The following is a 144179-nucleotide window of genomic DNA, read 5'->3' as shown; positions in this document are numbered from 1 at the left end:
TTTTTTATTTTAAGTAACAATTTATTTGATGTGATCGTTAGGGGTAAATTGAAGGCTAAATTATAGGTCACGTGAATCCGTAGACTCGCCATAAAATTAGATATTTAGTGTAGATATTTAGTAAAACTGATATAATATTATTTGATGACACCTGTGTTAAAACAATTTTTTGTTCAATTGAGCCAAGAAAGTCTCTAAATTAAATGATATAATTGTTAGATTGGCACCAAAACAGTAATCAATAAAAGGAGTTCTTAGCTCACCGAAAAGAAAAATTATATCACTGATAAAAATGATTAAATTTTTTTAAGTAAAAATGAATCTTCAAATTCTCATTAATAAAGTGTAAAATTAAAATGATAATTAAAGTAACTATTTCAAAAAGAAAAGAAGCAAAAAAAAAAAAACTTTCAAGAATTCAATAAATCATCAGAAAGCCATATAGACTTTCATAAATCAATTAACAAAATTCTAAATTTTGCATAAATTCATGACAAACTCCAACCCCAATATATAAAATTTTATTTTTACCAAGATCGAAAGACCATTGAAAATTCATTGCCAAGTTATATATATATAGCCACACAAATAAAAATGTTCAAATCAGAGAGAAAAATAAAATAAAAAGTACCTTAAAATTATGGTGAATAAATTATAAGCATCACTGCCACAAAAATAGAAAAAAACTTGAAATTGTTGGTTAGACAATTCTTCTCAAACTTTCTTCACTATAAATAGGTAATTAATAATAGCATTTAGTAGATGAATATCTTGTGTATTGAATTGGTTACTGAATTTAATACTCCATTAACTTTATTTGAGTTGTTTACTTTTTTACGCCTCTTAAAAAATTAATAAATCATAAATAAGAGTAGTTTTACTAAATTCTAATAACTTTATATTAGAATTTTACAAATTTGTTTAGCTTTTAAAAAAGAATTAATTGTAAGAATAATCTGAAAGAATATTTAATTAATTTTATTTTAATTTTTTAAATTGACAAATAATTTGAGATAAATATTTTTAATAAGGTGGACGATTAATATAAAACGAAGGGAGTATTGCATTAAGTATTTGATTGATACACAAAACTTTTGTATATCAATCAAATACTTAATGCTAGGGGTGTTCATGGTTCGGTTTGGGTCGGTTATTGATTAAAATCATAACCAAATCAATTTAATCAGTTATTAAATGTCTAAAACCATAACCAAACCAAGTAAAATAATAACCACGGATTTGATTCGATTTGGTTTGGTTATTCGGTTTATGACTAGCCGAGACAATTCAAATATTCTCTCTCTACATTCTTCAAATTCTTACGAAGCTCTTTTTTTCTCACGGCCTACAGAGGTTCGAAACAGAAAAGGAAACAACTTAAACATTCGAAACAAAAAAGAAAATAACTTAAAATCAATTTAAAATTTGAAAAAAAAATTACAAACCTTCTCAAAATTTGACAATCTTATACTTGGGGTTGAGGAGTTGAGGTTGCTCTTGAGCCTTCACTGTTAATCTATGACTGTGAGTCTGTGACTTTGTGATAAACCAACGTGAGAGGAACAGAAATATAAAAGGAAAGCAGTTACTAGAGTTTTAAAGTTTTAACTTTTACCTTATGTTGCTGCCTGCTGCTTAAGTGCTTAGTGCTTATTAGAAATTTAGGGTTTAGAATTGATAATTTAGAATTGGGCTTGAGAGTTGGGCTAATGGACTTGGATTGTTGGACTTGGACTGTTGTTTAGTGTTTATTAGAATTTATAATTGGGCTTGAGAGTTGGACTTGGATTGTTGGGCCTTAAAAATAAGTAGATTAATATTAAATTAATAATTAAAAGGTATAAAATATCTTTAATTATTTATGAAAAACTAATATTATACATATAAATAATTATAAATTTTATGTATACAATTATCGATTTGGTTCGGTTATTTTTTTCTATAACCATAATCAAACCAAATATTATCGGTTATTCAAATTTAAAACCAAACCAAACCAAATATCGATTTTTTTATTCGATTTGGTTAAATTTTCGATTTAATTTTGATTTTAACCAAAACTGTGAACAGCCCTACACAAAACTCCTCACCCATGTCTTTTCATTTACGTCATTTATAATATTATCATTTATTGGAGGGTATGATTAAATTTTTGTTACAAAATTCTCTTAGAGTGGGAAGTTGAAACAGGCACCTCACCCTTGACGTATCTGCTTTAGCAAGGGTATTTTTTAAAAAAAAATCTAAAAAAATATGTTCTGGATTTTATTTTAATTTAATTAGTATATTATTTTTTTGAAATTATGTAACTTTATTGTTTTGAACATCGCTAAAATTTGTGTAAATTTTATAACTTTTTTGGGTAAAAATATAACTATCGGTGAAGAAAAATACTTTAATTATGGACATTCTAATAAACCTCTTCACATTAGATTTGCGAGAAAAATAAAATGAAATGATTTACTATCATATTTATTTTACACTTAATAGAATGATTTAAAATCATTTAATTAATATCATTTTTTTTAAAAGTTATGAATAAATATTGAATCCCTGCCCAACACGGGTTTTTCATAACTAGTATTAGAAATAGGAGTTAAGTGAAGGGTAACATGATCGTTTAATTTTTAATGGGCATTTTTATAATTTAACTTGCACCTAGAGTAAGTATAATGATGATAATCTTATTTTTATCTTTTGCCCAACTCTTTTTATAAATAACTTCATCTCATCCTTTTAGTTTTCTACTCTGCTTGTGCATGGTTAGACTTTTTCTTCTATTTTGATAGGAATTTAAGAAAGTAGGAAAAGACTTGCAAATCTTGAAATTTTAACTTAAATATATATAACAAAAACTTTTTAATTTTGTGATCAATTGTTAAACATGCCAAATCTGGTTCATAATGTTTGATTAGCTTAAGAAATCTGTTAATCCTTAAATATGGAGTGTTGTAGCATTCATAATACATGTTTAATTAGCTTATAAGAGAGTTCATATTTTATCTTAATATCGTTTATGTGTATTTGTGTATCTATTTTTTTAATCAAGTATTTCTTCTCTTATTTGTAGTTTCATTTTTTTTCAATACAATAACATATTGAGTGAAATATTTTATAAATAGAGTTACAGAAAAGATAATGTGTGTACAATATTATCCCTACTTTATAAGGGAATAGATATTATTTCTGATAGACTTTCAACAAATAATACGATTAGTAAACAATTGTTTTTCGACATTACAAAAGAGAAATATACATATAGCACCAAATAATCTTATTATTTCAATTTGATGTTTTTAGTTACTTAAGCTGGATGAGTCCTAGTGGAGAAATCAGTCCTAAAATACGTGTGCTAAATAGTGAGGCAACCTTTGAAATAAGATAACTATCATATCACCACATTTGAATCTAATTAGCAAAATGAACTAATTAATTTCCAACGTGTGATTTCAAACTCTAAACTACTTAAGTCTAATTAATGTTTAGGGGTCGTTTGGTAGAGTGTGTTAGCAAAAATAATGCATGTATTAATTAGGTATATTAGTAGTTTTTGTTTGGTACACTTTTTCATGGCATGTATAATAATGCTTGCATTAGTTACACACTCTATTGTGTATTAAGGTTTATATTACTAATACCATAAATTTTTAGGTATTAGTCATGCAAGGGGATTTAATGCTTGCATTATTATGATTAAAGACTCAATTACCCCTCAAAACTCCTTTTGCATTTTTTCCATCATAAATGTGGAGGATATTTTTATAAATAAATATTTCTATGCAATGCATGTTATTTTTTACTACACTAAACCAAACAATGCATAAGAAATATTCTATTTAGCATTATTTTAATACACTCTACCAAACCACCCCTTACTAAATAAATTATTAATAACTTGTAACGACCCATTAGATCGTTTTGAGTACTATAACTTTTTATTCATAAAAGACTGATTCCGTAAATTTTTAAGGGGTATTTTGGACTATTCGATAATTACGATTATTCAGTTGAGGGGTAACTTTGGATATTTAATTTAATTAATGGGCTAAAGTGATAATTTATTTAATATCTTATACCACTTATCCCATATTTATTAAAATAAAGTAGATTAGGGTTTGATATTTCTTTTGTCAACTGCTGCGCACAAAAAGAGAAGAGAACGTTTTGTTCAAATATAATCCCTCGCCTAAATCTTTTCTTTACAAAGATAGGTGGTCGCCTTACTGTAATTACTATGTTGGATAAATGGAAATTGCCTAGTCATATGTGTTACAAAATATTACAGTGGTGATGGATAGAAACTGCTAAGGAAATAGTTGTCATTGGTGGAATTAGAATTTGACTTAGATAATATATTGATTTAATAGGTTTGATTGAAAAGTTAGGTAGGCAGTGATGTAGTATTAACTAATCAGTTATATTAATCCCAGTTATTACTCTTGTTAGAATTATATGTAGAATGGGTTAGAGGTCAATCATTGGCACCATGATTCAATAACTACTGCTTCACATTAGTTTATTGGAATGTAGAGCATACGAGTTGAGTTCTGCAAATTGTGATCTTCCGTGAACCAACACATTATTTCCATAATTTGGTGTTAATATTTTACCAATTTTTTTTTATTATAATTCATATTTTGATATATTGAGATAGGTAATTAAATATTAGGTGTATTATATTATATGAATACTATCAAATTTATGATATTGAAAGAAATTGAGGCTTAACCCTTACTTAATAGTGATTGATAGTCATGGAGTAATGTTGTGAAGTTTGCTATGCATTTAATTGTTGTGGTTTGGATGATTGATATATTGTTGTAATTGGTCTGCAATTTCAAGACCGTAAATTTCATAATCTTGAACTTGTCCTATCAAAAATGATGTCTTGAATAAATAAGGTTTGATGAAATATTGTAAATGAATTGGAAGGTGATAATAAAGAATGATAAATTAAATATTATTGGATCAGATCTCACATTCCGACACGGTATATTTGGATCGGGTGTCACGAGCCGATACGGTATATTTGAATGGTGTGTCATGTTAACGACACGGTATATTTGGATAGGGTGTCACGTTCCTGCGCGATAATATTAAAGAAAAATAAATTAAATATCCTAATACTACCCAATCTCAAATAACCCGTTTTCCAAAAGAGCGTGGTGTGCAGGCATGAGTCCTCATGTATGTTCTTGATATTGTTGACTGATTACGTAACTATCTCATTGTGTTGTCACTTGATCTTAATCTTGTTGTTTGCCACTTGTTAAGTGTTATAGTTGACTTCCTGTTATTACTTTATACATATTGCTTTCTATTTTGAGTCGGTCGATGATACCTAATCAGTACATGTTGCCTTGTACTGAGCCCTACTAGTATTTTTCTTTATTTTCCTTTTGTGGAGTGCAGCGAGTGTACCAACGACTTTGACCCGACCTTAGTTATAGCCAGTGTCCAGTATATCAGATTGCAGGGTGAGCTATCTTCCTAGGTCGTGTTGGATTCTCTTAGTCATGACATGATGTCCTTAGTTTTCGGACACAAACTAGTTTATTTATCTATTCTGGTGTTTGATACTCTTAAATTAGATATTCTGAGATTAGATGTCCTTAATGTAATGACTTTCAGATTTTGGAGAATGTTATGTAGTAGACTCTAGTGGATTGTTATTTCTTACTTTAATAATGTTTAAGCTTCCACAATATTATCTTGTTTTCTAAGTTGAATCATTAATGTAAGTTGGGGTTTATATTGTTGATTCTTCCACCAAGGAGGTTAAGTGTGTGTACCACCCTAAATATTTTTTTGGCGAAGACTCGAACCATTCTTCATATGTGTATAGACTCGAACTGAATGACTTCTAATTATGTATATGAGTTACGATCAATTCCTAAGTATTTGAAGAGTATTAGATGTGATTTAGGTTAATGAGGGATCTCTAACACCAAGGCAAGTCCAAAGAATTTCTATCGGCTAAGTCTTCGGATAAGTACATATAAGGGTCAACTTCAAATGACCATAACTTTCAGAATATTAAGAGTTAGGTGACCCGTGACCTATCAAATTAAAGGTCTTTGAATCTTCTTTTCAATGCCACCGATTTGACTTATTCCGAGTTTGGAGTCAAAAGTTATGATCGTTTTACCAAATACTATTATTGCAGCAGTTTATGGGCTTGGCGCGGTGCGCCAGCAGAGCGCCCGAAACTAGCTGCTGTAGTTTGGGTGATGGCGCGGCGCGCCACTATCACGCCTGTAGGGTTTTGAACCTGTTTTTCAAATTTTTTTCTTTGAGAAAGGGCATTTTGGATTTTTTTCTCACCTATTCCAAGTATAACCCTAGCCGTTTTGGTACAGAAAATTAGTTCCCTCATAATATCCAAGGAGGTTTTCCTCTCCTTCACCTTAGGAGATTTGAGAGAAGAGACTATAAAGGAGAAGAAGAGTTAGGATTCAAGATCTTCAAGCCATGTCCTTGGTTTTTGGTGAGATAATCTTCATTACAAGTATGTAAGGCTAACCTAAAATATGAATTGAATTCTTCCATATGTCTCATAAATGTGTTGGATGAAAATTGTGAAAGACTTGAACCTTCTATGAATGTTTTCTTGAATTTTTTCTAAACTCTAGAATATTTTTACATACTATTAATTGATTGATGACTTTCATGACTTGAATTCTTGAATAATTACTTTTCATATTTCATTTCATAAACTGTAGCTACATATTGACTGCAAATGATTATGTTTATGTATTGATTGGAATGAAAAGAATGAATTGGATAACTATGAATGTGAATGGCATAAATAGAAACGAAACTTTGGTGGAGTTAGAATTTCCTTTGTGTCTCTATAAATTGAACATAAAATTAAATAAGGATTTTGTAGCAAGATGATTGATGATTATGAAAATGATGTTCATCTTTAGAAAGTGAAATGGTTGATGAAGATGTAATGGTGATGATGATGTTTTGAGATGTAATGGATTGGAGTCTAATGTGACTACATGATATGATTTGTATGATTTGATTTGATTGGAGTCATATGAGGATCTTGAGTATAAATGATTGTTTGAGAAGGAGTTTTAAAAATAATTTGTGAACATTTTTGAATAAATTATTTATGCACTATTTTGAGTTTAAAGAATGATTATTTTCATCTTTGATTTAGAAAGAGTTTAAGCATGATTTGAGTTTGAGAAGTCTCTTAATTATCATTTTGAGCATGAGTATTTTGAGTATAAACGAGTTGAGCATTTTTACATTAAAACATTTATTTTGAGATTGAGTTGAGGGTTAAAATTATGTTTTAAATGCATCTAATATTTACTGCATTCATTAAGTTGAGATTGTATCAAATTTAAAAAGAAGAGTTTGATGATTGAGATGAGTTGATTTTGAAAGAATGTCCAATAAGACCAGATTGATTGAGTTTTGAAAAGAGTCCAATGAGACTAAATGAGTTAATTTGAAACTAAGTCCAAAGAGACTAAATGGGTATTTTGAGTATTTTACTCACTTGATAGATATGAGCATATTAAGTCTTAGAAAGAGTATTGAGCACCGAATTGGATAAGAGTATAGTCCATACTCGAATCTCATGAACTATGTAGCCAACGTATGAAGGAATTGGACCGTTAAAATCGGATGTTTCCCTATTTCATTGTCCTGAAATGATACGACCTGATTGATTGATAGATCCATGATTGGTTGATTCGTTCATACCCTACAAAGTATTAAACGGACGTGGCAACAACATCGGCTTGTTGTACATCACTGACTCATAAGTGATGTTTTTCGGTTAGAGAAACTCCCAAATTGAGTGGATTGTGCATGATATGATTGGTTTGATTGAGATTGTAGATGATTGAGTCGAATTGTAAAACATTGCTAAATACATTTTCCCAAAATCTGAAAGTCATCACATGAAGGACATCTAAATTCTAAAACTAAGTCTGGAAATATCAAACATCAGAATAAACAAATAACAAAATGTGCCCAAAAACTAAGACACCATGCCATAACCGAGAGAATCCATCACGAGCTAGAATGATAGCTCACCCTGAAATCCGATGATCTTGAGACTGACTAGAGCTGAGGTCGACTCGAAGTCTGTAGAACACTCGCTGCACTCCACAAAATAAAATAAGAAAAGATACAAGTAGGGGTCAGTACAGGACATGTACTGAGTAGATATCATCGGCCGACTCAAAATAGAAATCAATATGCACAAAGTAGTAGCGAGAAATCAACCATAGCACTTAATAGGTGGCAACCAATAAACAATTACATCACCAATCAACAACATCAAGATCACACATGAGGACTCAAGCCTCCACATCACACTCTTTTGAAAAATAATTTTTGGAGATTGGGTAGTATTAAGTCATTTAAATTTGTTTTTCTTTAATATTACTGTGCCGGAACGTGACACCTGATCCAAATATATCGTGTCGGAATGTGACACCCGATCCAAATATAATTAATTTATCATTCTTCATGATTACATTCCACTTCATTAACAATATTTCATCAAGCCTCCTTTATTCAAGGCACCATTTTTGATAGGGCAAGTTCATGATTATGGATTTCACGGTCTCGAGATTTCAGACCAATCACAACAACATATCAACCATCCAAATCACAACAATTAAATGCATAGTAAACTTCACGCATTACTCAATGACTATCAATCGCTATTAAGAGTTTATCTATGATATAGAATAAAAAAAACATAACCTACCTCAATCGAAAAATCGAAGCCAAGCAAGCTAATCCGCCAAGGTCTTTCCTTTCTTCGATGCCTCAAAACGTTTCCAATCTATCAATTATAATATTAATAAATATATGAGTCTGTAGACACCCATATTATATATATATATATATATATATATATATATATATATATGTTTAACCTAGACCCAACAACTCGCCCAACTCTATAATCAATTCCCTAAAACTAAAGCTTAGGGTTAAGCATCAATTATTCTAATATCATAACTGTAATGGTACCCACATAATACAATACACCTATTATTTAATCACCTATTTCATTATGCCAAAATATTGAAATATAACGTGATAGCCCGCAAGAATTTTTCTTAACCGAATTAACAAGCCCAATACAATAACTATGAAAATAACCTGTAAACCTATTCTTTATATAATAACATATAATTTCTAATGATTAATACCTTAAGTGTCATTGTCTAGTACTTGTAGAGACGTTGGAAGATGGACTACTCAGACATGCATTGGTACACCAAAAGTCAATGAAAGAACTAAGAAGACACTTTATTTGAAAATATATTCTACACAGTTCAATTATTATATTTAATTTAAACCTCACATTACCAAATTATTTCTCTTTTAATTGGTTATCATTACTGCATGAATTGACCCATCAATAAGTAAAGAAATAGTTACACAAACATGAATTTGTAACCTTACCTGAATGCGGCGTGCTCTCGACGGCGCAGGTAAATTTTCTTTTCTTTTCTTTTTTCTTTTCTTTTCTAAAACCCTTATGTATTGAAGTGATAAATACATCTAACTTATTTTAATAATATGAGATAAGTTGTATAGGGTATTAAATATATAATCACTTTAGCCCATTAACTAAATAGGTTATCTAAATTCATCTCTCAATTAAATAATCATAGTTATGAAAAAGTCTAAAATACCCAATTAAAAATTTACGGAATGAGTTTTTTATGAACTAAAAATTCCTAATACTCAAAATGATTTAATGGGTCATTACAACAGATACCAATTCTAGGGTACCCTCTCCGGGCGTGACAGTGTGGGTGTCATTCATGGCTCATTTTGGGTCATGACATAACTTGAGCAAGAATTTTTTGGAAACAGTCATTCTGTCTTCACTAATAATTAAATATTACTCCCTCCATCCCAATTTATGCAGCACTCTTCGGATTTCGAGATTCAAACAACTATATATTTGATCGTAAATTTTTTATATATCTTTTAATATTTTGCATTATCAATTATTGTGATTTATAGTACTTTTTACATAGTTTACAAATATATAAATTTTATTTCAAAAAATTTAAAGATTTCATGAGAAAATTTCGGTCAAAAAAAATGGTACAGATGGAGTACTTAGCTTTTAAAATGATGACTATTTACTCGGGGTGGCAAAATCCAACCTAACCTACCCAATCCGTTTAAGTTTGGATGAGTTATTGACCCACCTATTTATTAGGTTAATTCATTTCAACTCATTAAAAATTGGGTTGATATATAACCCAAATTGACTCAAGAGAAATTTTATCAAAGTATTTTTAATTTATTTTTTTAATTTGATATATTATACATAGTCATAATAAAGAAAAGAATAATTTTATTAGGTACTAAAATATTGTAAGAAGAACAAATAAAATAAGTAAAACTTAATAAAAATTGAATTGGGTTGGGTCTTGATCCGTTTTATAACCCATTACTCAACCCATTTTGATCCAAGCAAATTTGAGTTGGATTGGGTCTTAATCCGTTTGTTGTCTTGACCATTATGACTCGCCTAAATTTGACCAACCTGCCCAATTATCATCCCAGGTTCGGATGATATTTTGGGCTGAATTGAGGTCCATGTAACTCATTAATAGGTAGAGTGGGCCTTAATCAAATGGGCTAATTATGATGAAAATTTGGACCTAATTTTATATTTTAAATCTCCTTTCTCATTTATATTTCTGTGTGCTTCTAAATTGGATCAAATACATTATATTTTTGAACATACTATATAATAATATTAAGTAGGTAATAATAATATCGTAATGGAAGTGATGATAGCAGTATCAGTAATAACAACAACAACAACAACATACCCGGTTTCTGGATGAATGCATGTGGTATGATTCGTAGTTTCGTTCTTACTTTTGTCTCTCTCAATTTCTTCAATGCCTATTATTTGAGAGATAAGAGGACGGTTTCTCAAATTTGAAGATGTGACACAAATAATAACTTTTTTTATCGATATGTCAACAGATTAGACAGCTCTAAAGTTTTTTTATATTGGTGGAAGGCAGATCATATCATCATTTAATTTCCTTGATATTTTGATATCACTGTCTACTATTTCTAACTATTTGTAGTTTTTGACTGATGTTGCACCAAATTTCAGTTGTTGCAGACATGTAGGTTCAATTTTAATTTGTGCCTTTTATGTACAATTTCTCTGGTTGTAGGAAAAAGATTCAATTCACTCACTGATTGGCTCTTATTACTCTACACAAACTGATCATGTTACTGGCAGTTATGTCTTCAACGCGTATCTTCACGTAAGGACTTGATTTATTCTCATGTCAATACGTGTTTTTTTATTGTTTGGGCAGTGATGGGACTCGAATTGGTTGTTGTGATATCATGCTGAAGTTTACGATCATCTCATTCAAAAATATATTTGATTTACTTAATTATGTCTTCAGTAACACGTGCATTGAAGATTTATGCACGTCGTATCGTTTTTTCAATTGTCCGTTGATAAAATCTGGTCTAGCTCTATTATGTGTGGCCGTGCCATGGATTTTGAAGCCTGGACACGAGGTTTGAATTTAAGTATGAATCATAGTTCAAATATATCTTAATATATTTCATATTTCAAATATGTCTTTTTGATGCTCCCAATCGCGTCTCATGACAATTGGCCAATTTGATGCCTTAACCATTACAATAAAAATAACTTTTAGTGGTAATAAATATGTACATTAACAAAGAGTGTTAAAATCTTTATCGACATTAGAATTCAATGTCGCTATATGCTTTAGGGATATTTACAAAGATTGTTAGTTCTCTCTAAAAATACATATATAACGACAATTAAGCTATTATCGTTAATTAATTATTGCTCTAAGATTTTTTTGGTATAGTGAACTTTGAAAAGATCGTTCTTATTCTTCTACTAAAAGTAGAAAAATAAAAGAAGAGTGAACGAAGAACAACTGTTCTTTTTAATTTATTCCCACCAAGCTGTGTCTAAAAGCTAACATCCTCCAAGTATCCATTTTCTTTCCCATTTCATGTTTGATATCCGCGTACAAATTCTATTAAGTTAAATTTGCACATTGAAGGAACTATTTTTTGAGGCGATGATTTCAATAGAATTTTTTATTATTATTTTTAAAAGCTCAAATTCAAAACTCTTAATATATTAAAGGCAGAAGAATCTCAACTATTCACCGTAATATGTTGTACTATCCTCCAAGTGTCATCGTAGCATGTGTTTGAATTCATATTCTTTAATTTAATCTTTTTCTTACCAACTACTCCCTTTTTAATGTTGTTAATTCCATACTTTGGCCTTTTCATTCTTTTAGACACACATTTCGACATAATTCTAGGCCTGGAGATTTGCAATTTGCTTAGAAAGACGGCAATGTCAAAGAAGTTTATACACTTAACTTTTTTAAACAATATTATAAAATATTGTCATTCGGATTTATCAGACACATCTCATGATGGACGTGTCTGTTTGAGGTGTGTGCTTTCAAAGTAGTCCACTCTAAAAAAAAAATATTTTTTTTTATTTTAATTTATTTATTTATTTATTTATTTTAATTCGCTATATATTTATTAATTATGTTAATAATACTATAAATCACAATAATTATTAATTAATATTGTTGTTATATATTTGAAAATTACTTAAAAAATACTATAAACCACAATAATTAAAAATATAAAATATTTCACTATCTAATAAGACACTACAGGTAGACAACTCTTCAAACTTCAAAATACATTATATATTTGAAGATTACACTAAAAATTTTATTATCACAATAATTAAAAACTTAAAAAATTTTAAAAACATATAAAAACTATGGTTGACTCTTTATCAATGTCGCATAAATTAGAACATATGAAAGAATATATATTATTTGAAAATTATGTAAAATATATTCTAAATCATAATAATTAACAACTAAAAATATTTTAAAATCATAAAAGAAATTGATACATTAAAATATTTGAAGAAAATAATTAAAAAAATTTGTTGACTTTCCAAATTTCATCTGTTTCACATAAATTGAGACATAAAAAGTAGGGATAATTACACCACATGGCCATGCGGCAAAAATAATTATCAAAAAAATGGTCATTCGTTGTATAGACATGTATAGTCAGTGTATATTTCATATATAGTCAAGCTATATTCAGTTTTTGAGTGTATCATAATGTATATTCAGTGTATAGCTCATGTATAAGTAATGTAAATAAAACATGGTTATATCTGTTGTAAACTAATTAATTTATTGTATATATTTGAAATTGTCCCTAAAAAGTAACATATATTGGGCTCGTGCCTCAGACTGAATGGATAAGAGTTGGCTCCTTTGGTCAGACTATCCCATGCTTTGTCTGGAGGGGCGTGACTCTAGGTTCTTTCTCCGAATACAGAAGAAATGAGTTATTGTCTCTCGGCTCGGGTATTCCGTAAGTTCACTTTTTCAAAAAGGCATAATTCTTTCTCAGAAGACTGAAAAGCGGATGCCAAATTACTGGTCTTAGTCTTCAACTTTTAGCTTAAAAAAAGCAATATAAATGATAAAAAATCATATAGTCAATTTTAATTTATTGGGATATATTGAGATGATGTTGTTGTTTGAAGGAGAGTCAGTATAATGGGGTAAACCAACATAGTTTTGGTGGGATGATACTTTTTCGAGAAAATCATTCTCCATTTTAAATCAAAAATTTCGAATTTAAATTTTTAAAATTAAAATAAATCTTATTGAAAGCTAGCGGGACTCTAGAAATGAGCCTTGCATATATTCGCAAATCAAAATTTAATTAACTTTCGATATGAATACAAAACATGGAAGAAAAAAATAAAGGAGGAGGAGTACAATGGGGTATGTGAGATTTTTGACATATCGATTATTAATATGCTTGACCTACTCACAGGCTGTATTTTAATTTGAGGCTTTAAATAAATGACCACTAATTATTTACAAGATTTAAATATGTATAAACACACTTAGTCAACCAACTAATTAAGTAATCTGCAACCATACAAATCCAAACACCAAGAAAGAGTAGATATGATGTGAGAATTCCCTAGCAAAACCATGTGATGTGAGTATAATGTTGATTTGGACCCCATTTTTCATAATTAAATCACAAGGTCATGGTGAGATGAATAGAAATTATGATCCCTTCATCCCTAAAAGTTTTAGATTTGAGTATTTAAATTAATTGGTGCTTCAATACGAATATTAGATATTGGGTGAAAAATAAAATAAAAAATTAAATCACTTCCATTTATTGTGTTGTAATATGCTTGCCAATCTTATGATTGAATTGGAGTTTAGAAAATGATATCAATAACAACATTTTTATGTAAAATTTTGCAGGATATATAATTAATGGTCTTCTCTGTTTATTGTTCATGCAATTTATGAAGATTTTAGACAAGGTTTAAAGATTCATTTTGAGTAGACTAAAATATTGTATATAATACGATCTAAAATTCTGTAAATTATTGCAAAGGCCAAAGGTTAGACGACAGTTTGATGTATTATCTGTAAAATTAAGCAATATATAAGATAACATTATACCTGAATATAAAAATAAATTTTCAAGAGCAATATTTACACAACTTTTAAAAATTAGAAAATTAAAATGACAAACATTTGAGTATATCTGTCATTTGTGTTGTCCCTTCACTATTTAAATTTTCCAAAAAAAAAATTCCTAGTCACTTGCTAGGAATTGGAATTGAACTAAAAGCACTTGTGTATAATAGATAAAAATCCATTACAAAAGGAATTAAAATTAACTACGAATTTTGTCGCTAATTGATTCGTAACTAATCGAATTTAACCAAATTTTAGAATAATTAGTCGCTAATATAGTTAGGGATAATTTTTGCTATTTAGTTATAAAATTTGTCAATAGCGGATTCATGTCTTTTTACAGTGATCCCTATCAAAAATTTAAAGCAACTTGATAAAAGTTTCACTCTTAAATGTAATAGTATATGCTCTTTTTTGTGCTTTGAAAAGGACTCAAATGTCATCCAACTATTAGAGAATTGAACACATTTTTTTTTTAATTTCCTTGGTGTTGATAGAATATTTAAACAAAGGGAAAAAGAATCTCGTGATATTGACAAAAATAAATAAAGACAACAAAGCATAGGTATTCACAACCCAAAACAATAAGTTTTAATGAAGTTCTATGTGGTGAATGGTGATGGTAGAATATATCCTTTACACAATCAAATTGTAAAATAATAATAAATAAATCTCTAAAATAAATATCACAATAATAATATGATAATAAATTCATTATCACAAATTATACTATATTGATACTAAAATATTATTAGTGTATTGGTAACTTGATAAAAATGTTAGCTAATGAGTTAGGTTCATAGTTCGAATCGAAAAGTGTGTATCGTGGTTGGATGGTTGAGATTTCTCTATCTTTAATTAAAAATCTCAGGTTTGAGTAGTTAAATGCTAAATAATCGATTCTAATTCCTTTAAAAATGAAATTTTATTGGAGCGATATTTCTAAAAATGAGCTCTTAAATGCATGAATCCAAATTTAATCAAATCTTAATATAAATACCAGGAAACGAGAAAAAAAATAATGAGAAACAGTTGGTGTAATGTAATTTCATTCATAGCATATATTTTGGCTCAAATTTGAGTAACAATAATTTACAAGTGACCCAAAAAAGAGGGTAATTGTCTGGAGGTGGATTCACGTGTGCTGTAAGATAAAATAAATAAATGAAAAAACATAATTTGGTAGGGTCTTTATTATTAAAAATAGAGTCAAGAAAAAACCAAGTTATATGTGAATAATATAGCTACAAGAAAGGGGTAGAATTCATAAAAAATTCTTTTTACTTTTATAATTGACAAATATTTATTGCCTTGAGTTTCAAAATTTACAAGTGAAATTCAAAAATTTGAAATTTCACTTACAAAAGAATCATTGGTAACATTTTAGAAAAAAAATAATATATATATATATATATATAACCTTTGACAATATTTCTATGAACAAATCTCTGGTGGTAATGTTATGAAATCTCTTAATATATTTTTTTCTGGAGTATAAATAAATTAATGATAAAGACATCCAATTTAGGACAGAATTCAACTACTTTCTTTCAATCAAAGGGAGACTTGATTTCTTTTCTAATGTAATCCCCTTCCTTGTGGCCTGTGGCGGAGCCAGAATTTCGAAGGAGAGTCAGAATATAAAAAAGTTAAATAGCGTAAAAGTCAAGGAATATCAATATGTGTTATATAAATATAAATATATATATAATAATTTAATGTAGCTACACAGTGTAATTATTTTTGATAAAAGGATGTCCGTCAACAACCTTAAGTGTATATGGCTCCGCGGCCCTTCCCCTACCCCGTAATTAAAAGAAAAGACTTGATTTGGTCTTTTTTCCAAGTGCACCCAAAATGTACATAGACCAATATTAAAGTTAGTATTGTAAGAATGAATCTAAATTTAAAACAAAATGGAGTGCTAAGTACCAAGAGTCAAAGTAAAACGAAACGAATGGAATAACTTGATTATATATAAAAATGTTAGAATATAATCACCAAAATAGAATAAATAGTCAAGAAATGAATCAATGAAGAGCATTTCAACTGGTTTGATGTGATTTTAATATCTAAAACATCGATTTACAAGGTTAATGAATAGAAATTATATCTTTTGTATCCAAATCGAATCATGAATCACCTTGTCCAGACAAGAGAAATTACTTTTAATGTTATGGATTCTACGTACCAAGAGAGCAAAAAAGGTGAAATGTATTTTTCTTCCCCCTCAAAATGAATTCCAAATCGATGGCACCAATGGTGTTCTTGCTTCTGTGTCAAAAGGTTGGAACGGTTGAAATCTCTTCATCTTTAACAAACGATCCCGATAAAATTGAGGACTCAAACTCGAGTTAATCGAATTAGTTAATTTCAAATTCATCAAGAAGATACTGAGAACAAATTGAGAATAAACATGCCATTAGAAATAGAACAAAATCATCTGAATTCTGAGAATCAATACAAGTTTAAATGGGAAAGAAAAAAAAAGCTCAATTATACTATAGTATGGAAGAACCAAAAAAAAAAAATTACAAGGAAACCAAAGTATGATCATTAAATAAAACCAATTGCAGCAAGCACTGTAAAGTGGCTTCTAATTCCAGATTATGATTTCTATACATACATTTTCATGCAAAGTTTCAATCTTTTCTTTGCCAATTTATTCTCTCCACAACTTCAATCTATTCATAACAATTCTAAAATAAAATCTTGGGAGATTCAATCTTTCTCCTCTTTTATCTCCTCTTTCTTTCGCTCTTTCTGTCGCACCATTTTTACTTCGTGATCACATATTAGCTCGATTTAGTCAAATGGCTTATAGAGTGAGGAAATAGTATGTGCTCTGAGGATGAGTCAGTGGAAATTTTTGAAAGAATTAATAAAAGGGTGGTGGGGGTGGTGAAGCATAGGAAACTCCTATTACTGGTGGCAATGGACCTTCATATACCGGAGCAGGCGGTGGTGATGGCGATGGTGGGGGTGGAGAATTGTAATAGTAAACCGGTGGTGATGGAGATGGAGATGGTGGGGGTGGAGAACTGTAATAATAAACGGGTGGTGGAGGAGATGGTGAAGGGGGTGGTTCAATGCAAGGAGGAGGTGGGGGTGGAGGTTCTATACAAGGCAATGGGGATGGAGGTGGAGGTGGAGGCGAATGAGGTGGCGGAGGTGATGAGTATATGTATGCTGGTGGTGGAGGTGGAGGTGAATGAGGTGGCGGAGGTGATGAGTATATGTATACCGGTGGTGGAGGAGGCGGTGAATTTGGTGGAGGCGGCGAATTTGGTGGCGGAGGTGGTGGTGAATTATAATAGTAAGGTGAAGGGGGTGGAGGCGAGTGAGCAAGCGGCGGAGGTGGAGAATTTGGTGGTGGAGGAGGTGGAGAATTCGGTGGTGGAGGTGGAGGTGAGCGTACACAATAAGGCAACGGTGATGGAGGAGGTGGAGATGGTGGCGGCGGTGAGTAAACTGGTGGTGGTGGTGAATAAACTGGCGGTGGTGGTGGTGGTGAATAAACTGGTGGTGGCGGCGGTGGAGGTGATGGTGGAGGAGGAGATGGAGGTGGTGGTGGTGGTGAATAAACTGGTGGTGGAGGCGGAGGTGACGGGGGAGGTGGAGAGGGTGGTGGTGGTGGAGGCGGTGAATAAACTGGCGGTGGAGGAGGTGGTGGTGAAGGAGGAGTATAAAGTGGTGGTGGCGGTGGCGGTGAATAAACAGGTGGTGGAGGTGGCGGTGAATAAACAGGTGGAGGAGGTGGTGGTGAAGGAGGAGTATAAACTGGTGGTGGCGGTGAATAAACAGGTGGTGGAGGTGCAGGTGGAGAAATAGGCACCACAACAGGCGGCGGAGGGGCAGGCAACGGCGGCGAAAGTGGCGGAGGAGGTGGCAGAACAGGAACAAATTTACGACAAATGAAAGCACTACAATGAATTCTTTTAGACAAAAACGCCTTACACTGACCCGGAGACCGTTGAACCGGTCTCTTCGGCAAGCAATTCCGTTCATCATGAAACTCCGGCAACCCCAAACACACCGACGGTTCACCGGTGAAGAAATTATAAGAATACGTAAAATTCTCAAGCTTAGGAAGCTGACAAATACTTTTAGGAATCGTCCCAGAAAGCATATTATGAGCCACATTCAACTGCTCCAAATTCACCAAATCACCAAAATTCTCCGGCAACGGACCCATCAACTGATTAAAGCTAACATCAAACACAGTCAAATTTTTCAACAATCCAATCTCCGCCGGCAAGCAAGAACGCAACCCATTGTTCATTAAAATAGCTTCATTCAAATTACTCATATTCCCAATACTCGCCGGAAGACACCCATGAAAACTGTTACTCGCCAGAACTATCACAGAAACCGGCGAATTCCCAAAATTATCCGGCAACTCAAACGCAAATCGATTATGATTGATAAAAATAGCGTCTAATGGTTTATCAAAGAGCTGTGAAGGTACACTACCTTCAAATTCATTGAACCTAATGTCCAAGAATATCAACTTGGGTAAACTCAAAACAACATAAGGAAACTTCCCAGCAAACCTGTTATTACTCAGATCCAGCTCGAACAGTATCTTCAACTTGTTGAATTTTCTTGGTATTGTACCACAGAAACGGTTTGAATTGATATGGAAAATCCCAAGATCTGTAAGAAGCCCAAGCTCCTCCGGGAGGTACCCTGCAATGTCACCATGGTTAAGGTCAATGCCGGCAACGGTACGAATTTTGGGGTTATCCAACGCCGGAGCACAGAAGATTCCGGTGTAGCTGCATACATTAGGACCAACCCAATTCAGAGTAATATTAAAGGGATCTGAAATGATAGCTTGTTTCCATGCTTGTAAAGCAATATAAGCATTCTTGATTCTATCATTCTCAAACACCATAGATGGATCAATTTTCACATTTTCACCTCTATCATCAAACTCATCTCTGTAGTACAAAAGCTGCCTGTGTTTGATGAACTGAGCTTCAGAATCAGTTAAACGGCCATTTTCAGATACAGTAAACTCAGCATTTGTGTGCTCAGTAAAGACTGAAAACAACAAACAGAGCAACACAAGAAAATACAGAGAACAAATGGGTGTTTGTGTTTTCTCCTTCATCTCACATGAGTCATCTGAAAATCAAGAATGCTTGTTTTTTTTTTTTGTTCAAAGATTGAATCTTTAAGCAAATGTGAGATGAAAAAAGTGGAGATCTATGAAGAAAATGGTTTTAGGAAATTGGGTTTTTGGACTTTTTATTTTTTTGGTTTAAAAATGGAGTCTTTAAGCAAATGTGAGCTGAGAGAGTTGGAGATCTGTGGAGAAGAAAGAGATAATGGAAATGGGGTTTCGAGATTTGAAGAGAGAGAGAGAGAGAGGGGCTGAATTTATTTTTAAATTAGGAATTTTGGGGTGTGAATAAAGAATAAAGAAATTATTTTTTAAAGGAAAAATTAGAAATAAGAATTATAATTTTTTTGGTAAGAAACAAGAAATTTCCAAAATAAAGGACAGCTAAATCACAGCTCAAAACCCACTAGATCCTCTTAACTTTCTCTATTTGTTGTTGTATGTATGTAGTAGCTATTAGTAGCTCGCTATATACTTTCTCTTATTTTATTTTTTTATTTAATGTTTTTGTCACTTTAATAATGTGTAATTTTGTAATATCGATATTTATTCTACTAATATAAGCATTAGAGTTTTAGAATAATTTATCATCATATAATTAAGTCAATAATTAAAAGCTAAATTTTTTATTTAAAGAAAAAAAACAATTTAAGAGATAAAATTAAAGTTATTAACATAGTTATTACTTTTAGCAACATTTGTAGACATTTTCCTCTTGTTAGCTTCTCCTATGACAAAAATAGGGGTCTAATTTCACCCTCGAAAGTAGAAAAAAAAAAAACCTATCAGTGATAGTAGTAGTAGTAAATTGGTATTCATCTATTTTATTTTATATATTTTATTTATTATATAATGTACTTTTGAAACTTAATTAGTTTTAGCATAGCAGGTTTTAGAGGTAGATCAAAAAAAAATTGAGAGAAAGAGATTAAACAGAATGTGAGATACTTTAAATTTATCAAAATTATGATCATCAAGAAAAAAAAAGATCTTGAATAGAATAAGAGATAATAAATGATTATTTATTATTATATTTTAATATGAAATAATCAAGAAATAACCTTCTAACTCCGTTCCTACGTAATGTGTTAGTTTAAAAGCTAAATGAGACCGGCAATTGGTTTCTCTTTTATTATATTTATTCACTTTTTGGCTTTTTGGTGAGGTGAAGACAGGGTTCTTGTTTTAATTTTAAAGTTAATAAGTGGGTTTGTTGGTTTTTGTTTGTTTGTGTAGTTGAAGTATGTTTTGGGTGAGAAAAAAAATTAAAACTTTTTGTGAGTTACAAAATATCAAAAAATTATGATGGGATGAATAAATTTTTTTCTCTTTTAATTAGAGATTTTAAATTTAAATTTAAAAAATATATTGCTAAGGAGTATTTTATGCTTAAATGAGCCTTTTTTGTTTAGAATCTATAATCGCTAGTTTTTTATGTGTGCTAGATAAATTCACTCATATACAATAACTCAAAAACTATACAAGAAATGTAAACTATATTAGACAAATTTAATACGACAAACTCGTTAAAAATACCATTGACATGAAGAAATTCATCTCTAATATTCCTTTATATGGTACCATATGTTGCAACAAATTTAAATTTAATTAATTTTTTCAAATAAATATCGAACATCAACCAAAAATTGAAAAACAAATAGTGACAAAATGTCAAATAAGTGGAGGGGTGAATGGATTCTCTGTTAGGCCAATTAATGAACTGTTTTTGGCAATAACGTAACGCGTAACAACAACATAATATTGACTTGTCAATTTCTTTAGTAGTTTTATAATACTTTCTTCGTTTTAAAATATTTAAAAAATATATTTTTCTTTATAAATTTAATGTAGATTAATTTAAATATTTAAAAATTATATTATAAATATTATTAGTAGATCTTTTTTAATGTTAATATATAATAAAAAATATATTATGAAATATTTATAAAACTCATGTAATCTGAATTTCGAAAGACAAAAAATGACAGATAATTTAAAACGGAAAAAATATGATTTTCAATTTCTCATTACAAACACCATTTTGGACGCGGTAAACATTTTGAGTAACATAAGGAAATAAGGAGAAAAAGAAAAAAACAAGTTATACAATTATAATTAATATCGTTAGGATATAGACATTTAGTGATGTGCTAAATTTTTATTTTTTTTATGGTAGTTGAATTATGTTAGTTTAAATTTACCTTAATTATTTTATGAATCAATGATATTTTTCTTCAGCACAGATAATTTTATTTATGAAGATTTAAAAAATCAAAAAACAACTACTTAATATATTTTAGAATGTTCAATTTTATTATTCTCCTCCTACTTTCTTTATGTACATGAACAACTACAAACATAATTTGTCATCGATACTCCTTTTCTAAATTAAGAAATTCGAGAATTTATAAACTAAAATAATGTTAATTCGAACCGTTGCTTCTCCTTAATGTAGTTACCAAGTCACCCCCATTATGACAATTTCAAACTAAACTTTTACCCACTGATAATAAGAAAATGAAATTCAAACAAAGTAATCATCACATCATCATGGTGAAAAGGAGCAGAAATGGATAATGGAAAGTTGGAAACTTATGAATTGTCCACAAATTAGCTTGAAATTAAAGCTTCATCAAACACCAATTAGTAAATAATAAATTGTCACTTACTAGGCTTGTCAATTTATGTTGTAGGTGCACATGATCCTCATCATTTTTATTTGTGCTCGGTTGAGATTAGATGGAACGTAAATTTTAAAATTTATGAATTCGGAATTTTATAATTTATACATTATGGCAATTAGTTTCTATTAATGATGGCAATTAATTTTTATTAATGATGGTAATTAGTTTTTATTAATGAATTACTCTCTCTATTTCATATTAGTTGAATTTCTAAGATAATGCACATATATTAAGAAAAATATTTAAGGATAAAATTTCAACTCTATTATTACCCTTTTGTCTAATCATACTCATAAAGATGATAAAATGTTAAATTATAAATACAAATAGTCTTTTATTAGAGTATAATTTTGTAAGTAGTATAGTTTAACTCTTAGAAAATTACAAAACTTCATTAATGAAAAGGGTAAACATGGAAAAAAAATCAAATATTTCTCTTAAACTTTGAACAATTCAACTATTTTGAACAATGAAAAAAGTTCTAAAAATTCAAATACTATGGAATAGAGAGAGTATTAAATTTATATTTAAATACCATTGATTGATGTGTTATGTATTAAATGATAGGCAAGGAATAACAAAAGTTTAACAAAAGGTAGTCTTGTAATTTTAAAATAGCATTTTTGAAAACTGTAGTAGTATTAATAACTTTTTCACATTTCAAAGTGATTTAATTACTAAGGGTATTATTGGAAAAAAATGACCAATTGTTTCTTGATTGTTTAAATTGACAACTAATTTGGACAACTATTTTTAGTATACCTGATAACGAAAATGGGCTGGAAGGAGTGTAATTGAGCAAGGATCTACCCGAAATAGCTTTCAAATTCCACAAAGGTAAGTAAGCGTTTGACCTCAAATAGTTTTGGGGAAAAACTTCAAAAATTCTAGGGAACTAGCGTTTGTCCATATAATTTGTCATTACTTAACAAATATATTTGACAAAAATACCAAGTTCCCAAGTTCTAGAAAAAACTAGAACTTGGAAAGTTTTAAAAATTTTAAAATTGTCCAAACTTTTATATTTTATAAAAATACTCATCATTTATTAATTCTAACTAAATATTTATCTACCAACTTACTTCATTACTTCGTCTTCTCAGTCATCTGATCTAAATATGAAAGCTTGTCGAGAAGAGATTGTTTGTACAATATGAAAAGATTTTATAAAAGAATGATTTGAGTGACAAGATTGGGAAAAAAATAATTTATTTTTAATTCAATTAATGTATTATTTTTGCCCGTATTGTTATTTTTTTTGTTGTTGTAAGGTTTTTTTAACGGAACATGTTTATTATAAAATGATAACATAAACTTATGGGTAGTTAAAATAATTTTTAGAACTTACAAGTACAAATTAATATTTTTGAAACTTCAATCAAAAATAACTTGTTAAGAATATTATAGAACTTGGGGCCAAACGACATCTAAGAATTAAGTCTGCATACATTAACATGTGAATTTAGATTTTGATGTATATGAGCTAGTTTCTACTATAACCTCAAGTTCATATACAACAATAACTTAATTTACAGACAAATATTTATATGCGCCATTGAATTTTTGCGAACCCGCGTGTCATATATATATTAGATTGACTTCAACATACATTTGATTCTTCTCAAATTTCAGCTTTGCTCAACAGATTTCTGTCGACTGTTAATCTGTTCAGCTGACTTTTTTCTTTCTAACAAGCCTTTTTTTTTATTTGAAAGACGGACATTTCACTCGTAAAATATATCAAATGTATTTTTAAACACAAATTGAACTAAAACAATAGTAAAAATAGATTAGGTATATGCAAGTTGCAAATTCATGGATAAGTATGTGTATGAAGGGGATTTTTTGTTCATAATAATACTAACAAAAACTATACGAAATAAAGGTTTTGTTGGACCCACACGTGACGCGTCTTGTACAGCTGGATCGCCGTTCTATTAGGGGGGAAAATGGGTCCCACATGTGAGCAATTTTTTTGCTTTTTTTCTCGTATAATAACATTATCTTTCAAAATTTTGATGCAACCTGCGATACCTCATAAGGAAGATCAGAAATTAATGATTTCTATTAATGTCTTCTCAATCGAACTAATCTAGTATGATGTATATCTCAAGTTTGACTCACAAGCTACATCACATAAGTGAATTTACTCAATAAACACCCCAAAAATAGTCGATGCAAATTTTTTTGAAAATTTTAAGAGAAAAAGATGAACTTAAAGTATCCAAGACTATAACTATTATTGAACCTTTTGAATAGCAACTACAAATATCTTATGAAAAATTGAATATTTTTATATTGATAAAGCAAATACAAAATAATTTGCTAACGATAAAAATATAAATCGACATGAGCGTGTATCGAGTCACATTATCAAGGGAAGTCCAAGTCAATAACCAATATGCCACGTTGTCACTCAAGATAAAAATTGCCAGCTGGCACTTCCAGCTGTGTATAAGTAACTCATGCAGCATGGAGTTTCTTATTTTTCATATTTATTTTATTTTATTTTATTTTTATTTATTAAAAAAACTCTTCGTAGGGTCAATGTATCATAAAGAATCCTCTGTATCAAAAAATTACATTATATATATAAAATTAAAATATTTTTTTAATGTATATAATAAAAATGTTGAATATTTTTTATTTTTTTATATATCTATTTCGTTATATCGATGTGGATCTAGATGACAGGTAGAGGGAGATCGGACCTTGATAATCTCAAAACATAGATGAATATATATTTGATTGGAAATCATAATAATATACAAAGGCTTATATTGGGGCAATTGAATCAAGTCTATTGTGCTCGAGTTTGTTCGTGTTAGATCACTCGAGGATAGGAGTATTGTAAATTATTTTGATCGTACCTCAAACGTCTTAAAATTTTAAATTTACCTCTGATGATAACATAATGAAATTGTTTTTACCTTTCATTAAAATTTTAGATTCGATCTCTAAGGACGTAAAATGAATTTGAATCGATCTATTAAGGGAGGGGGGGGGGGGGGGGACCTAGCATTATATTGGTCAAAATTCAAAATAAGTATAATGCCAGAACAAAAGCAGAAATGTTTGGTTGATGTAAAGTTGGGGACAATTAATTTAAACAGTTTGGTGGGAAATAAATAATGAACCAGCCACAAAAAGAAATATCTATAAAGGATAAAGAAAAAAAGGGGGGAAAAGTAAACAAAGAACATTGATGAAAAAAGAAGGGAGCTTCATAGAGAAGAAAGAGCTATTTTAGGGGGAAATATTAACCAATAAGGATGTACTAATATATATATACGAACTCGATATTTATATCAAATAAAAATATTTAATCTTAGTTAAAAATTAAAAAGAATGTACACACTCATGATTGATACTATATGAACCCCTTTTATCAAAAAATTACTATGAGGTTAACTCTTTTTTTTTATGTATTAAATTTCTTGATTTCTTTGTATATTCATTTTTTTTCATATTTTGAAAATAAATTTTATTATAAGAATGCTCTAGCGACTATAGAAATTCAAAAAATGAAAGAATTGTACAATGTCAAAAACTAATTAATAGATGACATGAGTCTCTTATGTACGTTTTTATTTAATCATAGTCGATTTACATATATTCTCCTATCAATTAATTGCTTAATTATAACAAATTTAATACTATTAGCATAAACATTGAAGGCGAATAAAAAAACAACATAGAGGAATCCAAGAGTAAGACTTAAAAGAATCACGAAACTTCAGGTTCAAATTTTAGTAAAATTATCTGATATATTTTTAAGTAGAAAGTGACAAATATCTCATAAAATTAATTGAGATATTAATATTTATTGTTAGTAAAAAATAATGAAAGATCAATAATAAATATCTTATAAAATTATTTGCGATACGTAAACTGACTCGGACATTAAATACAAATATCAAAACATAGAGGAGCCTTATTTGTTTGCGGTGTTAACTACTAATTCCACGATTTTCTTGGTTATGTTTTCGTCGGCAGAGGATGCAAATAGGCAGACAGCCTTTCAATTCCAAAAGTTTTATTTTTTGCCACAAAATTTTGGGACCCATATATCTTTCACACACCAATTTTCATATGATTCTTTGGCTCCCACTTTGTCTTTCCCTTCTTGTGACATATTATGTCATCGAATACCTGTTATCTTTAAATATAAACGTATTGTCATTATCAAATAACGTTAATTTTTTTATGAAATTTATTAAAATTTGATTTTTTGACAATATTTTTGATATTTTTTTGTGAAAAAAAATAGCATTTTTTTAATTGTGGGAGATGATGTTGGTGTCACGACCCAAAATGGGCCGTGAGTGGCACCCACACTTAACCTCCTAGGTGGGAGAACCAACGATATAAACCCCAACTAATAACAATGCGGAAGCTCAAACTTATAAAGTAAGAATTAACAATCCACAAGAGTTTACTACATAACGTTTCCCAAAATCTGAAAGTCATCACATCAAGGACATATAATTCTAAAATACTACGTCTAAAATGTCAAACACTAAAATAAAATAAGTGACATAGTTCATGTCCGAACACTAAGGACATCATGTCATGACTAAGAGAATCCACCGTCAGCTAGAAGGATAGCTCACCCTGAAATTTTATGAACTGGAGACTGACTAGAGCTGAGGTCGAGTCAAAGTCGGTGGAACACTCGCTGCACCCCACAAAATAAAACAAGAAAAGATACAAGTAGGGGTCAGTACAGGACAACATGTACTGAGTAGGTATCATCGGCCGACTCAAAATAGAAATCAATATGCAATAAGTAATAGCGGGAAATCAACCGTAGCACTTAACAGGTGGCAACCAACAAGATCAAGATCAAGTGACAACACAATGAACAATTTCATAACCAATCAACAATATTAAGATCACACATGAGGACTCAAGCCTCCATATCACACTCTTTTGGAAAATGAGTTATTGGAGATTGGGTAATATTAAGTCATTTTAATTTATTTTCCTTTAATATTACCGTGCCGGAACGTGACACCCGATCCAAATATACCGTGTCGGAACGTGACACCCGATCCAAATATATCGTGTCGGAACATGACAATATAATTAATTTATCATTCTTCATGATTACATTCCACTTCATTAACCATATTTTCTCAAGCCTTCTTTATTCAAGGCACCATTTTTTATAGGGAAAGTTCAAGATTATGGATTTCACGGTCTTGGGATTTCAGACCAATCACAACAACATATCAACCATCAATACCACAACAATTAAATGCATAGTAAACTCCACACGTTACTCAATGAATATCAATCACTATTAAAAGTTTATCTATGATATAGAATAAAACCATAACCTACCTCAACCGAAGAAACCAAGTTAATCCACCAATGTCCTTCCTTTCTTCAATGCCTCAGGCCGTTTCCAATCTATCAAATATATAATATTTATAAGTAAATTATTCCATAGACACCAATATTATTTATATGTTTTACCTAGACCCAGCAACTCACCCATCTCTATAATCGATTCCCTAAAACTCAAGCCTAGGATTAAGTCTTAATTCCTCCAAATTACATAACTCTAATAATATTCATATAGTACAATACCTCCAATATTTATTTACCTACCTAAAATATATCAACTTGAATTGTGATAAGTATAAAAATATATTCCAAATTGTAACTAGTAGTCAAAACATGAAACTAATTACATTCACCCATGAAGTACCTATGGGTAAAATACAATATGTAATCTAATCTATAATATAATAAGAGAATAACATTCCTCCAGTGATTGGATAATAATCACGGCTACAACCATCCTATTTCTATCCACTAATTGTTGTTGACAACAACTAATAGAACACTGACAAATTTATAACCATTGAGAACCAATTATTTACCCACCCACTTCTAGATATATACACCAGATGGTCCAAATTTAGCCTATTAAATTTTTTTTTAGTAAAATTGATAGTTTTTGCCAATGTAAGTTGCAAGCCTATTCACTTCTACTCACAATTATAATATTAATATTAGCACTACTACCTCCTTCAACCATCACAATTTCATATAAATGAATACACTTCAATTTTGTTTTTTTTATTTGTTTACGTGAGAGGCTACCATTTCCCTGTATGCGTGCTGCTTTCTCAGGAGATGAAGGCTGCGTGTTTGTTTTTTTTCCTTCTAAAACCCTTATGTGTTGAAGTGATAAATATCATTAACTTATCTTAATAAATAAAGTGGTATATGATATTAAATGAATTAACACTTTAACCCACAAATTAAATAAGTTATCTAAGTTTACCCCTCAATTAAATAACCGCAGTTATCGAATAGTCCAAAATACCCAATTAAAAATTTACGGGATGAGTCTTTTAGGAAATAAAAAGTCCTAATACTCAAAACGACCTAACGGGTCGTTACAGTTGGTTAGGTATAATCAAATGGCGAATTTGTCTAACATAAATGAATTATTGATGTGGTTAGGTCTTAAAGGTTTATACTATCATTGACCACTAGAGATCACACTTTTAAAAAAAGTTTAAGTTGTATATGTATTGTATTTTTTAAATTATCAGATCACCTAGCTAAAAGATATTTAATTTATAAGTAAATCTTCTTGTAATATTAGATCTATACTCCTGAAAATATGAAAAATTACATACTAGTATAAAAAGAAATACTATGCACTAATGGTGTTTAGAACTTAAAAATCTTTTCCTCTCCCTATTATGCATGCATTTCTGAAGAAGATAATAGTAAAGTAGTAAACTTATTTCTTTTCACCCTATTTAATAATTATCTCTTAGAAAATTTTGAGTTTCTTTTTTGCACGATGTTCAATATTTAATATTGAGGCCTAATTAAATTTAAATTTATTTCGAATAAAATATCTTTTAATAAAAATGTCTTTGAATCTATTATGACTCAAACTCGAGATTTCGAATTCGAATGAAGGCAAAAAACTGATTTTGCCCATACGAGATGATTGTCTGTCGACCTTCACTGTATATATATTTATTTTTCAATCACTAAAGTAATGAAAAGACTCTCCTTGCATATGATAGATCGGTTAATACTACGAAAACAAAACATATTAATGGATTTTTTTTAATTAAGAGGAGTTAATTAATTTTAATACTCCTTCCGTACCATATCATATATGAATCTTACTAAAAATAGTTTTCAAATATTGATTTAGACTTATTAAATCAAGATAGAATTAAATAGTACTCCCTCTATTTCATATTAACTGAATTTTTAGAGTTTTTTTCATTGTTCAAAATAGTTGAATTATTCAAAGTTCAAAAGAAATGTTTGAAACTTTTTTCATGTTTATCCTTTCTATTAATGGAGTTTTGTAATTTCCTAGGAGTAAACTACATTACTTACAAAGTTATACTCCAATAAAAGACTACTTGTATTTATGATTTCACATTTAATCATCTTTATGATGTTGATTAAAGAAAAGGGTAATAGAGAAAAATAAGGTTCAAATTTTGTCCTTAAATACTTTTCTTAATATGTGTGCATTACCTTAGAAATTCAACTAATATGGAATAGAGGGAGTAATTTTTTTTCTCATTTTACGCCTAAAATTAACATGACCTTTTGAATGTGAATAGTTTTCGATACTAGCTACTCCATCTGTTCCTTTTTACTTGTCAAAAATTTCCTAATTTGATTTTTTTTTTTACTTGTCAAATTTGACAAATCAAGAAAGTACAATTTTTTTTTACCTATTATACCCTTAATTTATTGAGAGAATTAATATCTTTGGTATCAAAGTATTTTGGAATTTGGATTATGACTTTAATGATTAATAAGGGTAAAATGGTAAACTCATCATATCAATAATTGATTTCTTAATAGGTGTGCTAAGTCAAAAATTAACAAGTAAAAAAGAACGAAAAAAATATTTATATACTTTATGTATATTTTTTCTAACTTATTTTTATATGCATTGATATATAAACAAAGAGCAAAATAATAAAATTAATTAATTTATTAATAATTTCTTAATCAACACGTAAAATAGAAAGTGTCCTTATACGGAAAAGGAAGTAATAGAAGTTGAAGAATTTACTTTACTTCATTAATTATATTTGACAACAAATTAAGGAATAACCCAAAAGACAATGTTTTTGGTGTCTCCAAGTTGTTCTATGCTGGCAAGTTGACATTTTTTTTCTTTTATAATAATAATTTGAGAATGGAAAACGTATTGCACTTGGAAAATTTAAAATAAAATAGGCAAATAACATGCTATATTTAGTTAAAATATGGAAAATTTAAAATAAAATAGGCAAATAACATGCTATATTTAGTTAAAATATACACATTTTTTCCTCACAATATTTTGTCATACTATCTTTTGAATTTTTTGTCGTGACTTCTTTATTTCTATTATTATTATTTTTTCTAAATTACTTTATTATATTTTTTTCTAAGCCAAGAGTTTATCGAATTTTTTTTTCCACCTCCTAAGATATGCATACAAATATTCAGGATGATGTCTGCATACATACTATCCTCTCCAGACTCAATTTATGAGATTATACTGAATATATTATTATTTTTTTTTGTAATTATACCTTATGATTGATATACTACTTTACTCTACATTAAACAGCTATATCTTCCTTTCAGGTAGATAAAATATGTTCTTCAAAAGAAACACGTATTCCTTCTATAATTTTTTAATAACCGCCCCCCCCCCCCCCCCCCTTACACCAAAAAAAAATTAAAAAATTAGGGGAGTTGTTTTACTTGTTCTAGATATGTTCAAAGTTCAATTATATACTTAATAAAGAATTTGGTACAAGTATGAAACCAAATTAGTATATTACAAAATGAAAGTAGAATAATATATATGGATTAATATTTGTTTAATTATTATAGACAAAAGAATATAATTATATTTCCATTCATTGGACTTTAACAATATTTCCATTTCATATAACAAGTTTTAATTTTTGACACATACACAACCATCTTAGTGTATATACCATTATTCCCATAATATTCTAAAGTGGTTGATGGCATGTGGAAGTTGCTATGAGGTAAGAGGATATAGGCCCATATTCCTTTGTCAATCTTACATTATTAAAGTCCTAAAATCCATCACCAAATAGTTTAGTTATGATAATATTGTATTTATTTATTTATTATAATCAAGAAATACGCAAGGACACCAATCATACACGGTTCGAAAACTCGATGAAATAATTTGGTCCGTCTATCTGTCTTCCACCATTTTAGTGCTAATTTGTGGTAGGATTTTAGACGTTTTGGCCAAAAACATTTTTAAACTGTATCTAAAATTTAAACTATATTTTAAAATATATTTTCGACACAAAACATACTCCAAGTATTTGAAAGTTAACAATTTTCATCCTTTTATTAAATATTGTCAAAAAATTAAGTGATCCTACAAAAACATGTGAAGTTCAAGTGACTATCAATAAAAGTTTTTCTGCATAATTTCATTACATGCTATAAAAAGCTATAGAAGAAAAGAATATTAAAAATCTTGAACACTAGTACTTGCTGAAACACAATAGTTAGGAAAGTGTAAGAATACATGATCTGCTCTTCTTATCATTTACTAATTGTAAGAAGCCACAACTTAATTATCTTCACCTTTTTCAAATCCAAATTATAGTTAAATCAATAATTTAAGGTTATCAAAATTCTGATTATATTTTGCATTAAGTTTCATTCTCCATTATTAGAAGTGAAAATCTTTAACAAACACCTCTTTTAGCAGATTCAATTGAGAAGAAACATATTTCAACTGACAAGTTTTTTAATATTAAATAATAGAAAAATAAATGAAAAAAACTCTTATTTAAAAGATTTTGCATAATGCTAAACTCAATTGCCGAAAAAGTTCACGATAATATTTTGGCGTATCTCACAATACTAAATATGAAGGGTGACTTAATTTTTGTAGAATCTGTTAGTTTCATGACAAATTCTAGTAGAATGATGAAAGTTGTTAACTTTTAAATATTTGGAGGGTGTTTTTTTGCTAGAAATAATATTTTAAGGATGTAGTTTGAATTTAAGGTATAATTTAAGGATGGTTTTGATCAAAAACTCATTCGTATACAATGACATTCACTTAATTTAGATAGTTTAGACTTGCCTTATCAATTATCATTCTTTGGTTTTTACATAAATGTCAAGTTTTTGTTGGTGGCATGATTCGAGCCTATGACATGCGCTTAATTCACACTATTAAAATTGGTGAATGATAAAGTCGTCCCTTTATATCATTCTTTATTTACTTAAATGCCAAGTTTTTATTAGTAATAAAATTCAAGCCTATGATATGCGCTTAATTCTCATTGTTTGAAAATTGGTCAATGATAAACCCACATTTCCTTCTCTTTTTTTTACCATTCTTTACTTAAATACCTAAAATTTTGTCTATAATGATATTCAAACTTATGACACATGCTTAATTTACATATGACATGTACGTAGCACGCTTCAATTAGTAATTATGATCTCTAATTTTAATAATGCACAAGTAGGTACTTGAACAAATAGACACATTCGTCTTACATGACATCTTACATGGCAATTTTGTGTCCAACGTGGCGTTCTACGTGTATTATGCCATGTAAGACATGTATGTCTACTTGCTCAATTTTATACAAGTTTAAATGTCTACTTGTGTACACCCAAAATTGAAAGACATGGATGACATTTGAAGCCAAATTAAAAAACATATTTACATTGAGGACCAATGATACACAATTTTGAAAATTAGCGAATAATCAATTTGTTTCTTTGTCATTCTCCACTTAAGTATCAAATATTTATTTGTAACAGATAGGATTCGAACACGCAATTGCACCAATCTACATGTCACATATTGCGCTCTTACCACCAAATATTATGATATTATTATAATATTGTATAGTTCCTTAAATATTTAAAGAATCAATAAAAGGACACAAGAGGGAAATACTAAAACCAGCCAAAAAGATGAAAAGAAGAGTATAGGGGCTAAGTTTAGCAACAAAAAATTGAAAATTCATGATTGATATCTTAAGGGAATCAAATGATTGGGTATGATTGGGAGTTTGGAACATTGTTTTATAAATTACTATGTTAAACTAAGGAAAAAATTAATAAGTTATGAACTACTTTCAAATTGTTTTTCATGATTTTTTTGACTAAAAGACTAAACAATTCAATCAAATATATATGATAATATTTTCTGACGGAGTGGAGAAGTAGTTGGTTCTTCCTCTAGGCTGTAACACACCAAAGAAATGTTTTTAAACAATAGCTGGCAAAATCAATTCATTTTGTAGTAACTTTAATCAAATCGACATGAATTGTGATGGAATGATTAAAATTTGTCACCCTTTCTCGATCTAATTTGAGATCCTCAAAATGAAAATTTTGTGTTGGAAGTAATGTTGCCTTCATAAATGCCCGCAATGCACCAATCGAGTTTTAATCATACTCTAATGAAAATATCAACTATCAAATGAGAAACAAAAAAAATTGTTCAAATTCAAACGGATTGAATTATGATTGAATTGTTTAATTGACTCAAGGAATCAAACTCGAAATTACCTATCGAATTATTGAGTAGAAAATGGGTCAAATAATGCAACTCAACGGGTTAAAATTCCAACCTAAATTCTAACATACAAATTAAATTTGGTTATAGGAAATTTCAAAGAACTTAATAAATTTTTAAAAATAAATTGGATTTTACATAATTTTTTTATTTTGCAAATGAAAAAAGGGAGAGAGGTTTGATTATGTCGAACGAATTGGCTTATGATCTGTCATTTAATTTATTTTGACAAAATTTATATTATAATTATATTAAATTTTGATCAAATTAAATCATAATTTATTATTGATTGTATCTAATTTAATTCGTTCAAATTAAATTCAACTCGCCATTTATTTGTCATTCACACTTTGGACAATTGGACCCCCAAGATCAATAACAAGCTACTAAGATATCTCATGGGGGCATGGAGAACTTTTGAAGGGAATCATATGATTTGAAAGAGTACTTGCCAATTATTTTAGTACTAATAAGATAAAAACTAAAACTATAGGTAGTCACATGCAAACCACTAAATTGAGAGGAGAAATCTGCAAAGTTACTTTGTATTATGAATATAATAATAGTATAATGTTATGGATTAAATTCAATTAGTTTAATGAGATAAAAGAAAGCTTTGTGATATTATTATAGTGTTATTGGTGGTCGAGTTGGTTGAGTTGTGTATCTCTCCCATGGGGATTTTAAATTCGAAATGGTTTGCATGCTTTTTTTATTAGACTCGTCGCATCGGACTTGTCTAGTACATATAATTTACTTTTTTTATGTTATTGCATTATAGGGAGATTTATTCTATGCGAATTTAAAAATAGCAGCTGCAAGTTATCTTATCGTAAAAAAGAAAGAAAGAATTTTATCACTTTACTATTATATAATAAATGAATTCGAATAACTATATGTGAAATTAAACATTCGCTTGAATGTAGAACTATAGTAAGTGCCGAAGACTTAGATCAAAATACATATTTCAGTAAAGTGATTGTAATTTTAATATGATATTCGAGCAGACAAATATACAGATATCGAGGCTCATCATGACAACTCAAGATTTAAAAAAAATTACGTTTTGACCATAATTCTTTTTTTAGAAATGCATGAAAGTCACATATTAGACATAATTAATTAAATAAAACTATGATCTCTAGGAGAACTTAATATTTTCTAATTCTTAAATTGTTTGCTAGTATATATTAGGAGTCAAAAGTACTCAAGTGTGTTTGATGGTGTATCTCACAGATACTCTGCACTTTTTTTATTTTTGGAATCTTCATTAGTTTGAATTCTTGCCGCGTAAGACTCATTTAAAAGAAAAGACATTTCCTACTAAGTTTTTTTTTTTATTTTCAAGACTTGAACTCGAAACCTCCAACAAAGAATGAAAAGATCTTATCTGTCCCGCCACAAATGGAACCCATGATGGAAGTGACCTAGAGCAATGATACTTACAAGTGAGCATTTAATATCTTTTCTACAACCAGAGAAATGTATCAAAGGCACAAGTTAAAAGTGTACCTACCATAGAGTACTAATATGGTCTGTTGTCCAATCTCAGCCAAAAATTTACAAAAGAAGTTGGAAATAGTTAATAATGATACCTAAATATAAGGGAAATTAAATGACGACATGACTAGATTTGTTTGGTAATTAGGAAACTATACAACTACTTTTCTTCTTAATAGTATAGGAAATAAAAAAAACTTTAATAAAATCCAACAAAGTAGGACGGAAGGATTAAAAATTGTGAAGCATAAGTACCACATGCCACATGTATTCATCTCAAATTTAAATTTCACTTTCGTTTGATCATAAATTTAGTCAAAATTTTTAAAAATATGAATTTTTAAAATTCTGAAACCGTGTATACATTTTGCTTGAGATTTTCTTTTAAAATTTCTTGAGTGAAAGTAAAACTTCATCCAAAAACTGGTCTAGCCAATTTTGAAACTTGATTTCTATATATCTTGCGTTCTCATCTGACAATACAATGCATAATATGAATATCCAAATTATCAATAAATTAACACATTCTATCTCTATCAAATATATATGAACGGATCAACTGTTTTATTCATTTTAATACAATTTATTTTTAACTCATTCATATTCAATTTGACCCGTCCATTTGCCACTCATACACTAGTTGTTTTTTCACGATAGAAGGTTCCTTCCTTTTATCTTTCTGTTTCTCATTAATGAAGAAAAAGAAACCAAAAGCACTTGTCTGGCGTGGATGGCGGAAGAGGAATTATCTCAAGTCAAAAAAAAGGGCACACAACACTAGCACTTTTTTAAGCCTTCGATATAAATTTATAAATAAATAGTTATACGTTTGAATAAAAGTGTTAAAATTAAAAATAAATAATTAATGTGTCTAATATTATTATTTTCTATTGATAATTGGGATAGAGCTATTTTTGTTCGTCGAAAAATTATATTGTATATATAGGTTAAAATTTGATTTAGTAAAAATATATATAAGTGTTGACACCTCTTAATACAAGTTGAATGTTTAATTCAGTGATTAAAGTATTGTAACCTTTTTTTTTTTAAACAACTTATAAACGATACACACTTTACTTATTATTACTTATCTCGTTGAATTATAATGTAACTATCTTCTTCATTTATTATTTAGTTGTCTTTCTCGTATGATTACTTCTTTATATTTTGACATTACTTAATAAATTGATTGATAAAATAACTTAAAATACTCAAAACATACAAAATATTATAGAACCTGATGATCAAGAGGTATACGTCACACAAACAATTAAAATAAAATAATTTCATAATTGCGGCACTATAGACCTAGAAAAGATATATTTGAGCTAACATTATCGTTGTGCAGCACACAACTAGTTCTATGGACAATGTTTGCTCTGACTTTTTTAGTATAATTAGGTTTTCCTTTTTCTGAAAGGAAAACACAATGTCTTCATATTTGGCTAGTCATTTTTCTTATAGGAAAAGGTTTATGACTCTATAAATAGAAGCTTATTTCTTCTAACTTGGTAGCATTCACAATGTAATCCTAGGGGCTTTGAGAGTTTTGTGTAGAGGGAGAAACGGTGAGACACAAGTGTTACGTTAGCACTTGTGTGAACCTCTTTTTATTCCGAGTGAATTGTGTGAGGTTAATTCTCTCGATTATTTGTACTCTCATATTTATAGTGGATTGCTCATCTCCTCTTGTGGATGTAGGTCAGTTGACCGAACTACGTTAAATATTTGTGTCTCTTATGGTATATTTCTCGTTTGTCTTCTTATTCATGGTCATTCAAGGTTTGCTTTGCTAGCTTCCGCATGACACCTAATTATTTCGGTCCTAACACCATGGACAACAATAATTCAATTTTTTTTGTGTGAACTCAAGTCATTTAAAAACGTAAGAATATGCAAATTAAGATTAACACAAGTAATTATAAACTAGCAAAAAGTTTGTTTCAGATAGATTTCACCTCACATAAAGCATATGAACAAAACAATAAGTATGTAAAAAATAAACTAGTAAAAAAGTCATGTCGAAAATACTGAAGAAGAACATTGTACATAATGACAATAAAATAATACGATAACTGAAGTAAAAGAAATAACAAGTAAGACTAAAATCAAAGAATAAGATAGCAACAAAGTAATAACAATAATACTGAAAAGTGAAATAAACAACACTTAACCTACTACTAATTTAACAGAGTAGTAATAAGTGATTTATACAATTATTGACCTGTTTGGATTTACTTATTTTTAAGCAACTTATAAGTTAAAAAAAACGTAGGTGCAGGCCATTTTTTTTTTTTGACTTATAACCTGTTTTCAACTTGTAAACTGCTTAAAATAAGTTCATCCAAATAAACCTAACTATTTATTGGGACTTATTTTAAGTACAAAATAACTTTAAGTTGATCAGCCAAATACTCAAAAAAAACTGAAAACAATTTATAAGTCAATTCAAACGGGCTCTTAATAATTAACTTAATTATGTGATTTCAAAAACCCTAATGGTGATTACTAGAAGAATAAAGAGCCACATTGAGAACGTATAGCCAGCTAAGAGCTATTACAGAGAAAGTGAGAGAATAGTGGGCTTTGAGCTGTGATTTAGCTGTCCTTTTATATGTTGGAAATTTCAGGTTTCTCTCTCTTTCTCATTCTCTCTCTCTATCTCTATATTCACACACACCAAAAATCCCTAATAACCTCAAAAATAAATTCAACCTCTTCTCCACTTTCTCACTCTCCTTCTCAGATCTCAAAGAAACCCATTTCCATTATCACTTTTTTTCTACACTTTTTGAGTTTTTTCATCTCACATTTGCTTAAAGATTCAATCTTTGAACAAAAAAAAACAAACAAGCATTCTTGATTTTCAGATGACTCATGTGAGATGAAGGAGAAAACACAAACACCCATTTGTTCTCTGTATTTTCTTGTGTTGCTCTGTTTGTTGTTTTCAGTCTTTACTGAGCACACAAATGCTGAGTTTACTGTATCTGAAAATGGCCGTTTAACTGATTCTGAAGCTCAGTTCATCAAACACAGGCAGCTTTTGTACTACAGAGATGAGTTTGGTGATAGAGGTGAAAATGTGAAAATTGATCCATCTATGGTGTTTGAGAATGATAGAATCAAGAATGCTTATATTGCTTTACAAGCATGGAAACAAGCTATCATTTCAGATCCCTTTAATATTACTCTGAATTGGGTTGGTCCTAATGTATGCAGCTACACCGGAATCTTCTGTGCTCCGGCGTTGGATAACCCCAAAATTCGTACCGTTGCCGGCATTGACCTTAACCATGGTGACATTGCAGGGTACCTCCCGGAGGAGCTTGGGCTTCTTACAGATCTTGGGATTTTCCATATCAATTCAAACCGTTTCTGTGGTACAATACCAAGAAAATTCAACAAGTTGAAGATACTGTTCGAGCTGGATCTGAGTAATAACAGGTTTGCTGGGAAGTTTCCTTATGTTGTTTTGAGTTTACCCAAGTTGATATTCTTGGACATTAGGTTCAATGAATTTGAAGGTAGTGTACCTTCACAGCTCTTTGATAAACCATTAGACGCTATTTTTATCAATCATAATCGATTTGCGTTTGAGTTGCCGGATAATTTTGGGAATTCGCCGGTTTCTGTGATAGTTCTGGCGAGTAACAGTTTTCATGGGTGTCTTCCGGCGAGTATTGGGAATATGAGTAATTTGAATGAAGCTATTTTAATGAACAATGGGTTGCGTTCTTGTTTGCCGGCGGAGATTGGATTGTTGAAAAATTTGACTGTGTTTGATGTTAGCTTTAATCAGTTGATGGGTCCGTTGCCGGAGAATTTTGGTGATTTGGTGAATTTGGAGCAGTTGAATGTGGCTCATAATATGCTTTCTGGGACGATTCCTAAAAGTATTTGTCAGCTTCCTAAGCTTGAGAATTTTACGTATTCTTATAATTTCTTCACCGGTGAACCGTCGGTGTGTTTGGGGTTGCCGGAGTTTCATGATGAACGGAATTGCTTGCCGAAGAGACCGGTTCAACGGTCTCCGGGTCAGTGTAAGGCGTTTTTGTCTAAAAGAATTCATTGTAGTGCTTTCAGGTGTCGTAAATTTGTTCCTGTTCTGCCACCTCCTCCGCCACTTTCGCCGCCGTTGCCTGCCCCTCCGCCGCCTGTTGTGGTGCCTATTTCTCCACCTGCATCTCCACCACCTGTTTATTCACCGCCACCACCAGTTTATACTCCTCCTTCACCACCACCTCCTCCACCTGTTTATTCACCGCCACCTCCACCACCTGTTTATTCACCGCCACCGCCACCACCACTTTATACTCCTCCTTCACCACCACCTCCTCCACCGCCAGTTTATTCACCGCCGCCACCACCACCACCCTCTCCACCTCCCCCGTCACCTCCTCCGCCTCCACCACCAGTTTATTCACCACCACCACCACCACCACCTCCATCTCCTCCTCCACCATCACCTCCACCGCCACCACCACCAGTTTATTCACCGCCACCACCACCGCCAGTTTATTCACCACCACCACCAGTTTACTCACCGCCGCCACCATCTCCACCTCCTCCATCACCGTTGCCTTATTGTGTACGCTCACCTCCACCTCCACCACCGAATTCTCCACCTCCTCCACCACCAAATTCTCCACCTCCGCCGCTTTCGCACTCGCCTCCACCCCCTTCACCTTACTATTATAATTCACCACCACCTCCGCCACCAAATTCGCCTCCTCCACCACCAAATTCTCCACCTCCTCCACCACCGGTATACATATACTCATCACCTCCGCCACCTCATTCACCTCCACCTCCACCACCAGCATACATATACTCATCACCTCCGCCACCTCATTCGCCTCCACCTCCATCCCCATTGCCTTGTATAGAACCTCCACCCCCACCTCCTCCTTGCATTGAACCACCCCCTTCACCATCTCCTCCTCCACCACCTGTTTATTATTACAGTTCTCCACCCCCACCATCTCCATCACCATCACCACCGGTTTACTATTACAATTCTCCACCCCCACCATCGCCATCACCACCGCCTGCTCCGGTATATGAAGGTCCATTGCCACCAGTAATAGGTGTTTCCTATGCTTCACCACCCCCACCACCCTTTTATTAATTCTTTCAGAAATTTCCACTAACTTATCCTCAGAGCTACAAAATTGTTCCTACAATTATTATTTCTTCTACTCTTCAAGCCATTAACAAAATCGAGCTAATACGTGATCACGAAGTAACAATGGTGCTACAGAAAGAAAGAAAGAGGAGGTAAAAGAGAGTAGAAAGATTGCATCTCCCAAAATTTTATTTTAGAATTGCTATGAATAGATTGAAGTTGTGGAGAGAATAAATTGGCAAAGAAAAGATTGAAACTTTGCATGAAAATGTATGTATAGAGATTATAATCTGGAATTAGAAACCAGTTTACAGTGCTTGCTGCATCTGTTTCTTCTAGTTTGTGAGTTTTATTGTTATTATCTTTAGATTTTAGTTCATCATACTTTGGTTTCTTTGTATTTTTTTTTCAATTTTTTTTGGCTGTTCCAAATTATAGTATAATGATGAGCATTTTCTGTTTTACTTTTCAGAATTTAGTATCTTCTTTATTTTGCAAAGCCCCAAATCTAAATTTGTGTTCTTAGTGTTGAATATGGTACAAATTGCATTTATTTCAAGTAAAGTTTTTGGGTAGTTGGTCTATATCAATGCTAAAGGTGGGGAAGTAGATATGTTTTTTCATTGATTACCAATTTATACCACCTCTAGTTTTTAATTGTTGGACTTGGGTGGTGGTCCTCTCTATCTTTTTGCCTTCAAAACAAGAACTCCATTGTTGTAGTAAATGTGTGCCTTAGCTGTCAATAATGAAGTGGTGGGAAATTTTTAGTTTTGAAAATAAGTATTACACAATGAAGTGAAAATCTTAGATAAAAGTCAAAAGTCGAGGAACGAGCGCATCACAAATTTAGGGGTTTAGACCTTGTTGCAAATGAAAATTTTCTACTATTCCTTGTTGCAAATAAAAAATTTGTACTATTTAAGTGGAGAAGGGCAAGCACGTCATAAACTCGGGGGTTTAGATCCTATTGCATATAAAAGACTTGGTATTTAAGTGGAGAAGGTAAGAGGACCGACCTACAATTAACTGAGTTTTGAATTGTACGCCACTTTAGGTGATTTATGTATGACATTGAGATGTAGTATTTACTCGATAGAATTATTAAGATTGTGATAAACTGATCCGAACACCATATTTATGAAAAGGAAGCAAAAATCTTGACCTCTCATGTTTCAAGGGTCAAGATTCTTCCGGACTTATTTGCTTGAATTGTGCTAATTTGATTCAAACTATTTGTCTTTGTTCCTATACTTTACAGTTGTTGGAAACGTGTATGATGTCAACACTTGGACCTTTTACATCCACCAAAACATTTAAAAAATAAAATAAAAATACCTTTTTGGTCCCAAAATTTGTATTTATTTATTTTTCTATTCAAAAGTCAATGTAATTAATCATTAAAATTAGATTGAGTTAGATTAAATTTATTAGCGATTATAAAACTATATGAAAAGTAATAAAAATTATAATTATTTTCAGATCAATATGATTAAAAAAATAAGTATATTTTAAATATTGATTAAAATTCATATAATTTGATTTCAGAGAAGTAACTGACATATAATTGGGGTAGAAGGGAGTAATTTTTCAAATTGCTAAAACGCATTATGAATAATTATTGGAAATTATGATAAAATGAAAATTCTTTTATATAGTTGATTTCCTTTTTTTTAATCCAATTTTACTTATTCATTATATTAAAATAAATATTTATTTTACTTGTTCAATTTAAAAATCAAAAGATAATTTATCTCCTTATACCTATTTTACTCATATTATTAAATATTAATCATTTCAATTTATTTTTTAGCATTAAGATGACTTATAATAATAATAATTAAAAATGATATAGTAAAACTATCAATTTATTTAGCAGAAAATAATCAAATGCCCCTCCAATCTGTTATCAAATTTTCAACTACACACTTATATACTTCACGAAGGTCCTATAACACCCCTAAACTATTTTAAGATGGAATAAATTACCCTTTAAATGCTAAGTTGGCGGAGAGTGCATTTCACTCTCTTTGAGAGTGAAAAGCAAAAAGTCATGTAAAAAATAATTTTATTACACTTTTGTTATAGTTAAATAATTTATATTTTATTTTTCTATTTATTTATTTTTTTTAAAACAAAATGACCTCCACTTTAATGGAGGTAAATTGGTAATTACATTCCCTCACTCACTTTCATGGTAAAGAAGAAACATCAGTCAAAATACTTTTATCTTTGATGGATTGACTATGCCGGTGATGGTGAGGAAATAATCGACGGAGAAGAGGAAGCTGTCAAATTTTTTCATCTTAGTTTACCTCACTTTTCATATTTTTCATATATACAAATCAATATTTCAAATTGTCCAAAAACAAACATTAGATCTGTAAATTTATTTACACCCAATTTACTATCAAAAAAGAAATTAAAAAAAAACCCAATTTCTTGTTTATCCTTTGCAAATAATTTGATTTTTTTCTTCAACCCATTTGATGAATTTGTATTTTCAACAATACTTTTTTTTTGAATTCATCAAAAGAAGATTATTGATAAGATTTTCAAAAAAATTGACCCTTCTTTTTGCATTTTAGCTATCTTTAGAAGAATCTTTAATATTATTTTTATTTCTTAAAAAAAGAGTTTATCCTATATGATACCGATAAGGTATCATTATATTGTTATGATATCATTAGAGATTTTAAAAGCGTCTCATTAAGGATTTTCAATATCATTATAATATACGAATAAACTGTGATAGTATCATTCATGTATTATCGAATGACTTAGAAAAACCTTTATGATAAAAACCTGATGAAAGATGTATACTGTGATGGTATCATTCAATATTTATATAAAACTATCATTAATGATACCATGCCACTATATGATGATTTTCATGTAGATGTAGCTGAAAGATTGAAGTATACATTAATGATATCATGACAGTATATAGATATATTATGTTGGTATCATTAAGGACTGAAGCGACCTCAATGATACCATGTCAGTATACTGATACTCGACGGTATTTTGCTAGCGAATCTCATATCTTAGGCGATATGAATTGTAAAAGAATATTTGTTTATAATTATTTTATTTTTATGGGACAAAGAGCTTAGTTTTCTCATTTATTTATTATTTTAAAAGGGATATGCTAAATCAAATACGGATGAAAGATATATAAAAGTAAAACTCTATCCTTACATTAAAGTCACACCCATTCTTACAAAATTATTCTCTCCGTTTCTAAATATTTGTCATGTTTTACAGAGTGTAATTAAGTCAAATTATCTTTATTTATTAATTCTATTAATTTAATTATACTTCTTTCTTTTGCACCACAATATTATCTTTCCATATTTTCAACTGAAGGTAAAAACGAAAATAAATAACTAATTATATCTTAATTTTTTTAAATAATAACTAATATAAATCAACTATTTATACTAAAAAAATAACAAATATTTAGGAACTGAGGAAGTAACTTATTTTTTTAATCTATATCTAATTTGGGTGGTGTTGAAAAAAAAAAGAGACCAAATTAATCAAGTCTTCCTTTGATCAAGGAGAGTTGCTTAAATTGGATGTCTCCATCATTAGTTTTGGGAAAAGTAATAAATTTCATAATCACTTTGCTAATTGGATCCAAATTTCAAATCTCATTTGGTTTTCTTTAATCAAATTTTTTTTTCTTTAATCTTCATCTCACACTTTTCCATTGGTATTTGAAATTTTGGAAAAAAAACTTCTCACGTTCACATAATGGGATTACAAATTAAAGTGGGGATTGTCAGAATTTCAGGATTCTCATGGAGTCCTTAATTGTCATTCCCTTATTTTAATTTAATAATCATAATATTCGGGTCAATTTTTACGTATCTTAATCAGATTCAAGACTTATCTATCACCTTTCATCAGTAAGATTTCAAATAACTCTGTCGACCAAAATTATCATCCCTCCTTTTGTGTCACCATTTACCTTATATCTCGGCCCTTTTAAAAAAACTCAAACATTTTGCGTTGAAAATACGATAGCTCAATTAATTTGAATTTGCACTAGTCCTTATTATAAGATTTAAGCGCTTCTTATCAAGGAAAATTCCAAGTGAACGTTACCCAACATTATAAATCTTCGGGTTTTAACCTATCGTATTGAAATATAAATATTTATTTGGACTCAATACATCATCAATAGTCAACAGTTCCTTGGGTCTCAACACTTTCTTGATCGTCCCTTCGATGGTCAAGAGGGTGAGTGAGATTGCCTTCTTAACAGGAAAGGGCTTTTCCCTTACTAGTCAAGTGGTAAGGTAGGGCACTATTCGATGAAGAAAACAGACTTTAGGAAAGTGGTTCAGGTAGCTCAGCTGGTTAGAGCAAAGGACTGAAAATCCTTGTGTCAGTGGTTCGAATCCACTTCTAAGCAGGCGAAAGGTCCAAACCGTAGCCGGGAGCGAGCCTCTTCCATCTATTCGTTGATATAATTTTATTGACACATAACAATAATTAGTTAGTAGTTAATGATGTAAATGTGTAGTTGATTATTTCTGTTAAATGATTCTGTTAAGGAGTAGTTAGTTTGTTAAGGGTAGTTAGGTGTGGCTAACTGTGGTTAACAATAAGTTAACCACACTATATATGTATATCAGTGAAAAGGAAGTCAAACAGACTTCACTTTACTCTTCTTCTCCCTAGAGGAAATAATATCCCCAATTTCTCTCAACTCTCTTAGGTCGTCTTCTCCAATCACTTTTCTTCTGCAGCTTCTATTTCGACATGGTATCAGAGCGGATCGTCGATCGAAGAGCTGAAGTTCGTCGGAGAAGCGATTGAAGAGCTGGAGTTCATCGGAGAAGCTTAGTATCACCATTGAAGCTCAGAACTGAAAATCATGGGTGAACTCTCACAATCACAAGCATCGATTGAAAGAATAGTTATAGAGCATGACCATCCTTTGTATGTGCACCCATCGGACACATCGGGATGTGTTATAGCACCAGTGAAACTCACTGGATCTGAAAATTATGGGGTATGGAGTCGAGCTATGAGGATCTCTCTTTTGGCCAAGAAGAAACTAGGGTTCGTGACTGGTACATGCACGAAGGAGTCGTTCGATGAATCACTTCATGAACTGTGAGAGACGGTGAATGTAATTGTACTATCGTGGATTATGAACACAGTATCAGAAAGCTTGTTAAGCGGCATTGTATATGCATCAGATGCACGTTTAGTCTGGAAGGATCTGAATGAGAGCTTTGACAAGGTAAATTGAGTGCGAGTGTTCCAAGTGCACACAGCTATTGCAAGTCTCAAACAAGGAATAAGCCCAGTGTCGATGTATTTCTCCAAACTGAAGGAGTTGTAGAGTGAATCCGATTTGATAGCTCCTTCTCCGAACTGTGGTTGTCCAAAGTCCAGAGACTATATTGAGTATCTACAAGAGCAGAGGCTAATGCAGTTTCTGAGTGGTTTGAACGAATCTTACGATCAGGCTAAGCGGCAAATTTTGATGAAGTCTAGTGCACCATCTGTAAATCAGGCCTATGCTCTAATAGTGCAAGATGAAAGTCAACAGTTAAGTGCTGAGAAATCCAATCCCATAGCAATGCAAGTCAAAAGAAGTGATAACTATAAGGGAGGTAGTCCAATGTATTGTGAGCACTGTCACATGCGAAACCATACAAAGAAGGAGTGTTACAAACTTGTTGGATATCCTTCAGAAAGGGATAACAAAACCAATAGAAAGGCGAAAGGTGCTTATGATGGCTACAAGAAAGATAACAACTATCGTGAAGGATGGAGTAAGAATAGATACAGAGAAAGGTACAAGAGAGATAACAATGAAGAATGGAAAAAGGAAGCACATATTGCAGTGGCAAATAATGCAGATTGCTTTCAAGGGAAACATGCAGGTAAGGATGATAATGAAGGACAATATGCTGAAGACAACAGAAGAAGTGATGGCAAAAGTAACCATCATGATTCAGAATATCAGTACAAGCATCATGGCCATGATTCCGAAGAATATCAAGCCCATATGACAGGTATTGTGACTTGTCTGATGTCCCAGCTAGAAAAATGTGAATGGATGGTAGATTCCAGTGCTTCACACCATGTCACTGCAAATGACAAAATGCTTAAGAGCATTCATAACCTACAAACCAATAAAGAAGTAAGGATGCACTTACCAAATGGAAGTACAGTGCCAATTACACATACAAGAAGTGCAAAATTATTTGGACAAGAGAGAATCACAAATGTGTTGTTTGTACCCGATTTTAAATATAATTTATTGTCAGTGTCATAACTAACCAAGGAATTATGTTGCTTAGTGAATTTCTTCCCTGATCACTATATCTTTCAGGATCTCTACAGTGGCAGGGTGAAGGGGATTGGTAGATTACAAGAAGGACTATACATTTTCCAAGGGGCAGCTAAAGATTCTGATGACCAAGGAAGAGGAGATGTGAGGCAAGTTTACCTAGCAGATGCTGATGGAAGGTGCAGCCTATGGCATAGAAGACTGGATCACCCTTCTATATCCACTATGAAGACTATGGTGGAATTTCAAAATAAGATTGACAGAAATATGCATAACAATTGTAGAATCTGTCTATTAGCAAAACAAACTAGATTACAATTTCTTTTCAGCATCTCTAGAGCACAACATTCTTTTGAATTGGTTCACTTAGATTTGTGGGGTCCTTATAAAACTCCTACTTTTGATAAGAAGAATTACTTTCTCATTATTGTTGATGATCATACCAGATACACTTGGGTCCATTTATTGCAGCTGAAGACTGAAGTAATTGTGGTTTTAAAATAATTTCTTGCACTTGTGAATACTCAGTTTAACTGCAGGGTCAAGACCATTAGGTCTGACAATGGTACTGAGTTCTTTAACTCTCAAACCTGTGAGCTTTTACAGAACCTGAGAATACTTCACCAAAGCAGTTGTCCTTATACACCTCAACAAAATAGGGTAGTGGAGAGGAAGCACAGGCAGATTTTGTAGATGGCAAGAGCTATCAAATTTCAGGCTTCTTTTCCAACAAAATATTGGGGCTTCTGTGTTAAAACTGCAGTATACCTCATGAATAGGTTGCCATCAAGTGCCCTAAAGGGAAATACTCCTTATGAGATGCTACATCATAGCAAGACATTCCTTGATCATCTAAGGGTACCTGGCTGCCTATGTTTTGTTACTTCACTGCCTAAATCAAACAAATTTGCCCATAGAACCAAAGAAGCTGCATTCATGGGATTCTCTTAAACTCAAAAAGGCTACATTGTACTTGATTTATCTACTAATAAATTCTTTGTTAGTAGGGATGTGGTGTTCCATGAAAATGAATTTCCCTTCAGTCACATTGTAGACTCAGCAGATAGCACATTTCTCCAACTGAACCAGACTGTTGCTGATTCCCCTGCCCCTGCTCACATTTGCCAGTTTCCACCAGTAGTAGCAAGGGGGACACACTCTGCTGCTGACAAGGATGCTGCTGCAGATACAGTAGAGGATATGCCTGATGTTAAAGAACCTGATGATGATGATGATGATGCACAAGAGAGTGCATAAGTCCCATCTGCTGAAGTTGCACATGACAATGCACAAATTCTATTGCAGGCTGTTGCTCCTCCTGCTGTCACTGGCAACAGACCAGTTAGGTCAACCAAGCAACTTGGGTGGTTGAATGACTATGTTGTCAATACTAGCCATGACCACATCTATTTTATAAACAAATATTTGTCATATGCAGGCACATCAGAAAATTATAGAAGTTATTCGGCTAAGTTCTCTGACTCAGCTGAACCAAAAATTTTTAAGGAGGCTTCAAGGGATGCAAGGTGGATAGAAGCTATGCAATAGGAAATCAAGGCCTTGAGGACAATCACACTTGGCAAATTATTGATCTTCCACATGAAAAGAATGTTGTTGGCTCTAAGTGGGTGTACAAGATTAAATATAGGGCAAGTGGGTGTACCATGAGACTTTCTCTCCAGTGACAAAAATGGTCACTGTGAGATCAGTGATTGCACTGGCAGCCTCAAGAGGGTGGAAGCTTCATCAAATGGATGTGTACAATGTATTCTTGCAAGGTGATCTTTATGAGGAAGTCTATATGGAGATACCAGAAGGGTTAAAGAGACAGGAGGAGACCAAGGTATGTAGGTTGCTGAAATCTTTGTATGGCCTAAAACAGGAATCAAGACAATGGAATATCAAGTTGACTGATGCATTGATAGCTGCAGGATTCACACAGAGCCTTCATGATTATTCACTATTTACAAAGAAGTCAGGTAACAACATTGTCATAATACTTGTATATGTAGATGACCTTCTTATCACTGGAGACAATAGCAGTCTCATAGAAGCAGCCAAACAGATCCTGCAGCATGACTTCAAAGTGAAGGACTTGGGGGAACTCAAGTACTTTCTTGGTATAGAAATTCTGAGATCACAACATGGCATCATCCTCAATCAAAGAAAATATACATTGGAGCTCATATCAGAGATGGGCTTAGCAGGCACAAAGCCAGCTGTCACACCACTGGAAGCTGGAAACAAACTAACCACTGTGGAATATGACAAGGTTGTTGGAGTTAAAGGAGATGAAGCCTTGGAGAAAGTCTCAAGGTACCAAAGATTGATAGAAAGGCTGCTGTATGTAATCATCACTAGGCCAGATATCAGCTTTGCAGTCCAAACACGGAGTCAATTCATGCAAGAGCCCAAGGTCTCACATTGGGAAGAAGCTATAAGAGTGGTTAAATACCTGAAGAATGCACCAGGTCAGGGCCTCATTTTCAGAGCACAACCTACACAGAAAATAACATGTTGGTGTGACTCAGACTGGGCAGCATGTCCCAACATAAGGAGGTCTATTATAGGATATGCAGTAAAGTTTGGAGAGTCACTAATCTCCTGAAAATCAAAGAAGCAGCAAACAGTGTCCAAGAGTTCAGCTGAAGTTGAATATAAAAGCATGGCAGCAGTTGTTGCAGAAGTTACTTGGCTGCTGGGCTTGTTCAGTGAGCTTGGAGTGAGGGTTCATCAGCCAGTAGCTATTTGGAGTGTATAGCAAGGCAGCGATCCAACTTGCAGCAAATCCAGTCTATCATGAGAGAACGAAATATATTGAAATCGACTGTCACTTTATAAGGGACAAGATAAAGGAAGGAATCGTCAAGACTGAATTTGTAAAGACAAATGATCAACAGACAGACTTGATGACAAAGGGGCTAAGCAGGCAGCAACATGTATATTTGATGAACAAGTTGGGAGTGTTGGATGTTATGCACCCTCCAACTTGAGGGAGAGTATTGACACATAACAGTAATTAGTTAGTAGTTAATGATGTAAATGTGTAGTTGATTGTTTCTGTTAAATGATTCTATTAAGGAGTAGTTAGTTTGTTAAGGATAGTTAGGTGTGGCTAACCACACTATATATGTATATCAGTGAAAAGGAAGTCAAACAGACTTCACTTTACTCTTCTTCTCCCTAGAGGAAATAATATCCCCAATTTCTCTCAACTCTCTTCGGTCGTCTTCTCCAATCACTTCTCTTCTGCAGCTTTTATTTCGACAAATTTAGGTTTTTCTTGAGAAAATATTGCAGGGTGCATCCTTTTAAATTTTGAAAAATGTTTTTTTCTAAATTATAGCTAAAAGTAGATGAGTGGAACTTTTTCCCCAAAATAATTTAACACGTGAAATCAACCTAATCAACCTTAGAGTTTCATAAAAGTCAATAAGAGGATGAATAAGAACAACCAAGGGGGACATAGATTTTAAGGTGCGGGTTTAATAGAACTCAATAGTTTTAACTTATATATATTTTCTTAAAAGCACTAAATATGTACAGAAATCAAAGTTAGAATTCAATTTCTTTCACTTGAGGTCAATATCCTACGATTCAAAATTAATTCTAAAGTTCAAACCTTGAATATCAGCCTCTAAGCAGTACAATATATACTCGATCAACATGAACATTTCTCGAAATTATAAAACATAGGATTTAACAACTTAAATATAAATATATTCGTACTCGATATTTATCGTATTTTAAAAATATGAGAGCCCTCTACCTTCTAGCCGTAGATATAACTTTAGATTTTTTTAGACAATATTTTCAATAAAAACCCTACCAAAATCTGTGTTTTCATTTAGTGTTGGGTCCTAACATCACATGTGAATATACCTAACAAAAATTACCCATTTTATGGGTCACTTGTTGTCTATTCAAATCAGGCCAAATTTATGTTACGAGTGATATTGTAACCGTTTTCGATTCGAACTATATATACATAGATAGATATTTAATATTTTTCGTAAGTCTAAATATATTGTTATAAAGACATAATTATTAATTCAACAATATATCTATACACGTATTGACTTCAAATTATGAACTCATTTTGATCTATTATCGTTGTTCCTTCTCCTCAATCAGTGGCAAAACTGCATATCGTGAAAGATACCTAATTGAATATTCTTTGTCAGAAATTTATATTATGTATTATATATTTTAAAATTTTGAATTTTTTAGTGAAATTTTTTACTTCACCACTATTTTTAAATAGGTAAATAAAAGCCTGAATCCTTAACACATAAAAGAACTCGTGATTTAATGAATAATACTCTTATGTTTTAATTTATATAAATTAATTTGACTGAACATAATATTAAAATAAAAAATAAAATTTATGATTGTAAATAGGTTATAATTATTTATATAGATTAGTTTCTTTCATCATTTGTATTTCAACTTTATTCTTATTCTTATTATATTTTTGAAGTGGTTAGTTCTTCATGAGTAGTGTCTACTAGTCTTAACCTTCACTTAATAGGGCAAATTTTATTATATTAGTAACAGATCAATTAATACATGATATATTTTTTCGCGTTATTTTGTTTTCATTTAATCAAAATTGAATAATATATATGATTTAAAATAAATATCGAATGTGAGCAAGTATTTTCCCGCTTAATAATGTCGGCTCCTTGAATTTTTTTTAATTTTTTTTGTTGTTTGTATTAATTTGTTGTCTTTAATTATAGTACTCTTGCACCAACCGTTCTCTTTTTAATACATTTTCATATTCTTATATTTGGTCAACATCATAGGGACTTTCCTCCCATTGTTTATGTTCTACCAACATCAGAGGAAGAAAAAAAAAGATGGTCAATTTTCTTGTAGTTTGATGGCATTTGAGTGGTAATTGATAAATATTTATTTTCATAAGGTGTTTATATTAACCTATTTAATGAGGCAAATGCATATTAAGTTAATTGTGAGTAAGTGCTAGAACTACATATGCAAACACCTATATATTAGGCATAATATATAGACATACATTTTAACTTGGCATTCAATTTTGAGGATGCCTATTTAGACAACTCAATTCGTTTTCGTGTCAATTGAACACGCCAATTTATAAAATGATTGTCTAGACACCTCTAAAATTTATGTATCATGTCAACATCAGGTGTACACGAGATACAATATAAACAAATTGAGGTATCTAGATATGTATTTTTACAGTTAAAATATTTAGTTGTCAGTTAACACGACAACTTTTAAAATTTATCTACTCTTAATATTTGCACCTAAGCCTCAATTTTCATCAACTTGGTTTAATTTAAATTTTTATTCCAATTCCAAGTAAGTGAAAATCAAGATTTTGGAATATAACCTCTTTTTTCCTCCAAGTGGCATATGAATAAGGATTGTGGTGCATTGTTAAGTATTTTTTCATTCTTAATTAAAGATTCGAGTTCAAGTCCTCTTTGATACAAATCACCTTCTGAATCTAATCGAATTATAATACCGATATCGAACACCGGATTGAAAAAAAAAAAGGACTTTGTAATATAGGAAAGAAGGGATAACATAGAACAATAATGTCATTGTAGCTATGATTTTCTACTCTTTAACAAATGATAGTATATAATATGGCTAAAACATAAAAGCCACCAATTAATGGAAGTAATTGGAAATGGGGTCCAAATCAACATTAGACTCACATGGCTTTGTTTGTTAGGGAAATTCTCACATCACCATCTACTCAATTTCTTGGCTGTTGATTAGTGAGTTGGTTGACTAATAGGTGTACTTATATTATAAATTATAAATATTATACAATTTTTTTTATAAATAATAATTTAGTAGTCATTTATTTAGAGCCTCAAATGACAGGCTGTGAGTAGGTCATATATATTAATTATCGATATTTCACATATCTCAATATATACCCCATTATACTGACTCTCCTCCAAACATACTACCAATAGTAATTATGTTTGTGAAGTTTCGAGTTTGAGAAATTATTTTTAGTAGAAAGTGTTGTACCTTTGATGAAAATTTAAATTTAATCAGATTTAAACATAAATATCATAGAAAGAATGGAAAACAAAAAAAATAAGTATATAATTTTTTACTGTTCATATCACTATATATGAATTCATTTCAGTCTAATAATAATTCTAGTAGTAGGAGACTAATATTTTTCAAGTGGAATTTCGTTAATCAAAAATTTGAACATTTTTTTATTTATCTCTAGAAGTTATTTTAATTTATTTATTTATTTAGAAGCTAGCTATTTTAGTTACTATTCAACTACCAATTTAAGTACTCAAATAACCCCGATTATACCCAAGGAGTGTAGTAAGAAGAATAAGATTTAGACACACTTAAGTAGAAATTTTGAGTTTACACTTTAGAAATGGTGAATTTTCTAGTATTGATAGGGAGCATTTTTCTTTTTAATGAACTTTATTTGCGAAAAAAAATTAAATTAGTCAGGTCGGAATATCAAAAACAAATGAACAAAAATTGAGGTAAAATGCAAAACAAAATAGAGATATTTTCTTTGTTTCATTTTATTTGAAGGTATTACTGTTTAGAAAGTTAAATATTAATGAATATGTTATTAGTGTTACCAAGAAACCCTAATGATCATGTTTAATAATGTCAATTTTTTGTGTGTATCAAGTTGGATAAAAAATATTTTGACATTACGGTATTTCTAAGGAAATTGCAAATCCCCATATTGGCTAGAATTGTAGTCTCTGTCTAATAGAATGAAAGGCCAAAGTATATAATATAATAAGAATATTAAAAAGGGAAGTAGTTGGTATGAAAAAGCCAAAAGGGAATAAAGAATGTAAATAAATATAAATGTGTTGTGTGACGACACTTGAGGATATATATAATAGCTTCAAGGCAAAGCTAAGTTGGGAATAAACTAAAAAGCATAGCTTGTCTAGTGATTCTGTTAGTTTATTAAATCATTAATTTTTAAGTTTATTTGTGTTTGATATTCGTATTGAAATGCAAGGTTCATTTTTTGAGGTAGTGATTTGAATAGTTTTTTTCTTTTGTTATTTTGAAGAACTTGAATTTGAGACTTTCGATTAAGAGAGTTGTTTGGCATATTGAATCATTGATTCGTTAAAGACAGATGGTGTATTACATATATTCTTTCTTGATACTCATTACTACTATTTTTTACTTTTAAAATAAGATTTTATGGAGTAGAGCAATAATGTCTATACATCATACTGTTCCTCCCTCAAAACAAATCTCAAAACCCCAAAATTATTTTCATTATTATTTTTCAAGTATCATAACACTTCTTTCTGACAAATTATTTTTTTTCAAAAAAAGAAATACAAAAGGAGAGCTTCATTTGAATTATACAAATGTTACAAAACCAGATGGTTGACAATGATGATTGTTCATGGTCGTTGGTGGTAGTGATTATGAACTGCGATAACTGTTTAATTAAAACGATAAAGCAACAATTATTAGTTATCTTCACATAATTCTTTGAGCAAATAATATTAGAATTACACCATGGAGATTAAGTACGGTACAAAATCATAAAGGGTACACCATGGAGGTTGTTTCCGACCTTTGATTAACATAAAATGCATAAGGTCTAAAATATTTGGATCACCATAAGCAGCTTAGTTTTGTTCAATTTTAGAAGGGAAAAAAAAGGAAGAACAAAGAATATAGATATTACATTAAATCCTATGGTACAACGTAAAATACAAACTGTACAATACAGCTGAAATTCTATATTGGAAACCACTGACCACAACAATACTAGCAAAAAAACAAAAATAAGTAAAACAATGCAACTTCAGTGCAGGAAATTAGGGGAGGGATGAAAAAAAGAAGATTAATAAATAATAAAAAAGGAAAAGAAGGAAGAAAAAAAAAATAATACACATTTTAGGTGCAGCAGGCAAAATGCACATGATAGAGAGATGTCTCACAATGAAGGTTCCCATTCATTGATAAAAATCCCCTTTAGCTCCTTCCAGCATCTAGTTACAGTTCTTTTGGCAGTAGCACAGTGGATCGGATGCTCGATGATGAATGCCATAACCCCTTGAAAACGCCTTAGCTACGAAAAATATCGCGACTCAAAAATGCTCAATTCAACCACATTAGAAATGAATTTTCTTTATCCGAATGGGTTTCCTCCAGAAGAAGAAAAGGTGTTCTGGGTAGGGGGTGCAGAATATAATCCACCCGACTGCTGATTCGAGTTTTGACCTCCAAAAGCAACCCCATCAAAGCCAAAACTTGCTATTCCTGGTGGTCTGAAAATTGAAAAGCTTCCTTCAGTATTATCCCTCGAATGTATAGATACTTCAAACAATGAAAGTAAGCCATATCTTGAGAAGGACAAGTTGTAATTGGGCTATTATAGAAGGCCACCTTGCTAAAATGGCTACAAACATGAATTCGATACATACAGCTGAATGGAAACAAGTTATACACAATAAAAAGCCAGAGAGTTGCAGTCTTTACTTCTAGATTTAATCTCATATGTGTTAACACTTCATTTGTTATGTACTACACAGGGAAAAGGGTGCTGGAGAGACGGTAAGAGAAAGCTAAAATGATATTATTTGGTGCAAGACTAAAAATGGAATAGCAATCAACCAAGTACCTCTGTGGCATGCTACCAGCTACTTGATGCCCCATGTATGAGCCTAGAAAGTAAGAATTCATTAGCATCCAAAAAAATTGACGAGAGATCTAATGAAGGGGAAACTGATACTACCTGGTGGAATTGCTGATGCATAAGATGGTGCTTGCTGAGCCATTGCCGGAGGATGAGAAAGGGCACCGAGGTTGGATGTATGCAGCAATCCAGTTGGAGCTGCCATGTTTGGTAGTGCACCTTGTAATGATGCCATTGATGGAAACTGAAAAATAAAAATCTCAATAAGATCAAGGGAGGTTAATGTTAATTAACATATTTCCCACTAAAAGAAAGCTTTGTTTCCTCCTCTTTAGGGTCGAGCACAAAGGTTTTGCGGTTGTTGCAGCAATTAGTTATTCACCAACTTATCACATAATTTTTTTTTTGTTGAGAAATAATAGGAGTACAAGTAAAAAACTTCTCAATTAAATATGATCAAGTTCGCTGCAGATAAAAAGCATTTTAAGATTTACACCTAAAGATGAAGCTCAAGTGCATATGATAATCAACTAATATCACCATAAGTTATCAATACCCCACTCTATATCTTATTTAATGTTCGCATCCTTTTTTTACGAGTCAACACAAGTTGAAATGTTTACAACATCAATCAGCTTATCAGTACAGTCCAAAAGGTATAAGGGAAAATCTCTGCTCCTATCCTCTCATTTGCTACAAGGGAAAATCTTTGGTACTTCCTTTCTTCTTCTTTTTTCGTGTGGGTGCGTGGGAGGGGGGAAGAAGAGGGTCCCTTGATTCTCTTTTAATTTGAAATGCCTTGTGCATCGTAAACAGTGACGAAACAAATCACTCAAACTAAGGTGACATTATTTTCACATACCGTTGGAGCTTGTAAAGTTGGTTCATTTATGACATCAAAAGGGTTTGTTGATTTTGATGGTTGTGGCAAAGCATTTGTAGCCTGAAAAAAACAGTCCATGAGCAAGGTGCCAGAGAGTTAAGCATGCTGTGACAATAAAATAGCAGAGTCGAGCATAAAAAAATTGGGTTAGCACAGATACCATTGGCATGTTGTACTGCATCGCGAATCCATAGCCATGCTGTGGACCAGTATGCCAGCCTGGAAAAGCTCCAGGAATTGAAGAATAATTTACAGCAAACAAATCCTGCACAGAAATGTACATTCCTCAGACTACAAGATTTTTTAAAATGTATCCATCTACTAAAGAGAGAGAAGAACTTAACCTAGACAAATGTTCATACTTTAGGCTATACAAATCTTCTAAATGTATCATGTGTACTAGATTTAAAAACGTGACAAAACCATAGAAAAGAACTTACTGCAGGCAGTTCTTTTCTTCCAATAGAATTGTTTTCGACAGAAGACGCTTGAGATGCAACTGCAGAAGTGGCTTCCTGAAGGACAGGGTTTACAGCTTGAGGAACTTGTGCAGTTGCTGAACTAGGAAAACCAAGTGTGCTTGGGGCAACTGAAGAATTCCATTGCTGAAATAGCAAAGATCGTGATTCACAATGATCAGTACTGAACACAAGGATACAGCTAGTTGGCCTCAAGGACAACGCAGCGCTAAAAAGCTACCTGATTGCCAGAAGGTCCACCAGCAGCTGGAGTAGAAAGCTGTGATATAGCCTGTGGGCCAGTCACAGGAAACAAGGAAGTCTGCTGAGGTTGCATATTAGACCAGTGTCCACCGTGAGTATTTGCAAAGGCATTACCACCACCTGGCAGTATTGATGTCGGTCCAGTGGGTGCAGATGGAGCACCACCAAGAGGAAATGCTGCTGAGTTGTCCATAGTTGCTGCTCCAGGAGCAAAACTACTGAAGGGAGTGAATGGAGCTGCACTATCACCAGGACTTCCTGAAGGAGCAGTTGCAGTTGCTGGAGCTGCCAACTCTGAGAGTACAGTCTCCAGTAGATTGGTGTTTGAAGGAGCTGGAGATGCTTTAACCTCCGCAAATGAATCAAAATTCGCCCAGTTGTCAGCAGCAGATTTCGTTGGTTGTGCAACAGGCATGACCGTAACAGATTGTTGTATTTGTGGTGCTGGTGCAGAAGCTGGGGGTTCAGGAACATCATCAAAATCGATTAATGAGGTTTCGGTCTTAAGTTCAACAGGGTTCCCGTTGGACACCAAACTACTGGAAGATGCAGTCCTCTGCACCATACACATAAAATATATAGCACCTTATTAAATTGGCAAACAATGGGAAAGCCATAAAAGAAAGAGTATACTGGTAAGTAATGTGGCGCATATTTCACACCTTTTGGTTAGGTGAACAGTAGGGAGACATTTCAGGTAAAGTCCATACAGTTTGAAAATGCTAAGAGTTATGCGAAATCTAGATGTACATATTTCCTATTTGTTAGAGAAAAGTTATTGAGAACAATCGAGAAAGAGCTTTTTGTCAAATATAGATACCATCATTCTCCAGATATTTACTCGACTCTAAGAGTAAATTGTTTCAAAAGAGTGTGCAACTATATCAAAAACCAAAGCATTGTATCATCCTAAAAAATGAATCAGATATCATAGGATGTCTTATGGGAACAAACCGGGATCATAATGGGTGTTACTAGAGGATGAAATATCATCATCCAAAAGAATCAAATGCCATATGCTGTTGCATAGGAGATAATCCACACCTGGGTTTGCATGGAGCCATCAGCAACAGACCTACCACCATTGGTTTTCGGAGGTTCAATAACTCGAAGGGGAGATACACTCTCTCCAAGAATCTCTCTAACAGGCCGAACCATTGGGGGACTGGACGTGTCAAGGTCGCTTTGACGGTCAGGTGACATGCTTTCAAACTTGGATCCTCCATCAGAAGTTCGACCATCGTCAGATCTCCTTCCATTCCCAAATCTATCCTCCCGTCGCCAGTCATTGATTACTTCAGCACGGGCAGGACTTCTTTGATCATATCCAGGACTTCTTCCACCACTACTTCTCCCACCAGGACTAGGTCTGTCGCTATATCGTCGCTCATACACTTCCTCATTTGGTGGGCTTCGAGAGCCACCCCGGTAGGTATCTGTCTTCCTGCTCTCGTTCAAGTTCTCGGCTTCAGCCTGCAGATATCAGATATTATATGAATTAAAGGAACGTGTTCAACTAGTCGACCTCAAAGGTTTTAGAACAAGAAGATATGCTCAAGTGAGGACATCATGGAAATTCTTCTCGTGTAAGAAGCATCATGAGCTATTATGAAAGTCAAAATTGAGGATGAGAAGGATAGAATATGCACCATCTTTCCCCTTGGTGGCTTCTCAAAGCTCCTTTCACCAGAGTATCTTCTATCCACATACACATGCTTAATAAAATCACGAAGCCTCTCTACATTACTGAACACAGAGACTATAAGAAATGCATTTTGGGTCAATAATAAGTATCAAATACATACATTTTATTAAGATCACAAACCTGCCATCTGGGAGAGAATTACGCTGTGGGTCCCAGTCCTTCAAATATATTTCCTTTGCACTCTGTGAAAATGACCCCCCACCCCCAAATAAAAAGCCAAAGGCAAAAAGATAAGGGAGTCAGGCAACCAGCAACGGAAGGAATATGAACATGACATCAGAAGTAGGTGTGGCACTTGTAGCAAAAGGAGCATGCATACCGCATTTCCTCCTCCTTGAAGGGCACTAACTTCTTGTGAAGTAAACTTAGCCATGGATACTGACTTCACTCTATGGGTGAACTCTCGACTGCCAGTAGTTTCAAATGTAGAACAAGAAGCAAGGAACTAGAAGTTAAAAGGAGTTTCTAGTGCTAGGAAACATTTTAAGCACCCTAGAGGAATGATGGTTCAAGCATTTTATGAATAACAGCACTTACTGTAAACCGCTGCATGTTGTGCAAACAAATGTCCAGAAATTAGTGCAAACATATTGCGGCCCCTGTTAGTCAGAGAAGTATGAGATATATTAATTCATTAGATAAGAATGACTCTTGATGATATTTAAAGCAACCTGCTATGCAACTAAATTCCGATAAATAAGAGAGGCTACCAACGAAAGCAAAGAAAAAGCATCCAAGAAATGACACAGGAGCCTCTACGGTGTATACTACATACATTAACGAGTCATTTCATTTACGGCCAAGTTATACAAGAATTATAATAGAAAGATTGTAATATGGTGAATAATAATCAATGGATTGTTAGGTTACTGTATTTACTATTGGTTGTTTAGTTCATCCTAATAAAATCTAGATACACAGAGCATCATTTAAAACATCTTTTGGCTTAAATTGGATAAAGATTTGTTTTAAATCACTAAATCTAATTGTATTGGTTTTATAAACATACATGACTAAATTTTGCTTAATTAAACTTAAAATAAAATTGAGCTAAATTAATTATAATTATCACTTTTAATTTTATCAAGGACAAGATATTATTAAGAGGAGACTTAAAAAGAGGTATACAAAAATGTTAAATAAATATATAAATTTAGCAATCATCTATTGAACAACAACAACATACCCAGTGAAACCCCACAACAATCATCTATTGAACATGAAAATTTAATTATAGAACTTTCTATTAATTTTATATTATTAAATGTAAGCCTAATAGTTTAAAGGGCAATTTTGGTGACATTTATGTGTTCTAATATATGTATTGCTAATAGTTGCATCGAATTTGGTATAAATTAACTTTCAAATTGCAACATAACTAATGCAAGGATTATTACTACTGCAATTAGAACTGGCACTAAATCTGCATAACTAATGAATTTACTACAGGAATTATTTCCAATAATACATCTAATCAAACGAAATTAAAGGGGATGAGACAGTCTTTATTTACAATGACACTGGATATATCTAGTTATTAAATGGGCTTCTTATCTATATATATATGTATGTCATACACAGACAAGAAAATTCAACCCAAAATCAATGCGACAATTCTCTCATCGTCATTAAAGGCATTCTTTCATTTTAAGAGAAGCATGCTGGAAAAAGAGCTTGAATACACAATATTTCAAAATGCAAATCATGTCTACTTCTAAGCCTAAAGATACATCATAAGCAGTAGAAGAAATATTTTCTTCATTATAGATAAAGGCCAATAAAGTAATGAAGTGGAATTTGGAGAAGTACGTAAACAAACCATTGATAGGTCATTTGGTTCACATGCTAATTCTGTGGAACTAGAATAGAAGATTTATCTATCCGGTGAATAACAAAAAAGAGACTTTTAAATGGTGAAAATAACATAGAGATTGTATGTAAAAAGTAATATTACAAGAAATGTTATGTAGAGATTACCTACTTTAAGGAAATTTTAAATACTTTAATCTTCATATTGCTAATAAACATAAACTCTTATTCGGTTACTCCATATTCTATCCCGCATACAATAATGCAGACTCTCGTACAACCTGATGTGTATATTATCTAGTACAACCAACCAAACACTGTATTAGTTAGCGGGGTTGTTTTTTCTAATTCCTCAAACCAAAAATTGCATATTCTTATGTGGGATTTTATACTGGGATAATTTTTCTTAATCCCTCAAACATCGTATATGTGGGATTTTACGCAGGGATAATTTTTCTTAATCCCTCAACCTAATGATCCCTAGGGGCATCTCCAACCCATTCTCTATTTTACTCTCCAAATATAGAGTATCTCTACATTTGTAGACAACTAACTCTAACCCAATTCTCTATTTTACTCTCCAAAAAAAGAATCTCTTTCTCTTTCTTCCAATATTATATTATTGTTTCTATTTCATTTTTATTTTCTTATTTCATAATATAAATCCTTTCTTCTTTTTTCAAATAATCACCCTATATAATCTTTATGTAATATAAAATTTATTCTTTTCAAATTCTTCAATTAATATAAAATTATATTTTATTCTAAATTTTTAAATAACATAAATTGCAAGAAAATATTATATATCATACATATTAATGGACAATTCAAATAAAAGTGCAAGCATTGATGAAATACAATTACATAATAAATATTACGTCAAAGTAAAATTTATTTTTAAATTTTATATAAATACTGTGCTTTCAAGATTATTACTGCTCCCATAAATGCACTATTAATGCATTACGGAATTCAAAATGAGCATTTTTATGCTAAATTTTTTTATGTCTAGCTAAAAATTGTTTAAATTAACAATTTCATCTTGTATCCAATTATATCGTGTACTAATTTACTTCCCCTATTCCATTTTGATCTATTCAATCAAATACTTTCATGCTCATTAAAAAGTGTAGTTTAATAATTTATCACGATAACACAAAAGTAGATTGTTTGAATTATCATGTAAATTTTGTGCATTCTTCATAGTGAAAAATCCTTACAATTTTAAATTTCATATTTAAAGTGACGGAAAAAAATTAAATTAGAAAAATTGTTAATTCGGGATGGAAGTAGTATACTTGTCAATAATATATTTTTAGATGTTATATTACATTAGAAAATAATTACAAATATTAAAGACTTAATTAATGGCCTTATATAATAGAAACAATATTAAAATAATCAAAAAGTGAAATAGAGAGGATGAATAGTAGTTCTCCAAATTCGGATAACTACTATTCACCTCTCTATAAATAGAGAATAGAGAGTAAAATAGAGTGTGGTTGGATACCCTATTCTCTATTTAGAGAGTTAAATAGAGGGGGGTTGGAGATGGTCAAAGACTCTTGATTCTTTAAGGATCATATTGTCAAGACACGCCAGGATAAGAAGAGTGTAAGGCAAAGGAGTTGAAGTTAGTTTGAAGCAGTGAAAACACTGTAGATGTGTGTCATCTGTTAAACGGGAAATATAGGATGCACATGTTGTCTTACTACTGGGGTTGAAGCTACTCTTCTATAAGTTAAAACAATCTCTTTATCCAGATTTTTTCCCTTGAATGCATAGCTTTCCTCAAAATTCATTTTGAAATAAATCTTATATTATCTCATTAATGCTTCTCACTTAAATATATAGAGAACTAGACAAGGATATTTTCTAAGAAAAGCAAATCTTGAAGAGTAACTACTAAGCTCTTCCTCTTAATACATTCTTACCACATAAAGAGCATCTTCTTATTAACTGCACCTCTGTATTTCAGGATATGCTCAACTTTTTCAAAGAAAGTTCACATACTTTTTTTTAATAACCAGAAATCAGTCACTCCCGGAACTATGTAAGGATTTCAAATATGTCAACTGTTGGAATGGCATGAACAAGTAGGAAGATTAAATGAACTAAGCAAACTAAACTTAATTTAAAAAGAATTGGAATACTCGTGGTATTTGGAAATCAAATGTAGCTTCTTCTTTTTTTGGAGAATGGAATCAAATGTAGCTTTACAAGTGAAGGTCCTCTCTAGAGTAAAGAAATGGTAAGGAAGTGGTGAGGTAGCCGACTTTACTGCCTATGTGATGATTAGATTAGAGTTCCACCCAATTAGCATATCATGGTATCTGTTTGTGCTTACACCATGTCTCATCCGAACCTAGTGAGAAATGCAGTCACTTGACACACATCTGAACCTAGAGAGAAATGCAGTAACTTTAAACACAGCAATCATATTAAACAAAAGCCTACAGTGGACATGCATTTCCCCATCCCTCCACTCCTAGTTAAGACAATTCGTCATTACAACTTGGCCTTACTTCTGTTGTCATTCTTATGTAAAGGTCATGCTAATCTTCTATGTATCCTTCCAAGCTAATTGGAAACTATTAAACAGAGTAGAATGGAGCTGAAGGTCATGCACAATTCACAGTTCAAATACTACAACAAATTCAGCAGCTAAAAAAGTAAATTAAGACCAAATAGAAAATTATATAGAAAAAGGGTCAAAATGCTAAACTAATAAATAGAGCAGAACAGAACAGATATAAAGCATTCCTATAACCATTGCCAACTAGTTTTGGATTGAGACGTAGTTAACTGATTGATTTAGCATAAAAAACTACTCCTATGACCCTTTTTATGTGATATTTGATGAGACAAATAAGTTTTTATTTTACCATGGTTTTTCCCAACATGTTAAAATATTTCGAATCATTAACTAGGGTGAATTACTAAATTTTGTATGCAACTTCCAAAGATGTAAATTTATTTCCAAAAAACGTAGAAGACTCTATATTCAAGTTCACATCAAAGTTAGGAACTTTGACCCTCCCCTGCCTTAAATGGGATAGAGACATAACCGATATACGAGGATTCATATAACTGACAATATAGATCAAACTTACCAAGCTATTACAGTTTATACATCGTCGGTTGTCAGGAAGCTTTAGCAGATTCCGTATAGTTCTTTCATTTTTCTCATCCTCTCTTCGGTTTGCCATCTCTTCACAAAATACCAACAACCAAAGCCCTATCTCCTTAACTTACTGCCAAATGTCACACAAAAACTCATCAATTCCAGTAAAACAATCAATTAAAGTCACATAAACCTGCAAGCAAACCCTATCTCCTCAACCTACTGCAAGAATCAAATAAGACATCAATTCCAGTAAAACTGATCAATTGAGTCACATAAACCAGCAATCAAAGCCTATTTTCTCAACTTACTCCCAAAAATACACAAAAACTCATCAATTGCAGTAAAACGGTCAATTGAAGTCACATAAACCAGCAATCAAAGCCCTATTTTCTCAACTTACTCCCAAAAATACACAAAATCTCATCAATTGCAGTAAAACGGTCAATTGAAGTCACATAAACCAGCAATCAAAGCCCTATCTCCTCAACTTAAAGCCAACAATTACACAAAAACTCATCATTTCCAGTTAAACAATCAATTAAAGTCACATAAACCCATAATCAAAGCCCTATCTCCTCAATTTAAAGCCAACAATTACACAAAAACTCATCATTTCCAATAAAACAATCAATTAAATCACATAAACCCATAATCAAAGCCCTATGTCCTCATCTTAAAGCCAAAAATCACACGAAAACTTGTCATTTCCAGTAAAACAATCAATTAAAGTCACATAATCCAGCAATCAAAGCCTACTTTCTCAACTTAAAGACAAAAATCACACAAAACTCATTAATTCCAGTAAAATGATCAATTAAGTCACATAAACCAGCAATCAAAGCCTTATCTCCTCAACTTAAAACCAAAAATCACACAAAAACTCATCAATTCCAGTAAAACGATCCATTAAACTCACATAAACTCATTTCCAAAAAAAATCACATAAACCAGCAATCAAATCCCTATTTTCTCAACTAACTGCCAAAAATCACACAAAAACTCATCACTTCCAGTAAAACGATCAACTAAACTCATTTCAAAAAAAAATCACATAAACCAGCAATCAAATCCCTATTTTCTCAACTAACTGCCAAAAACCACACAACAAATCATCAATTCCAGAAAAACAATCAATCGATTCACACAATCATCAAACAAAAACTTCAAACTTGTACATCATCAGATCTGGTAAATTCACAGTCATCAAATAGAACTAACAATACTAAATCCAAACAAAAATTCAAAAAATACGCCAAAAATAGTATAAAATTGAACACCGTGGAAGTAACCTTGATCGAGGAAAATGGAGAAACAACAGCTTTCGTACAGCTTAGAATGCTTCTTCTTTTGGCCAAAAAAATGTAGAGAGAGAAAGTGAAAGGCGGAGAAAATATAGGGTGCTCCGCGGATACAAGGAAGAAACTGTGTGTCTGAATTACTTTGACGGGTGGTGGACTTTCGAATATTGTTGTGGGGACAGGTCGTACATGGCGGCTGTGAAATGACACAAATATCCCTTGCCATGATAAACCCAAAAAAAACCCAATTTTTTTTTAAAAAAAATAAATACATATATAAATATATTAATTTTTTGTAAATTTATTTTTATTTAATGAAGAATCTTTATATCTATGGTATAAGATGAGATAAAAGGATAGTTTATCAGAAAATCTTAATATTTCAGTTAGTTAATTGTTTGAATTTTTTATTTTATTGATGGGAATTCAATTTTTTATTATGTAATCATCTCCCTTATTTTTTTTCCTTTTTGTATCTCCCAAAGGAAAAAAGAAGGTAGGTTATCAAATAACTTGTTGATTTTGATTTTGATTTTTCTCTTTGTGATAAATTGTATTGTTATCCATTGCTTTCTAAGCATTAATTGTTTCTTGAAAGCAAATAAATAGATTAAACATATGTTAAAGAGAGTAATATGGTAAAATTTTAAAGATATGCATACATGAGGGTAAATAAGTCTGAGGAGGAGGAGGATTCTTCTCGTTAATATTTTCTTAAATAGTATATAAAAAGTAATAACAATAATAATAATTTAGTGTAATTTCATAAATAGATTTGAGAAAAATAGAATGTACGTAAATCTTAATTCTAATTCGTAAAAATAAAAAAATTGACTTATCTATTTTTAATGAACAACTAATATAAAACGACGAGCGTAAACGTTAAATTAGAACTACATATAAATGCGTATTTATTTGTCTTTTTCAACCATGAAGTTAATGTCTTCATAAGAGTAATAGTAACATTAATTAGGTGGAGTTTTCATATTGAATTGTATTAAAAACCTTCAATATAGTAAGCAATACTTATTATCATTTAAATGAAAAATTACCCCGATGAATAGTTTACTAGAGTAACAACTATGACAATAATACTATTAAACATAGACTTTTTAAATGTCAAATTTTTGACATGGAAAAAATTCTACTGAAAAATTATTAATTTATATATAGAACAACGGATGAAAATAAAAAAAATAAAAAAATCTGCTAAATAAATACCCACACACAATCTTCAATTGGCTGTGCTGTTATTTTTCTTGTAAGAATAATATCATTTTTGATTCATTAGTTATTGATATAATTTAATTTTGATCTTTGTTTTATTTAATTAAGTATATTTTAACATTCAATAAACAAAAATGTGTCTTTTTGGTCATTTTATGTAGGAAAAGTATTACTATATTTAAATAAACAAACGTTGTGCATGAATTGTATAATGAAATATACAAATGTTATACAAAAACTGCGAATCGTATAGCGAATTATACAAATATTGCGCGAATTATACAAACGTTGCTATAACTATAGTTACGAATTGTAATTAGCAAACTATAGCTATGAAGCATGATTAAAATATATTTGAGTGGTTATATGCGAAAATTCTACATAAAAAAATCAACATATCTAATTAACTATCATAAGGGATCAAAAGAAAAATTTATCAAAAATTGAATAACTAAAAATACTACTATTAGTTTTTTTAGGTGCTTATGGACAAATTTTAAAGGGGCCTTTGATTATTTAAATTTATAAGAGATCATGCTTGATATGGGTCCCATAACGGTGGAAAGCTATGGACATTTGATAAATAATTTTAATTTTGACTAGTAGAATAATGATTCATGAAAAGTAATACAAGGAGAACTATTAATATTAAGTTCAAAATTTCTTTACTTTTAATTAAGAATTTCAGGAGTAAGCTTCTGAAAATAAAAAATATCTTGTTGAAAATATTATGAGCAAAAATTATTCATATAATATATTTAGCTATTCAAATTCAATCAAAACTCAATATAAATATCATATATCTAATAAAAAATAAAAAATAAAAAAATACAGAAAGACCCCTCCAAACTAAATTTATTATGCAAAAGTTATATAATTAGCCACCATCACAGGGACAGCTATTATTTATTTAATTTAAACAAATCTAAACAATGATTTGGTTTGTGGCACATGGACCAACTAATCAACATTAAAAATAGTAAGTGATAGTAGGAGCAATATTTATTTAGTTAAAAATAGTAAATTGCCTTTTTAAATGAATCTCACTTTACTTTTTATATTTTTATGTTTAGACTTCACATGCAATTGCTCTCATTTGATGTCTCATTTTCATGAGGATTGATCATTATTGTGTAAAAAGCTACCAAGCTTTTGTATATTATAGTAAATCAAATTTCATAGACAAAAGGTATTTATTCATTTTAGATAACTGGTTGGGATCGTTTGGTGTGAAGAATAACACCAAATAATCTCGAAATTAAATTATAGTAATACTTAAATTGGTGTTTGGTTGGTAAGTACGGAATAACTTGTCCCGGAATGAGGAGGCAAGAACTTGCTTGGCATGAGACTTCTATGGCAATCCCATGTATCCAATGCCTATTTGTTGTGGATCTACTGGCTCGGATGCTTGAATTAATAAATAGTACCGATATAAGTTATCCATCCTCTTGGTGGTATACTAATCTCGGGATAATTTATCCCTGAATAAAATAGATAAATGACAAATACATCTCTTTAAATATTTTTTATACCTCATTTTTTACATTCATATATTTTTATATTATTTTTAATACCACATATAACAACATTTACTCCTTATTTTTATGATAATTCTTCATATTTTTTATATTAAAAAATTACACTATATAATATAATTTTTATCTGTAAATTTATTTGACTAATTCTTATGTTTATTTATATTTTGATTTCTCATAAATCCTTTTTTACTTTAATAAACTTAAAATAAAAATTCTATTTTAAAATTAAACAAGAAGAAAGCTTTATTTTTTTTACATACGGACACCATGAAAATGCACACATAAAAAAATTTAAGATAAAGAAGATAAAAATTTTATTTTAAAATGAATATTGAATAACTAAAGCTTGCAAATAAATATAAAAAACTAAATAAAGTGAGGGGTATTTTTGTAAACAAACAACCTATTCTTAAAATCCATGCAATGCATATTTTTTTGGATAAAACAAATCAAACACTCAATAATAAATAATCTTAGCATAATTTATCCCATCATAACTAATCACAACATAACTTATCCCATCATAACTAATTTCATCATAACTTGTATTCAAATCTAACGACACGAGTATAGTTCTTCTCAATTTGAAAGTGATCATTTAATAAAAAATGAATCAGGTGTAAATTTATGGCATGGTATTTTTATCCTTTTCAATTTCCTTACAACAACAACAGCATACCCAGTGAAATCCCACACATGAGATTTTGAGAGGGTAAAGTGTACGCAGACCTTACCACTACCTTAATTTCCTTAATTTTTTTTTTGATTTCGCCACCATGTGATAATCTCAAATAAACAACAACAACAACAACAACAACATACCCAGTGGAATCCCACAAGTGGGGTCTGGGAAAGGTAGGGTGTACGCAGACCTTACCACTATCTCATATAGATAGAGAGGCTGTTTTCAAAAGACCCTCATCTCAAAAGACACATTCCCAAGTATAAGTAAAAATAGATAAGTAAATAAATACATAAGTAAAATAAATAAATACATATATACATACAGGGAGAGAGAGAGAGCGCACATTGATAAATACAACAAACTTATCTAGTGCATTTGTGTAGTCCCACAAATAAGGTCTAGAGAGGATAGTGTATATGCAACCTTATGTTTATCTTGAAAGGTAGAGATGTTGTTTTCAATAGACCATTGATCAGTGGCAGATTCAGAATTTTCGACTTGTGGATGCTCACTTTTTTAATAGAAAATTACTATAAATTACATTGTATAAGTGCATAATTATTTAAACACGATATTTAAAATATTAATGAGAAAAAAAAATTAACACTACCATTAAAAAAAAAAGGAACTTTCAGTTCTTGAGGGAAAAAATTAGCTTGAAGGAGTTCTTAACCAAATATGTAGCCAAAATTCTCAAGAAAAAATAATTAAAAAGTGATTAGACATGACTTTTTAATTTTGTCATGTCACAAGAAGTTCATAAGAATGTAATTAAGACTAAAAGTTAAGTATAAAAGAAAGTAAAAAGAGTATAACATATGAGTTTATATTGGGGTGGAGGAAGAGAAAAATAAAAAATGTGTAAATAATTGTTATTAATGAGAATCAAATGCTTGAATTAGCTAAAAACACAACCTTCAAACTAGCCACTAGACCAAAACACCCAATAGGAGATTTGTTCACTAGGTGCTGAACATTTTATATAGTCATGCTTTCAAAAAATTAATATATATATAATTTATGGTTGGGTTAATGGGTGCTTGAGCACCCAGAAGGGTCTATGTGGGTCCGCCCCTGCCCTTGGTTCAAGAAAATAACAAGTTTTAAGAAATCAAGACAAAATACTATACAAGGCATGACAAAGCATACTGAAAAAGAAACAGTAACTCAGAGGCGGCTCAAACACTTTAGTAGCCTAAAGCCAAAAATGAATTGGAGGCCTCGTACTTTTTCTATTGAAAGTCTATTCTTCTGTTTTTTTTAAGATGCAAAAATATTAATATTTCACAACGACTATTTTGAGATGCAAAGTTGTCTCTTTACTTTTTCTATAAATAGTATTTTCCATTTCAATTTGTTTGTCTGATTTTAACTTCACGTGAAGTTTGAAGTTTAATAAAAAAGTAAAGAAAACTTTTGAAACTAAAAATTGACATGGACAATATAATTTTATTTTTAAAAATAGCTATAATAATTTTATTATTGCTAAGAAACTGGGCCCTAAAATTTAGGGGCTTAAGGCAAGTGCCTTATTTTGTAAGTGTAATGACCCATTATGTCGTTTTGAGAAATAGAGTTTTTTATTTCATAAAAAACTCATCCCATATTTTTTTATTAGTATTTTGGACTATTCGATAACCATAGTTATTTAGTTGAGGGATAAATTTAAATAATTAATTTAATTAGTGGGCTAAGTTGATAATTTATTTAACACTCTATACCAATTATTAAAGGAAAAGGATAGAGTTTATTAATTTTGATACATAATTGAGTAGAAAAGAAAAAAAAAAAGAAAAAATAATAATAATAATATATATATAAAATCTGATGGCATTAAGCCATCAAATGTAACGAGAAAATGAGAAAACGCATAAACTAAAAAAAATACGGAGGAAGAAAGAAAAAAAAAGGGGAAAAGAAAAATAAAGGAGAAGAGAAAAATAGGGATTTTCATTCCTAAGCGTCAAGGTAATTATTCTCATCCTTTCCATTAAATTTTCATGTGATTATGAACATATTTTTAGGGTATATTGGTGGAGAAATAACGCTGAAATAAGAAAATATGACCTTAGGGTTCTTCACATAAAATCTTGATTTGGGGGTCGAATAACGATCCGTTTTAGCTGAAATTTGACATGTGAATTTATTTTATCATGATGAACATAATCGAAAAGAAAATTTCAGATTTGACTTCAATGATTCAGGATGACATTTTGACCCAATTTTTTATCCGAAAATAAATATAGCTATATGGGTGTCATTGAATTCGTATTCTTGTGAAGATTATGTATTTGAACAGATTTTGATAGTTTGAAAGAGTTACGAAAGGCTCAAATTTTAAAGTGATTATTTAATTTAATTGAGGTTTAACCCTAGTTTTGAAATTCAAAATATATGAGAGTTGACATGTTAAGTGACATCAAGATTAGGAATGTATTTATAGAATTGGGTAAATTATTGGGTCTAGGTTAAACATATATATAATATTGGTGTTTACGGATTAGTTTACTTATAAATATTATATATTTGATAGATTGAAATTGATCTGAGGCATTGAAGAAAGGAAAGACATTGGTGGATTAGCTTGCTTTACTTCGGTTCTTGAAAGACAAAGAAGCAGCACACAATTTCTAGATCTTCTACATAAGCTGGATATAGGTCCATGACTGCGGTCACTTGTGAGTTGAAGTGTCTGAAAGGTCTGTTGTTGAGTTTAAGTAAACAACATCCCAAGGCGATCAAATTATTTTGTGATAGTCAGTCCGCTTTGCACATTGCAAAAAAACTGATTTTCCATGAACGAACAAAGCACATTGAGGTAGATTGTCATTTTGTTCGTGATGCAATTAATGAAGGTTTGATCTCTCCATCGCACGTTTCAACATCTTCACAATTGACAGATATTTTTACCAAAGCTCTCGGCAAAACTCAATTTGACTTTTTGCTTTTCAAGTTGGACATTTTTTATTCTCATGCTCCAACTTGAGGTGGGGTATTGCAGTATAATATTTGGTAGCATATTTGTAGGGAAATAATTATCATATAATTCTTTATATATTTAGTAGCATATTAAGGAGATATTTAATTTTCTTATTTCAATATTCTCTCTTGGGGAATGAATAAAGGCGGTCAAGATTGTAAAGTGTTTTTCAAACTCATATGTTAAAAGCAAGAAAGTAGTTTCAAAGTTACTTTAAAGGGAGTCTTCCAAATACAAGTATGTCAAGACAAAAAAAACTCTTTATGATTTAGCACTTCTAGCCTAATCAGATTTCACTGCAAAATTAAAGTTTTGGCCACACCTTTATGAACTATTGAAGTATTAGTAATATCTTTCTATGCATATCTTCTCCTTTTAGTCAGTAAAATAGGACCACAACTTTAATTGCTCTCGGAAAGAGTACGGGCCAATAGAAAGATTCATCATACCAACCTGAAATAAGCTTTAATTCCACTAAGTTCCACCTATTTAGATATATGTATTAGAGTTTCAACTTTAATAGAATTTACGTACTCCGACAATAATAACAATATTTATAATTAATCTAAATTAATTGAGTCGATAGTATGAATCCTTAATATCATAAATGCGATGTTTAGGTCCACATTGCTAACATCATCTTAGGTATCATTGTAACTAGTACTAACTGAGCACATTTCAACGAAAGGATGTCATATGTTATAACAAGTTAAAATGTCAGGATAATTAAAGAGAATTAGCATTCGATCACTTTTAGTAACCAAAAATTGACCCAGTTTTCATGTTTTACGCTAGTTCGACCCATTTTCTTTCTCAAAAATCTTCTTTTTCTTTCTCTTCATTTCCATTTTTCTTCACCATATCGACGATTTCTCAACTTTTTCATCCTTTAAATTCCGAGCCGATGCGTCGAATTTTCTCTTGATGGTCTAAAAATGTCCCTGTTCTTCATGAGAGGGGATGAATGCCCAATTCAGAGAACTATGGGCCCAACAAAAAGTTGAATCTGTAAATGATGAGGCCCACAATGAGTTGAGGTGTGATCTGTTCCTACAAGAACTATGGGCCCAACCTTCTTGGATTGTCCATGTACCAAAAAGCCGATAAAATCGGAAAATTATAGGAAAATAGCCACTTCATGTACTATTGATCATGATTTAGCCACTCTTTCAATAGCTATTTTATTTTAATTGGAAAAAAGTAACATAGATGGATCATACACCATCTATGTTGTATGAGTCAGAGTGTGGTCAATCAAAAACTCATATGTTCAGAAGATGAAAGTAATAAAAAATGAAGATGCTTAGATGGATCTGCAATCATACTAGGAGAGATAAGATTAGAAATGAAAATATAAGGGGCAAGGTGGGAGGGAACCTTCATGATGGACAAGATAAGGGAAGCAAGATTGAGATGATTTAGGTATATGAGGAGGAGCACAAATGCCAAATTAAGGAAGTGTGACTAGTGAGACGTTTGTTGTGATAACCTTAAGGACCGGAGAGGTACAGGAAGATCAAAAAAGAATTGGAGAGAAATGAGTAGATAAGAGATGATACATCATCAACTCATAACTGAGGACATGACTCTAGACAGGAGAGCATGAAGGTCGAAAATTAGGGATAGAAAGTTAGCATGTAGATGAGCGATTTCTCTTCTCTACGAGAGAGCATGGTTCTAGCTTAGAGTACCTTATCTGCTCATTCTCCTCCCATGTGCTTTAGTTATCTTATTATTTTTATTGCTGATATTTCTCTTTTTTTAGTATTTTTCATTAGAGCTTCTTTCACATTGTATTTTTCAACCCTATTTTGAAATATTTTTCTTGAGCCGAATCGGCTACTTTACCTCACAAGATTGTCTACAAAGGCAAATCTAATATTTTTAGAACACAGATTCACATGTTTCATATTTTAAATTATAAATTTACCCCTGTTTATGTATATTATACGTTCTCCGAATCCTATTTGTGGAATTGTGAAGGTTATGCCCTTGTTGCTGTTAAGTAGTGAGTGCAATACAACTGGTAGTCAACAAATCTAGTGAAACTATATTATTTTAACCCCCATTTAATATAGAGCTAAACTCTTCTAGCTTCTAAAAGGACACTTGCTTTTGGTAGATGCTTATAATACCCCTTTAAATTTTTCAAAAAAAAAAAAAAGAACACTTCCAAAATTTCCAGCTTTGTTTTTATTGAGAGACACGTGGATAACATGAATACACAGTGAATTTTTTCTTGAATAAATTTTGTCCTATTCTTTTTCTTCTTTCTTCAAAGAACTCATTATCACATGGACCAAATTAGCTGTAGAAATTAGACCCCACTCAACTGTGAGATGAAAATACATACCTTTAAATTAAAGAGCCAATAATGGACCTCATGCCCCCCCCCCCCCTCCCTTAAATAATTTAATGTCATCTACCCTCACTCTATAGTATATTATAGTATAATAATTTTGTACATGTAGACAAAGTTTATGAACTCACTGTAGACCCCTAGACCCTAATATGTCTATAATATGTTTATCTTATCCACCAAATATTCCTCTTTGCCTCCCTTTAACTAGTCATAAAAAAAATCAATTATAATATGTGTTATTTTTGGGCAAGGACATGCTAACTTTTGATTTTTTCAATCATTTTAATTTTATCGAATATTTTTCAAGAAACACCTTATTCTTTACATAGTTAATTAAATAATGTATGATATCAATCTCTCTTTATAGCGAAATATCATTTAGCATAATCAAGAAATAGATATCATATGAAATAATCAGAGTATCCAACCCAAAACAAGCAATAGATGGAATAGTTCAAATTACCCAATTTAAGTTCTTTCAAAAATGTTTACATAACTTATGAGGGACAATTGTAATGTTCTTTTATAATAACCTCATAGTCAAATCTATATGTATAAAAAACACCACTCATTGATACCACAAAAATTAATAAATTGTTATGTCTGCTTTTGGACGGCTTATTCCCTTTAGCATTATATATATATATATATATTTTAATTCTTTGAGATACCACGTAGAACATGTGTGTTTATTTGTTTGATTATATATAAGTTTAAGTGTCTACTTATGCACACCCAAAGTTGAAGGGTAAAAATACCGGTTGAGGCCAAGTTAAAAGAACATTTTTATGTATTATGCCAAATATATAGTCTTGGAGTTATAGGGTGCAGATGATTCATTCGAATTCCAAACTATAGGTCAAAATTAGTTCGTATGCATGTATAGTAAATGATTTTTCTTAACTTCTTCCTATATTTGCTTTTTAAAATTTTAAATCTCATTAATGAAAATCTTGATTTTGCAACTTTTCAGTATGATGGTTAGGAATACTTTTATGTTCTATCACCATAAATTTCTTTGATTCACATTGCATGAGGCTTGTGGATATTCTTCTTTTATGTCTCATACTCACAATTTTTCACTTTGATCTAAACAGATGTGTATTAGTCACATGAAGTAGATGCTCTAACTGTACCTAACACCTAATCTCACATGAAGTCCCTTAAATATGTTGGAGGTTTTGTCTCTCAAATTGTACTACTTTTTTAGTTCCACATCACATGTCAAATTCCCTTTCAAGTTAGAAAGGTCATTTTCCTAAGTGTCTTCCCCTCATGGACTTGTTTCGACGCAGTTTTAGAATTTGAAATTTATGAATTTTTATAACAATTTAAAGTTAATACTATAGAAGTAACTGAATTTACAATGAAATATTGGATTGACGTGAATCGATAAACATTTCTCTTGATTTTCTCCTTGCTATATACTCATAGCTACATATATGGACGTTTATGGTTAATATTTTAAATGTAGAACATAGATATATACACACAAGAAATTTTTAGAATTCGATAAATATTAAATTTTGCGCTCATAATTTCAAAATTACAAAAAGTTCAGTATTAAGAATATTAAAATATCAAACTCATCAAATTTAAATACTGAATTTGACTTTAATGTGTCCCCATCTTAACTTCTACTTATTTATCTTCCCTACAAAAATGGATTGTAGGTCTAGTCTCCCTCTCTTCCTCATCATCATTAATAACTTCATTTTTTTTCTTGAAATTTTCTTTCATATCCCAATGAACTACAAATATTTATTCACTTTCACCTTGCATTAATTCATCCTTATATAGGCAAAGATTTGGTGTTGTAGAAATGAGGAAGCTCAATTTTGGCAAAGTTTTAGATTGTTTTAGTACTCTTTCTTCTTCTGGACCAGGATCTTGTTTTTGCATCAATGAATTTGGAGTTCATGATGATGATGATAGATTTGAAAAGAAGCCATTGATGAATAATAATTCCTCAAATCAAGATGATAAACATAATTCAGTGAGATTGAAGGATGTTATTAATGTAGGACCTCCAACTCTAGCTTTCCAATTGAAGCCTAAGGTAAATATGTTTTTCAAGAATCTTTATCACCATGTTCCTCTCTAGCTAGAAGGGACTAAATTTCTTTTATTTGTTTAATTATGTCTTTTAATAAGTTTCTTCATGAGGGGCATAGGTAGAAGCTAGATACGGATTTAGTTGAATGTAATAGTTATTGTTTAAATAATTATTAGCACTTAAAATTGACATTCTAAAATCTAATCTAGAAATTCTGGCTTCGCCTCTGCCATTAGTATGTTGCGTTTGATTCTTTTTCCTAGCTCAAACACACGTAGATTCCTTTTTATTATTATTTTTATAATGGTTAAAACACAATGAAATTACTTAGAACTCATCAACGCCTATGTTTGCTTTGATATGATGTTGAATTGAGTGATTGTTTGTTTCTTTACGTCGTTAGAGAGAACACACTTTTTCTTTATTTAATTATATTGTCACTAGCTTCAAAACTCTTCCAATGAGTACTTAGTTAATTTGGGCAATATTTGTGAATATGAATTTGACTGATTTTATAATGTCAAGGATAATTTTAAAGAAATGAAAATATGAAAATGTGAAGCCTTATAATTGAACTTAATTATTTGAATGGTGTAGATGGTGGTGCTAAGAGTTTCCATACACTGCAATGGTTGTGCAAGGAAAGTTGAGAAACATATCTCCAAAATGGAAGGTAAATATGTAAAGTTACTGAGAGTTGTTTGGATTAACTTATAAGTTACTTATAATTTTTTTTTATTTTTTTAAGTGTTTAGCTAGTCAATTTAAAGTAATTTTGTATTCAAAATAAGACCCAATAAATAATTAGGTTTATTTGGATTGACTTATTTTAAGAAACTTATAAGTTGAAAACATCTTATAAGTAAAAAAAAAAAGTTGGGTTGCACCTACTTTTTTTTTAACTTATAAGCAATTTTCAACTTCTAAGCTATTTAAAATAAATTCATCCAAACTGGCTCTCAATTCCATCCTATATAAAAGATTATTTTTTAATTTAGTTTGTTTTAGGTTACGAAATTAGGTTTACTATAGACAATTGCGATCCAATATTATGAACAAACTCATACAACCAATCTAAAATGTACTTAAATAGAGCATCGTAGTTAGTGATAATTTATATTTTCAGCCTTAACTTGCTTGAAATTGAGAAGTAATTATTGTCCTCGTATTCCAAAAGCACGTCGACACACTAAAAGAAATTTTGGTGTAATTATAATCAATTTTATATTCTTAGCTAATTGTATAAATGTTGTTACTAAATTCATAATATTATTTTTAAGCAGGGGTGGATATGTACCAAGTAGATTTAGAGACCAAGAAGGTTGTTGTTATTGGAGATATTGTACCTTTTCAAGTGTTGGAGAGTGTTTCAAAGGTTGTCAAAAATGTTGAGCTTTCAAGTTGGAACACTCATGAATGTTGAATTCTTCATACAAGTACTATAGAAAAATTAAAGAGAAGAAAGAGCCAAAAATATTTATGATTAAAGAAAATAAAAGGCTATGCAATAATGCAACCACATGTATTATATATCTTCAGCATCAAAAGAGGCATTTGTACATTATGTAATTTGTATCAGAAAAGAAGAATTGCATTTCATAATATAATTGTATGTGATTGATATGCAATTATTATTGTTATAATAGATAATATTATGATTTTTGGGTTAATACATTCTTTACTAACCAAAATCTCTACTATATAGTACCATTTTTTATTAGAATATTCATTAATCTTAAGATTTTAATGTATTAATCTTAATTTGATTAGGTTCTTTTTATAATGAAGTGTCATTTAATAAAAAAAAGATTAATATTTTTATTAATCACTCACTAAATATAAATATTTATGATATAATTTTTTTTTTAAAAATATTTTGGCAAACAATCTTCCTCACATATTCAAAATTTTTGAATTCAAGCTTTTGAGAGCAATGATATTCAAAAATAAACTCTTCAGCTTTTGAATTTAAATTTAATCAGATTTCAAAATAAATACAACGAAATGACACACAAACTACGTGGCCTTTTCTCTGTCACTTACGTTTTACAAAGAACACAACATATTCATAGCCAATTTCAGTCAAACTTTTTACTAATCAAATAAATAAATCCCCTTTACTCCCATAGAAAAAATAAAAAATAAATTCATCCATTCGCGAAGCTCAAAAAAATGGCGAGAACCCTAGTAATCTTCACCATTGTTTCTCTCTTGTTCACCATCTCTGTATCCTCTACAAACCCGGATCCGAACCCGAACCCGAACCCGAATCCGGCACCATCGGAGGTACACAAGGAGCTAATCAGATTCGGGTTCCCTATAGGTTTACTTCCGAAGAACGTAAATGGGTATTCTCTAAACTCCAGTTCCGGCGAGTTCCTGATTTCTCTGGGTGAAAAGTGTAGAATCACTCTTCCTCCAGATAACTACCTTGCGACGTATTCGAAGAAAATTAGAGGAAAAATTGTTGAGAATCGTATTGCGGAGCTTGATGGGATTAGCGTTAGGGCTTTTTTTAAGTGGTGGGGTATTACAGGTATCAGATCTAGTGGTGAGAATTTGGTTTTTGAAGTTGGAATGGTTACTGCTAAATACCCTTCTAAGAATTTCAATGAAAGCCCTTATTGTGACGGGAAAAAGCATTCCTCTTCCTGAGGTAATCTGTTTTGTTTTACTCTAATAAAGTTGTTTCCTTTTTGTATATTCTGTGATTTTTTTGTTTTTGTTTATGGGATTGTGAGTGATGAGAGAGATAAGGTTTGTGTACTTCATTCTTGAGATTACAATGGATATGTTGTTGTGGGATTGGGACTGATGTTTTCTTGCGTCAATATGATTGTATATTATTTCTTTTTGGTCAAAAGTTGAAGGCTATAGTAATTATCATGCGCTTTCTGTTAAGTTGTTGATCCCTTTGTTTTTTTAATATACTCTGAACTTCCTTTTCAACTCTGTCGTTCAAAAGATTGAGGCTTAAGTATGTTAGGTAACTTTTTCAACTTTGTTATTCGAAAGATTGGGACTTTAGTAATTCTTTAATTTTAACTGTCACTTTACTATTTGTTTGAGAATGACAGGTTTGTTCAAGAGCATAAGATTTTAATGGTAATTCTGGTGTAGTATGATATTTAGTTGATGTTTTATAGTATTTTATTTCTCACTTTCTAAACTCTGTGTTCGGTTAAATAGTATAATGTAAAATGAAAGAGAAGAAGTATTGGGTTTCAGTTGCGGTGCTTTGGGTACTCTGCAACAGTATAGTTAGCCGTCTGTCATCGAATTGGAACTGTATATGTACTTCTAATTGAACAAGTTTGAGAACATATAATTATATGTATACTAAGTTGGTGCCTACTGTTACATGGCACTATAGCAGTAGTGGGTTCAGTGGTATATTTTGCTCCACTGACATCGTATCTCGTATCTGTCTTTCCTCTTCCATTTAGGGGACACTACCATGTTTCTTAATGGAGTAACAAATAATGATACAGCTGTTACTGTTTATCGTTTTAGCTTTACAGGGACGAGCTGATTTGTGCTCTACATTTTTATTGAAGAAAGGATCGAAAACAAACAATTTGATGATTGTGCTACACCTAAGGAAAAAAGGTGGGGAAGTTAGTGAGTTAAGCAGTAGAATTTAGCAGCAGTCGGGTATATGCTTATTAGAGGTCCATCTTCTGGAAATATTTTGTGGTATTGAGTAGTCTTGTTGGTGCCATTCTGCAATGGATATCGATTTTAGTTGCTCATCATCACATCAATGTTCTCATTGTATTTCCCTATTTGAAACAGTGACTTGAGTAAAAACTTTCTGCAACATCTTTTTCTATTATATTCTTGGTTGACTGACATCATGTACTAATGTCAAAATGACTCGTAACGGGATACCTATGATTGAAATGATATCTAGTTATATTGGTCCACCGGTTAGCTTTCTAACTATTCCATCTATCTCCTCATTAAAACATAAAATTATTTGACTAGTTAATGATGATGAGTTGATGTTTGGTTTGTTGGAAGAGTTTTACAACAATGAGGCCCTATCCTTACGATTTTTCGTATGTAAATTGGACTCTTTTTGATAAGCTTGGTTTATTATGTAGCATTGGAAAGTGAGTAAATAAAATGCAAGAGACCCTGTCTCTAACAAGAATTGAACTAATGATTATTTTTGCCTCATATGCCCCATATAAAACACACGTCCAAAGATCTTTATACAATTCTTGCTTAACATTCCTGAACAAAGATCATATGAATTCTAGGTCTTCTTTCACCAGCCCAATTTCTTCTTTTATAAAAGCAACTGAATAAGCTTTGAAACTTAGCAAACTATTTAAGTTTCCGATTAGAAGATTCGAAGAGCAATCCATTACTCATAGAGAAGTAGAAGTTGAGATGAGTCTGGGGCTTCCAAGTAAACATGTTTGAGATCTTCCTTCAGAATTTTCATATTTTTTAGCTAGTCGAGATTCCATAGTTTGTTACATTGGTACTCTCTGTATTCCTTGATTTCCCTCTCAGATGCAAACAAGAATTGATACCTCCTTAGTAAGTGCTCCTACACTTGCTAAAAGATCACACAATTTGTCACGATGAAGAAAAGTCCTTCTGGAAAAATTTTATGGTGCCTTTCTCTCCCGTTCATCATCCATCTATTCTCTGCAAACCTTTACCCGATATAGTTGAATATGTCTTACCCCAATTTCAAATAATGGTCGAGAGTGTAGGCACTTTTATCTCTTTTTTGCCTTGATGTCCTTGATTAAATGTATAAACTTGATGATCTAGATGAATTTTGTTGAAATACATGATCTTGATGTCCCTCAACTCAAATTCAAGGTTTCTCATCTATTCTTGAAAATTATTTCTATTGAATGGGAGGTAATGCATATTTGTTTTGCACTGATGCTTTTTTATCGAGAAACTCCTACGAGCCTTCCTAGATTTTTTTACTTCTAGGATTTCTACTGTAGATCTTCATGTCATGATAGAGTATCTATTGGTTATTTCAATGATAAATTGTTTGATCTATTGACAAGTGTTGGAGCACTTATCAGTGAGGTATCAATTCTTGTACGTGACTTGGAAAAGAAATCAGGAATGAAAAGAGTACCAATGAAAAAAGCTTTGCAACTCTCGCATTGCCGAAAAATATGAAATGGTGAAGGGAGATGTGAAACATGTTTACTTGGAAACCCTTTACTCATCTCAACTCCTGCTTTTCAATGAGTGATAGACCACTTTTTATGGATCTTCCGCTCAAAAACTTTTAAAAATTGCTTATTTTTGATGTTTAGTCAATTGCTTCGATAAAAGAAGAAATTAGACTGGTGAAAGAAGTCTTAGAATTCATAAAATCTATATTCGGGAATGTTGAGCAAGAATTGTACAAAGATATTTGCACACGTGTTTTGTAATGTGGCATATGAGACAAATGTGTCATTTGTTCAATTTTTGCTGGAGATAATAGTCTCTTGCAATTTATAAACTCATTTCAGTGCCTTAGAAAAAACTTACCAAAGAAGAGGTCTTCAATTTACTTGAGAAATTCTCAAGAATAGGGGCTTATCATTGTGAACTCTTCCAACAAATTTGTTTTATCAAAAGCACAAAAATTCGAAGCTCAGTTGTGGCTTTAAGCGCAAATAAAGCATGAGCGTGAACTTTAATGAAAAAAGCACTAAGAGTGAAAATAATACAAATATATATGTTTAGTCTAACACTAATAATTATAAGCATGAGTGACATATATATGAACAAAAAAATTGTAAAAAGTTAACGATAAAGTGAAATATCAATTGTTTAATGTTGCCTCTTCAAAAGAGGCTTATTGACAAGGAAAAGTATGCCTTAGACACTGAAAGACACATCAAGGCGAAGCGCTCAACACACTTTTGAGCCTCGCTTTAGAGTTTTAAGGTCGCCTTTGACAACATTGCAACAAACCTAAAAGGAACTCGTGAAATAATTGTAGGTTTTAAGGAGGAGACAAATTGGATAATGAGGAGGCTTATTGGTGGATCAACAGATCTAGATATCATTTCAGTCATCAATATGGTGGGTTTAGGTAGAACTACTCTAGCATACAAAGTATGTAATGATAAGTCATCCTAGTCATTTCAACATTTGTGCTCGGTGCACAATCGACTAAGAATATAACACGAAAAAGATGTTGCATAGTCTTTTTTAATCAAGTCACTGAATTGGATAGAAATAGAGCAAGGATATTGATAGTGATGAGTTGCAAAAATCGGTATATCCTCTGCAAAGGCAAAGCTGACACCATCGAAAGCCCACAAGGAGTTGATCAAAAATGGGTCCCCATAGAGCTACTCCCCAAGAATGTCATCTGAACTCTTGTTCGAACAATTTCGTGGTTTCTCTGGGTGACAAATGTTGCAGTACTCTTCCTCTGGACAACTACCTTGCCACCTATTCCAAGATATTTAGTTTGTGTGTCAAAGGTTCTCTCTTTCTGAACTACGTGTTCAGTCAAATATTGTTATGTAAAGGGATAGAGAGGACGTATTGGGTTTCAGTTGCAGAAGTTTTGGGTACCTTTTTTCTGCTACCCTTTTTGGCAGCGTAGCAGCAGTCCATCTCGGCTTGATTCCCCCACCCCCTCTTCTTTGTGTATATATATATATATATATGTGCTAGGTTGGTATCCGTTGCTGGAAAGCAGTAATGGGTGCAGTGGTATATTTTGCATCTATCGACACAGAATCTTGTATTTGTCTCTCGTCTACAATATAGGAGACATGCCATGTTTTTTTATGGAAGCAAATAGCACTTCAGCTGTTAAGGTTCCCACTTTTTTTTTTAGCTATATTAGAACTGGCTGATTTGTGCTTTTGTGGTGTTGAGTAGTATTATTGGTTGACTAGTCTTGTGAGGCACATGCTTTAATCACGTCAAGCATTGAATTTCATACTCTTTGGTTTTCTCGAGCATTGGTATTTAATTTCAAGTTTTCAACTAAATCTACTTTGGTTTTCCATTAGCATTGGTTTAGTTTTTGATCCTATTTCTTGTGTTAATGAGTAAAGAAGATGAAGGAAAAAAGAGTAAAAATGGCATGGGTTGGTTTCTTTGCCTTACTTTCTGTAGATAAATAGAGCCATGCCATGTTACAAACATAAATACCACAAATTTATGGTTCTTTCAGAGCTCCGAAAGAATGTAACATTTTCAGGTTGTATTTATCTTTTACTAAAATGATCTGTAGGGTCTGGTGAGATGCTGAGAGATCTTCCTTGTGAAAGACCTCATGGAAATGTATTAAAGAATACTATCTTCGTTAATGTTACTCTCTTAGAGGTATGTTTACTTAATATGTTTACTAGGAATCATGTTGCTTTTAGAACACCAGCTTTTGAGAAGTCATTCCCGATTAGTGGTCTTTTTTCTACTGTGGTACTTCTTTTGTTCCTCCTTTTATTTTTTGAAAGTTCCTGTTCAGCATACTTTAATATTTCCTTGAATTCCATAAAAATTGCGAAGGATCTACATGTTCTTTTGACACTTGTGGACTACTCAAAAGCATTACACAGCACTACCTTATTTCATTGTTGGGAACTCTTGTTTCATACATTTGGTTTTTCCAAAGTATTTGGACTACTGAGTATAAGTTTATGAAGTGCCCCGTTTTATTTGAATAACTTAAGATTGGAGTTAGAACAACTTTTCCAGCAGGAAATAAAAAGAAAGGGAAATAAAGAGAATCATGAAGACAAGCAAAATAAATTATGATTTCATGGATTTTGACTTGACTTTTTTTAGAAGTTGTTAACATCTCATGTTTCTTCCTTTTATGCTGCAAGTGTGATAGGTGACATAAGTGGTGTTTGAATCATTGAGTTGTTAGTTACCTGTTTGTTATGATTGCTCCTTTATTTTGCAACTCAAGAAGCTGTACACTGAGAATGGTTACTAAATGATATGGTTATGTTTCATGCATGGTGTAACTGTCCCTTCCTCTCCCCCTCGCCCCTCCTATGAAAAAAGAAAAAAAATTGAAAAGAAAAAGGAAAAATATAAATCTAAATTCTTTAACTTCCATTTTCGTTTGCTTAATTAATCATATAAACTTCTTGGTAGTCAAAGTTGCTAGTAAAACTTGTTGATAAGCTTTTTCGGTGAAGTCATCTTGAGTGTCTTTGCCCATCTGCCTCTCCTCAGTGTTTCAATTTCCCTCACTTTTTGAGTACTACATGATCATCCTAGCTCTTTGGCAGTATTTTCCGTGCTAGCCATTATTAAGTTTTATCATAACATATTGGTGTGTCAGACAGTTGGCTTGAAGGGATTAAATTCCTGACTTGGATTCTGAGAACTTGTAAATTCTTAAATTCTCTATTGTAATTTTATCATAGAAATGGAAAAGATCTTTGATTGACACTGCTCATGTGACACATTTTCTATATTTTTGAAGAGAAACCTTTAATACAGATTAGCCAATATAGCTAAGGAAAATGTTATGATGTAACACCCTTTATTCTTTCTTCATTCCCTGAGCTTTTTCTTACTACTCTCCCCCCCCCCCTCCACACACACCCCCACCCACCCCCAGTGCACCTTTGTTCTTCATCATTTGCCCAAGGGCCATCTATTTTGGAGCTATTGTTTTCCTCGTCTCCCAGCACTACTACCAAACAAGCTCTTTTAAATCTGGAAAGTAGGAAAAGGATAGTACAAAAGAAACTAGAAGATGTTGTGAAAACGACGATGGTAGATCCAGTTATTTGGAGTTCAAACTTCCTGGTTTATTATTGTTGGTATGTTGATGTAAATGATGCTTAGCTTTTGAAAATGGTTGGTAAAGTCGATCCGTAGTTTAGGAAAAATGGATGATTATGTGATAATACACATTTAAGACAAGTTAATGGGATTGAGGAAAAATGCTTGCCAAGTTGGTATATTGGGTAATTTTGTGTTATGCTTTTCCTTTTAGTCCAGGAAAAATAATGTGATTATTTAGGAGTTTTTTATGAAATAGTATTTAATATGAGAATTTGGGTACATAATTTTCTTAGGGGCTGTTTGTAGCTGGTTAGGAGGTAAGTTTTTCTTGGTTTGCTATCTAGAAACCTGCATAACTAATATACATATAAGTTATGAGGGAATCTATGTATTATTTTATGCAGAATAGAATGTGGAATAACCAAACCCCCTCCCGTAATTAATCTCTGCATAAAACTATTCATATATTCGCTCATACCTAATCCCTGCATTACTTTCACTTTAATAACTCTAAACCAGCTTCCAAACAACCTGTTATGTCAGTATTTTCTTCTTCATTGATAAAACATAGTTTATATAGCTCATTAACCTTCATTGTTGATCCCTTTATCTTTTTCAACCTGCAGGGTTCTTGTTAGCTGCTTCTACTTTAATGGCTTATGAAATAAGCCCAACACTATTGGGCATGATGGTGCTTGATAAAAATTAAAGATCTCTTACCACATTACCTTATCCGATCGATCGACGATTTAGTGAATTGTGCAAGCAGTTGCTAGATGTACTGTATATATATGCTCTTATGCTATCTGGAATGTTTATTAATGGCTAATAGAGATTGCTGAATCTTTTTACTCTATATTGTATATTTCCTGCTGCTGTGGGTGTCTTTTTCCTAATTGTGGGTGGCAACTTTTCGTTATATTTGCATTAATATTAACATATACTCCCTCCGTTTTAAAAAGAATGGCATCCTTTCCTTTTTAGACTATTTAAAATAGAATGGCTCCTTTCTTTTTTGGGTAACACTTTTCCACGTGACATGTTTTAGGTCACAAGATTGAAGAGCATTTTTGTACATTTGATATAACTTTAATTTAAGACTATAAGATTGAAATGTTTTCTTTATTTTCTTGAATTTGGTGTCAAGTCAAATTTAAGTTATTCTTTTTGAAACTAAGGGAGTATAATATAAGACTATTTGAGAATGGAGTTAGAGTTGGTTTGGATTGGCTATTTTAAGTTAAAATAGCTTTTAAGCATTTTTGGAGTATTTTGATAATTTTAAAAAATGCCCTCTCGAGAGCCCATCACAAATATGAGGGGTTGTTTATTAGTAATATAATAATTAATTATGAGTGAATTTATGTATTATTTTAAGTAGAGATTTAGTTATTTCGCCTTTTATTATAACTTATATATGTATAAGTTATATAAATTTTTAAATTTTCAATCAATCATTATATTAATTTAATTATGAATAATTTATTTTTATCTATTAATCATCGTATAAATTATATGAAAAATTAATACAAAAATTACTTGTTTTTTATCCATTTACCAAACAACTTATTAATAAATATGACCTAGCCAACAGAAAATAGAACAAATAATAACTTATTCTACGCCTAAATAATAACATATTCTATGTAATTTTATTAGGCTTTCGCTTGATAGGATAGAATATATACAATTTTCATATTTATCTTGTGAAAGTAGATTTTTTTTTCTCAAATAACTCATAATAAAATAATATTAAAAATAATATACAGACAGAAAGAGCTTGTCGTTTTGGGTGAGTTAAAGAGTTGTGGCTAAGGTATTAGATTCTTGATTTTGAGCGTAAAAATGAAAACTTGAGGCTCACATTAATGCAAAACGAACTGAACTTTTCCCTCTTTCTTCATCATCATCATCATCCATTTCTCTCCCATTAGCAGAAAAACAAAATCAGTAAAGAAATGACACTTCTTCAAGCTCCATCTTCTCCTACTCTTACATTTCATCAGTATTGCACTTCACAACCCAAATCAGGTTAATGGGGTTTTAGTATATAGTATATGAGTTCTGGACCATAATTTTTTTTTTTTGCTTTAATGGGGTTTTGAAAAAGATTACTTTTTTAATGAACTAGTTGGGGTGGTCTATATGAATATTTAGTAAATACCCAAGTTGGGTTTCTGCTGAGTGTTGTGCTTTGCTTGTTAATTTTCAGGGTTATATGTAGCTGAGAAGTCTTTTCTTCAGTCTACTTTCAGTGGTTCTTGTTTTCAAAGACATGTGAAAGCTTTGAACTTTTCATATACATGTTCAAGTTTGAGCTCATTTACACCTAAAGCTGCTTCAAATGGAGGTAATTTTGTTGATGCTTTGGAAGCTTCATTTTGTAGCAGTTCCTATTTGTTTAATTTGTCAAATAATTGTACCATACAATTAAGTACTACTAATTAAAAGTATGTTATCGCTTGAGTTTTTTTATGAGATGATCACACAATTCAATATGGTATCAGAGCAAACATAGGTACTAAGTTTTAATCCAGAAAGAAAATAAGTATTTTCATGTGTTTGGCTCATGAAAAAGAATCAAGCTCATGTGTGGGGGCACGTTGAGACATAATACGATTAAGTAATTAAAAGTGTGTTGACAACATAAGCTTTTAGATGAGATTGTCACATCCATCAACACCATAATTGTATAATTTTGCCCTTTTTGCACTGTTTAGTTAAGTTTGCTTTGAATTTCTATTCGAGTTGAATGTGTCTGCTTGTTTGCTTTATCAGATACCAATTTGTTTTTCTTTTCTATTCATCAAATGTCGAACTTTATTTTTCGGAAAATTCCTGACAATTTTTCAGCCATGGCTGACTCTAAAATTTGGCTCAACTTTCTTGAAACGGTCTCACAACGAGGTTTAAAATCTCTGCTGCCCCTTAACATATGTAGACATGTTCAGTTCTATAACTAATTTTGAAGTGGATATATTCGTGGATCATTAGATTTTCACAATTATTGAAGGACTTGTCTTATTTAAGAAAATGCATGGGGAGCTTCTTAAGGTAAGATAAAGGTCCAGACATGATCAGATAGGAGCATTCAGTCGGCAGTCTTCTTGGCTCGACCAAGAAGTATTATGTCCTCTGGATGAGGATGTGTAGTGCCCAAAAATAGTCTAAAATTATGGCCACGAACCTTAAGACTGTCGAATCATGGACGGAGAGGAAGACATTTCCTTCTCCTTTTCAAAGAGTTTAAAATAATCAATATGGAGGGTTGCATCCATTTATTCTGCTTCTCTCAAAAGCTACATATAGAGACATCTTGTTGTATCCTACTAATTTGCATCTTAAGAACCTAGTCATGCATGCAGTTTTGTTTGAAGCATTTTTCTTTGTTCTTAAGCTTGAGTTGGCATTTTTCAACTGAACTTCTCATTATGCTCAAGTAGTTCCTTTGAAATTTCCTCCTGTGCACATGTTGTCATACATCGTTCTTACATTTGAGATATTTTCTTAATATACCTAAACAGATTCTGTAAATTGCAGCTTGTGCTCCTTCAGTGTCAGGTCAAACAGCTGAGTCTGAAGTACTTAAAGCCCTATCCCAGATAATTGATCCTGATTTTGGGACTGACATAGTCTCTTGTGGATTTGTGAAGGACCTCCTGGTTGATGAAAATTTGGGAGAGGTCTTAAAAACAGTACATTCTGACCTTCACAGCATATTTGATAAATATTCTCCTAATCCAATTTATTGGAATTTCAGGTGTCATTTCGGTTAGAGCTTACTACACCAGCATGTCCAATCAAGGACATGGTAAATGAAACACAACTACCACTATTTGATCAAGAATTGATGTGTATATGAAGTGGTACATCATTTAGTTTTCTTAGTTTCCTTTTCACTGCATGCTGTTGGCTTATCATAAATTAGGGAACATGAGACTAGGACACATGCTTGTTATTTCTTTTAAAATTCATCCTCATCGGTATCACGTGAGGGTGGTCTTGTGGATCATCCAAGTATGATAGGACTACAAATCTGACTTTCAATTTTTGGATAGTTTGAGCAGAAGGCTAACGAGGTGGTTGCTGAACTTCCTTGGGTTAAAATGGTCAATGTGACAATGTCAGCTCAACCAGCAAAACCTATCTTTGCTGGACAGCTTCCTGCCGGGCTACAAACAATCTCCAACATAATTGCTGTTTCTAGTTGCAAGGTGAAGAATTCCACAATCTTCAGTTCCTGTGCTTTTTAACTCATTAAACATTTCTTGTAGTATGTACTTATTAGAGTGGGTTAGAGTCTCACACTGATTGAGGAATGGATGGGTGGTACGTTTATATAGACTTGGGCAATCCTCCCTTCATAAGCTAGCTTTTGGGGTTGAGTTATGACCAGGTACCATATCTTTATATGGTATCTGAGCCAGTTCCATCCTTGTTTGGGCTCCCCGTTCACGCTCCATTTGGGACTAGACGTGAAGGGGGTATTAGAGTGGGTTAGAGTCCAACATTGGTGGGGGGTGGTTTGCTTATATGAATTTGGACAATCCTCTCCTCACGAGCTAGCTTTTGGAATTGAATTAGGCCTAGGAGCCATATTTTTACAGTAATAAAGGTCCATCCCTGTCCTCAACAGCAAATTAAAAAAATATAGAAAGAGGTTAGAGAAGGACAAATAGCTTTACTCAATATCTGAAGGATTGTTACACCGCGACATTTAAATATGTTGGCTGGTGATTTATTGCTCATGCATGTCTTGATATTATTGCTTTCCGTAGTTCTTGTTTTTCCAAACATTCAAGGACTTGTTTCATTGACCTAGCTTGTGTGGAAATTTTTCTGCTTTGACCAGCTTAGTTTCTGAAATCTCTTGTGTCCTCTTCTTTATTAGTATTAACCCCTATAAACCACAGGGAGGGGTTGGTAAATCAACTGTCGCTGTCAACCTAGCTTACACTTTGGCAGATATGGGAGCTAGAGTTGGTATATTTGATGCAGATGTATATGGTCCTAGTTTGCCAACTATGGTGTCCCCAGAAAACCGGATACTTGAAATGGTAATTGTCATTTCATGGACTAAACTATGTTTTTGCTACTGCATGTAAATCACTGAGAGACTTTTATAGAATGCAGAGAAAAGAACCATCATTCCAACTGAATACATGGGTGTGAAGTTGGTATCTTTTGGATTTGCTGGGCAAGGGCGTGCAATTATGCGAGGTCCCATGGTCTCTGGGGTGATCAACCAACTTTTGACTACTACGGAATGGTATGATATGGTTTGCATTTTACAAGAAATCAAGAACCATCAACCAATTTAAGATATTTCTTTGAAATTTATATTCCAGGGAAATTCTTGGACATACGTTGAAACTTCCCACTCCAGAGAAATATAATAATTTCTTTTTGTCAAACTTTTCACTCGAAATATCTACATTTTTCAACTTGTTATGCATCCAATTAGTAAAGTAACCTGGAATTCTGTAAGCAACAACTTATTGGTTATCTTGAAGCAGATGGCTTAATCTTGATAAAGGCGAATATTGTACCTATTGCATTTTTGTGTTGTTGTATGATTAAAGCTTATTTAAGTAGGTTTGCATGTAGTCTTAAAAGTTTGTTTTGGATATCACTGCATATGGTCCTTTTGAGGAATACGTCTATGCTTTAAATTTTGCAATCTTGAATTACTTTGTTATCCTAAATGTATGCAACTATGCAGGGGAGAATTGGACTATCTTGTAATTGATATGCCCCCGGGAACTGGTGATATTCAACTTACTCTATGCCAGGTTTGCCTAATAAAAATAGAACTGATGTGTGCCAACGTTTGCGAGAGTCCTTGGTGGAAATGATTTCCCCCCTCTTGTTAGCATAATATTAATATGTTCTACTTTGGCTGATTCAACTGTCAGGTTGTTCCTTTGACTGCTGCAGTTATTGTTACTACACCTCAAAAGCTAGCATTTATTGATGTAGCGAAGGGTGTCCGTATGTTCTCGAAACTTAAGGTTTGTTTCTTTTGTGTTATCTGAAGTGTTTTCCCTTCCACGATGATTAGAATGCTAATTCTTCTTATTGAGCTGAAAAGATGACTTGCTGCTTCTAATTATACATTTCACATTCAGGTGCCTTGCGTCGCCGTAGTTGAGAACATGTGCCACTTCGATGCTGATGGGAAACGTTACTACCCCTTTGGAAGGGGTTCAGGGTCTCAGGTATGCCGCCTTACTCTTAGGTTCTATTGATGTGTGCTTCTCCTTTCCTAAAGTTTACGAATTTACTTTTCCTTTATCTGAGTAAAACAGATTTTATCTAAGGTTACTATGGTATTAAGATCAAGATACTTAATTTATACATTTTGGAACTTCTCGGGATGAGAAAAAGATTCCGTTAAGGAGTTAAATCACTGTCTTCAATTTATACAGATATTCTAGTAAAGTGAAGCTAATACCTACTTGATTAGTGATGAATTTGGATCTAGATATTATACTCAATGGATACTAACCAACCTAGCTGTCGAGATTCAAACAAAAAATCTGAATTTTAATAAAATCCTCTTATCAAAATCTTCAATGCATTGAGATCAATTTTCTTAGGGATTGTTGGGATTGAGACATTATCATTAAATCTGCATTTACCCGTTGAAGAGTACGTTTATATAAGTTTCATTTGTATCTCTGCAGGTTGTCCAGCAGTTTGGAATACCCCATCTATTTGATCTCCCCATCCAACCAGCTGTAAGTTGCAACATTAGTTACTGTTGACTGATTCAAGTATTTGAGTATTCACACTTATCACTTATGTTCACACTAAACAATACGCCGACTTTGTTTTAAATTGTAAAGCTATCTGCTTCTGGAGATAGCGGAATGCCTGAAGTGGTGGCTGATCCTCAAGGTGAAGTTTCCAGAACATTCCAAGAGTTAGGCGTGTGTGTAGTACAACAATGTGCCAAGATTCGTCAACAAGGTACACTTCGTTTATTTGTTTTTTCTTTCCAAATGTTTATTCAAGTCAAACACATTGGTAAGAAAAAGAAGATTTCAGTTCTATCCAAGAATTCATTGTAAGTACTAAAGTGAAAAAAGCTCCATTCTAGTGGGAATACAGTTGTGAATATTTCTTAATCTACTTGTCGGAGTTACTATCCAAAGTTTGACCTATATACGTTGATTATTGATTGCTCCTTTTTTTCTTTTTTCTTCGGGTAAAGTATCAACTGCAGTGAGTTATGATAGATCTTTCAAGGCAATCAAGGTCAAAGTACCTGATTCCGATGAAGAGTTTTATTTGCACCCTGCAACTGTAAGAAGAAATGATCGGTCAGCCCAAAGTGTGGTATGCAGTGAAGTTCTTTTAAGCTACTTTCCAGCTCGGCAGATGCCTGCACTACACTATTCATGACATGCATGATAATACATTTACAAATATCAATTGCCCTTTTCTCCATAATAGTTGTTTGGGACATTAAAAATCAACTAGAAGTGCATGCATAACTTCTTTTCGCCATGCTTTCTCTTTGATAACGTCTCTTATTGTTCATTAGCTTTTGAGTTCCTAATTCGCAAGTTTATTTTAAATAAGGATCAATTTACGAGCCTAGATTTGAATCATACAAAAAGTAAATATATTTATCAATAATTCTACCTATCATTGCCAAACTAAAACACAAAAATTCACAATCATCAAGTCAATTCCATATCCTACTAAGTTCCTACTTGATATTGAAGGAGACTTTCAGCGTTAGCAAGTTCTAGCAAGAAGAGTAGGAAAAAAGTGTGAATTTTAATCGTGCATCTAACTTATCTAGGACTTTTTTTTTAATAATCGTGGTGTCTGAGCTAGCTTGCGGACACCTCGACTAATTCTACGGGATACTTGCCACCTCCCAACAACAATAGGTACTAGGTAACTCTATCCACCAAGGCTAAGACAAATGACAAGAAATCATGTAGTGTTCTTTTGTCTCCGCTAGGATTTGAACTTGAGACCTCATGGTTCTCAACCCTCTTTGTTGACGACTATGCCACACCCTTGGTTGCACTTCTCTAGGACTTTTAGTCCCATCAGAGACATATAGAGAACTTTTAGTGCTTTTCGTTTATATTTTGTATAATATTGGTCAAAGATGAGCTTATATGGAGTATATGATTAGTGATGATTCATATAGCCGATCCCAAATTGACAACTTCCTTGGGATGCACTAATGTCTAGAGAGGTAAAGTAGTAGCTCTAGACAACCGTAAGCATCTGACTCAAAACTTCTCAAGGAAACTTTGGTAGAGTTTAACTATCGATGAGGCAAAGCAAACAAAACTGATTTTACAGAGAAGAAATGAAAACATTGAAAAAGTCACTCTGCTTGTTCCACTCAATTATTACAAAGCATTTTAAGTCGTCTGGATTTTGATTTTTTCTTTCTCTTCAATGACTTTGCTTCAGGATGAATGGACGGGTGAACAGAAACTGCAATACTCTGATGTTCCAGATGACATTGAACCTGAGGACATTCGGCCTTTGGGAAACTATGCCGTGGAAATAACCTGGCCAGACGGATTTAACCAGGTCTTTTCACACACTTATTTTAATTACACGATGATTCATCATTCTCAACGAAGTTGCCCATCATATCCTCTTTCCTTTTTTTGACAACTCTTTAATTTCAACTTTTCACATGACGTGTTTAAGACCACAAAATTAAATGACATTTTGGTACATTCTACGTATCTTTTAGTTTAAGACCACAAGATTAAAAAGTCTACTTTCTTTAACTCCGTGCCGAGTCAAAATCAAACAAACAAATTGAAACGGAGGGAGTACCTTAAATAGAGATTTGATTAAAACTTTTAGATTATTAGCTAACTAGAACCTACTTTTTTTAAAGATCTTTTCTGATGCAAACTTTTTCAGGACTATCCAACATTTTGCAATGTCAGCTATTTGTGACTAATGAAATACTCCCACTGTTACATTTTATATGACACTCTTTATTCAAACATCCCGTTTTACCCTGGAAATGTCATGGCACGTTTAGCATCACATGTTCTAAGCATACTTTTGATATGTGCCGAAAGTCTTTCTTATTTTCCTTAATTTCATATCCAGTCAAACACCGCCATATAAAATGAAATGGTGAGAATGCTTGTTTCAGTTCGACTCTAAGAGTTAGAAGTTTTTTGATTTATTTTTGTTGTTGCAGATTGCTCCATATGACCAGCTGCAAATGATGGAACGCTTGGTTGAAGTTCCTCAACTTACTCCTGCATAGGTAATGACCTTAGAGACGGATTCAAAATTTAAATTTGATGAATTACTTAGTTAGCCTAATAAATCTTCACCTTCCGACTTTCCTGTTTTATTTGTAGGCATGAATAGTAGTCGAAAATCCGATACAAATACAGTTTGGAAGATCCTTTGCTCCTCTACCTTACCAAAGTCACGGGAAAGTTATAGCTAGCTCTGGAGCTACAAGGACCTCTATGATGTTCCATTTTTAACTATCTGTAGATAGTAATTTTCACTACCATTTGTTCATAATATTTGTAATTTTTGTAGCAAATCTTCACTAGTGTGTATCATTTTGTCACACCAATCTATGCTTCATTATTGTTGTACAGCATTCTCCAATGCTTGTACCTTGCTAGGTCAACAAAAGGAATGGTGATAAAATGAAATAAGGAAAAATTACCTAATTACACAATCATTCCTACAATATTTACTAATTCTTTCGATAGTTTCAAATAATTACATATTGTCTCACTAATTAATAATTTCATATCAAATTTCAAGTCATACACCTAGATACATGTATTTTTCCCATTAGATACAATCTAAAATATGGATACATAGGGAGAGAGGCGAGCAAGAGAGTCAATGTATTTTGTATACATGTGAATCATACTAGATACATGCATTTAGGATATCAGATACATTCCAAATACATTTTGAAATGCGGTTTCATAGGGAGAGGCGAGTGAGAGAGTCAGTGTATTCTAGATACATTCAAATCTATTTGGATACAATGTATTTAGAATAAATTATACTTAATTTCGATCCCATGTATCAGTGATAAATGTATCTGGACACACCAAATACATATATTCAAGGATCGAAATCTGGCATGAATGATAATTTCGAATACTCATGGGAAGACATATAATTAGATCCTAAACAAGTGTGATTTGTGTTGTTTGCCCATGAATTTAAGGTCTAATCAAACCTTATAATTCTGAAGAAAAATTATATTATTAGTGTAAAAATTAAATACATTACACCATCACGGTGTATAATTTAAAACTATGTACTATGCTTTTTCCTATATAATATTTTGTATTTAATATTTAACATTTCATCAGCACAACTAATCTATATTCGCGTAAGATCTCTTAAAGGGGAAAAAATTTGTATCAATGATTTCTCCGTTCTTAAAAGTTTGAACCTCGGATAATTGATTCTCCATTCTTAAAATTCGAACATTAGAAGATTCAAAACTAAAAATAAAATATAAAACAATAGAGAGAAGTCAAGTAAGACATGAATTTAACCACAGAAATATATTTTTTAATTTAAGAAGGAATTAATCAAAATGTTGGGCTAGTGTTTGACCACTTTCTAGAATAAATATTATTTAGGTTTGTAATAAGGCTTCATCTAGAAGCATTAGATATAGGTAGGTATGAAATTTCATTAGGTAACACCTCACTTTAAAAACATTTGGTGAAAACGTGACATAATTCAATTCTATATTTTTATTTCCAAACAAAACATTTTGTAACATGCAAATACAATGAATTATGTACTATAAAACAAAAACAAAAAAAAGAATTTCATTTTCACTTTCACCAAAACTTTGAATCGCCCGTCAACATAGACAAGTAGAATAAATAAAACCAAAACGATACTCCCTCCATTCTATTTTAACTATCGTTTGAGCTCAAAAATATAATTTCAATTATTCTTTTAAAAATTCAAGACCAAAAATAATAATTGTATTCAATTATATTTTTTACACTAAAATAATGCACAATATGTAAGATGAAAAATCAATTTACCTTTATTAAATAAAAGCTAAAAGAGTAGTTAAAACAAAACGGAGGGAGATTTGGTCTAGTTCCTTTTTTTAAAATTATATTTTCATACGTAAAGTTCAATTATTTTAATCTAAAACTATGTTTGTGATAAAGCACAAACATGGCATGATTTAGATTACATGGAGATTTGATATCGAAAAAGATATGAATGATCTCAAAGTATAACTGAAAAAAATTGAGTGATTCAAATAGCACATGCACAAATTTATAAAACCTTTCCACTTTCTAAATTGGAAAGTAATTGTGATTTAAGCATTCACTTTAAGACGTAAATAGTATTATAGAATTATGCATAAATTCACATCTAAAAGTTCATTGAATGAGTAGATAAAACAATTTCATTTTTTTAAATATTATTATAAATGTATGTTATCTGTTGCATGTTTAGTCTTGTTTGATCAAACACGTGAAGACTTTTGTTAATTTATAGTTTATAGTTGATGATGATAAAAGTCTAATCAAGAATCTCTATTTCATCAGCTAATAATAAATAAATAAATAAATAAAGAACTTTTTCTTTTGGAGAAATTAAATTAAAAAAAGAGAGAGGGTATATATGTTAGTAGGATAAGATTAGGGGTAGGCAGATGCTATGCTTTTGTTGATTTTGGCTTTCATTGGTCCTACACACAAAGCTATCATTTATGAACTAGAAAAAAGCCTCTTCCATTCAATGAGAGGCCACAAGTTGTTTTTATTTTTGGGGATTTTTTTTAAAAAAATATAACTTTTGAAAAAATTATATCACGTAGTCTATAACAATAATAATTCAGTAAAATTTCACAACGTGGGGTCTGGGAGGATAAAGTGTATGCAGACCTTAAACCTACCAAAGTAGGACGGCTGTTTCCGAAAGACCCTCGACTCAATAAAAGCATAAAAAGAGGTCAGATAAGGCTAAAAAATTTGAAGCGATTTGGAAAGCAAATAGCGAAAGCTTTACGGATAAAATAGAATAATCAGAGTATAGAAGTACCGAAAGTAATAGATAATAACAGAAATCAGAGCACAAGAAATCATAATGTGCTAAAACGCCTACTAATAAGGAAGAATAACAAGACTATGTACTAGCCTTCTACCCTAATGTGGGTCCTCCACACTCTCTTATCTAAGGCCATGTCCTCGGTAAGCTGTAACTGTGCCATGTCCTGTCTAATCACCTCTCCCCAGTATTTCTTCGGCCTACCCCTACCTCTTCTAAAATCATCCATAGCCAACCTCTCACATCTCCGCACTGAGGCATCTGTGTCTCTCCTCTTCACATGCCCAAACCATCTCAGTCGCATTTTCCGCATCTTGTCTTCCACCGAGGCCACTCTCACCTTGTCCGGAATAGTCTCATTTCTAATTCTATCGCTCCTGGTGTGCCCACACACCCATCTCAACATTCTCATCTCAGCAACTATCACGTAGTCTAATATATAATATTATATTTGGAGAAAATCATTATTATTTATAAAAGTGACGTCAATCTTTGACAAATAATAGATATCATTCATTAGGTTGTTTCGAATGACCCCTTAAAATTTGGAGTCAAATAAAGTCGATCAAACATATTTCAAAAAAATTCATATAAAATTTTTAGATAATCCTGAATTCCTCTCCAAAACTCTAAAAAAGTGATGTTGATCTTACAAAGATAAACAACATCGTTTATTAGGTCATTAAGAATGAAACCCTTAAAATTTGGAGCCGAATGGAGTCTTCTTTGTCATATTCTAGAAAATTTATAGACTAATGTACATGAAAAATTAAGATAATTCTAAATTCCTTTTTTGTGATTTGGAAACTCTTAAAATAAACGTCGGTTTGAAACAATGAGTATCGTTCACTAGTTCATTTCGAATGGACTCATAAAATGTGAGATCAAACGGTGTCCACTCAGTCATATTTAGAAAATTCATGGACTAAAACACATGAAAAATAATTGAGTTATACAGAGTCAATCAGTCATTTTTCAAAAAATTCATAGACTAATATAAACGAAAAACTAAAATAATCTTGAATTCGTATTTCATGATTCTGAAACCCCCCAAAAGCGATATTGGCCTTGGAGAAATAATAAACATCATTCGCTAGATCGTTTTGAATGGACTCGCGGTTAATCATATTTCAAAAAAATTCATGAACTAATACAATAATATTAGTTAAACCACTATTCTATAAAAACTTGTCTTAAGCATAAGCAACACCTTCTTATCACACAATATTTAGGAGGTGAGACTCTATTTACCCATCTTTGATCTGTTTTAATTTGCGACATTATCAACAATCTTATTCTCCCTATCTCCTTAAATTATTGATCAAAAATATATCACATAAATTAAAATAATATTTATAAATAAAATATCTATCTTGCTTACAAAAGACAAAAAGAAAATAAAGCTCTCTAATGGGACCATAAAGAAATAAAAATAAAAATAAAAATAAAAATAAAAAACTCTCTAAGCCTAATGCAACCAAAAGGGGCTAAAATCTTAAGCCTATAAAACAACAAATCTATTGCTCTTTCTCTTACTTCTTCAAACAAACTTCCGTTTCTTTGAGCCGCCATTCACCAATTTACTATGACCCTTTCATCATTTTTCTTTCCCTCATCGGATTCTCGCCGGAAAAACTGCCGGAAATCTGGGTTCCGGAAACGATCTTTAACTATGGTGAAGCAGCAGAAAACAAGATTTTACATACTCAGACGTTGTATCATGATGCTTTTGTGCTGGCAGAGTCATTCTGTTGCTGATTGATTTCAAAAAAAAAGTAGAAGAAGATTGATCCTTTGTTAATATTTGTGAAAAAAGAAACTTCAGATATGTTCCCTTTTTCCCCCTTTCAAATGGGTAAATCTCTATTTCAGCAGTTGAATGATAAGGAGTTATGAAAATCTGCAAAATTGGGGTTCCTTTTCTTGTGAATATTTGTGAAAAAGAGGATTTCAGATGTGTTCTTATTTTGTATAATTTGGAGAACAATTAAAGAAAAATTACAGCCTCATGCACTAAGCTCCCTCGAATTTTAGCTCGAAATTCGGGGTTCAGAGGTTGTTTTTACAGCGAATTTTAACTCGAAATTCGGGTTTCAGAGGTTGTTTTTACAGCGAGACACATGCCGATAACTTTATTAGTTACGTCGAGTTTCAGCTGAAGAAGGCTTTAGAGATATCAAAGATGAATTCTTGATGATGAATTTTCAAGAATTCCTAATGGTCAGAATTTTAACAAGAATTCAGATTTATGGATTGTTTGAAAGATTTTGATTGAATTATAATTGTGTAGACAACTGGAGAATCATAGATTCAATAGACCATTGAATGGAAAAAAAGGGGAAAATATTGTGAAACAAGAGGATTTTGTTTCCTCTTTATGCTGTAATTTTGTTTCTTGTCTGATTTCTCAATGTTTATAATGATTAAAAGAGGAAATTTCTAGCGTCAAGTATAGTGTGTTTTTACTTTTCTGCAGAAATATCTGTCTTGATTCAACACTGGAAAATTTCATTCAGGTAAAACTGAAAGGCGGTACACTAAAGTTTTCACTATGCACAGAGTTGGGGAAGGACTCGATCAGAAGGGCCTATTGTACACAACTTTATCTTACGTTTGTCTCTGAGGTTGTTTCTAAGCTCGACATTCATTTAAAATTAATAGGACGGTCCGGTGCACTAAAATTTTCACTATGCGCAAAATTTGGGGAAGGGTCCAACCACATTGGACCTATTATACATAATCTTATCTTATATTTCTGCTTGAGGTTATTTTCAAGGCTTGACATTCATGTAAAACTAAAAGGACAGTCCGGTGCATTAAGGGTCTTTCGTAAACAACCTTATTTTAACTTCCTGTCTGAGGCTTTTTCAAAGGCTTGACATTTATGTAAAATTAATAGGGCAGCTTGGTGCATTAAAATTTTCACTATGCGCAGGATTTGAGGAAGTGTCCGACCATAAGGACCTATAATACACAGTCTTATTTTATATTTTTGCCTCAGAAGGCTGTTTCCGAGTCTTGACATTCATGTAAAACTAATATTCTAATTTTGATTGGTTATCTAATCCTCTGAGTATATGCAACTTCAAGGGCTTTTAGGTACTCCTTTTTAAGCTTCCAATTTCAGCTAATACTAATTATTGAATAACAGTGTAGATAAGAGAAAGGTTGGTAGGAAAAACAAGGAAGACAAATATGAAAGAGTGGTCAAGTTTGGTTTTGTTTTCATTACATCTTACAATGTTGCATCTATTACTAGTGCTACAATAATAACATAATGATTGTGGAATCGTATAAGTGAAGTTTGAAGAGAGTGACGCCTTATTTCTATAATGAAAAGGTAGAAAGACTTTTTTTGAGAGACTCTCGACACAAATAAAGTATTTCAAAGCAGGTTTGAAAAGTAAATACAGTAGTGAAGAAATCAAATTGCATGTAATGTAGAAAAGAATAATGACAATACTAAATAATACGATAACAAAAGTAAAGGAATTGCATCTATAACAATTAGTACACCTTTTTTTAGAAATAATTAATTGTTTAATTATATATAGTAAAATTCTAATATTTGATTTATGTCCATGATTAATAAAATTTAAAAGATGAATTTTCATCCATATTTTCAAACTTTCTTGTTGCTTGCATCTCTCTTCGAAAAATCCTAATGAAAAGTTCATTTTTAATTATATATATGTCTAAGCCTTGTAATTTGATAAAAGAAACCTTTACCTTTAGAGGCAGAGATAAAGTTCTAGCTATGAATTCAATAGTTTTGATCAAGATCCTATAGTGCATTAAGAAATTCAATTGTATAAAAATAAGTTATTTAATATTGAATAAGCCATATTTTTTAAAATTTAGAGTTGTGAACTCAAAAATTTATATTTGTCTTTATTCACTAATAAAAGATATGATATAATAATAACAAACTTGTTCATCCTTAACAACATATCTTAGGTTTGAGTACATAAATTTAAATAAATTTTCTATAACATAAATTTAAATTAATCAAACCAGTAGATTATCCCATAATCAGATGCTCAAAGAAAAGAGAAAGAAAGAAAAAAAAAACCTCTACAAGTTGAAAAAAGACTTTGTAACCCTTGATGGTCCAAACTCCAAATTGTAGGGGCAAAAATACTCCAAAGTAGATGAGAGGAATATGTAGAATTAGTAGGAACTTGCCAACTATATTCCCACTCCTTTTATCTTTTTAGTTTAGATACGATATAAGTGAACCACTTTTCATATTTTTTTACTCGATATTCGATATTCGATATTCATATTGATTTTTTATTAAATTTAAATTCATGCATTACAAGATACACAAAATCACATTTCGTTTGCATAGACAGCCTAACAACTTGAGCTTTTGCAATTTGATGCGGTATAATTTTTATTATTTCTATCCGATATCCAATATTACGTATTGGAGTCTAACTATATTTGAATTCATGCCGAGTAATACCCCATTCAGAAGAAATGCTCCCTATCGAGAGAGGGTTGTGGTATAATTGATAAAATGTACACACAAAGAATCTATGAACTTCTAGATAGTTATTTCTGACAGCAATTTTAGTTACTCATCTTTCTTTCTTTATTTCAAATTTCAACCAAATATTGTTCATATGCCGGCTCAAATATCCCGTCTTAATTTTATTTCTCACCCAATATTTGATATTAATATTGATATTCGATCCAATTCATAAAAAGCGGGGATAACTCAGTTGGGAGAGCGTCAGACTGAAGATCTGAAGGTCACGTGTTCGATCCACGTTCACCGCATTACTTCTTCGTTTTTTTTTTTGCTTCTGTTTTTCTTTTTCTGTTTAAATAAAAATTAATTTAGACTTACGTTTTTTTTTTGCTTCTGTTTAAATAAAAATTAATTTAGACTTACGTTTTTTTTTTGCTTCTGTTTAAATAAAAATTATTTTAGACTTCCCGTTGGGACATTTTGTTCTAATATTCAACTCTTTGGTAATTGAAATGAATGAGTATGATTGGAAACAAGAAAATTTACTTAATTAACATTCTATGAAAATTCTGGAGGTCTCAATAAGTAATAACATATGCAATGTGATTTTATAAGCGAGTTCTGATAATAGTGAAATATGTGCAGATCTTATTTATATCTTGTTGAGATAGAAAAACTATTTTCGATGGACCCTTATCTCAAGAAAAATATTTTAAAACAGGTTTGAAAAATACAAGAGTGTGTGGAGAAATATTGACAAAAATAAAATAAAATTAGTAAAGATAACCAAATAAAAGAAACAACAGTAGTAATAAAATTGAATAATTAAATAATAATAATAATAATAATAATAATAATAATAATAATATTGAACGCGAGAAGATGAAGCAGATAAGGTGCTCCAAGCTAGAGCCCTACTCTCCCACGAGAAAGAGAGAAAATACCAACTACTTACTAATCTTCTACCATAATTTTCGCCCTCTATACTCTCCTATCTAGGTCATGTCCTCGATAAAATTTTTTAGTTTTCAATTGTAGAATCAAGAATTCTAGGACTTTTTTTTTCTTGAGTTTCAATTGTAGACAATAATGTTAGAACTTCTTTCTTAAAAACTTCTAACACAAATAAGTAGACGTTTGAATATGGATTTGATTGAAACTTGGAAAATTGTTTGAAACTGAAAGTTTAAAATTTGTATTTGGAAGTTAAATGAGTTGTATTTAGATATACATTTCATTTGAAAAAAAAAGTTTTCATTTGAAAAACTCATCTTCAACGACTAATCGAAAAATCAATCTAATGTATAACCACACACTATTTGGGTGGGAGAATTTCACAAATAACCACTATAATAAACTTAATTAGATTCCTTAGCTATAGTTTGCATATTTACGAGTTATAGCTATTGTTTAAGATGTCTCGTTTGTATAATTTGTGAGTTTGTATAATTTACGGGTTTGTATAATTCGTGGGTATGTTTTTATTAATGAGCTATTTTTGTATAAACTCAAAATAACGAATTTATACAAACACAAACATTTGAACTTTAAACAATTATACAAATTATATTATATAAAATTACATTATACAAAAGTTATACAAACTTGCGAATTATACAAACTCGAACCATAATTAACGCTAAATATTAGTGACAAATTATAAATTAGCTAAACTATAACTATGATAACTAATTAACTAGTATATATTTGCTTATTCGCGTAATTTTCACTATTTGAAATTGGTCCAAACAACACATATGGATCACCTGACTGGGCCGGTCTATTGGGCCCAATAACGTGTCCGATCCATCCAACCCTCCAATCTAGCCCCATCCAATTCATAGTCGGGTCATTTTGAGTCGGTTCCTTACCATTTCGAGCTCAGTGTGATCCAACCCAATTGACAAGTTTATTTTTGGATTTACCTTAATAAGAATTTCACATCTTATCAATTCGCATTTGATGACTGTTTACTTGTATATTTGAGAGCCCAAAGTATTGACTCTAGAATTTGAATTCGACTTTAAAAGTATTTATACCAATCATTTTTATTTATTTGATAATTAAAATAAATTACTTGATAAGTATGCACTAATTAATAATTCAAGAAAGATTTATTCCATACCAATGGGTTAATTCCATCCAATAATAGAAAAATTTTACGATTCACCTAGTTGGGCCGGTCTCAACCCTCCGATCTAGCCCCATTCAATTCATAGCCGGTTCATTCTGAGTCGCTTCCTTACTGTTTCGAGCCTAGTTCAACCCAATTCAAAAGATAATTTTACTCGGTTCATTCTGAGTCGCTTCCTTACTGTTTCGAGCCTAGTTCAACCCAATTCAAAAGACAATTTTACTTTAATCGAATTACCTTCATAAGAATTTTACACCTTAATATCAATTCGTATTTAATGACTTTTTACTTGAACATTTTCATTAACACCTTCTGTATGTAGGTAGACAAACAAAAAGTAGAAAGAGAGCCCAAAGATACAATTTTAGAAATAAAATTTGAAATATTTATACCAATATATTTATTAGATAATTGCGAATAAATTACTCGATAAGTATGTAGTAATTAACAATCCAAGAAAGATAATATTACACTTTTATTGCAGATTAAATGCTTGTTTGACCATGAATAATTTTTATATTTTTTCAAAATTTTATTTCAAAAATTATTCATATTGACACGTAGCTTCAATTTTTATGTCCAAACCCTCACTAATCAGCCGTTAGCCTTCAGATCCCACCAGTCACACACTTGAATCTCAAATTCAAAAATATACAATTATTAATACCGCCCATTTTTTGAATTTCACTAACGGCCATTTCTCCTTCTTCTTCTTCTTCACAATTATATAATTTGGTCTGAAAATTTTGTTTTCTCCATAGCTAGCAATGGCAACTCTTACACCAGGAATTCTACTGAAGTTACTTCAGTCAATGAACACCGGTGCAAGAGTCACCGGCGACCACCGTACGCCGTTGCTACAGGTGATCGGAATTGTACCGGCGCTTTCGACTTCCGATTCTCTATGGCCTCACAATGGGTTTTTTGTTCAGCTTTCCGATTCTCTCAACTCCACCTACGTTTCCCTTTCGGAGAAAGACACAGATCTCATCCTCACGAACCGGCTTCAGCTCGGTCAGTTTGTTCATGTTGACCGATTCTGTTTTGATTCTCCGCCTGTTCCACGGGCAGTTAATATTCGGTCTATTGCTGGTCGACACGGTTTTATTGGCTCGCCGGAACCCTTAATTGCTAGGATTTCTGGTGGGGGATTTCTCATCCAACCCGTTTCAGATTCGGATCCTATTGCTGCTTATTTGTCGAAAACTGGAAGAACAGAGGCGGGTTCGGGTTTGGGTTCAGCTCCGGGTTTGAAAGATGGGAAGGAAAAACTTAGAGTAAGAGAAGTGCTTGCACCAAAAGAAAATGTGGAAATGAAGGAAGATTTGAATAAAAATGCTTCTGCTCCGAAGAGATTTTCGTCTCCGGCGTCAGTTAAACAGAGATCAGTATCATCAGGGAAGAAGAATTTGGTAGCTGAAAGGGATCCATCACCAGCTGGGAAAGTGAAGAGATCAGCATCACCCGTGCCATCGAAATCCGTGGTGCCAAGTTTGGTAGCTGCAAAAGAGGAAAATCGGAGGACATCGAAAGAACCAGCTATTATAGTTCCATCAAGGTATAGGCAGCCATCACCTACATCAGGGAGAAGGCAGGCAAGTCCATTGGTGGCGAGACGTATGTCATTATCACCTGGACGACGATTATCTGGTGGTCTTAAGGATTCTTCTGGAAAGAAGAAGATGGCTGCTATTGCTGCTGGAATTTCCAAAATTTCGGAGGCAATTGGAGGGTCTGGCAAATCAAGTAGAAAGAGTTGGGATGAAGGTCCAGCAAATAGTGGTGATTCTTTGGAACAAACAGAAAAGGTTTTGTCGAAGAAAAAACCGGATATTCAGGCAATTCTGAGAACTCAGGTGATATTTCTTAGTATTCTGTTGATTTAATGGAAATCTATTACATTTATGATGTGCTTAATGTGTAATATACTAATATATATGATTCATGATGCTGGGTTAGACCCCGGCTTAGAGGACTACACTGTTGTTGATGATTCCTATGGCTGTGCCTCTTTGTTTGAACCAGTTACTTTCAGGGTAGAACTATGTATCTTAAGCTCCCTTGCCATTCTCGCCATAGATTTTGAAGTTGAAACTTGAAAATTCGAGCTTTTGAAGTTGTTATTTTTTATCGCAAATTTCAAGTTGTGCTTGGACATGCATTTTAGTTAGAAAAAATAGGAACTTTTGTGAGTGAACGTGAAATTTGACGACCTGTTTTTGTTACTTGAAATTTTTGAAGTCAAAATTTCAAAATCTGATCCAAAATCTGTTACCAAACAGATATTTGTTGATGAATTTTCAGAATCTGATCCAATTTCTATGCCCAAACCTAGCTTAGTTGGGTTTTTTGAAAAATGAATCTCTTATTATAATAATTCCCACCCATTTGTCAGCAAAAATTGTAGATGCAATGGGCATGTTGACTTGAAACTTTTTCAATCTTCCTTTGTAAGTACTTAAACATGTATAAACTATATGTAACCGATTGCACACTGTTGGGTGTATCATTGATAATGGCTTAAACAATTTATGTTCATTTTTCAGGCTGCTATTTCTAGGCGTTTGAGTGATGTAAGCTGTCATGCTGAAGATTTTGGAAGTGAAGGAAAAGTAAAATCTGGTGCCATGGAAAATTCCCCTGACGCTGAAAAGCCTAATAATGCAGCTCCAGTGATTCCAGTCCATGAGAAGAAGTGGACTGATGGAAGTGTACCACTACACTCCGTATCCTCAGAACTTGCGAAGCTTGGAAAGGTATGGATCAAAGCTTGTAAATTGAATGTGCTACTGTCATATGTTAGCTGATCTGTTGGATCTGCTGATTTTCGTTAAGCTAAGGAAGAAGCATAATGGCTTTTTGGAAAATAATGAAGTTTATTCTTTTAATTTGTGACTAAGAATGATAACATGATTTCTCTTGGTGCTGATGCCTATGGATTTGTGAAAGATTAATGGAAGTAGCTTAACTTATTTGGCTGTTTTTGTATATATATTTTTGTATATAGAAGTCTTTGTACGAAAAGGCACCCATAAAAGGACTATTTACGATGGTGAGGACGAGAAAATGATGGCAGGTTGTCTATATACCCGAAGGAGCTTCTTTTTACTAGATGTGCATAGAATGATTAATAACTCTTGATCATCCAAGTAGCTTGTCTGCGATTCTTTTTCCTGTCAAATTGACCACTTCAAACATGCAAACGTTACACCTAATGTATTGAATGTTCCAACTATTTAAAGGGTTCCTGTCTGTGTAACCCATTGAACTGTCATGAGACGAATTAGTGATCGCAAATAGGAAGCCACATTACATCGAATTAAAAAGTTTTTGTCCTCCATGTTTATAATTGAAGAATGATCATTCAAATGGTGAATTTGCTGGTGCAGGAGGCTATGCAAAGGAGAATAATTGCTTCAACAGCTGCAGCTGAAGCCTTGGAAGAGGCCCTTGCCACCGAGACTACTCTTAGAAGTTTGAGGTAAATGTCGCCACCCTTTTACAGCTTTGCCATCTCATTTATATGCCAAACGAGAAATTTTATAGCATTGCTATCTCATTATCCCCCAGTTGCGGGATTACACTGGGTATATTGTTGTTGTCGCCATCTCATTATTATGCCAAAACGTATGCACAACTGTATGGTGTATGCGAACTAAAATATCTTTGAGCTCAAAACATGCAAATGAGAAATGCTTGTTGGACAATGCTTTCTAGATCTCTTTCATTTTCTTGATTCTGTCTACTTTATGCAGTATGTTTGCAGATCTACGCTCAACATCCAACCCTAAAAACCCTCTACCAACTATTGATCGTTTCATGTCAATTTACGAAGATGTGGTGAAATCAACATGTGTTGCTGAATCAATCACCAGCAATCGTGGCGTGCAAAAATCTAATGAGAATATGACTATGATGGAGCAACCAAAATCATCTCTTCTTTGGGTTGAGGCTGCTCTAGCAACTGATCTTGAAATTGTCTCTCTCTTAACAAATCAGAACAGTGGAACTCAATCAGCATCAGTGAAAAGCTCTCCAACATATCAATCCACAAAAGCATCGAATAAGAATCCTTTGATGGTTTCAGCAGTAACTAGATTTTGGACAAGGGGTAATGGGATGAATGAGACAGTAGAACTTGCAAAGAAGTTGCAATCTGAGATGCAAATGTGGTTCATCACTTTTGTTGAAGAGTCACTAGATGCAGGTTTTCGTGTGTTCAAGAATTGCTCCCTGGCTTCTGATGGAGCTTCTTCCAACTGTAGTTCAGTTACAGCTATTTTGTCACAACTCAAGCGAGTCAATAGCTGGTTGGATCGAGTAGTCTCAAAAAAGGATGAGAAATTGATACAGAAGATAGAGTGCTTGAAACAAAAAATATATGGATTCGTCATTCAGCATGTAGGAACCACTGCTGAAAATTCTTAAGTTTTGTGTTCTTCTCTTTCTTTGATGTAAGGATAATAACTACTGTTTCATAACTTTTAGCGGAGTTGAAATTCAGACATTCGTCCGCTCATGAAAATGATAGTCACTGCTATCACAAGTTAATTCTCAAGTGGTTAAATTGGTTAGTTTTACCTTGGTAGTTTTTTGTTGTTTCCATTGTTTGATTCAAACTTTTATTTATAGAGATTTTGAAGATTCAGCCAAAAGGGAGACAGTAGTATTTTTCCTCTCTTGAACTTCTGCATATTTATAGCCAAGGAGAGTTGTAAATGGGATTTAACTTGAAGAAACTTATGAAGTCCTTCCATTCCTAAATCTCTTTCAAAGCCACTGCATTTGTATCCTCCATATGGACAATCCGGATCGAAAGCAATGTAACAGTTTATCATCCAGATAATCCCAGCTCGAATCGATCTTGAAACTGTGTTGGCAATGTTCAAGTCATTGGTCATGACACCTGCTGCTAGTCCGTATTTTGTACAATTAGCTCTCTTGATAACCTCCCCTACCGTCCTGCAATCCGTCACATGATGAAATACTAAGCATACAGGGATATACTGAAAACTTTACTATTTAACAGAAAAGATTGCTAATATTGGAATCAACTTACTTGAACTTCATTACTGATAGAACAGGTCCAAATATTTCTTCTTTTGCAATTGTCATATCATCCTGCCAAATTCATTAACAACATATGGCATGATTTATATTTGATTGCAGCGTTCATCAAATGCAACAGTCAATAGTTTTAGAATGCTTACAGTGACATCAACGAATATGGTTGGCTCGATGAAATAACCGTTTTTATCCAATGTGTTGCTCCCAGTTAACAACATTGCCCCCTCCCTCTTGCCATGTTCAATATATGAAAGTACCTTTTCAAACTAGTTTTTGTTAATCTGCACAGAAGGTAAACTGTGTGTTAACGGACACTTTGTAAACGAAGCAAATGATAACAACAGCAACATGTTAAACAAAATTTCAAATGTCTACTTGTGGTCCGTGACGAGTATTTGGATCAAAAGGATCACCAACCACCCATGTTTTTGCCATCTCCACCAATTTCTTGACAAATTTATCATAAATTCCTTCTTGGATGAAAAGGCATGATCCAGCCACACAAATTTCTCCCCGATAGGAAATGTAAAGCGAAAAGAACACTATCTAACTGATTCATTCTATTGAGAACATAACAAGGAAAAACAGTATGGAATTCTGTTTACCTTGTTGTATACTGCTCCAGCAAAAGTAAATGGTGCAACTTTGTCCACATCTACATCATCAAATACTATAAAAGGTGACTTGCCTCCCAATTCTAGCGAGACATGTTTCAAATTGCTTGTTGCTGCAGCCTGCATTATTAAACGTCCAACTTCTGTTGACCCCGTGAAGCTTATCTGTAAGAACACGTTATAAACGAGTGACATTAGCCATGGAAGTATGCTAACTGTTGGAAATAGGTGCTAATTAGTCCGTTAACCTATTAGTTTGTCCTCTTGTTGGAAGAACATGGATTTTCCACATAAGTATGAGGATATCTAGGCTGTGGCTAAAGGGAGTTCATCTGCTTTGTGAGGATTCCCGACGACCAGTGGCTCGAGTCGTGGTTGTTGTAGATCTGCTTCCGTTATGGAGAAACTCGTAAGTCTCTTACCTTGTATTTACTGATCGAAATACTACACTAACTTAATACCACACTATCAGTGTCGGAGTAACCTTTGTCCAAAGAGTGTCCATCGACACCCCTTCGCTAGAAAGTTACACTGTATAGATAATTAAATTTTTTATATGCATATATATTAGATGTCGAATCTCCTTGACTTCTTTGTGTGTAAAGTTCTTATATTTTGACTCACCTTTAGTGAAAATTTTGGCTCCGTCTCTGTATGCTTTATAACTTTCATGGACAGTTGGGAATTACCTCATCTACATCCATATGAGAGCTAAGTGCAGCACCAGCAGTAGATCCAAATCCTGTTACCATATTGATCACTCTATCCGGAATTCCTGCCTGATTCAAGAAAGTATACAACCGAGAGAACATAGCGTTCAGTGACATAAAATTATCTGCTTGATCAAGTACTTCACCGTGCAGATGATGTCCGATGGAGCATTTGAACTACAGGCTCAACTGCAACCCATATTTTTGACATGGAACATATATATAACAAAAATTTACAGAACGTTAAAAGGTTGAACGTATAAAATTTAAAACTTGGATCCACCTCTGAGTGCAGATGAATACCTGCTTAGCCAAATAAACATAATAGAGAGCCGAAAGAGGAGTTTGTTCAGCAGGCTTAATGACCATGGTGCAACCAGCAGCTAATGCAGGGGCAACCTTATACATGAGCACCTGGCTCGGGAAATTCCAAGGAATAATGAGTCCAACAACACCAATTGGTTCGAGCAATGTGTATCCTTGCATCTCACGTGACATCTTGAGAGTCATCCCATGGATTTTATCCACTGCACCAGCATAATAACAGAGAACGTCCGCTATATCAGGTACTTCACTGGTCTTAACAACACTAAACAATTTTCCTGCATCCATTGCATCCAAGCCTGCTATTTCCTCCACATGTTCTAAGATTAAGTCCGCAAACTTCAGCATTATCCTTCTCCTCTCCTGTTTAAGCAGTTACAATATGAACACAAAAGTATGTCATTTGAAATTAAGATAAAAACAGTCACAACGTATGACATAGGAATCGTGATCGTTATCCCATCCATCAAACTGTCAATATCAAGGCAAGTTTTGAATGATGACTTAGTGTAGACTAGTTTGTTCAGGTAATCATAAGCTAAGGTAATGCATATTAACTGATCATCATTTGTCGAGGGGAATAAGGCGAATACTATGCAATAATATTTCAGATGCAGAACAAGATTTTAACGTTCGTACTAAATTTTTCCACTGTCCAAAGTCTAAAAAGGAAATGAACATCATGTTGTTATTACCTCTTCATATTTTAGATCATGAAGGAATTTACTAGCAGTAAACGCGGAATTGTATAAACGAAATAGAACTGACATTTTTCATCATTGATATAGTAGTACTTACTAGTATTATAGATCACAAGTTATGATATTTGACAATCTTTCATTTTACATAAAGTTACCTTGGGTGATAAGCGAGGCCAAGGACCATTGTCGAAAGCTTCACGTGCAGCTTTGACAGCCAAATCAACGTCATCCTTGTCAACTTCAGAAATACTTGCAATCACCTCCTCATTTCTAGGATCAATCGTTTCAAACGTCTTTCCTGCAGTATAAATTTCCATTACATTGCATTTCAAACTTAACAAATGAGGAAAAGTGTTTTGAATTCTTCTCTTCTGATGCCTAGTTGAATTTGTTCCTAATTCAGTCCAATGAACACTCTCTTTTTTGCTTATTATCCGTTTCAACATTCTATCTAGACACGCAAGGGACAAGGGCGAGTCTAGAGGCCTGATTACAGGTTCACGTGAACGCAATAACTTTTGTCAGACCAATAAACAGTCTCTTTTATATTAAGAAATCTACTAAAAATATCTATTCTAATATTAACTTGAGATAGTGTACGAAACACATAAACTTTAAATCCTGAATCTCGCTTAACTGCTTATTATAATATCAGTTTCATCATTTTGTTTATCAACTATTTTTAATTTGTTAAGTCAAACGGGGTCTAAGCACCATACACATAGCTTTTGTATACTTTATTTAGATCTTCAAAATCAAAACTTTTTCCCCTTTCTCATAGAGCTTTAATGTCATAGTATATACTTCTTCTGTACCAATTTTTGTGACATAATTAGAATTTCGCGATTCAAACTTCTAAAGACAGTAAATTCGAACATAGAAGCTTTATGTTTTTTTGAAATAAAACTTATATGTTTTGGAACTACTAAAAAGTACTATAAATCACAATGATTAACAATTTAAAATACGTATAAAGATGTTCTGATCAAAGAAAAACTTGGTGACTCTCAAAATTTTAGTAATGTCATATAAATTGGGACGGAAGGAGTAATATCATTAGGAAGAAGGAACTGAAACAGAGAAATTGGTTTTTATTCCAACTTATGTTGGTTAAGACTATTTAAAAATATCGTCGGGTGCATATGTGAATTTTTGGAGGACTTGTAAAAATATGACAACATTTCTGAAGAGTCTGATCAACATAGATGGATGAACAAATAGAGAGAAGGAACCTGAAACAGAATCAACAAAATCTCCATTGATGAAGAGCTGTGTGAATTTAATCTTTGGAATCTTGAAGTTGGATTTTGAACTACCTTTAGACTGCATTATCTTTTTTTGGGGGGTTGCCAAAAAATTAAGAGAAGTTAGCTTGTTATTATTGTCAATGCAATATAGGTATATATAGGCATATGGTTATTATTTGCACCAAATCAATAAGTTAAAAAGTTGTATGTGGTTATTATTTGCACCTAACCAGCAGTGGTGGAGCCAGAATTTTAATTAAGGGTTCAAAATTTGAAAAAAGTAGGCATACGAACTAGTCGAATGAGGTTCGACATCTACTATATACATAAAAAAGATATTTTAACCATGTATAAATAGTATAATTTTCTATCAAAGGGGGTTACCCTCTACCACAAGTTTGCTCTGCCCCTGCTAACCAAGATAATTTGACTCTAACGTGTGTTAAGATAAAAAAAAATGGAAAATATTTTTTCTAGAAAAATAATTATTTTTTAAAATGAAAAAAATGATATTTTTTTTTAGTGAAACTAGAAAAAACAAGTTTCACAAGTAACATTTCATATTAATTAGTTCTTTTATCCTTCAATACACCTTATCTTCACTTCAAACCCTGGAACCCTATGTTAGTCAGACTCTTAAAAAAATATCAACAGCTGCGACATGGGAAAGACATTGAAATTGAAGAGTCCGCACAACGTATATGTAACACCCATCCCCACCCCGCCTCATAGTATTTGCCTGAATTATATGCAAAATTTTTTAGAATAATATTGTTTATTTGCATAACAAATACAAGAAAATAAGTAAGAAACTCATTTATTTTAAAAAAACATTTTCCTTAATACCGATCGAACACACCTTAAGAGAAGCACTAATCACATATTTAATACTCTTTCCCTTTCATTTAATCTGATAGTGTTTAATTTGGCATGAAATTTTTCAGAATATGAGCAAAAAGTTTCATATGCACTTTGATCTCGTCAATTTTTCATTCATCAACCAAATGTTAGAACTGTTTTTTTTAAGGGAAATTAGAGTAATTCAGTTGATTAGTTATATGAATTCTTATTTTTATTAATGATGATGATTTAATTTTCATCTTATAATCTCCTCCTCCCCGTTCTCCTTTTCCGACTTCCAATGTTTTTAACTTTATTGAGGAAGAAATAACTTTTATGGTACCAAGCATATACAACATTTGATAAAAAGATGTCCCCTTTTTGTGATATTAACAGACAAACAATTGAACGGAGCAACACAGGTCATAGTAGAATGATTGGAATCCTTCTATCGTTATTAGAAGTTTTGAGTACGATTTCTTAAGAATGGAATTTCTTGTTGTTGAGAATATTACTTCCAAAAATGAGCTTAATAATTGAATTCAAATTTAATTAAGGACTAAATACGAGTATTGAACACCAATTTTAGGTTTCTATTACTCCCTCATACTGATTTTACCTGAATGGATTTTGGAGTACTAAGGTAAAAATATTTAATTTTGACTTCGAATTTGTGTGTAGATTTCTTAAATATTTTAATTAAAATTTGTATATTTAAAACTAGTCGAGAGTAGAGTTACCGGAAAAACAATCTGGTGAAAAATTACTTTCATGTTCGATTCATGAAACACTTTTTTTCATTGAAAATTCCTTGTGAATTCTTCGAGGCAAATTTCAAACTTGTGGGATCCTATCTATTCCATCTAGTCTAGTACCATAAGTCAACTAATTAAAGATTCACAATATTTTAAAAATTGAAAAAAATAAATTATAGTTCAAGAAATATTTAATTTCTCAAATAGTAACACCTTAGCATAAATTGGAAAGCAAAAAAAATAATACCAAATAGTCGGGCTACTTGGCTGTGAAGAAAGCTTAAAACAGAGCAATTGCTTATATTACAACTAACAATTTCATAAAATCCTACTGGAGAGTGCTTTTCTTTTTAATGGATCTTATGCAATATAAATTTAAATTCATATAGATATTAAACATCGAAAAGAAAAGAAAAAAGGTCAGACTTTTCTATTTATGCTACATTGTCTATTTCAATTTTTTCAACACTTCTCTCTTTGAGATTCAAACTCCTTAATTTTGATCTTGCGTTTGAACATAATTTTTAAAAAAATTGAAATAAAATTTACTTATTTAGAAACTACATGAGTACTATAAATCACGATAATTAATATAGGAAAACTTTGGTCCAACTGAACTTTTTCTATAGCCCAAAAACCAAAGGCAGCAAAACAACAACAACAAATTATTTTCTGGTCATATGGTATAACATGAGATATAATGGCAGGCAATAGTAATATCTAATCTGTTGCACTTGATTTCTGCATAAATATTTACAGCCAAGGAGAGTTGTAAATAGGGGTGACTACAGATTTAACTTGAAGATACTTATGAAGTCCTTCCATTCCTAAATCTCTTTCAAAGCCACTGCTTTTGTATCCTCCATATGGGCAATCCGGATCGAAAGCAAAGTAACAGTTTATCCACATAACACCAGCTCGAATCGATCTTGAAACTGTGTTGGCAATGTTCAAGTCATTGGTCATGACCCCAGCTGCTAGTCCATAACTTGTACAGTTAGCTCGCTTGATCACCTCTTCTACCGTCCTGAGATTCATCGCCATCATTTGAGAAATTGATTTTAAGTTATATATACTGACACTTTACAGATCTTTTAGACTATCATCCGTCAGTGCATAGAACTGAAACTCTGTTTACTCTTTGAAAATGCTAATGAGGGAGGTGAACTTACTTGAACTTCATTACTGCCAGAACAGGTCCAAATATTTCTTCTTTTGCAATTGTCATATCATCCTGCCAAACGCATTATAAGGATGTAAGGAACCAACAACAATAACATACCCAGTGAAATCCCACAAAGTGGGGTCTGAGGAGGATAGGGTGTAAGCAGATCTTATCCCTACCTCGTGAAGGTAGAGAGGTTGTTTTCAAAAGACTCATGTCTCAAGGAAAACAAATCAAAGTAGTAGTGAAAAGGAAAAACGACAGTGAAGAAAATATGTCAACTAATAGGAAAGCAGTGTCGAGCATACAAGCAAGGAACAGTAACATCAACAAAATAGTGCGATCACCTCAACATAAATAAACAACATATAGTAACAGATAACATAAGCAAGAAACTACATGAACAAGCCTAATACTACAACAGACACGATGCTGTGGACTACCATCACCAAGCCTAATCCTGTAGAAAAAGCAAGACAACACTCTACTACTTACATACCCTCTTATCTATGAAGATGTAAGCAACATATTGTATGTTCCGTTCAGCATTCAAAATGCAACAGTGATAGTTTCAAAATGCTTACTTCAACATCAATAAATATGGTTGGCTCAATGAAATAGCCCGTCCTATCCAATGCATTGCCCCCAGTTAGCAATTTCGCCCCCTCCCTCTTGCCATGTTCAATGTATGAAAGTACTCTCTCAAACTGTTTTTTATCAACCTGCATCAGGTAAACAGTGAGTAAGAGTAGACATGGTGAAATACATTTGCGATTTTGGTAAAGACAAGTAGAAACATCCTAAAAGAACAGTTCAAATGTATACTTGGGGTCCTTGATGAGAATTTGGATCAAAAGGATCGCCAACCACCCATGTTTTCGCCATCTCTTCCAATTTCTTGACAAATTTATCATAAATACCTTCTTGGATGAAAAGACGAGATCCAGCCACACAAATTTCTCCCTAGAAAAGAATTGAAAGCAAGGAACGTCACAAATTACCTCACTTATGTAGTATGTATGAGACATAAAAAGGAATGATGTATAATGAAAAGTATGAAATTCAGTTTACCTTGTTGTATAGGATTCCAATTAGGGCAAGTGGTGCAATTTTTTCAACATCTACATCATCGAATACTATGAAAGGTGACTTCCCTCCCAATTCTAGAGAGACAGGTTTTAAATTGCTTAATGCTGCAGCCTGCATTACTAGACGTCCTACTTCTGTCGAACCTGTGAAGCTTATCTGAGTAAAAAACACACATTACAAACCAGTATGATTAGCCAAGGCAGTACTCTAACTTTCATTCGCCTTTCATTTTTCATAGACAATTATGTCAATTGGAAATCACCTTGTCTACGTCCATATGCGAGCAAAGTGCAGCACCAGCAGTAGATCCAAATCCTGTTACGACATTGATCACTCCATCGGGAACACCTGCCTGTTTTGAAACAGAGAATTTCAAGGGTCATAATTAACTGATATGTTATGATAGTTTTGTGCAGATGAAGAGAACGAAATATTACCTGCTTAGCCAATTGAGCATAATAGAGAGCGGAAAGAGGAGTTTGTTCGGCAGGTTTGACAATCATAGTGCAACCAGCTGCTAATGCAGGGCCAACCTTCATAACAAACATCTGAGTTGGGAAATTCCAAGGAATAATGTGCCCGACAACACCAATTGGTTCGAGCAACGTGTACCCTTGTAACTCCCGTGACATTTTGAGAGTCGTCCCGTGAATTTTATCGGCTGCACCAGCATAATAGCGAATAACTTCGGCTGCAGCTGGGATGTCCATGTTCTTTACAGGAGCAAATAACTTTCCTGCATCCATTGCATCCAATGCTGCTATTTCCTCTGCATTTTCTACGATCAAGTCCGCGAATTTCAGCATTATCCTTCTCCTCTCCTGAATGTAACACCAAGGAAAAGTAAGAGAATGCAAACGTGAATTTAAGCAGTCACACTATCAACTCAAAAGTAGGTTAATTGAATCAAAATAAAGGCAGTCATAACTTTTGGACAAGAATAATGAGTTTAACCATGTAGCTGAGCATAACATCTTGATTACTAAAAGATTTTCTCAAAGTGAGGCTATATTTTTCAATGTTAAATCTCTTAGATTTATTCTTACATCTCTAGTACTGACTGACTGTTTCTTTCATTTCGTTTATCTTATTATCTTGGTGTTGTTGCTACTTGTTATTACTACTTCTTTTTCATCTCTCCTTGAGCTCAGCGTTTATCAGAAACAATCTCCCTACCATCCAAGATAGGAGTAAGATCTTTGTACACACTACCCTCTCCAGACCCAACAGGTGGAATTAAGCTAAGAAATACAGAGACATTTTTGTTGCTCTGTAGTAGAGCAGAAATCAATCTGTTTACTAATTCACATTAGTTAGATGCTTAAATCCCGCCAAAGGTCATTCCTTTCTTTTTTCTATAACCTCCGTTTCAATTCATGTGAACTATTTTCAGTCTGTCTAAAAAAGAATGACGCCTTTCTTAATTTGAAAACAGTTTAATATAAACTCCTAAGTTATGCTTAATGAGAAGTTTTTATAGTTACACAAACATTGTGACGATCATAAGTTTTAGAAGTCGTATTACTACACTACTGTTATAGCCAAATTAAGAACCACAAGTCCCAAAATATTTTTTTATTTCTTAAATTCTATGTCCAGTCAAATAGATCCGTATAAATTAAGACGAAGAGGATACTTTTTAGTTGATTAGGATGTTTTCAGGTTCTATCCCAAGAAGGTTACTCAAAATTCATTTTATGTCACTAAGAGCCCGTTTGGATTGGCTTTAAGTTGGTCAAAACCAACTTAAAGCCCCTTTTTAGCTTTTGGACGTGTTTGCCTAATGCTGACTTTAAGCCATAAAGTTCTTAAAGTCAGTCAAAAATGAAAAGTTAGGATTCCTAACTTTTTTTTTCCAAAGTGCTTAAAGTCATTTTCTTTGACCATGAAAATTATTTTTATATCCCTTATATTTTAACTAAATTCTCAAACTACCTTTTTTTATTCTTTTAACCCTAAAATTCACATCATAAGCACTTTTATCCAAACACTCAACTGTTTATTTATAAAAATAACTTTCAGCACTTCAAAGTTCTAAAAGCACTTGATACATAAAAGTTACTTTTTTTTAAGCCCATCCAAACGGGTTCTAAATTATGATGTAAACATCATCTTTTTTAGTGGCAATACTATTGCCTTTAAAAAAAAAGATTTTAAATAAAGGTGAAGAAGAATGGAAGAAGGAGAGGGGGAAAAATCTCTCTTTCGTTTTTATGTCAAATCATTTTCCATTTTCCACGCGTTCCATCCAATATTGTTTGTCTGTTGACATGAGACGAAATTTAATAAAATAAAGAAAACTTTTAAATATTGAGATCTTAAATTAAAGATTATGCAGAATGTATCAAAATAACTTTTTTTTAAATATGTAATGTGAAAAGTTGAAATTAAAGATTTGTCGAAAAGAAAAGAGGTGTTCTTTCTAAAATGGACTTAAAAGGAATAGTGGGTGTACGCAAACCTTGGAGTAAAAAAACTATTTTTGACAGACCCTTGACTCAATAAAAACGTTTATCAAAATAAATTTAAAAAATACAAGAGTAAACAAGCTATAACATTACTATCAGTTATAAAATATCGTGTCCAACTTTATCTTCCTAATTATTGGACCTCATGTCAATTACCTTTGAATTTTACTACTTCTAGAAACTAAAGGTGGATTTTGGCAAAAAAACAAAAAGAAAAAAGATTCCATTTCTTAAGTGGTGTTGTGGAACACGTTTGATGACTAATTAATGATTTGAAGAAAATATTCCTTTGATACATGTGTTATTTTACAAATGAATTAATTAAAAAAAACACTAAATTTAGAGATTTATTAGCAGGTCATTAATGTTATACGAATGTCGAACGAAAAGGTAATTGTCCTACCTATCAAAAAGACAATTGTCACTATTGGATGATAAAACGAACTTTAGAAATTTATTACTAATACTAGATAATGAAAGGCCCGCGGCCCAATATTACAATCTTAAGTATATTTATAGAAATTTGATTATTTTCAAGAAAAAATAATCATTTTTATTTTTAAATAAACATGATAGGAATTTTTATAAAATTAACAACTTATAACTTATTTAACATCATCTCAGACAATTAATTTTAATATTTTTTGTATACTTTATTAGAAAAACTATAAGAGAGAATAGATTAAATTATAAATGTCAACATATTAATAATTTTTATAGAATCATACAAAACAACAAGTGATATTAATCCATTTATTAATTGATTTTGAACACATTTAACTTTATTTATAGGTATTTTCCAAATGAAAATAACGACCTACTTTAATGATCTGAATAAACCATATCATTTTTACAAGTGATAAAATATGCAAAAGGAAATTATGGCTTTATGTTTTGTCTTATATACATCAAAATCAAGAGATCAACTTAGTATGATAAAAAAAAGTGATTTTGTACTCCCTCAAATAAAGAACCAAAAGATAGCAACAAAAAATTAACATTATATATATTACAGTAATTTAAGACATATATTATTAAATTGACCTACAAAGTTAACCCACAACCTTGTAACAAATTAAAGAATCACTGAGTTGTGAAGGAAAAATGCAAATTACACAAATTTTAATTCAGAATTATAGTACTAAAATATTAGAAAAAGATCAAAGTAAATAATTAATCTTGTAAGAAGGGAGCGACATTAAGGTAACTTTTTTTGTTTAAGTTCTTACTAAGCTATTGTTAATGGTAAGAGAAGGTTAATTCAAACGACCCCAAAATTGAAATTAATGGCCAAAGGTTTAGAATACTTTTACTTGAAACTCAAATGGTAAGCTTTTTTATATTTGACTTTTAACCACTATAATATAAATGATAATACAACAATATGCAAACAATTTTATGCTTTTGTATTGTAGAAAAAAAGACATAATAACATAATGAGAGCATAATTAAAAACAAAAGGAGGTAGATGAATAACAACAACAACAATTGCTACAAATACATATAAGAGAACGAAAAAAAAAAAGAGGAGGGAAAGGGAGTGAAACTTATGAGAGGGGAGAAAATTAAGGAATGAGTAAACTTAGGAATGGGTTAGTGCCTATTTATTTGTGTCAAAGACTTTTAGTAGTTAGTTCTAGAAAAATCTTGTAATTTGTTGTTCAAGAAGAATTATCAAAAACTTAGTAGCTAGTTCTAGAAAATCTTGTAATTTGTTGTTTCTAGAAGAGTCATGTAACTTGTGAAGGAAAAATAGCTATATGGATACATTGTCAAATTTAAAGAATTTTAAAATGAAATAGATATGAAATAGTATATATATATCATATATAAGGCTATCTTTCTTATTGTTTATATATAAAAAAAAAATTTAAACCCCCTAAAAGCACAAGATAGTGATTGACTCAGTAGTTTAAGGATCCAAAATTAATTTTGAGATTTTTAATTTCAAACCTCAATCACTAAATTTTTATTTTTCGAAGTCCTTAATATGATTCTTAAATCCAGCACTGGATTTAGGTATGTTGTACCTTTTGAAGCAAAGGGATGCCAAACTTTTGAAACAAAATTAGTCAATAAAAGTGTTCTACAAAACTATACTTAGTGGATGGTCAAACTTTGACAATACCTATTGTACCTTTTGAACTCGTAAATTGTGATTTTAAAATTTAAACAATTCATATGACATCTCTATAATTATAAAAATACATTGTCGGATCAAAGTTCGAAAGCTTTATTTAAAATAAATTTTATATTCACACAAATATTATAATATATTTATAAGTCATACATTTTTTAAAAAAATTAATTTTAATTTTATATCGAACTATATTACATAAATCGTAAATCGAAACGAATGGAACAAAATTTACCGAGGGGGATAAGCGAGGCCAAGGGCCAAGGTCGAAAGCTTCACGGGCGGCTTTGACAGCCAAGTCAACATCCTCCTTGTCACCTTCACCAATTCTTGCAATAACCTCCTCATTTCTTGGATCTATCGTCTCAAACGTATTTTCTGTAATCAATAATAGAATCAAAATTTTTATTATGAAAATTTTAAATAAAAAAATAAAAAACACAAAGAAATTGGAAAATTTTAATATTTATTATTCATTTTTTTAATCTATTTCAAAAAATATATTTTATAATACTATCAACATATTTTAATATTTACTAATTTTTATATCCACATAAATTACATCACATTAATTAAAGACGGAAAGTGTGTGTGTATAAATCTAACCATGTGGCTCATGCAATACATAGACAACACTCGTACTAAGCACAGAACACAAAATGACAAAAATACATTTATAGAGTCCACCATTCAAATTATTAGTATTCCTAGTATATATATCCGTGCGATGCAAAAAAATATTAAAATATTATTATCTTATTTACTTGATTATATTAAGATTTTTATTATTTTATCACTTAAAAAATTTAAATTATTTGATCCACAATTGTTTCTTTATTAGGATGGTAATTGTCGCACATGGTGCAACTCACGAGGGGACATGTTACTCCTCATTTTACTTGTCCCGAAGATTATTCATTGAATCTTCTCGACAAAAATTATATTGTATATAATATAATTTTTTTAATCTTTTATAAATAGAGCAAAAATTCGATGGTCGTCAGCCCAAAAAAGGGACGATACTAGAAAATATTGTCTAAAATATTTCGTTAGTAGTTTCATTAATAATCCTTTGTGAGTTAAACAGTATTCTTTATATCTTAATTTATGTGGTATAGTTTGAATTTTAAAAGTCAAATTATTTAATTTTTATCGTCAATTTTTTAAAAATTTAAATCTCAAAATTCAATATGTGTCTGATAAAGTGAAATAGAAGTTTCATAAATGCTACGCAAATTGAGACAAAAGTAATAAAATAAAAAAGGATTTGACCACCTCAAAAGATTTTCATCATTTTCGTATTTTATTCTGAGATAACTAATTCAGTACTACACAATTATCAGGGACAGAGTCACATGGTCGTTAAGGGTTCATTCGAATCCTTCGATCAAAAATTATATTATTTATATATAATTAAAATAAATTTTTATGAATAAATAATAAATATCGAACCCTCTTTAGCTAGTTTATGTGTTTACTTTTTAAGATTTTGAACTCTCTTATTGAAAATTCTGATTCCAACTACGGACTATTATTCCACTGTCTCAAAAAAACTAACTTATCTCAATATTAATTACTAAATTCCGATCCCCAATATTAATAATCAAACAAAAAAAAGACAGGTAAATTTTTATCTCGAGACTATCTATGCTTGTCGAGCACGACAAATGGCCCCTTAGGCATTGGATTTTGAAGTTGATATAAAAAGATTCATTGACGCAATTTCACAAACAGATAGAGAGAAAGTCAGAGTAAAATTTTTTACAACGTATAATTAATTAACCCGAAACGGAATCAATCAATTCGCCATTAATGGTGACAGAGAAAGTCCACAAACGTACAAAACGTATCAAAAAGCATTTTATAGAAGCATTCAATAGTTAAATCTATAACAAACAGTTGATCTCCTTTGTTTTTCTTCATTCACGCAATTAAACTGAGCAAAACAGAGATTAAAACGGTATAAATCAATCAAACCTGAAACGGAATCGACGAATTCGCCATTGATGAAGAGTTTTGTAAACTTAATTTTTGGAATTTGGAATTGAGTTTCTGAATTTCCATTCGATTCCACCATTTTTTTCTCTTTATTTTTTTTTCTTCTGCTACTGTTTGCTGCGTTGCGCTGTGTCTTATGGAAGAGAAAACAGCACTTGCATACATACAGCCTATATAAAGGCTCAAAGTCAGCCGGGGTCTTTTTCTCGTGGGGGGTGGTTAAAGAAATGGAAAAATTAGGCGCTATGACAAATATTTCTATTATATTACGTGGTATGAATATAGTTTAAAATAATTATAGCTTGCATCAAATATATTTATTCGGTATAGCAAATTTCGTTATCAAATATATATAATATATATGTATATCAGTTATCATTATACAGTTTTTCTAACAAATATACATATACAATTCGACAGATATACATATACAATTCGTCTCTCTCCTCCCTCTCTCAATCTCATTCGAAAAGGGCATTTTTGACTCATTTTATAACAACAAGGGCAATTTTTGACCCATTAAATAACAATAAGGACATTTCTGAACTAAAATATTGACGATAAAGACATTTTTGGACCAAACTATAAACGAGAGCATTTTTATTTATTTCAAATAATTTAAGAGCATTTTTGATTTTTTTTTCAAAATAAAAAAATATATTATTCGATCCCCTCACAAATTTGTTTCTTCCCTTAATTAGGTTTATTACCTTATTCGATTGAACATGTTGATTTTGTGTTGGTCGTAATCTGATTTGAGATTTTTTTTTTCTTCTTTTCATTTCAGTAAGAAGAAAAAAATGATTTTTTGATTCAATTGAAAAAATATATTTTTAAATTTTCTTATTAAAAATTCTGACCTCTGATCAATAACAATAATTTGCTATTTTTAAAAGTTATATGAGGGATCGATTGACTAAGAAAAGGGGCAAGAAATTTTAATACAATGGCACTAAACACCAAAATGTGTCACATACGTTAAGTCATGGGCCTTCCTTGTCATTTTCAAAAAAGCTATATATAAATGTATGGTAATATTAAATTATAACACTTAAATTCATATAGTTCTAGGAATAGACCAAGCATATACTATCAAAGTGGTAATTAATAATGATGATATTGATGTAACCTTAAAAAAATAATTGTAAATTACATAATCTCCATGGAGATTGTTGGGTTATTAATGAATATATGGAGGTGCAAAAAGATTATTATTTATGAATATTATTACCAAAATGATTTTTCGAGATCCTAAATATGTGATACATAATGCTTCAAAAATAAGGATATCATCATATGTCATCTAAAAATATGGTGTATATCAAAAGAGATATATACAAAAATAACATATGATATCAAAAACAAATTTAGAATTTATTTAAATTTATGAATTTCTAAAACGATCTTAAGTTAATATACAATTAGAACTGAATTTTTAATATATATATATATATATTGAATGTTACACACTTATTGTTCTAGTGGGCATATACAACAATAACAACAACAATAACCAGCGAAATTCCACAACGTAGAGTCTGGGAAGGGTAAAGTGTACGCAGACCTTACTCCTACCAAGGTAAGACGACTGTTTCCGAGAGACCCTCGGCTCAAAAAAAATATAAAAAGAGGTCAAATAAAGCTAAAAAGTTCAAAGCGTTATGGGAACTAGTGGACATATATCAAGTACAAATAAATATTCGTTAACAAGTACAAAATCACGTGAACCCATTAATTATATGACTAAATTCGTCCCTGAATGTCACACACAAGTATAATAATATTTCCTATCTATTAATTAATATACTTGATCGAATTAATCGGAGCCACCTTATGCTATGGGCATCAAATGACACTCCTTTTATCAAAAGACTACACTATTTAACTAGGTTAAAATTTTTAATTTTATTTACATATGTCGTATGTTGACTCTCCTTATTTATTTATTTTTTACGTGTGTTTATATCTTGATATTTTAACATAGTTTAATAAAAAAATTGATTTTGGCATCGATATCATTTTTTTTTTTTTTTGTCAAAACTGATATCGTGTCTGATTATAGGTGTAAAGATGAATAATTTGTTAGGTTTGCATTAAATTATGGTTTATTACAATTCTGACTTTCTTTCATTTTATGATTCTAAATGAGTAAATGAAGCAGTCTTACATCAATTAAGTATAATTAATAAAATGACATCACTCCACGACCAATACAGTTTCTTGCAATTATTCTAAAGAAAAATAACAGGATATATTTGCATTTTAAATTCCTCAAATATTAATAAATTTAATTTTGATCTTTGCGATTATGAGTTTTTTTTTTCCGGACATTTTTATCGTATTGTTGATAGTCACCGTTAGTTTTAAGTCTATTTTATTAATTGAACTGAATAAGAATAATATGTTTGGAGTAGCTGCTAACCACATTTCACAGGATTAAAACGATTAAAATGTAAAATATGTTAAGTGGAATGTCCACATATTAAGTGGAATGTCCATTACATATTATATTAAAGTGGGCAGCCCACTAATCATTTTCTAACACTAATTTTTCTATATATACATTGCCATGAATTGGCAATGAAAGACGGTGAAGAACAGAAATACATATACGCAATTCCTCTCTTTCTCTCTTGTGTTCTGTTTCCCTCAATATCTCTTTTTCAATAATTTTACTTAATTTTACCAAGCTAGTTATTTTTATAACAAAATAATATTAGTAACTAAATAAGAATAGAGTAGGTTTTTGCCCCAACCTGTGTCTACTAAGTCATAGGCTTATTAATAAATACAAATTGCAAATTAACTTTCATTATTTATTTTTTCTGGTGTCCTATATTCATATTAAAGTCGTCCTAGTAACTTTGGATATGTGCTGAAAAGTATCACATTGAAAGTTAAAAGCTTTCTAACAAAAGTGACTCTATAACCAATAAGATTCAAATCTAAAATCTATGGATATAAATAAGAATTATTTACCATTCCACCATAACACTTATGAAGAGGAACCTTGGAGTAATTGATAAAGTTGATGCCTATAACCAGGAGGTCACAAGTTCAAGCTTTGAAAACAGCCTGTGGCAGAAATGCAAGGTAAATTTGTGTACAATATAGATCCTTGTAGTCGGGCCCTTCTCCTGACCTTGCACATAGCGGGGGAGCTTTAGTGCACCGGACTGCCGACCATAACATTTATTGGCCAGAAGACTATTGTGTCATGGACTTAGACTCCAACTAAGACCTTCGTGCGACACTTGACAACTAGCTCACGAATCTTTCACGATCTTACAAGCTCAAGTAAGTCTTTAAGACTAGATCGCTAGATTAAAGAAAGACGAGAGAGATTTTATGAAAAAGTCTTTATATTACTTGGAAGAATGATTGATTTCTGAATGATTTACAAATGAATGACCCATTTTATTTATACTACTCCTAAAGGGTTTAAGTGTAAATAAAAATTACTACACAAGTCCTTCCATATTTACAAATTAGTCCTCTTCTACAATTCTCTACACAACTAGAAAATTCTAAAGACTTTTCATGCAAATCCATGAAATTTTAAAGTCTTCCAAGAGAATTCTCCACATGTCTCTAGAACTTTCCACTATGAACTAATCTTTTTTCTATGTAAGGGTTTCACATGAACAACTTTGTGACATGTTGCACTTACATGACGCTTATATGACGTGATGATATAGCGAATCGTCACAATTTGCGCTCAAAAATAGTTTAATTATAATTTAAAGGAAGTTGTGATTTTCCAACTATTATTGTCCAATCTCAATAATTGCATCTAGAAGTCTTCTTTCCATATAATGATTAGAATATCACATAGATTAAATTGAATCCGTCCAAAAATTACTTAAATAAATTGAATGAATTATATTTTTATGAACTAAATTTATCTATCTTTATTTGCATCAATACTTTTACTTCAATTTAGTAGCAAATTCAATCATAAGTACGTGAATTTAGAAAAATTAAAATATGTAAAATATAATATAAAATAAAATTAAATATATTTTTCAATAATGCATTACATCCACATGAAAGACAAATTTGACTTTCTTTCTACTTGGAATAGAAAACAATTGATAGGCCTTATATTGACCACTCATTAGAGATTAGTTTGTCTGTTTTATTTCTCAATCACATTACCTTTACTTGGTTGTTTTGTTGTGTATATTACAAATATTGGCCTTTAGTATTAATTTGTTTGTTTGATCAATAAAAGTTAAGAAGATTGATATATTGCGGTCGAATAAGCAAAATCCTTTCAATTTTAATTAATGATCTCAAATTTGAATTTCGAAAATAAAAATTTCTGATAAAAAATACTCCATTCCTTTTTTAGTGATACCCAAATACGAGTACCAAAACCGAGTAGGAAACTAAAAAAAAGACCAAAGTATGCAAAGACATGTCTTTGAAGGTCATATTTATTCATTAGTTTTGGCCAAAATTAGAGTAGCATTTGAAGATTAATAGGAGGTTTTCTACCTTTTTTAAATTCAAAATGGGAATGTCGTTGGCAATAATGGCCTTGGAAATTAGAACATGGAATATAGAAGAAAAAAATGAATTCCCCTTTACAACAATTAATTGACTAGGAAAATTAAATAATGTGTTATTTTATCTGTTCCTTTTTAGTTGTCACCATTTTTTTTAGAGTCAAATAGTATAAATTTTGACTAACTTTTTAAGATGACTTTTTTAATTATATTGATAGATTTTTTTTTTTGCAATTTATAGTAATTTTCGTATAGTTTTTGAATATCTAATTTTTTATTTTAAAATATTAAATTAATGTAATCTAATTTAGCTTTGAAACTTACTCAAATTGACTTTCAAAAAACGCTACATGACAACTAAAAAAAGGGGAGTACTTTACTCATACTCTCATAGGGATAACATTATTTTTCCAAAGTCTAAATAAGGTGTATTCCTTGATGGAAAATGATTGGGAAAAGAAGTCCATTTCTCATCATAAATTAAAGGAAAGGAGGCAGATTTTAGTTATCTATTATTTTCTTCCGTTGAAACATACAAAAATTATTTTTCATTATTTTAGGTCATGGGTTCAAATCCTAAAATACTAAAAATTTTAATTGTCTCGTATACATTTCTGGTCGCCAAATATTTGGTAAGCATTTGGACATAAAATTTGAAGTTATGATTTCAAATTCATAATTTCCAAAAAAATAAGATTCGGGATTTCAAATTTTTTAAAATGTAAAACTTGATCTCTAAGTTTAAATTTTACAAATAAAAATTCATCATTTTAAATTTTGCAAAAAAATAATAATAAAATAGCGCATGTTCATCGTGCAGAGATGGTTCGTACTATATGAAAAACTTATATTAAAAAATAACTAGTTATTGCTATTGTTGACTTATTAATCTTTATAAATTATATGTATTTAAAAGTTTGTAATACCAAATATTTATTTATAAAAAGAACATTGAGATATGTGATTTATCAATATAGAGTAGAGGCGGATCTACATCTTCGCAAGGATGGTCAGATGAACAATCTTTGTCGAAATTTTTTTGTGAGTACATATATGTTAAATATCGATATTTTTGGATATATACTAATTGTTGAATATTCTTGACACAGTAAAAAAAGACAACTCGATGGTTAAGGATGTTTAAGTTGTCTTGGTGGCCTAGGTTTGAGCCTAGACTTAGGCGTTTTGTTTAATTTTTTTTTAGTTTTGTTTTTTAATTTAAAAAAGAGAACAATACATTATTTTTATTTTATTTGTCCTAAAGTATGAATATTCTTGTCGAAAATCTTAACTCCACCACTGATGTAAAGGCGTCTTAGGATATTCTGATATCTTATTCATGCACTATGATTTGCTTATTTGGTAAAATTATACAAAAATTAAAAATTTTTTGATAGTTTTTATATTTATATGAGATAAAATATAATTTTAAAAAATTAAATTATATATTTAAATAATTTTTAAATTTAAATCAGTCTAATTTCAAATCATACCTAAACGGGCCTCGGATATTGTGTTAGGAAGGGATGGATAGATCAATAAGAGCCCGTTTGGATTGGCTTTAAGTTGGTCAAAACCAACTTAAAGCCCCTTTTTAGCTTTTGGACGTGTTTGCCTAATGCTGACTTTAAGCCATAAAGTTCTTAAAGTCAGTCAAAAATGAAAAGTTAGGATTCCTAACTTTTTTTTTCCAAAGTGCTTAAAGTCATTTTCTTTGACTATGGAAATTACTTTTATATCCCTTATATTTTAACTAAATTCTCAAACTATCTTTTTTTTATTCTTTTAACCTAAAATTCACATCATAAGCACTTTTATCCAAACACTCAACTGCTTATTTATAAAAATAACTTTCAGCACTTCAAAATTCTAAAAGCACTTCATACATAAAAGTTATCTTTTTTAAGCCAATCCAAAAGGGCTCTAAGAGCCCGTTTGGATTGGCTTTAAGTTGGTCAAAACCAACTTAAAGCCCCTTTTCAGCTTTTGGACGTGTTTGCCTAATGCTAACTTTAAGCCAGAAAGTTCTTAAAGTCAGTCAAAAATGAAAAGTTAGGATTCCTAACTTTTTTTTTAAGTGCTTAAAGTCATTTTCTTTGACCATGAAAATTACTTTTATATCCCTTATATTTTAACTAAATTCTCAAACTACCCTTTTTATTCTTTTAACCCTAAAATTCACATAATTTTCCTCATTTAAGCACTTTTATCCAAACACTCAAATGCTCATTTATAAAAATAACTTTCAGCACTTTAAAGTTCTAAAAGCACTTCATACATAAAAATTATTTTTTTTAAGCCCATCCAAACGGGCTCTAAGTCATTTCTAGTAGTCTCATTCATTGGTTTATAGGATAGACTCTTATCTATATCTGTAGACATATTATATGATTTTATAATGTATATTTAATGTGCGTGATCTAAGTTTTTTTGTTGTTTGTATTTGTGTGGGTGGTGAGCAAATCAAGGAATTTTGTCCTATTAAAATTAGCATATGATTACTTTATAAATACGTTACAACCTATAATTATACCAGTTGTTTATCTAAATCTTATGTGAAATATTTAATGAGCATATCTTATAAGATTTAAATAAGTACTACTATTCGTTTAAAGTGATAGCAAAGTTGACAACTAATTAAATAGAGGATGACAAAATAAAATAATACATCAGAATAAAGAGAAAACAAAAGCAAAATGTTAAAATTAGGTTAAATACTCGTCACCTACATCGTTAAATTCAAAATTCGATTACTAAAATATATATAATACTTAAAATCGTTGTTGATGAATTGAAAATTCATAACATTTAAATTTTGAATCGATCGACCAAAAGGTAAAGAGAGTTTCATTACGCATTGATACCAAAAGCATGCCTTTTCAATAACTTTTTTATGATATATTTAAGCTGCTATGTTAATTAACGACTTTACGCATAAACTTATGTAGCAAATTGAAATATAAAATTTCAGACATCATGTCAACGTGTTACTTTTTACTTTTAAATCTTTTCTTTTCACCTAATGAATGATCAAATATAGGATTTGCTATAAAGATAATGTCAACAACTAGATATATTTATACCTCATTCATTAAAATTTATTTTCAGCTTTAAAATTCATGTATCATATTTTTTATTAAAAGAAAAAAAATCATGTATCATGTGTATAAGTTTCCAGGGAAAAAATATATAAAAAAATCATTTTTATATTTAAAAATGATCAATGGAAGAAACTAATAGAGTCCACGATATCCTTTTCTCTAAAGGTTTTACTTTTGGACTTATAATGGGGATGCTCAAAAAACTACAATTAAGTTATAAATTCTATTAACATATGATGAAATAAATTATAAACATAATTAGATTGCTTATAAAGTAATTATAGATATTTGTTTTTCAGTTTCCTACACGGTGTCTGAAACCTGTGGAGCTCTGACTCAATTCGGATCGCGCACTACAGGGTTTGTTCGAGGGTGACGTTCCCAACAAGATTTTCTTCATATTTAGGACTCGAACCTGAGACGTCTGATGATGAAGGGTAAAACAGTCCTACCATTGCACCACAACCCATGTTGGTACTTATCATAGATATTTTCTTCTTCTAATTTTTAGCATATTTAGATGAAAAGGTGGTAACCTCTCGATATGATTGTGACTACAATAATAATAATAACACACACTCACTGATCAATGAAAGTTGTGATGCGGTGGAAAGTACTTATTTATTTTTAATCAGAAGTCTCGAATTTGAATCCTCCAAAATATGAAATCGCGTTTGTTAAAAAATGTTTTATATATTCAAAAAAATTTGAAAATATTATATATACCTAGCCTAACCCCTATTTTATTGATTTTGTGTTCGAGGAGGGCTCAAAATGAGGATTCAACGTATACAATTATGGATGCACCCAAATTAATTGAGAAAGGTAAAATAATAATAATTTGGATTCAACGTATACAACTATAGTTACACATTTGAAAATTTTCCCGATAATGTTACACTATTTTTTTATTAAATCATTTTAAAAAGAATAACATATTAAAATTTGAATATAATTAACTCTACACTACTCAATTTATCTGTTGTGATAAGTTTTTATAGCTATCCATATAAATTTATTGCAGGTTTAAGACCACAATTTTAAAAGCATTATATATACATATAAATATTATGACATATTTAAAATTTTCTGTCGAATCAAACTATGACATATAAATTAAAATGGACGGAGTATTTTATATCTAAGCATGATTTCACTTGGAATAGTTAATTAATTAATAATGACAAACATAAAGACATCATTCAGTTGACATTTTGTGAAATGGACTATATTACATTACGTAATGTTGATATATTTTAGGTTTATCAATTTCTGACGTATACTCTTGAATCTTGATAAGACCAATTCCAATTTTAGTATTTAATTGTCAATTTATCAAATTGAAGTATCGATCGAATTTAGTCGGACCTTAATATAAATATCAAACATTAAAGGAAGAAGATTAAAAAATATTGGAGAAACATCAGTAAATATCGAATGAACAGAAGTTGTCTATGAAAATTATATTTCTGATATCAATTTTGTGATTTTGAATTAAACAAAAAAAAAAAACTAAATCCAAATAGGTCATTTGCACAAATGTCACATTTTGGGGGAGTATTTCTGCCCATTTATGACGATGGTCTTTAGTTTTTACTTTTCATCACGTTAAATAATAATAAATGCCTAAAAGTATCTCTGACGTCAAATAACAAAAGAATTTTTTGCCGGAAATAAATTTATGTTTTCATATCATAAATATCTCATAAGTTATATCCTAAAAGTGACACCGAAATAACAAATAACTTTTTCGTGGAATAAGTTTATATATTCGTACGTAATATCCCATAAGTTGTGCTATATATAGGTATTACAAGTTATGGAATATACCCCTGATACCGAAATAAAAATAACTTTTTTGTGACAATTTTATATTTTCTTATCATTATTAATTAATTAACTCCAATTTCTAAAAACTACAAAGAACATATACCCTTAAAGCATAACTCCAATTTCTAAAAACTACACAATTTATGTTGTATAACTTAATTTCTATAGAACTTATACCGACCAAAGCAAAAGTTCTCTAAACTTATGCTGAACGAATTACGTTTGCATAGATAAGGGCAAAAATTAAACACCGGTCCGTTTGAGGAATAATTTTTGCAAAACGTGAATTAAAATGGAGTGTACTGGACCTGATCACTTCAACAAAGGCCTCATTTTTAATCTAGCCCAGTTCAGATACTTGGCCCATGGGCTTCACTATGGTAAATGGGGCCTACTTTAGTCATCAATCAGGCCTAAGAAATGCAACTAGTAGCCATTTGGGCAGCTATTTAAATTTTAATCAGATCTGCAAATTATTTAAAATTTAGCCAACATTTACAATAGTGCATTTACAATTCTTCTTTCATGAACGTATGCACTATTTTAGTCACCAAATCATAAGAAAATAAACTATATCAAATTAGACACTACTATTATTATTATTATTATTTTTTCTCCTTATTCAATTTGTTCTTCCCTTTTTCTCTCGCGATTTGAAGTTGAAACTACATCAATTGAACTTCAGGATACAAATTCTAACACTTGAACCGTATAATTCGGACTTCAAAACACAATCTTGCTAACTTTCTAGTGTTTAAACTAAAAAACTTGAACTCGGGACACTAAAGTTATATTAAAATTTTGCATTGAAAAAAACTAAAACTAAGGAAAAAGTGTCCAAATTGAATTTTGCTACCTCCACTTTTAGAAATTGATTTTTTCACCCCTTCAAATATCATCATGATCATTTCTTCCTAGTCGAACACTTATGCTTCTTGTGCTAAAGCTTCTACACCAATTCTTGAAATCCATTAGTGTAAGCAATAACTTTGATCAACAACAATAATAATAGTTACATCTCAATTCCTAGTAAGTTGGAGTCAGCTATAATAAATTTTCACTGATCAAGTATTATTATCGGTCAACAAAAAAAATAATTAATTGCGTGTAGTATAATTAGACATTTATGGTTTTTGAAAAATATGGAGTTAGGAGTGAAATGGATTTTGGAGATTTAAAGGAATTGGAATTTTAAGTAGAATGGTCCAAAATGGCAGCCAACCTAGTAAGAAATAGGAATTTTTTTGCGTGTTTTTGTATTAGACATAGATGACGGGCTTAGACTTTAATTTATACATACTAGAAAGTTCATATGGTTTGACAAAATAAAATAATATTCCATCTATCTTCAAATTATCCGTTGTGATTTAAAAAAATAGTTATTTTCAAGTACTTTCTTTGTTTAAGTTTACTTAGCCTTTATACGAACAATTAATGGTCACAATTTGAGCCCATTTAAGCAAAATGAATCTATTTAGTCCATATTTATTTAAATAGATTATTCATATTTATTAGGGTATTTTATTTAAATTCCACAGTAAAAAAACTCAATTATAATTTATCCCGACTTTTTTGATAATTACCCGAATTCCCTCTTTTTTTTCAAATTTTTAATACATATGAATGACGCTGATACATCGCGATTTGATACATAAGTCTTTTTCATGATGCATTGCTAGTTGATACATGATCATGAAAAGGACTTATGTATCAAATCGCAATGTATCAGCATCATTCTTATGTGTCTGGAGATGGATTTTTGAAATTTTTACAAATGGCAGGGAATAATTGAAAATATAGAAATATAAGTTCTGTAATTTGGTAATTTTTCCTATTTTTTAAATAAATATGAATTAACCTACTTCAAAAGCTCATACAAATATGGATAAAGTGGATAAAAAATTGGGGTGTGGTGGGATAGGGTGGAGGGTGAGTGGGTGGGGAGCGAGAGCTAATTTTTTATTTTTATTTTTTAAATTGTTAAATTTTTTCTTAAAAGAATTTGCGGCGGGGAAGGGGGGTGGGTAGGGGTCCAGGTGGGAGGGGGCAATGTTTTTTGAAATTTTTTGATTTTTTTTTTAAAATTGGGGGGTGGGGGTAGTGGTCCGATTGGGGGTGGGGGAGGATAGGGTGGAGAGAGGGTCAAATTTTTTTCTTTTTTTTTAAAAAGATTATTTTAATTTTTTTTTAAAAAATAATTTTGTGGTGGGGGTGGGGTAGGTGGTCCTAGTGGGGGGTGAACAATTTTTTTTGATTTTTTTTTAAAAAATAGGGTGATAGAGACATGGGGTGAGCAAAAAATTTGATTGGTGGTGGGTGGGTGTGGAGTGGAGGATTGGGGTTACCGGGGATAGAAGAAAAATTAAATTTCGTTTTTGTATGAAAAAATAATTATTTAAAAAATAATAATTTAGGGGTGGGTTGGGGGTTGTAGGGGTTAGAGCATTAGCAATTTTGCATTGATTTAATATGTTTTGGCTTTAGGAGATTAAAATGGGTTAAAATCATTTTACTCAAACCATATTTGACCAAATTCATATTTATCCATATTTTATATAGGTGCATTATAATTCAATCCATTTTGGCTCAATCCGTCCAAATCCGATCCAATCCAACTATTTGTCATTCCTACCAACAATAGATGTTTACCAACATGTGTTGTGGTTCAATGGTGAGACTGTTTCACCCTTAACTAGAGGTCTCGAATTCGAGCCCTGCTATGAAAAAAAATCCTGTTGGGAGTGCCAACCACGAATGGGCCCTACAGCGCACGATCCGGATTTAGTCAGAGCTTCACGAACTCCGGACACTGAGGGGGAAACCAAAAAAAATATTAAAAAATAGATGTTTCATTTTACTTGTTCATTTTAACAAATCAAGAGAGTTTGATTACTTTTTTTCCAAACAACCCTGAGTATTAGCTAACTTCGTAAAATAGTAATAGTTAAATTTAAAGTTTTTAAGTATTATTAATAAAATTAATTTAGTCGAAAAATCCTCCTAATCAATGTTTTTGTAAGACACGTATAAATGAGAAACAAAACAGATAATTTGAGACGTAGAGAGTAGCTGGCATTATTTAATTCTAAGTGCTTATGCTTTATGTTAACCATCAAAATAATCAGTGAGCACTTGACAATGTCTAATTATTTATTATTTTGAGTGTTTTAATTAAAGAAAACAAAATTAAGATAACGGTTGGATTAGGATGTTGACTAGTTATTTTTGTGTTTACACTTAAAACATTAATATACGTCTTTTCATTTAATTATTATAATAGCAATACTTTTAGGAAATGGGTACTTATTTATTATGAGCAAAACAAATTGAATTGACTTCAATAGCTCTATAAAATTTTGTAAGAATCAGATTACATTATATGAAGTTTTTTTTTAGTAAGCCTCTATACACTCGCATTTAAAGTGAATTATGATACACAAGGGCGTTTATTTGTAAATGCATGTCATGTATTAATTAGTTTGAAGTAATTAAATATCATATGTGAATACGCTTAATTGTACTGTTTATATTATTATTATTCTTTACTCATTGAGTTTAAATAGTATTGTTAGTGTATTTTCAAAAGCAAACTTACCATTAACAAATGTATTACTTTTGCCACGATTGAGGTTAATTTCATCAATATGAGATCAGATTTTGTTTCTTCAGAAAAGCCTTTTTAAGATGTAATTTGTAGCGGTTCTGCTTTAACTGTTTAGATTCGTATGGAGAGCAAGTCTCTGAAAAAAGGATGCATATTAGGCAAATCACACATCAAAATATGAGAGAAGAAAGCTATATTAGGGACCTTATAAAAATGAGTTCAGAAACAACGATAAAGACGCATTTTGAATTAAAATCCAAGAGAAAAATTTATGTGGATCTAAATTCAAAGCGGACAATACATTAATAATCGGATCCGGTCAATTACAAATTTTCATTTTCTGTATAAACCTTATCCTTTTGTTCATCATTATATGTTGGAATTCCACTTTGTAATTAATAAATGAATTACAAAAGTAAGATAAAGGAGCAGCCTTAATACCCATGGGAATATCTATAGAAGAAATAGCACTGGGTAATTTTTTTTAGTTTAAGCTATATATATCGTCAATAACATAAATTTAATTATTAATTACACTATCAAATCACTCAATTTAAGATATCTAGAGATAAAAAAAATTTAAATATGAGATTTGTATTTTGAATATAAGGCAACCTTCTCTAACATGTAAAAATGATATGTTAAAGAAAATATTCCTTACACTATACATTAACTTAATTAAATCAAGTAAAATTAAGAATCTTCCATAATATCTTTTGCAAATTGCCTCTTTTTTTGGGTGGGGGGTGGGGGGATTCATCCTAGCAATATGAAAGTAGAGGCTCCAAGAAACCAAAAGTTAAAAGAACAAAAACTACCTAAGGAAAACTAAGCTCTTATTACATCCATTGTGCATTATCACTAATTAATTATGTGATGTACATATATATCTCTTTATAACAACAGCAACATACGCTGCTTAGTGTGATTCCACAAATAAAATTTTAGAAGCTAGTAGGATAAAGTATATGCAGAACTTACACCTTCCTTATGTAAGTTAAAGATGTTATTTCCGATAAATCTTCGAGGTCTTGACTCAAGAAATTAAAGCATTTTCAAAATTGAGGGTTATCAAAAACATCCTATCTAGTCTCTACTTACCTTACACAAAGTAGGGATAAGATCTTTGATTACTTCAAAAAGATCAATTTTGATGGATCAGCACAACGAACAGAGAATGATTTGACGAAACGATCAGATTCATCATAGTCGATGAAACCATCATCAAAATTTTGTTTATAAGTATATTCATCGTAACGAGGAACTTGTACATGAACATTCTCTTTTGACAGCTTCTTCCATAAAACTTTCCAAATTGAACTTTTGCTACCTCCATTTTTGGAAAATGATTCTTTTACCCCTTCAATATCATCATGATCGTAATTTCTTCCCAATCGAACACTTCTGCTCCTTGTACTAAAACTTCTATACCAATTTTTAACATCCATTGTATATATATAAAGAGATAATAAGATTATGGAAAAGTATAGAGTTTGGTTGTGGCTATCTATGAAATAGTTTTGGAGTTTAAGTAGTATGGTCCAAAATGGCTGCTAAGCTAGTAGGAAATATGATGCTTTTGGTTATTAGACAAAGATGATAGGCTATAGACTTTAATTTTTAAATTTATTCACATGGTTTGACCAAATAAAATAGCTGGCATTATTTAATTAAAAATTGTGATATGTGTTATGACGAAAGGACACAAACCCGAAAAAAGAGAAAATAAATAACACTAAATTTAATGTGGGAAAAATCCTTCGAAGGTAACAACCACGGGATCTTCGAAATCCGAATTGCTCCACTATAACAATAAGATGGTTACAAATATTCTCCTAAATGGATACACAACAATTGCCAAGTAAGGAGAAGCAATAGTTATACCAATAAAAGTAATAGGAAGAAAATCACCTAAATCAGAGCTACTGTTCGGGACCTAAACTGAGATGTTTCTGAGCTCCAAATCCGATCTACACCGTTCAAATCAAACACTAAGATGTTAGGAACACTCGTAAAAATTTCAGGCCGATCCAACGGTTAATGAATCGGAAAACACAATTTGAACGTTTCTGGTCGAAAAGGCAAAACTGCTGCGGAAAACACCATTTTCTTCTCTCTTCTCTCTTGTTGAAAGCTTTCTCAAAAACCTCTCTTAGGTGCCTAATGTCTCTCAAAGACACTACCAATGAGCAATTACATAATTCTCTCAAATCATTCTATTTATAGAGTGGTACTTTGTCCTAAAGCCAAACCAACTCCAAATAGGATTATAATTTCAATCCTTTTCCAAATAGAATTGGGAATCAAATTAGAAAAATTATTTCAATCCTTTTATAAATAGAATTAGGCCATGAGCCTTTGAATGAAACACGGTCATATCCCAATAATATGTGTGGTAACGTTTTATATTGAAATATCATAATTATTAAGCACGTGAGAGTGAGTATATTATATGGAGGGTTTTAGAAAGAAAACAAAATAAATATATAACAAGAAAGAAAACAAAATAAATAATATTATTTGGTTTAGCTTCTTATTTATAGAAAGAAAAAAGTTGCTCATTTTTTTAGAAAATTGTTGCAAGATTGCTTTTTTAGAAGTCCCCTGCTTGAATTATTCACAAGTTATCTATATGAAATAGCTAACCTCGAAAGCTTACTGCAAGATTATTTAAAGAAGTTATTTGCAAATTGTCTAGCTACTTCAAACTTATTCAAAAAGTTGTAAGAGTACTTAGATAGATAGCTACAATATAGCATGTTTATAACAGCAAAGCTATTGATGGATTAGGATGTTGTGAATTAGCACTTAGCCATTATGACTTTTCCACCCAATTGTAGCTTACCTTTTAGCATATGGGTCTAAGTATTTATGAGCAAGACAAATTGAATTTGACTTTAATAATAGCTTTACAAAAATTTTAAAATGTGTCCCACTCCCCTACTCTCATCTAAAACCTCTCTAAGACTATTTTTACTGTAAAAATATATCTATATCGAATATTTATAGCAAATCAATATATAGATGATATTTGTTTGAATATATATGTAACTATCACATAACAAATTGAATTGATTTATCAACATGGATGGTGGTGCAGCGGTGAGATAGATGTCTCGAATTTGAGATTTTGGTATGGAAAAAATCATGTTGGGAGCATCATCCTAAAATAGGTCCGTCAGTGCGTGATCCGGATTTAGTCGGAGCTCCATGGACTCCTGACAACGGGTAGAAAACCAAAAAAAAAATTTGAATTGATTTTAATAAAAGCTTTATATTTTTTTTAAAATGTGCCCCACTAGCTCCCCTACTCTCATTCTTGTATATAGTTGATCAAGTAAATTAAAGATGATTTTAACCGTTCATATAGTGTAGGATTTTCCTTTTCAATACAATGATCAACTTTTTCGAATGGTTTGCTTGAATACTTATATTTTGAATGTGTTAGCTTCTTTGTGCCTTCAAATTTATTTTTTAATATTTGATCGATTCAAAATAAGAAATATGATTTAGATCGAACATGTACAGTCTCAAATCCAAATTCGCATATACAAGTCAAGTTGTGATAATAAATTGACATTGCACAAAATTAATTCCTTATACGTTAATGAGATACTATATGAACCAAATCCATCAACACGTAGGGACTATATAAACATAGAGAGAGGCTACAAGTTAATCTAAAGTTAAAGAACAAAAAAAAATTCATTGTCATGCGATTTACATCTTTCGTACTATCTAATTATTTCAAAATTGTAGTTTAGATGAATCAGCATAACGAACAGAAAATGATCTGAAGAGATGATCAGGTTCATCCCAGCTAAAACCATCGTCAAAATTTTGTGAATAAGTGTATTCATCATAACGAGGAATTTGCACATGAACTGACCTAGAACATTCAAGCCTTAATCCATTCTTTGTTTCCTTCTTCTTTGACAACTTCTTCCACAAAACTTTCCAAATTGAACTTCTGCTACCTCCACTTTTTGAAAATGGCTCTATCACTCCTTCAATATCACCATGATTATAATTTCTTGCTAATTGAACACTTTTGCTTCTTGTGCTAAAACTTCTATACCAATTCTTCACATCCATTGTTATCAAAAAGTTTGATCAACTAGAATAACAATAACAACTACACTTCAATTGCAAGTAAATAATTTAAATTGACTATATGATCCCTCACCGATCAACAAGCAATAGTGTAATAGGATATGTACAAGAATTGGATATATGGTTATGGAAGAAGTATAGAATTAGGATAACTTAGGGAAATGATGTCTATTTATCACAAATGGAGTTTAAGGATAAATGGTCCAAAAAGGCAACTAGTTAGTAGGAAATAGAAATATTTTAGCATTTGGTATTAGACAAAGATGATGGGCTATAGACTTTTATTCATACTTATATTATATAATATAATATATTATAATATAATATAATAAAGGAGACAGTTCCTTTGGTTTGACTAATAAAATAGTTGGTCGTATTATTTAATTCAAGGTTCAATATATTGTGAGAATGTTTTAGGAGTATGTTTTAATTATCATAATAATTAGCAAGCACGTGATATTGATTATCTTATGTTGAGGATTTTTAAAACTTATGATTTAGGATAATAATATTTTTGATCGATCCCTCAATTGTTAAAAAGAAAAAATAAATTAATCCTTACAATTTATGAATCAACGTATTTAACTTAATTTCAAGTAATTAAAATCTATGTTTTTTAAATCTTTTTATGTAAGCACATACATATATACACAATTGGTCACATATATGTAGTTACAATCATATACAATATCCCTGTGACTTCAGCTAATATTAGATTTTGTACGTGTACAGATACAATGTATTTTACGACGTTTTAAAAAAAAATACTGCTTTGTTTCCCAAAAAATTAAATCTTAATATATTTTATAAAAACAGGCGTTAATAGCGCTATTAAAATCCCCCCCCCCCCCCCCTTCTGCAAGTTTTAAAATTACTCTCGTGTCTCTTAAACATCTTTGCTGATTTTCTAGGCTTTTAACAACAAAAGTGATTTTATTAATGAAATAAATAATATACTTGATATTCAGCTAATATATATATATATATATAAATAATATACTTGATATTCAGCTAATATATATATATAGATAGATTAATTCTTTTTAAGTAAAACTTGTTATAAATTAACTTACTTGACAATTTTATAAAGGAAGAAGAACAAGAGAATAATATAGAAAGTATTAATAGAGAGAGTAGTAATATAGAGAGAGTAATAGTAATTCTCTTCTTTTATATGTTTTGTGTGTTTTTACATTGAAGTTTAAGGCTATATTTATAGCCATATTTACAAGTGGAGGAAAATATTAGTGGGCAATTTACCCACTTAAAAAGTAAATGGATTATCCACCATTTTAAGTGGACAACCATTTTACTTGGTTGATAATACTCCCCCTTGGATGTCCACGAGAAATGTGTCTCGTTAAAACCTTATTAGGAAAAACCCAGTGGAAAAAAGCCTAATGAAGAAAAAAGAGTACACATATCTGATAATACGCCTTGAGTGCTGCCTCATTAAAAACCTTATCAGGAAAACCCAGTGGGACAAAACCTTGACTAAGGGAAAAAGAGTACAGCGCGTATTTTGCTCCCCCTGATAAAAATATCACTTAATATCTCGAAGACGACGCATTCCAATTTTGTATCTCATTTTCTCAAAGGTTGATGTTGGCAATGCTTTGGTGAACATATCCGCCAAATTGTCACTTGAACGAATTTGTTGAACATCTATTTCACCCTTCTTTTCAAGATCATGAGTGAAAAAGAATTTTGGTGAAATATGTTTTGTTCTGTCTCCTTTGATGTATCCTCCCTTCAGTTGAGCTATACATGCAGCATTGTCTTTATACAATATTGTTGGAGCGTCTTTTGTCAAAGAAAGACCACATGTTTCTTGAATGTGTTCAGTTATTGATCTTAACCAAACACATTCTCGACTTGCTTCATGAATGGCTATTATCTCTGCATGATTTGAGGAAGTGGCAACCATAGTTTGCTTTGTTGAACGCCATGATATAGCTGTACCACCACATGTAAATAAATAGCCTGTTTGCGATCGACCTTTATGGGGATCAGATAAATATCCCGCATCTGCATAACCAATCAATTGTGATGTGGAATCATTTGAGTAAAATAATCCCATATCAATGGTACCTCGAAGGTATCTGAATATATGCTTAATTCCATTCCAGTGTCTGCGTGTTGGTGAAGAACTAAATCTTGCTAACAAGTTTACTGAGAAAGCTATATCTGGTCTAGAATTGTTTGCAAGATACATTAATGCACCAATTGCACTAAGGTATGGTATTTCAGCACCAATAAGTTCTTCGTCATTTTCATAAGGCCGAAACGGATCTGTATTAATATCAAGAGATCTCACAACCATTGGAGTACTCAATGGGTGTGCTTTATCCATATAAAATCTCTTTAAAATATTTTCAGTATATGTTGACTGATGGACAAATATCCCATTTGTAAAATGTTCAATTTGTAGACCAAGACAAAATTTTGTCTTTCCAAGGTCTTTCATTTCAAACTCCTTTTTCAGGCATTTTACTGCCTTTGAAAGTTTTTCCGGAGTTCCAATAATATTCAAATCATCAACATATACTGTTATTATGACAAATTCAGATTTAGACCTTCTCATAAAGACACAAGGGCAAATTGGATCATTTTTATATCCTTCTTTTAGCAAATATTCGCTAAGACGATTGTACCACATTCGCCCTGATTGTTTCAATCTGTACAAGGATTTCTGAAGCTTTATTGAACAATTTTCTCGAGAATCCTTGTATGCTTCAGGCACTTTGAACCCTTCGGGAATTTTCATAAAAATATCGTGGTCCAATGAGCCATATAAATAGGCAGTGACCACGTCCATTAACTGCATTTCAAGCTTTTCATGAACTGCCAAATTCATTAGATACCTGAAGTAATTGCATCCACCACAGGGGAATATGTTTCCATATAGTCAATGCCAGGTCTTTGCGAAAAACCTTGGGCTACAAGTCGTGCTTTATATCTTACGACTTCACCCTTTTCATTTCGTTTACGCACAAAAACCCATTTGTGCCCTACTGGCTTGACACCTTCAGGTGTTCGAACTATTGATCCGAAAACTTCACGTTTTTCAAGTGAAGTTAACTCTGCTTGAATTGCATCCTTCCATCTTGGCCAATCATTTCTCTGTCTGCATTCATCGACAGATTTTGGTTCAAGATCCTTATCTTGTTGCATTATTTCAATGGCAACATTATAAGCAAAAATATTATCGACCACAATATCATTTCGGTTCCACCGTTTTCCTGTCGAGACATAACTTATTGAGATTTCTTCATTCTCATTATTTTCAGGTACTTGGACCTCCTCGGTGGTATCACCATTTGTTGTGTCTCTGAGCTCTTCTTGAGCACTCGCCTCCAAATTATGATCATCTTGATCATTTATTCCTTTCCTTTTTTGAGGATTTTTATCTTTGGAACCAAATGGTCTTCCACGTTTTAAGCGTGGTCTAGACTCATTTGCCTGAACAAGTTGTCCTACCGGGACATCAACTCGAACTTGAGCATTAGCAGCTGGGATATGCGATTTAGTAACCCGTGGAAGGTTAGTAAATGCATCCGGCAGTTGATTTGCAATATTTTGCAAATAAATCATCTTTTGAACTTCTTGCTCACATTGATTTGTTCGAGGATCTAAATGAGATAGTGACAATGAATTCCAATCTATCTCATTTTTCAACTGCTTATGTTCTCCCCCTAATGTTGGGTATACTGATTCATCAAAATGACAATCAGCGAATCTTGCCGTAAATAAATCTCCAGTCATAGGTTCCAGATATTTTATAATAGAAGGAGATTCATACCCAACATATATTCCCAACCTTCCTTGGGGACCCATCTTTGTGCGGTGCGGTGGAGAAATTGGGACATATACCGCACACCTAAATATTCTAAGATGGGATATATTTGGCTCCCTTCCAAACGCCAACTGTAATGGGGAAAATTCATGATAATTTGTTGGCCTTATGCGCACAAGTGCTGCTGCATGCAAAATAGCATGCCCCCATACTGAAATAGGAAGTTTTGTCCTCATTAGCAATGGTCTAGCTATCCATTGGAGGCGTTTAATCAATGATTCTGCTAGACCATTTTGAGTATGTACATGAGCGATCGGATGCTCAACTTTTATTCCAATCGACATACAATAATCATTAAATGATTGAGATGTGAATTCACCAGCATTATCAAGACGAATTGTCTTTATTGCATAATCTGGAAATTGTGCTCTTAACCTTATAATTTGAGCTAACAATCTCGCAAAAGCCATGTTGCGAGTTGATAATAAGCACACATGTGACCATCTTGTAGATGCATCTATCAAGACCATATAATATTTAAATGGTCCACATGAAGGGTGAATTGGCCCACATATATCACCCTGTATACGTTCCAGAAACGCAGGGGATTCAATCCCAACCTTAGTTGCTGATGGTTTGATAATCAGTTTTCCTTGGGAACAAGCA

General features: G+C 31.6%; 8 protein-coding genes, 2 non-coding genes and 2 pseudogenes across 12 annotated transcripts; 7 read left to right on the top strand and 5 right to left on the bottom strand.

Moving 5' to 3' along the window:
• Window positions 1-17125: 17125 nt before the first annotated feature.
• On the bottom strand, window positions 17126-19982 carry LOC129870215 (leucine-rich repeat extensin-like protein 4). The gene has a single exon (XM_055944888.1). The coding sequence runs from the start codon at window positions 19708-19710 to the stop codon at window positions 17473-17475; it is 2238 nt and encodes a 745-aa protein (XP_055800863.1). The 5' UTR covers window positions 19711-19982; the 3' UTR covers window positions 17126-17472.
• An 18101-nt stretch (window positions 19983-38083) lies between these two features.
• LOC129870176 (leucine-rich repeat extensin-like protein 4) lies at window positions 38084-41017 on the top strand. Its single transcript, XM_055944826.1, has one exon. It carries the CDS (start codon window positions 38390-38392, stop codon window positions 40634-40636), a length of 2247 nt encoding a protein of 748 aa, XP_055800801.1. The 5' UTR covers window positions 38084-38389; the 3' UTR covers window positions 40637-41017.
• A 3965-nt stretch (window positions 41018-44982) lies between these two features.
• On the top strand, window positions 44983-45056 carry TRNAF-GAA (transfer RNA phenylalanine (anticodon GAA)). The gene has a single exon. It is a non-coding gene; the product is annotated as a tRNA-Phe (tRNA).
• Window positions 45057-54642: 9586 nt separating this feature from the next.
• Window positions 54643-65271, bottom strand: LOC129870061 (probable ADP-ribosylation factor GTPase-activating protein AGD14). The gene is made up of 14 exons (XM_055944642.1): window positions 65153-65271; window positions 63850-63990; window positions 59465-59526; window positions 59247-59334; window positions 59048-59109; window positions 58872-58968; window positions 58267-58695; window positions 57200-57778; window positions 56941-57105; window positions 56661-56765; window positions 56480-56560; window positions 55717-55861; window positions 55603-55645; window positions 54643-55249 (listed from the first exon to the last, which is right to left on the bottom strand). Exons 2-14 carry the CDS (start codon window positions 63943-63945, stop codon window positions 55111-55113), a joined length of 2091 nt encoding a protein of 696 aa, XP_055800617.1. The 5' UTR covers window positions 63946-63990; window positions 65153-65271; the 3' UTR covers window positions 54643-55110.
• Window positions 63247-63341, bottom strand: LOC129871844 (U6 spliceosomal RNA; annotated as a pseudogene).
• A 10204-nt stretch (window positions 65272-75475) lies between the features above and the next one.
• LOC129870845 (heavy metal-associated isoprenylated plant protein 35) lies at window positions 75476-77640 on the top strand. The gene is made up of 3 exons (XM_055945720.1): window positions 75476-76015; window positions 76610-76685; window positions 77296-77640. The coding sequence occupies exons 1-3, from the start codon at window positions 75779-75781 to the stop codon at window positions 77433-77435; spliced, it is 453 nt and encodes a 150-aa protein (XP_055801695.1). The 5' UTR covers window positions 75476-75778; the 3' UTR covers window positions 77436-77640.
• A 444-nt stretch (window positions 77641-78084) lies between these two features.
• On the top strand, window positions 78085-85653 carry LOC129870125 (uncharacterized). 3 transcript variants are annotated; one of them, XR_008762037.1, is made up of 3 exons: window positions 78086-78668; window positions 83244-83335; window positions 85384-85653. XR_008762037.1 is itself a non-coding variant. In XM_055944736.1 (2 exons), the coding sequence occupies exon 1, from the start codon at window positions 78185-78187 to the stop codon at window positions 78665-78667; it is 483 nt and encodes a 160-aa protein (XP_055800711.1). In that variant the 5' UTR covers window positions 78085-78184; the 3' UTR covers window position 78668; window positions 79526-79833. The 3 variants fall into 3 exon arrangements, 2 of the variants coding, with proteins under 2 accessions (XP_055800711.1, XP_055800710.1); XM_055944736.1 differs by lacking the exons at window positions 83244-83335; window positions 85384-85653 and adding an exon at window positions 79526-79833 and having other exon boundaries at window positions 78085-78668; XM_055944735.1 differs by lacking the exon at window positions 83244-83335 and having other exon boundaries at window positions 78087-78668.
• A 927-nt stretch (window positions 85654-86580) lies between these two features.
• LOC129870389 (fe-S cluster assembly factor HCF101, chloroplastic) lies at window positions 86581-94472 on the top strand. Its single transcript, XM_055945161.1, has 16 exons — window positions 86581-86788; window positions 86970-87107; window positions 88298-88440; window positions 88518-88568; window positions 88816-88971; window positions 89671-89814; window positions 89884-90026; window positions 90480-90549; window positions 90673-90768; window positions 90886-90975; window positions 91444-91497; window positions 91606-91729; window positions 91974-92098; window positions 93203-93325; window positions 93960-94028; window positions 94126-94472. Exons 1-15 carry the CDS (start codon window positions 86716-86718, stop codon window positions 94026-94028), a joined length of 1599 nt encoding a protein of 532 aa, XP_055801136.1. The 5' UTR covers window positions 86581-86715; the 3' UTR covers window positions 94126-94472.
• A 7072-nt stretch (window positions 94473-101544) lies between these two features.
• TRNAF-GAA (transfer RNA phenylalanine (anticodon GAA)) lies at window positions 101545-101617 on the top strand. Its single transcript has one exon. It is a non-coding gene; the product is annotated as a tRNA-Phe (tRNA).
• A 2480-nt stretch (window positions 101618-104097) lies between these two features.
• LOC129871408 (uncharacterized) lies at window positions 104098-108098 on the top strand. Its single transcript, XM_055946318.1, has 4 exons — window positions 104098-105299; window positions 105990-106199; window positions 106833-106924; window positions 107199-108098. Exons 1-4 carry the CDS (start codon window positions 104211-104213, stop codon window positions 107869-107871), a joined length of 2064 nt encoding a protein of 687 aa, XP_055802293.1. The 5' UTR covers window positions 104098-104210; the 3' UTR covers window positions 107872-108098.
• Window positions 108099-108139: 41 nt separating this feature from the next.
• LOC129871409 (aldehyde dehydrogenase family 2 member C4-like) lies at window positions 108140-112191 on the bottom strand (annotated as a pseudogene).
• A 2079-nt stretch (window positions 112192-114270) lies between these two features.
• Window positions 114271-122765, bottom strand: LOC129870719 (aldehyde dehydrogenase family 2 member C4-like). The gene is made up of 9 exons (XM_055945568.1): window positions 122538-122765; window positions 120796-120938; window positions 116393-116776; window positions 116218-116307; window positions 115938-116111; window positions 115692-115829; window positions 115451-115588; window positions 114874-114935; window positions 114271-114728 (listed from the first exon to the last, which is right to left on the bottom strand). The coding sequence occupies exons 1-9, from the start codon at window positions 122635-122637 to the stop codon at window positions 114455-114457; spliced, it is 1503 nt and encodes a 500-aa protein (XP_055801543.1). The 5' UTR covers window positions 122638-122765; the 3' UTR covers window positions 114271-114454.
• Window positions 122766-144179: the final 21414 nt, after the last annotated feature.

This window comes from Solanum dulcamara, chromosome 10, assembly GCF_947179165.1.
Source record: "Solanum dulcamara chromosome 10, daSolDulc1.2, whole genome shotgun sequence".
Classification (NCBI taxonomy): domain Eukaryota; kingdom Viridiplantae; phylum Streptophyta; class Magnoliopsida; order Solanales; family Solanaceae; genus Solanum; species Solanum dulcamara.
This window is presented reverse-complemented; position numbering and strand designations above follow the sequence as displayed.

Coding starts and splice junctions, on each gene's coding strand:
- LOC129871408 (XM_055946318.1), top strand. CDS start 104,211: ATGGCAACTCTTACACCAGGAATTCTACTGAAGTTACTTCAGTCAATG. Junction 105,300..105,989: donor AGGCAATTCTGAGAACTCAG/GTGATATTTCTT, acceptor TTCATTTTTCAG/GCTGCTATTTCTAGGCGTTT. Junction 106,200..106,832: donor AACTTGCGAAGCTTGGAAAG/GTATGGATCAAA, acceptor TTGCTGGTGCAG/GAGGCTATGCAAAGGAGAAT.
- LOC129870719 (XM_055945568.1), bottom strand. CDS start 122,637: ATGGTGGAATCGAATGGAAATTCAGAAACTCAATTCCAAATTCCAAAA. Junction 120,939..122,537: donor ATTCGTCGATTCCGTTTCAG/GTTTGATTGATT, acceptor TATTGATTACAG/AAAATACGTTTGAGACGATA. Junction 115,589..115,691: donor ATTCTCATCAAGGACCCCAA/GTATACATTTGA, acceptor TACCTGATGCAG/GTTGATAAAAAACAGTTTGA.
- LOC129870176 (XM_055944826.1), top strand. CDS start 38,390: ATGAAGGAGAAAACACAAACACCCATTTGTTCTCTGTATTTTCTTGTG.
- LOC129870845 (XM_055945720.1), top strand. CDS start 75,779: ATGAGGAAGCTCAATTTTGGCAAAGTTTTAGATTGTTTTAGTACTCTT. Junction 76,016..76,609: donor CTTTCCAATTGAAGCCTAAG/GTAAATATGTTT, acceptor TGAATGGTGTAG/ATGGTGGTGCTAAGAGTTTC. Junction 76,686..77,295: donor ACATATCTCCAAAATGGAAG/GTAAATATGTAA, acceptor ATTTTTAAGCAG/GGGTGGATATGTACCAAGTA.
- LOC129870125 (XM_055944735.1), top strand. CDS start 78,185: ATGGCGAGAACCCTAGTAATCTTCACCATTGTTTCTCTCTTGTTCACC.
- LOC129870215 (XM_055944888.1), bottom strand. CDS start 19,710: ATGAAGGAGAAAACACAAACACCCATTTGTTCTCTGTATTTTCTTGTG.
- LOC129870389 (XM_055945161.1), top strand. CDS start 86,716: ATGACACTTCTTCAAGCTCCATCTTCTCCTACTCTTACATTTCATCAG. Junction 88,569..88,815: donor CATGTCCAATCAAGGACATG/GTAAATGAAACA, acceptor ATTTTTGGATAG/TTTGAGCAGAAGGCTAACGA. Junction 93,326..93,959: donor GGCCAGACGGATTTAACCAG/GTCTTTTCACAC, acceptor TTGTTGTTGCAG/ATTGCTCCATATGACCAGCT.
- LOC129870061 (XM_055944642.1), bottom strand. CDS start 63,945: ATGGCAAACCGAAGAGAGGATGAGAAAAATGAAAGAACTATACGGAAT. Junction 57,106..57,199: donor GTGGACCTTCTGGCAATCAG/GTAGCTTTTTAG, acceptor TTGCTATTTCAG/CAATGGAATTCTTCAGTTGC. Junction 55,862..56,479: donor CAACTTTACAAGCTCCAACG/GTATGTGAAAAT, acceptor TTTATTTTTCAG/TTTCCATCAATGGCATCATT.